At 37.8% G+C, this 144179-nt stretch overlaps 2 protein-coding genes, 1 non-coding gene and 1 pseudogene across 3 annotated transcripts; all 4 read left to right on the top strand.

Moving 5' to 3' along the window:
* Positions 1-25689: 25689 nt before the first annotated feature.
* PIK3C2A (phosphatidylinositol-4-phosphate 3-kinase catalytic subunit type 2 alpha) lies at positions 25690-132261 on the top strand. Its single transcript, XM_070384040.1, is given in 35 exon segments — positions 25690-25811; positions 56757-56921; positions 61871-63005; positions 75638-75741; positions 80610-80767; positions 82744-82864; positions 83483-83594; positions 84742-84821; positions 84954-85017; positions 92874-93017; positions 94650-94698; positions 94779-94989; positions 97472-97594; positions 98660-98827; positions 106739-106850; positions 107224-107369; positions 109504-109692; positions 110159-110252; positions 110742-110836; positions 111193-111373; positions 113958-114062; positions 114905-114997; positions 116410-116539; positions 118506-118642; positions 121496-121665; positions 122496-122563; positions 122566-122651; positions 123326-123435; positions 125398-125605; positions 126789-126913; positions 128099-128216; positions 128306-128378; positions 128606-128715; positions 128803-128928; positions 129866-132261. Coding segments are annotated over 33 exon segments (5064 nt in total). The 5' UTR covers positions 25690-25811; positions 56757-56921; positions 61871-61934; the 3' UTR covers positions 130049-132261.
* On the top strand, positions 31015-32364 carry LOC102272376 (adenosine kinase pseudogene; annotated as a pseudogene).
* Positions 132262-138251: 5990 nt separating the features above from the next.
* Positions 138252-141044, top strand: RPS13 (ribosomal protein S13). Its single transcript, XM_005896779.3, has 6 exons — positions 138252-138360; positions 138507-138555; positions 138730-138808; positions 139773-139942; positions 140258-140358; positions 140967-141044. Exons 1-6 carry the CDS (start codon positions 138338-138340, stop codon positions 140998-141000), a joined length of 456 nt encoding a protein of 151 aa, XP_005896841.1. The 5' UTR covers positions 138252-138337; the 3' UTR covers positions 141001-141044.
* LOC138991032 (small nucleolar RNA SNORD14) lies at positions 139528-139617 on the top strand. Its single transcript, XR_011467079.1, has one exon. It is a non-coding gene; the product is annotated as a small nucleolar RNA SNORD14 (small nucleolar RNA).
* Positions 141045-144179: the final 3135 nt, after the last annotated feature.

The raw sequence follows: 144179 nt of genomic DNA, 5'->3' as shown, positions 1-144179 counted from the left end.
GCAAGAATTAACAATTGATATAGAGAAAATTGAGCAAATAAAAAAAGTAATTATTAAATCTGGAAAAAAGAAATATGGATCAGAAAAGAAACATAATTTATGTATAATTCATGCTTCAATAGTCAATTATACTTAGTCATGTTGGATTAACTAAACTTGTCTACATAATTATATTGGAATGATGGGAGGAGTGGAAGAAGAGAATAGTTGAAGAATGCTAAATCTCTGTTTGCTGCGATTGCAAACTAATGTAATAATAATAATAAGTGAAACAGATAAATCAAGAAATAACAGTCTTAGCATATTATTTAGGACCATGGAGTTGAGGACCAGAAGACCAACTGAAATAGATGGGGAAAAAAGTTGGTCTAATGAGCAGGATTGGGGCAGAAAGGGATGGGATAGGAATGAGGACATTAAAGCCTTTTAGAATCACATTATTTGACTTTTTAACTTCATACAGCCATTAAAAATGGTTTTATTTTTATTTTTTTAAATTAACCACAGAACCACAATGAGATATTACCTCATATTTATTGAGATGGCTACTATAAAATGAACAAAAGCAATTAGAAAATAACAAGTGCAGCTGAAGATGTGGAGAAATAACAATCCTTGTGCACTGTTGTACACTGTTGGTAGGAATGTAACATGGTGCAGCCACTATGGAAAACAGTATGCAGTTCCTCAAAAAAATCAAAAATAGAATTACCATATGATCCAGAAATTCTGCTTCTGGATGTATAACCCAAAAGAATGTATACCAAGGTCTCAAAGAGATATTTGTATACGCATGTTCACAGCAGCAGTATTCACAACAGCCAAATGGGGGAAGCCACCCAAGTGTCCATAAATGGGTAAATAAAATGTGCTATATACATACAATTGTATGTCATTCAGCCTTAAAAGGCAAAGAAATTCTGACACATGCTACAACATGGATGAATCCTGATGACATTATACCAAGTGAAATAAGCCAGTCACAAAAAGATAAACACTTCTGTATCATTACACTTATATGAGGTTCCCAGCGTAATCAAATTCATAGAGACAGAAAGCAGAAAGGTGGTTGACAGGAGCTGAAAGGAAGGGGAATGGTTAGTTGTCGTTTAATGAGGGTAGAATTTCAGCTTTGCAAGATGAAAAGAGCTCTGGAGATTGCTTGTACAACAGTGTGAACATAGTTAATGCCATGAACTATATACTTAAAAATGGTTAAGATAGTAAATGACATGCTATGTGTATTTAACTGCAATTAAATTTTTTTTTTAATTAAAGTAGTTGGAATTCAGACTGCATAGGATTAAGATATGTGCTCTGCTGTTATACTCTCCTGTGGAGTGTAATAATCTTTAGCTGAGCTCTGGAATGCAACTGCACATATTAAGACAGCAAGAAATTACAAACATACCCCAAGAGAATGCAATATATTTTCCTTTTAAATGATGAATAGGCTTAGAGTCAGTTCAGTTGCTCAGTTGTGTCCGACTGTTTGTGACCCCATGGACTGCAGCACTCCAGGCTTCCCCGTCCATCGCCAGCTCCCGGAGCTTGCTCAAACTCACGTCCATCGAGTTGATGATGCTATCCAACCACCTCATCCTCTGTTGCCCCCTTCTCCTCCTGCCTTCAGTCTTTCCTAGCATCAGGGTCTTTTCCAATGAGTCAGTTCTTCACATCAGGTGGCCAAAATATTGGAGTTTCAGCTTCAACATCAGTCCTTCCAATGAATATTCAGGACTGATTTTCTTTAGGATTGACTGGTTTGGTCTCGTTGCAGTCCAAGGGACTCTCAAGAGTCTTCTCCAACACCACACTTCAAAAGCATCAATTCTTTGGTGCTAAGCTTTCTTTATGGTCCAGCTCTCACATCCATACATGACTACTGGAAAAACCATAGCTTTGACTAGACAGACCTTTGTCAGCAAAGTAATGTCTCTGTTTTTTAATATGCTGTCTAGGTTTGTCATAGCTTTTCTTTGAAAGAGCAAGCATCTTTTAATTTCATGGCTGCAGTACCATCCGCAGTTATTTTGGAGCCCAAAAAAATAAAGTCTGTCATGATTTCCATTGTTTCCCATCTATTTGCCATGAAGTGATGGGACCGGAGCCATGATCTTAGTTCTTTGGATGTTGAGTTTTAAGGCAGCTTTTTCATTCTCCTCTTTCACTTCCATTAAGAGGCTCTTTAATTCCTCTTCTCTTTCTGCCGTAAGGGTGATATCATCTGCATATCTGAAGTTATTGATATTTCTCCGAGCAATGTTAACTCTGGCTTGTGCTTCATCCAGCCCAGCATTTTGCATGATGAACTCTGCATATAAGTTGAATAAGCAAGCTTACAACATCTGACCAAATTTAGAATGTAAAAGGAAGTAGTTTTAGTCATCCTAACTAATACCTGGAAACTAGCTTGACATCAAGCTAACATCAGTGTCAAATTAATTGATGGTCACGTTCAATATTCATTCAACAAATGTTACTTGACCACTGACGATGTGCCAGGCACTGTGCTGGACACTGAAACTATCTTGTAATTCATGAGCCAACTTAAGAAAGAGAGTTTAAATCAGGAAGAGCAAGGTCTGAGTGCCTATGGGGTACCATGCACTCTGCCAGCTTTATACACATTATCTCCACTAAGTTACAATCCATGATATACATGGAGTTACACTTCATTAGCTATCAAACTATAAGCCAATTACTTTTATGCAATAGGCATCCTGGATGTCTATGATATTTTTTCCAGTCAACATATAATGGATTTATCTATTACTGAAGAACACATATCTAAATATGCCCCATCTTTTAAACCACATTTACTTTAATGCCTTTTTGGTTTTCAGGTTGACAGTTTCTGCTTCAATAACTTTTCTTTGCAATCCCACCACAGCTCCTCCTTAATTCCCATAGCTGGATGTTTTCACACTTCTGTGCTTTATAGTTTTGAATCTCCTTTTCGTATTGCCCCTGAGTTGCAGGGATCAGGGGTTGATGTGTTCACTGCAAGTGTCTCATCTCACAGAGACAAACTAATTGTTCCATTTTGCCCCAGAACTGAACAGGTTCTCAGGTCATGACTCAGCTTTAAAACTGAGAAAGTACTTGGCAAACTCACTTCAGCCAAGTGAAGTCCCATGTTCTGGGAACCCCTTAGTCCTGAAGTTGGTCATCCTAACTCTCAGTTTTCTCTTCTCATTGTCTGTCTTGATCTTGTGTGTGTGTGTGTGTGTGTGTGTGTGTGTATATTTATATAAAGTCAAGGGCTCAGCTGAGCAGGAGAAAACTAAGCTGCCAGATGTTCAGAGTGCTCAATTAAAGCAAGAAGCTATTAATAAAATAAAAATAAGAGTCAAGCCTTTCATCACTTACTGTGATATTATAAGCAAGAGACTAAAACCAAAGTTCTGACTCCCTCTCCTTGCATTTTCCCCAGGGGAACATGACAGGTCAGGTAGATCAGCACAGATATGGGGGGTGAGGAGTAAGGGGATTTATAGGATGGCTAGGAGCGGAAAAGTACTGAGTCACAGTGGGAAAGTACTAGTACTGAGTCAGATGGAGAAATTATCTTCACTGCCTCTCCCTCCCACTTCTCCCACCAATAAGGAAACCTAAGCAAAGGCACAAGGAAAATCTTAGAGAAAAAGACCTCCAAGTGATGGCTCCTTGTCTAGAAATGCAGATATGTAAAACCAGGGACAGCTCGTCCTTGACTAAAACTCCCTTCAGAGGCTGCAGTGTCCTGCCTGTGCAAATCTAGTAGGGGGCAGTATTCCCCTCAAGACTTGCCAAGTAAGGCCTTTGTAATTGCCTACAGCTGGGCCTGGAAAAAAAAAAAAATTACACACAGGTTTTTGGCCAAGAGCTGGAATATTAATATATATCTCTTTCTCTCTATGACCCAATAGAAAAATGGTCAAAGATTAATATCAAATGGTCCACACACACGAAAAAAAATGTTAAATAATTCTTAAATACATGGAATGATATTTGAAAGTGATACAAATTAAACCTGCCCTGAGATGATAATTTTTTACTTAACACACTGTGATGGTAAAGAAATGGGGAAACAGATACTCCTATTCTAGGAAGGCATATATACTGGTAACCACTGCCTCTACTTCAAGCAATTTCACACCTTCAATCACAATTACAGATCCAGGTACCTTTGACCAGTAAATACATTCTAGGAATTTATCCTGCATATAGGCCATACCTGTGGAAGACGACATATACACGACTCTTTCCTTGCCATTTATTGTTTATGATAGCAAAAGGTTGGAAAAAACTTAACAGTTAGGAACTGGTAAAACACAAATATAAGACACCCATACACAGAAATACTGCACAGCCATTCAGAAGATACGTTTTTTAACTGATTTTTAATTTTTGGCTGCACTGGATCTTTGCTGCTGCGCGGGCTTTCTCTAGTTATGGTGATCAGGCGCTACTCTGTACATTGTGGAGCACGGGCCATAGGGCGGGTGGGCTCAGTAGTTGTGGCCCACGGGCTTAGTTGCCCTAAGCATGTGGGATCTTCCCAGACCAGGGATTGAACCAGTGTACCCTGCGTTGGTAGGCAATTAACCACTGGACCACCAGGAAAATCCTATCGTTGTGTTTTAAAAGCAAATATGAAACTGTATGTACCATATACACAGTTTGTGTGATAATACAGAGGAAATAAAATGTATTTTCTGTTTGGATATAGAAAGATACATAAGAAACTAATAGCATTGGTTTTCCGGGAGAGAACTAGGTAGCCGGCAACAATAATGGAAAGAGCCATTTCATCATACACTATTTTACACCTTTTGAATTTTGAATCATTTTGAATGTAAATCAGAATTTAAGGGACCTCCTTGATGGTCCAGTGGCTAAGACTCCACACTCCCAATGCAGAGGGCCTGGGTTTGATCCCTGGTTAGGGAGCTATATCCTGCATGCCTCAACTACAGATACCATATGCCACAATTAAGACCCAGCACAGCCAAGTGAACAAATAAGTTTTTGGAGGAGGAAATGGCAAACCACTCTAATATTTTTGCCTGGGATATCTCATGGACAAAGGAGCCTGGCAGGCTACAGTCCATGTCATCTCAGAGAGTCAGACACAACTTAGCAACTGAACAACAACAACAACACAGAATCAGGCAGATTGTGATTCGGGAAATAGTTCTTGATGGAAATGCGGCATAAAATGGAGAGCGAAGTGACCTAGCAATACGGAATACACAGTTTTGTAAGAAATTAAAATTTGTGTATAGAATAATGGTTGCAAATACTCAAACAATAAAATCCATGGCTAATGGGGAAAAAAAGAATTTAAACAACAACAACCAGCAAACCAACCACAAAAACATGGGCTCTGGTGTCAGACTGCCTAGTTTAAACCTTTCTCCATCACTTACCAGTTGTGTGTGACCTTAGGCAAATTACTTAACCTTATTTTTCTTTCCACATCTATAAAATAGGCACAATGATAGCACTTATTTCAAAGAGTTGTTGTGAGAATTAAAGTCGATCACAGGGGTCAAGTATCAGATCAGTGGCAGAGACTCTGGAGCCAGACTTCAGGGCTCAAATGCCGGCTCCACCCCTCCTATGTTGCGTGACCTTGGGCAAGTTATTCAGCCCCACTTTTTCTCAGTTTCTTCATTTGCAAATGGGGATAATAATCAAATTGAGTGAAGATTAAATTGGATAATACTTATAAAGTACTTACAACTGCACTTGGAATATATTAAGTGCTATGTATGTATTTGTTGAGTATTAAATATTTATTTAACACAAATATTAGTTATTACGATTAGCTGTTATCCATCATTGTTGGATTAAACCCTTCTTAGGTTACTTTTCAGAATTATCTTACCTACTCTCAACCTTGCTCCTCTCCTAACTATAATTCTACAAATACACTGCATTTGCTCATATTATTCTGATTCTGGAATGCCATTTCCAACCATGACCGACTGGAGAATGCTAAACTTTCCTTCAAAATCCAGTTCAAAGGTGTCTTCCCCGCTGAAGGTGGTGGCTCTCTCCTATGACCTGCCCCATCGCAGATCTCTAGTCTGACGTTTCCCACTTGGCTGAATCGCCTCCTGCCCCAGACCAGCAGGGGGAGCAGGCAACAATTCATGCCTGTGGGGATAGATGGGTAAATGGAATACTGACGTTTTCAAAGGAACTCAAAAAGGTGAAAGTTTTCTGCTGTGACAAGTATCAACTTCATTATTATGCTCAAAAGTCTCTGACTGAGACAAAAGAAAGAGCTGTTCGGGGACATTTAAAGGAAAGTAGGAATAGAATACTTTGGAAACTAGAAGGTATTTTTTTAGGTGACTTTTTTGGGGGGCTTGAGGCGGGTTCTGGTTTGTTTTTTGCCTTTGATCAACGTGGACCTGGCTCCCCCTGCTGGATTTAAAGTAAAATATGAATGGACTTGGAGAGTATTGGTGAAATGTCAGACAAATACTGTATGATATCACTTACACATAGAATCTAAAAAATAAAACAAACTAGTGAATATAGCAAAAAAGTAAAAATCACAGATATAGATATCAAGGGAAGGGGGAAGGGCAAAATAGGGGTAGGGGATTAAGGAATACAAACTACTATGTATAAAATAAGCAAATTACAAGGATATATTGTACAGCACAGAGAATATAGCCAATATTTTATAATAACTATAAATGAAGCATGTATTTTAAAAATTGTGAATCACTATGTTGTATATCTGAAACTTGTATGATATTGTACATCAACTGTACTTCAATTTAAAAAATCAATTCATTTATGTAAATGAAGGCAAAGGAAACAGAACTTGTCGCATATTTAAAGTAGTATCTAGAGCTTTCATCAAGGTTCTTATTACAGATGACATCGTTGTAGCTATGACATTCCAGCATTCCCATAATGACTGGCTACATAACAATTACAGTTACCTCATGTAACTAGTGAAGTGACTTAGCAGCAGCAGCATGTAACTAGGGCAAGAGGTGTGGCTTTGAAATCTAAGCCCAGGACTGCAGGCCAGAAAGTCCTGAGTGTATATCCTGCTTTGGCAACAGCTGCAAAAAGTGGCCTCTGGCAAATAATTTAGCTTGTTTTTCTTTTTAATTGCACTGTTAATTTTTATTTTACTGTCTGAGTGATGGGCATAAGAATGCTAGTATCATCTTGTTACCATTGAAGCACTTGAATGATATCAATTGTCAATTGAATACAGGATGTCTCCTATGTGCACAGCAACACTCAGGGCCCTGAGGAATGCAAGAACAGTACAGTGTTCCTCCCCTCAAGGATCTGTGTGTCCTAAGGGAACACGGAGGCTCTGTATGGTGCTTTGAAAGGTGTCTGACGTACAGTGAGTCTTCAAGAAACATACATTCACTTCCTTCTTCCACCCTTAAAAAAGGTGTCTGACATACAGTAAGTCTTCGAGAAACATACATTCACTTCCTTCTTCCACCCTTAAATATGGCTTCTGCTCAGAGCTAGAATCCCTGATTCCAGGCCTGATAGAACACTTTCTGAGGTGGATTCCTCCCATCTAGATTGCTTGGATTGACTAGATTGTCAACGCCATGAGAACAGGAACCAGGTCTTATTCACGCTCCATTCCTAGTACCAGGACAATGGCTGGCACATGAAATGTGCTCAGTACAGTTAGTTGAGTGAATGATTTTCCAAGGAAACTCATTCTATTTTTGGCTTACCCTCATTATTAAAGAAATGAGCTGAAATCTGCCTCCCTGTCACTTGCCTTCACTAGTTCTTATCTTCCCTAATCTAAATAGTTCTCAATAAATGTAAGCTCTCTTTCTACCTCCCCTTCTTGCCTTTCTGTCATCACTGCCCTCATGAATATCACAAGAGACTATTTAGAGCCCTTGCTAAAATCTAGATACTACTGGCTATACCTCCAGTGTTCCTCTAATCCATTAGCCAAATAATTTAAAACTCACAATGTAATTGAGGAAATTCATTCTGAAACATGAAACAAAGAGGAATCAAAGCCCTTAAATGTGATGAGTGATTGTGGTCAGGGAGGAGTAAATTCGGGAGTCCAGAAAATGAAACTATCCTTAAGTATAAAAGTGTGAGAAGAGATTTTCTGCAGTTTTGGTGCTGAAACGTTTATTCATTCATCTTAAGACCTAGATAAGCAAACAACACGGTACATCCTCTCACACGTTCACTCTCTAGTGGAGGAGACAGTTAACTAGCAGGAGAATTAATCAAATGAACTTAAAAGGTGGTGCTATGAAGAAAAAGGCCGCGTGCTGGGAGGGAAAAAAAATGAGGTGAGGTAGGTAGGGGACAAACATCAGCTTTAGAAAGAACAGGGATCAGAAAGCCTCTCTGAAGAGCCATCAAGAAGGAGTTTGAGGGACTTCCCTGGTGGGTGGTCCAGTGGTTGAGACCTTGCCTTCAATGCAGGGTGTGCGGGTTCGATCCTTGGTCAGGGAGCTGAGAGCCCACATGCCTCCCGGCCAAAAAACCAAAACATAAAACGGAAGCAATATTGTAACAAATTCAATACAGGCTTTAAAAATGGTCCACAGCCAAAAAAAGAAGCTTGAGAAAAAGCAAGGGTGGGAGGGATTGAAAGCTTAAATTAGACAGATGTTAGAAGCAGACAAGTATAAGAAAAGAAACGAACATGAATTCCAAGAAAAACTTGTATGTAAGCAAATATCTAGTTCAAAATCTTTTGTTTCTTCTTGCAGATATTTGAGCATGCCAATAGTTTATATGCTCCCAAAACAATTTGAAGAAACTTATAGAAATATAACAGGAAATTATACAGAAATTAGGATGAAGGCAAAAAGTAAAGACAAACAGGAGAAGAAAAATAAAGTCAATTGTTAGAACTGACATGCAAAAGTGCATATTATAGAGTTCTAAACAGTGGCTAGGTCTGGGCTGTATATTTGATTCTGAGCTTCCAGGAACAAAGCAATAGGGAAATACGAACAATTATGAAATTCAGTGTGCCAGTAATAAAAAAAAAAATGAAGTAGTTCTAAGAGAATTATAACTTCCTGGTATTAGTATCTGAGACAAATGTTCCTTCATCATGAGTCACTCTATGACATAATGGTCAAAGTCCTTAACAAAGCCCCACAATAAACTCAACAGCAAGATTCTTAGGGCCATTTCTCAGAACTAGCTTCAGTACATAAAACCAAAGAGCAACTAAGTAAAAGCAACTCTATAGGAGACCAGAGGCAATCCAGCTACACAGCTGATAGCAGCTGCTGTGAATCAGGGATAACATCTAGAATGTCTAGAGAAATAGATGGATTACTTATCTTTCAAGTTATGCTCAATGAATATTACTTCTTTTACCTGAACTTTTGATGAACAATGTGTAGTAGAGAATTTGAAGTCATTTCTGTGGCAAGAAACTAGAAGAGTGGAAATGATCTTGCTGCTAATTAGTAATTGTTTTGAAAATCAGTGGTGCTGACTAACATTTTTTCAGGGAAGTAAGGGGTCTAACAATGCGATAGCTTGAAAAAATGCCATTTGGAAGTGGACCTAACGTGTTCCTCAAAAAATAGATCTGGACCCACATAATCACATGGATGGAGGAGGGGATGGGAACCCACTCCAGTATTCTTGTCTGGAGAATCCCATGGACAGAGAAGCCTGGTGGGCTACAGTCCATAGAGTCGAAAAGAGTTGGACACAACTGAAGTAACTTAGCATGCATGCAATCACATGGACAGATAATGCCTCAGGCTCCAAAGTTCTTCCACTCACATGTGGTCAAGATCATCTTAGCCTCCGTTAGTCAAGAGAAAACCTTAGTAAATAAGTTAAGAAATTTTACTTTCCAGATAGCTGCATAGTTTATGTGCTGATAAGTTTTTTGGCAATAAATCAATTAAATGTTGGAAGATAGCTACCAAAAACAATATTCAATTGTAAGAAGAGCTGATCTCAAGCCATGCTTTCTGACAGTAATTATATAGAAAAAATCAGAGCCTGCTTAGTGGTAAAAATACAGTATCTTCAGCTTAAAGGCGAATAATTATCTTTCCCTTCTTTAAAAAAAAAAAGCCATGCACTAAGCTCATTTAAAAATGGTTTTAGAGGAGGGAGGAGTTTCTCTGGAGGTTCAGTGGTGAAGACTGTGTTCAGGGGGTACAGGTTCCATCCCTGGTCCAGGAACTAAGATCCTGCATGCCATTCAACATGACAAAAAAAAAAAAAAAAAAAAAAAAAAAAAGTGGTTCTAGTTCTTAATGAGCATATTTTGAAAAAAAAAAAGGGAAGCTTCCTGCTTGAACCAATAGTTATCTGATCTGTTGGCTTGACAGAGACTGGCTAGCTTGCTGCTGTAGCCCACCAGGCTCCCCAGTCTATGACATTCTCCAGCCAAGACTGGAGTTGATTGCCATGCCGTCCTCCAGGGGATCCTCTGGACCCGGGATTGAACCCGCATCCCTTACTTCTGCAATGGCAGGTGAGTTCTTCACCACTAGCACCACCTGGAAGCCCTTAGCTCAACCAAATTTCCCAGCATCCCTTGAAGTTAAGTTTAGGCAAGAGAATTCTGGCCAGTTGAACTGGATGTATTTCACCTTCAGGATGATGCAAGAAACCTCAGAGTGACTTTGGATGCAGTGTATCAAAGATGACAGACCTTTCTGTCAGTCTGAGTCATTTAACACCCAAGCCCTTACTGAGCTTACGTGAGAAAGAAATAACTTTATATTGTGTCAAGCCACTGAGATTTCAAAGTTGACTGTTAACAGCAGCTAGTGTATAGTCAATACGGCATTTAAATCAAATCATGAATATGCTGCTACCTCTCTGTACCTCAGTTTTCTTGACTGTAAGATGGAGATATTAATAGCATTTACCTATTAAATTTGATCTAACAATTGAATATGTTAATGCATGTTAATGTTTCAAACTGTGTCTAGCACATAGTAAACATTCAATTCATGTTAACTATTATGGTTATTATTATTACAAATTTTCCTGGTACTATTAAAATGCAAGTTCCATATAACTCAGATTTCCTTTGACCATTCAGATTGTTGTAACAAGTGATGTCACGTTTATGTTACCGACTGCACTGTGCTGATCTATGCCCCCATGACTGCAGGGTTTCAGTACATTTCTTGGTCCGCTTGGGTTGTCCTATACATGCTCTGAAATCATTCTCCTCTGATCTCCATTTCGTTCTCTGCTAACCACTGTTGAAGTTACTGGCAAGGAGGGGTGACAGAATGAGGAAGGCTTGCTGTCATCGTGTGGTGACCCTGAGGAAGGCACTGCCTCTCATTTGTCCCAAAGCTGTAAACCCTCAAAATGCCAAAACAGACTCCCATCCATTTGTTTCTTTCTTAAAATTTTATTAAATTTTTTTAAATTTGTAAACTCTGTGAAATAACATACTGCATTTCAGGAAATGTCAGAAGCACATTTAAGGAGTTGTTTGCAAATATCACAGAAAAAGTTGTAATTTATTTAATTTTCCATTGTCAATCAATGTCAATCATTCAGCCCACACCACTGAATCCATGAATTTTCAGTCAGTTGCCAGGGCCTCTTTTTAACCCACTTCTTGTCCATACAGTAGGTCATCACAGTATACCCAGAAACTGCTTTTAGGTTTGGCTCACAGGAATTTTTAACCTGAGGCCCACAGACCTCCTTATCCAGCTGAAATAATCCCCAGGATATCCATGGACAGAAATCAGGAGGCCTGTGATCTTGGATGAGAAAAAAAAAATCATGTTTTAACTTTTACTAATCTTTAATAGACATTTAGCAATCCCTTTCATCACTAATGAAGGCAACGCTATAGTATAATTAGCAGTATCTGTGACCTTATCACCAATAGCTATACCAATAGATATTTCTATGTCATATTATAGCAGTTAAAAGTATTCTGAAAGATCACTTATGCTCACACTACTATGAAATTACAGTAGTCACTAGAGTTGCCACTGTCCTCCCATTTGTCTTATTTCATACGTCAATAAGGATGTATATTATTATAGCAAGGGCTGCGTAATATTCTGAGAACTATATTTTAATTTAATTGGCTTCCAGATGTTTGTATGTAGAAACATTATTCTGGGAAAGGAGTCTATAGACTTCACGTGACTGCCAAAAGGGTCTACAGCACAAAAAAGAAGAATTTTAACTCCACACTCCCATGTGTTTTTTTTAACTTTTTTTTTTGTATTGAGGTAGCCAATTAACAATGTTACAGTATTTCCAGTGAACAACAAAGGGACTCAGCCATACATAAACATACACCCATTCTCCCCCAAACTCTCCTCCCATCCAGGCTGCCACGTAACATTGAGCAGAGTTCCCTGTGCTATATAGGAGGACCTTGTTGGTTATCCATTTTAAATATAGCTCGATGTGTACATGCTGATTCCAAACTCCCTAACTATCCCTTCCCCTCATTCCTCACCCCCTGGCAACTATAAATTGGTTCTCTAAGTCTGAGAGTCTGTTTGTGTTTTGTAAATAGGTTCATTTGTATTATGTCTTTTCAGATTCCACATATAAGCAATCATCATATAATATTTCACCTCTCTCTGACTTAGTATGACAATCTCTAGGTCCATCCAGGTTGCCCCATGTCTTTTTTCTTACTCACTCTCCTCTAGTCTCAAAGAGGACTGTGCTGGTAACAGACAATCAGACACATTGAAATGTCATGCCCTAGGACAGCATGGTAGGTGACTGAGTTTGGGCACTTGAGTCAATTTGTTCTGCTCCAGCATTTATTAACTGTGTGACCCAGGGCAACTTACTTAACCTCTCTGTGCCTTATGTCTACAAAATGGGAATTATAATTGTTTCTTCCTCATAGGGTTATTGTGAAGAAAAATGAGTTGATCCATTAAATCTCTTAGAGTCTACCACATAGTAAGCTCTCAGAAAATGTTAGCTGCTCTTTCAAGTGCCTGTCACAGCTGTTTCTTTATGATATTTTTAGGGAAAGGAGAAGAGGAGAGAAAAGAGTAGGTTAGCCATTCCTCTTGTGAGTCATAGCCTACACATAAAATAACTTGTATGATGCACAAAATTGATATCTTTTTTAAAGCACACAAAGGAAACTGTTGATAGTTCTTCCTTGAAAAGTTTCCAATTTAATTTTATATTCTATATAGATACTCCCAACTGAATGCTTTTTTTTTTCCAACTGAATCTTTTTTAATGCTTCAGAGGCAGTACAAATGTTCCCTGCCTTTGATTTACAAAGCAGGGCTTATATTTAGACAATATTAAGGTTGGTACAAAAGTAATTGTGGTTTTGCATTGTTGAACGTTGCTGTTTGATATTGGAATACATTCTTAAACAAAGGTGGCTATGTTATGCATCATTTTAATGTACATTTCTTGCTTTATTTATTTACTTTTTGCTAATGACATTACTTGCTGTGTATTTTATATTTATTTTAGACTATGAAAATGATGTTAGACAAAAAGCAAATTCAAGCGATTTTCTTATTTGAGTTCAAAATGGGTTGTAAAGCAGCAGCGACAACTCACAACATCAACAATCCATTCGGCCCAGGAACTGCTAAGGAACGTACAGTGCAGTGGTGGTTCAAGAAGTTTTGCAAAGGAGACGAGAGGCTTGAAGATGAGGAGAACAGTGACCAGCTATTGGAAGTCAACAACAACCAACTGAGAGCATCATCTAAGCTGACCCTCTTACAACTACACGAGAAATTGCTGAAGAACTCAAGCTCAAGCATTCTAAGGTCGTTTGGCATTTGAAGCAAATTGGTAAGGTCAGTAAGTGGGTACCTCATGAGCTGACCAAAAAAAAAAAAGTCATTTTGAAATGTTGTTGTCTATATTTCTAGGCAACAACAACGAACGATTTCTCAATTGGATTGTGATATGCGATGAAAACTGGACTTTATTTGGCAAATTCTGATAACCAGCTCCATGGCTGGACCAAGAAGAAGCTCCAAATCACTTCCCAAAGCCAAACTTGCACCAAAAAAATGTTATGGTCACTGTTTGGTGGTCTGATCCATCCCAGCTTTCTGAATCCTGGTGAAACTATTATATCTGAGATGTATGCTCAACAGATCGATGAGATGCACTGAAAAGTGCACCACCTACAGCCAGCATCGGCCAACAGAAAAGGCCCAATTCCTCTCCATGACAACACCTGACCACATGACAGCCAAGGCTTCAAAAGTTGAACAAATTGGGCTACGAAGTTTTGTCTCATCCACCATATTCACCTGAACTCTCACCAACTGACTGCCACTTTTTCAAGCAACTTTTTGCAGGGAAAATGCTTCCACAACCAGCAAGAGGCAGAAAATGCTTTCCGAGAGTTCCTCCAGTTCCTGAGGCACAGATTTTCCCACTACAGGAATAATAAAACAACTTATTTCTCATTGGCAAACATGTGTTGATTGAAATGGTTCCTATTTTGATTAATAAAGATCTGTTTGAGCCTCATTATGATTTAATATTCATGGTTCAAAACCGCAATTACATTTGCACCAACCTAACAGTCTTTCAAAATTCATGCTCATTTCTAAGCCTTTAAGAGGTGAATATCGGCTATGTCATTTTAACTGAAGGAGAGAAGACACTAAAAGTAAATTGAAGTAGATTCATTCATTTATGCATCTAACAATTATTACATTCCTGCTCTGTGCCAGGCACCACTCTAAATGCTAGGGAATTAGTGATACAAAGTCCCCACTGTCATTGAGTTTACATTCTAGTGTGGACAGTGAAAAGTATCACGAGGTGATCAGTGCTTCACAGAGCATTAAAATAAAGTGATGTTATATGCATAAGAACCAGGCAGTGATTTTAGTCTGCGCAGTCGGATATTCTTAATGAGGTGTTAAGCAGAGCTCTAAAGAACAAAACAGAGCTAGCCAGCAAGGAGACAGCATTCCAGGCAAAGGGAATAGTGCAAATTCACTGGAGCAGGACTGAGGTTACCTATTCTTACCTCTTTAGGAATGTAGAGAAGGCTGATATTGCTTCCCAGGTGGTGCTAGGGGTAAAGAACCCACCTGCCAATGCAGGAGACATAAGAGACATAGGTTCAATCCCTGGATCGGCAAGATCCCCTGGAGGAGGAAATAGTAACCCACTTCAGTATTCTTGCCTGGAGAATCCCATGAAGAAAGGAGGCTGACAGGCTACAGTTCATGGGGTCGCAAAGAGTTGGACACGACTGAACACACAAGCACGTTGCTACAACAATAAGTGTGCAAGGGGTGGAGCCATTCAGGAGAGGTAAACAGATCAGATAGTGTGAGGTTTTGCAAGTAAAGGCAAGGTTTTCAGTGCAATGGGAAGCTACTGCAGAGTTTTAGTCAGAGGCAAGGTGATCTGATGTGCCATTTTAAATCACTCCAAGATAGGGAAGGAGGGTTGAAAAATAAATAAAATAGACTCCCAGTTACTCATGGGGAATGGATTTAGTGGGGCAAAACTAGATATGGGAAGCCTGGTTAGATGGTGGTTTAGACCAGGATTACAGCAGAGAGATGGCAAAGAGGGTCAGTTTATCCATTAGAGTATATTTTGGAGGTAATGCCAGGAGTATTTACTGATTGGGATGTGAAGAAATGAGAGGAATCAAGGATAACTCCTGAGCTGTTAGCCTATATAATTCTATTGATGGTGCCAAATAGAGGTGGATAAATCCTGGGAGAATGAGAGGATGAGGAAGTGAGAACAAATATGATGTAATGAGTTGCAATCTCTCATTTTGTGCTCATCTTAATTTTGAGTTGCCTATCAAATATCCAAACGGAGATATCAAATATACAGTAAACACAAGTTTAAAGTTCGGGGGATAAGGCAGGGACTGGAAACATAAGTTTAAGAATCACTGGCCTAAGAATGGTATTTAAAACCAAAAGAGTTGAAGTGTCTTGGGGCACTCCTAACTTTGATAAAGGGGAAAGAGCTGATAAAAGACTAAGAAATAAGCAGAAAGACAGAAGGAAAACAAGAGGAACCTGGTATCATGGACACTTTGAGAACAAAGTGCTTCCAGGAGGGAGCGATAACTACTGTCAGAAAATGCTGAGTGGTTCCGTCTTTGGCCATATGTATGCCAATGGTGACTTGGTAGACGTTTCAGTATATGGAGGGGATGAAAGTCCAGTGGGATGAGAAAGTAAAGTCAGCAAATATAGATAGTTCTTTTGAGGCGCTGAAATCAGGCGGAAACTGGAGTTGGTGTATGATCAAAGGAGAGAGGAAAGTTATGTGTACAAGGGGAGGGCTGGGTAGAGAAGTTGTGAAAAGGGAAAACATAGATCTAAACTTTATTTTCTGCCCTCAGGGAGTTTATGATCTTATCTGGGAGAAGTTGAGGATAGCAATGGTCAAAAGGTCAAAGGATAGCTTTGGATTAAATACAACAGTATCCATTAACGCTAAGCATGATGCCTAACAGTAAGAACTCAATAGATGAGAGGAAGCCATAATTACAAAACAATTTGAAAACACTCTAAGATATGAGGTAATTAAGGATTAAACTGGGTAGGTAATTAAATGTTAGGATTCCAGAAAATGGAGAGATTACTGTCAGCCACAATGATGGAATTCCCCAATGAAAAATCAGAATCTACCATATGATAGTGGCTTAAAAAAATCTGTTACTATATGTATGTGTACAAATTTGCAAAGCTCTACAGATTTAGAACATTTTCAGCCACCTACTTAATTGCCTTTATTGGAAATATTTAAATTTCATGTATCCCCAAATACCCTGAGCCTTTTTGAGGCCTCTGCACCTGTGCTCATGCTTTCTCCTCTGCCTGAAACCCCATTCCCCATCTTTACCTTTCTGACTTCCGCTCCTCGGGGCTACTTCCCCTGGGAAGCCTCCCTTGCCCTGCCCTCCCCTCCAGCAGGGCTGGGAGGTCCTGTGTTGGGACCTTGTGTGCAATTTTACCACAGCTTGTACCACAGAGTACTGACATTTTGTATTTGTGTACCTGTTGTGTTTTTTTTCTGTTGCTTTGGGGTTTAACTGACAGCAAGCTTTCCAAGGGCAGTGTCAAGATTGTATTCACCCGTTTCCTTTGCACCCAGCCCAACTTCTGGCTGGTCTCAATCAATGTCTATTGAAACCAACTGAATTTACTATTAGGGCTAGCGTGGAATATCCTGGACACAAGTCCCTGAAGGTCTGATAACTAACTTAACACCCCATGTAAGGTTATAACAGGTTTATAGCGTGAGAACCATTCAGGACCCCATCCTTCATCAGTCCCTCTGAGTCTGCACAACTCCACACACTTCTTGAGCTATTTTAAATCACTTCCCAATAAATTTTTTCAAAAATCCTATTCTTTTATTATTCAACTTCTAATCAAAATGTATTAACATCCAGTACAGTCTAACTATACTTCATGTTGTTAAAGTTGCAAAGTTGCCAAGTTCTCTTATTTTTTTTCTCCCCTATTTGAAAGGAATACATGCTCATAGCAACAAAGCCAATCCGTATGAAAGGAATATACAGTAAGAAGGAAGGCTCCATCCTGTTTGCTGATCCACACTCTGCCAGGTCCTCTTTGTAGAGGCAGCCATTACTACAAACTTCTTGTGTGTCCTTCTAGAGGTACACTATGCTATTATAACACACTCCATTTTTTAAAACATAAGTGCTAGCATTGCACAAATTATTTGTAACCTAGCGTTTTCCTTTAACAGAATGTACTGGAGATTATTCTATATTGGAGATTTTTCCTTACTAGTACATATTTTCAACAGCTCTATAGTATCCTAGCTCCCATTTTATGACATATCAAATCTATTTGACCCATTCCCTATTGATGGAAATTTAGGTGGGTCTCACTCTTTTCCTACTATGTGATTATTATAGATTAACTTGTGCTACCCCCCAAATTCATATGTTGAAGTTCTAACCCTTAGTATCTCAGTAAGTGACCTTATTTGGAGATAGAGTCATTATAGTCAAATTAGAATGAGGTCATTAGGGTGGGTCCTAATCCAATATGACTGATGTCCTTATAAGAAGAGGAAATTTGGAAGGAGACACTTAGGAAGGAAGAGATCTAAAGCCACAGGAAGAAGACAGTCACCTGCAAGCCAAGGGAAGAGACCTAGAACATATCCTTCCCTCACAGCTATCAGATGAAACCAACCCTGCCAGCACCTTGATCTCAGACTTGTGGCCGCTGGGACTGTGAGACAATAAATTTATTGTTTAAACCACTCAGTCTGTAGTACTTTGTGGTGGCAGCCCTGGCAAACCAATTACAATGATGCTTTGATGAATATCTTTGTACATATATTTACAGAAGCAAATTTATCATCTTTCAATCATGGCATTTTATCTCCTGGTCAATTTCTTCAACTGAATCAGTGATATTCCCTAAGTCCACCTCACCTGCTCATGGAATGACCAACAGCAGACCCTTGAACACGTGAAATTCTTTCATAACTCTGTATCTTTGCACATATCCTTTGCTTAGAATGCCCTTCCTCCTGAGATGTTCTTGAAAAACTCCAATACAGTCACTTCAAGTGCTGCCTCCTCTGTGAAACCTTTAATCAGCCTCTGGGATGACACCCTGTGATTTCCACCTCCTAGTATTCAAGCCTTTGTGTATTCTCCATCTTTGTGTATTGCCCTTCTCTTTATTGTGGACTGGACTTATTGTCTCACTTCTAAAGAACAGAGTACGGCAGAAGTGATGGGACATCAATTAGATTACAAAAAGACCTTGGCTTCTGTCCAGAGGTGATTGCTCTCACACACGCTTGTTCTCTCTTCTTCTTTCTTGGTCACTAACACTGAGGGGAGCCTGATGTCATACTGTGAGGAGGCAGCTTTGTGGAAAGGTTCTTGTTTCAAGAGATCAAGTCCCTTTAACAACCACATGAGTGAAAATGGAAGTGGATCTCTCCTCTCATTCAAGCCTTTAGATGAAACTAGACACAGATAGCTTGACTACAACCTCATGAGAAAAGCCTTGAGGCAATCCCACCTAAGTCATACCTGGATTCCTGACCAAAGAAATTATGAGATAGCAAATCTTTGTTGCTATGAACTGCTAAGCTTTGGGATAATTTGATATGCAGCAGTAAATAACTAGTCTACTTTCCATCCTCCTGTCTTTTCCCCAAGTTCCTTAGACGTATTTCCAGTAGTGCTCTTAGCACACTACAACATATTTGTTTTGAAATCTTTTCCCCCAATTGCCTAATTCCAAGGACAGGAATCCTGGCTCAGTTAGCTTTATATTTACTGTGTCTTACACAACAAAGTTCAAGCTACCATCATCCCTTCCCTAGACTGTTTCAATAACCTCCAAACTGAGCTGTCCAAATCCCCTCTAGCCTCTGACTAATCCATTCACTACCTAGCACTAAGAACCTTTTTAAAATGCAATTTGGGTTATCTGAGAGCTTAAAATCCTTCTCCTCATTCTTAGGATAAGGACCTAAATTTGTAATACAGACCCCAGGCCTGGCAGGGTCTGCCTGCCTCACCACCACATCCAAAGCCACTTCCGCATTGTTCCCAGCATGACAGCAACACTGGTCTTTCAGTTCCTCAGTTGAACCATGCTTCTTCCTCCCTTGCTATCTTTGCTCACACTGTTCCCACTGTCTGGGATGCTTTTTCCCCCTCCTCCTCAATTTCTACTCATTTCTCTAAATCTGAGCTCAATACCTTTCTGCCTTCCCTTCTAAAGCAAAGAACCCTGCAGTTTTCCTGCATATCACTTTTCACAATTGAGATTAAATGACTTTAATTAGATGTTTAATATTTGTCTCCTGTGTTGGACTCTGAGTTCTATGAGGGCAGGGACACCTTGTCTTGTTCACTATTGTATCCCCAGCACAGACCATGGTGTCTGACCTATTGAAAATAAGGGCTCGGTAATTTTTTCCCTCTATTTTTTTGCTGAATGAAACACAGGACAAACACTTCCTATTCTTTACACAAACTTGAAATCTTTTCATCATCTACACATTTAATCTTTTGAGTGTCATCCCTCTATGCAACAAATAGAGGAAAACAATAGAATGGAAAAGATTAGAGATCTCTAGATACCAAGGGAACATTTCATGTAAAAGTTGGCACAATAAAGGACAGAAATGGCAAGGACCTAACAGAAGTAGAAGAGATTAAGAAAAGGTGGTAAGAATACACAGAAGAATTATACAAAAAAGGTCTTAATGACCCAGATAACCATGATGGTGTGGTCTCTCACCTAAAGCCAGACATCTCAGAGTGTGAAGTCAACTGAGCCTTAGGAAGTTTTACTACAAACAAAGCTAATGGAAGTGATGAAATTCCAGCTGAGCTATTTCAAATCCTAAAAGATGATACTGTGAAAGTGCTGCACCCAGCATGTCAGCAAATTTGGAAAACTCAGCAGTGGCCACAGGAGTGGAAAAGGTTAGTTGCCATTCCAGTCCCAAAGAAAGGCAATGCTAAAGAACATTCAAACTACTGTACAGTTCAGTTCAGTCACTCAGTCGTGTCCAACTCTTTGAGACCCCAAGGATTGCAGCACACCAGGCTTTCTTGTCCATCACCAACTCCCAAAGCCTGCTCAAACTCATGTCCATCGAATAAGTGATGCCATCCAACCATCTCATCCTCTGTCATCCCCTTCTCTTCCTGCCTTCAATCTTTCCCACCATCAGGGACTTTTCCAATGAGTCAGTTCTTCACATCAGGTCACCAAAGTATTGGAGTTTCAACTTCAGCATCAGTCCTTCCGATGAATATTCAGGACTGATTTCCTTTAGGATTCACTGGTTGGATCTCCTTGCAGTCCAAGGGTCCAAGGGACTCTGAGGAGTCTTCTCTAACACTACCGAACAAAAGCATCAATTCTTCTGCGCTCAGCTTTCTTTATAGTCCAAGTCTCACACCCATACATGACCACTGGAAAAACCATAGCCTTGATGAGATGGATCTTTGTTGGCAAAGTAATGTCTCTGCTTTATAATATGCTGTCTGCGTTGGTCATAGCTTTTCTTTCAAGGAGCAAGCGTCTTTTAATTTTATGGCTGCAGTCACCATCTGGAGTGATTTTGGAGCCCAGAAAAATAAAGTCTGACACTGTTTCCACTGTTTCCCCATCTATTTCCCATGAAGTGGTGGGACCGGATGCCATGATCTTCGTTTTCTGAATGTTGAGCTTTAAGCCAACTATTTCCCTCTCCACTTTCACTTTCATCAAGAGGCTTTTGAGTTCCTCTTCACTTTCTGCCATAAGGGTGGTGTCATCTGCATATCTGAGGTTATTGATATTTCTCCCAGCAATCTTGATTCCAGCTTGTGTTTCTTCCAGTCCAGCGTTTCTCATGATGTACTCTGCATAGAAGTTAAATAAACAGGGTGACAATATACAGCCTTGACAAACTCCTTTTCCTGTTTGGAACCAGTCTGTTGTTCCACGTCCAGTTCTAACTGTTGCTTCCTGACCTACATACAAATTTCTCAAGAGGCAGATCAGGTGGTGTGGTATTCCCATCTCTTTCAGAATTTTCCACAGTTTATTGTGATCCACACAGTCAAAGGATTTGGCATAGTCAATAAAGCAGAAATAGATGTTTTTCTGGAACTCTCTTGTTTTTTCTATGACCCAGCGGATGTTGGCAATTTGCTCTCTGGTTCCTCTGCCTTTTCTAAATCTAGCTTGAACATCTGGAAACTCACGGTTCATATACTGTTGAAGCCTGATTTGGAGAATTGTTCCATGTCCGATTCTAACTGTTGCTTCTTAACCTGCACTACTGTACAATTGCACTCATTTCACATGCTAGCAAGGTATTGCTCAAAATCCTTCAAGCTAGGCTTCAACAGTTTGTGAACTGAGAATTTCCAGATGCTCAAGCTGGATTTAGAAAACGCAGAGGAATCAGATTAAACTGCCAACATCTACTGGACCATAGAAAAAGCAAGGGAATTGCAGAAAAACATCTACTTCAGCTTTATTGACTATGCCAAAGCCTTTGACTATGTGGATCACAACAAACTGTGGAAAATTCTTAAAGAGATGGGAATACCAGGCCACCTTACCTGCCTTCTGAAAAACCAGTATGCAGGTCAAGAAGCAACAGTTAGAACTGGACATGGAACAATGGACTTGTTCAAAATTGGGAAAGGCTGTATATTGTCACCCTGCTTATTTACCTTCTATTCAGAGTACATCATACGAAATGCCCAGCTGGATGAAGCACAAGCTGGAATCAAGATTTCTAGGAGAAATATCAACACCCTAAGATATGTAGATGATTTTACTCTAATGGCAGAAACAGAAGAGGAACTAAAGAGCCTCTTGATGAGGGTGAAAGAGGAGAGTGAAAAGGGGGCTTAAAACTCAACATTCAAAAAACTAAGATCATGGCATCTGATCCCATCACTGCATGGCAAATAGATGCAGAAAAAGTGGGAACAGTGACAGATTTTATTCTTTTGAGCTCCACAATCACAGCAGATGGTGAATTAAGCCATGAAATTAAAAGACGTTTACTTCATGGAAGGAAAGTTATGACCAACCTAAATAGCATATTCAAAGACATTACTTTGCCAACAAAAGGTCCATCTGGTCAAGGCTATGGTTTTTCCAGTGGTCATGTATGGATGTGAGAGTTGGACTATAAAGAAAGTTGAGTTCTGAAGAATTGATGCTTTTGAACTATGGTGTTGGAGAAGACTCTTGAGAGTCCCTTGGACTGCAAGGAGATCCAACCAGTGAATCCTAAAGGAAATCAGTCCTGAATATTCACTGGAAGAACTGATGCTGAAGCTGAAACTCCAATACTTTGGTGACCTGATGTGAAGAACTGACTCATTGGAAAAGTCCCTGATGGTGGGAAAGACTAAAGGAGGGAGGAGAAGGGGACGACAGAGGATGAGATGGTTGGATGGCATCACTGACTCAATGGACATGAGTTTGTGATGGACAGGGAGTTTGTGATGCGAGTTGGTGATGGAGAGGAAGGCCTGGCATGCTGCAGTCTATGGGGTCGCAAAGAGTCAGACACAACTGAGCAACTGAACTGAACTGAACTGGAACTGTCATGGCACCTCCGGGTGTGTCACTTCACTTAGTGATTGAGGATCAAGGTCTAGTCTTGTCTGCCATCAAGGTCTAGTCTTGGTCCCATTTGATTCTAATCAGTTTATGTTGTGTCCTCGGGCTACGTCATTCTTTCAAAAGTTGTGCCCTGCCCCTTTCCCTCCTGTTACAGCATCACTGACTTAATGGACATGAGTTTGAGCAAACTCCGGGAGACAGTGAAGGACTGGGTAGCCTGGAGTGCTAAAGTCCATGGGGTCACAAGGAGTTGGACATGACTTAGCGACTAAACAACAGACTATTGAGTAACTGTGTAACCCTGGACAAATTATTTATGTCCTCTGTTCCTCAAATTCCTCAGCTATAAAATAAGGATATCATAATGGTATCATTTTATAAGCTTGTTGGAGGGATTCTTGTAATTTCCTCTCCATGACTCATAAAGCACTAAGAACAGGGGCTGGCCTTCAAAAATGCTCAATAAATGTCAGTCAGTATTGTTTACCTGTGGCAAAACAGGGTTGTCCATTTCTCATTTAGTATTGAAAGAAGTTTAGGGATATTTATGGTGCTGTGACATTCTCTGTTAGGATTGGAAGGTTAGGATTGGAATGTTAGGGAGGTTAGGATTGGAACACTTAAAAATATAATGCCTCCTCATCAATTCTTTCCTCTACCTTTAAATCTTAATATTGAAGCCAGTGGGAGAAGGGAAAGAGGAGAAATGGTGCCAGCTATGTCCTATTTGGTTCCAAAAGATAGCAGCATCAGTTGGCACTTTCTCCTAGAAGTTTGTTTCTATTGTTCACACATGCATCTTCATATGCTCATTGTCAGAGATGAGATGAACTAAGAGAGGGCTACCATTTCAGATTCTTGACACTTGGCAGTTTGTGAATGCTGCTTTTTTGGAATCTGGAGAACCATCAAGCTGCCTTTCTTCTTCTTCTTAGGACCCTTTTGATTGATCAGAGCCTATGAAGGAAATATTGGCTATTCAAGAGCCATAATAAAACAGTAGTAAAATAATGAAGTCTGAATTGCAACAAGGAGCTCACTCAAGCAAGGGCCCTCTGCTGCTGGGTCCCAGAGAAAATATTTCTCATAAGAAAAATATAAGATACAAAAAAGTCAAACAGATAACCTTCCCTCAAAACATGTAAGAAAGATACAAAAACGTCAGATAATCTTCCCTCAAAACACAGTGTTCTCTAAAATCCCCTTCCTTCTTTTAGAAGGCACACTCAGTTCTGGAACAGAAGCTAGGAAACCAGCCTGAGACAATTAGTTTTCCCCCCTTTTAATCTCTTGAGAAAGAGCTGCCAATTTTAGAAATTCCTCCTTTGATCAGAAGATAAAGCAGAACAATGCTGTAGCACTAAGCGGATTCCTAAGGGACATTTTCTAAGGGTGTGTAAAGCCTGCCTGGAAGTGTGTATACAAGGAGGGAGAAGGGGAGTTGGTGGAAATGGAAGGGTGGGTAGACTAGAGATGATAGTCACAGCGAGAAGGAATAATCATACAGTTGCTTCTAGATTCCATAGAGGAGCAACTCCAGTCAGTCTTATTTCCTGGGAGTCTTAGGCATGTATATTACAATGATTAAAGGGCTTCATCTAATTAACATCCTCCCTCAAAAAAAAAAAAAAAAAAAAGGAAGAAAGAAAAAATCAGATTTATTTTTCACCGTTTGTCGGAGGTGACTTTTTGTTCTTGTTTTTACTGAAAATTACAAACTAGTCTATCACATTAAGATTGTGAATCTCTGAAAGGAGGTCTGTTTAAAAGATAAAAATACTATGGATTAGAGCTAGGACTAAGTTTGAATCATGCCGCCAACTTCACTGTCTGTAAAACGGGGGTAATTTTCCTATCTGTTTAACATGGCCATGTAATTTTTTTTTTAATGTAACACTTGAAGACTAAATATTTTATGAGCATAAGCTCATTCAATTCTCATGAGGAAGGTATTATTATGGAGATTGTATGTAAAGATATTTTGTGATGTAGAAAAGAGCCGTCTGGTTATGAGTTATCATTGGGCCACCTTCTCACCTGGCTGTTGTGAGGATTAAATATGATGCGAAAGCACTTTAAACACTCCACGTGATGGGCGGACTACTAATTACACACCCCGCAGCACCTGATCCACTGTGAGGAAACGGTAGACGCTGGTTGGAGTGAACGATTTTATATCTTCCCTGTTCCTTTCAATCCTCCAATCACAAGCTAATGTCCGCAGGCCTGGGGCCAAAACCACGAATCTGGGAGCTGCTGTCCGGATGGAGACGAGCGCAGAGTCCAAGAAGAGGGCACGGGAACAGTAAAGTAGTTCAGTGGCTGGGGGGCGCTTTGGACGCTGGGTTTGAGAGGTGGCCGACTGGGGTCCCCGGAGTCCCTCTCCTCTGGTCTGGGGCTGCACAAAAAGACATCCCAAGCCTGCTGGGCACTATACCCCAGGAGCCCGACTCATTCGCAGCTACCGGAGTTAGAGCCTCACGCGACTCACCCAAGCCCCGCCCACTACCTCAGGTAGGCCCTCCGCACCAGCCAATCCGAAAGAAGCCTGGGTGCGGAAGGCGGTGCTTTCCCGACCGGAAGTGACGTCTATGCTTGGCTGGCCGCGGTGTCCGCCGAAGCTCTCGGCAGCGGCTGAGGCGACTGAGTGGAAAATGGCTCGGATTTTTGCGGCTGTGGCGCCTTGGGTTGTGGTGGAGGCAGAGGCTCAGGCAGCGTGAGGTGAGGAACAGTAGGTGCGGCGGGGGCCGGAACCGGGGACCCTGCTCTCCAAAGGCGCTGAAGGGCCCCTGGGGTCTTGGATGGGAGAGTCTCTTGCCGCGGCCCCAAGTCCCCCGGGTGTCCGCTTCTGACCCTCCATCCCGTACTCTTGGCGCTGCCCCAGTCCGACTCACCTCTCCCTGGGCCTTGCTTCCATCCCGGCCGTTGCCAGCTTCCCCTCCGAAGGTGCCCGCATCCCACCAGGACCCTTTTGTCGGGGGTGGTGGGTGGAGGGGGCTCCTGGGAGTTAGTATTGTCCGAAAGGGCGAGGGGAAGCCACCCCCTTGTTCTCGGGACCGGGCTGGAGCCGCAGTGGCGGGTCCTATTCTCTGGTCGAATTGTTGAATTCTGCCGAGTGCGTGTGTTGCACTTCTCAGTTGTGAACCGTCCCCCGTCCCCTCCCCGCTTCTTTTCGCCTCCTTGTCCCATCTCCGGCTTTGGGGGCTACAGATCCTTTTTCTTCTCCACCCACCCCCCTTCCCCGGTTGCTTTTTTTTTTTTTTGCCGCGAATCCAATCCACTTGCTTCAGGAAGACAGTATTATTTCTGTGTGTATTTAGCGCATCATCTTTCTGGGAGGGCGGTCAGATTAAAAATATTTGCCTAAGTCTTCTTGAGTGACGGAGGAACAATAAATAATTGAAGGAAAAAGAGCGCATGCTTTATGGTTTGGCTTTAAAAACGAGATTCTGCAGCTTTGGAGTTTTTTGGGGGGGCGGGTGGAGCAGGCATTGCGGAGGGAAATGAGAAAGGAGAAAAATAAGGAGTAAAGTCTGGAGATAAGGAACGTGGAAGAGGGAGCCTGTGCTAGTTCTTTCCTTCTGTTAGTCTGATGGGAGTTCAGGTTGTAATTATATTTTTATTTTGAACAGTGGGTGTTGAATTGAGTGTAAAGAAGGAGACCTTTGTTTTTGAACAAGATTATTTATTAAAGCAGTACCCCAAAATCTTTGCAGGTTGGTGTCAGGCAGAAAGATGCTGTTGGAAAAATTGTGTAACATTGGTGCAGCAAAGCCACAGATTAGAAGAGATTCAGAAAAAAGAAAGCTATTCTTAGAAGAGTGGTGAAGGAAGGCTGTAGGGAGATCCAGGAACACTGATTCCAGGCTAGACTTTGTACCTTTGCCTCCTTGGCTTGTGGTTAAGTTTCCACATAAGACGCCTCTCAGCAACTCAGCCAGGGCTGGGGCTGATGCTCTTATTCAGAGGAGCAAATTAGACCGAAGTGCTTTAGTTGAGGTCTGTACTGTTGAAGATAACTGCTTGTTTAATATTATGATAGTCTTTAAGTACTGAAAAACATTTTGACTGGATTATTTAACTCAAACCTATTTCAAGAGTGATTTTACATAGGTACAAAGTACATATAGAGCTGCTTCAAGTAATTTTGCCTAAATTAGTAGATTCCAAACCAGTTTTTTTCTTAGGAAAGTCTCTGTTGTGTTGTGTTTTGTATGCATGTCGCTTGCAGTTTTTCTTGGCAAGCAATATATGTACATTGTTTTCATCCATAGATTTTACAGTTTTTTCTGTTTCATGGGATATAAAAGTTGGCATGCTTGCATTTAGGAATTCTAGAAACTATAACTTTATGTAATAATTAGTTGTATATTAAGCATATGATTCATTGTTTCTTCCTTCTGCTGTAAATGATTCTAAAATTTTCAATTAATTGAAGATTGGTACATCAGTTCCCATGTCCAGGAATCATTCTTTAATCTAGCCCAGTGTTTTTGCACTTAGTAAGCACATTCAGTAAATGAACTTATACCTAACCAAGAATGTTGAATTTCCCAAGAGTTCAGAGTTCTTATCAGAGCATTGGACCAAATTTTTCAGAGCAACAGGGCGAAGCAGTTTTTTTTATGCTGTGTAACTTGTGTTTCTTTGATAGTATAAATTACCCATTTTATTGTATTTGCCATATTCCAAAAATAATTTAAGGCATGTAAATTATAAAGGTGAATATTTCAGTACAGTTCATTTACTTGATTTGTGGTGTACCTGACTAAGGCTAAAAGTCCATTTTATGGAAGATCTGGTTGTATCCAGAGGGCCTACAGGGTGCCTGGTACAGCAGTGGTTCTAGGAATAGAAAAACGAATGAGATAGTACTTGTCCTCAATAAGTTCTCTAGTCCATTTGGGGAGACAAACACAAATTATAACAGTATGGATATAATGGCATGTAAGGATGGTGGATCCAAAATACTAAGAATGATATGATCACCTGGCTTGAGAGATGGAGAGAGAATGAGTGCATCTGATGAGGATGGAGGTGCTCAAATTGAGTATTAAAGGATTAATTCTTTTTATTAATGAGGGAAAGTTAGACGTTATCAGCTTCCAGACCCTGCCGAGATACTACCAAGCTGTTTAATACCTCTGGTATCTTGTTTCTTTCATGTGAGAGTTGGACTACATCTAAATCACTGCTGTTTAGTAGAAATATTAAATGAGAGCCACGTAGGTAAGGTATTTTACATTTTCTTGGTAAATCTTTGAAATCTGGTGTTCATTTTACACTTAGAACACATCTTACTTTGGACTAACTACTTGTCAAGCTCTCAGTAGCTGTTGTGTTTATTGTTTAATTGGTAAGTCGTGCCCACTACTCTTTTGGGATCCCATGGACTGTAGCCCGCCAGACTCCTCTGTCCATGGGATTTCCCAGGCAAGAACACTGGAATGGGTTGCCATTTCCTTCCCCAGGGGATCGTCCCTACTCAGGGATTGAACCCGAGTGTCCTGCATTGGCAGGTGGACTCTTTACCATTGAGCCATCTGGGAAGCCCTGTTTGTGTTTAGCATATACAATACTGGACAATACAGTTCAAGAATATGAAAATTCTGCTTTTCTGTCTCGGATTCTTGCTTGAAAAGAAAAAACAACTCCTATGAGAATAGTATAAATGTAGTCATTTATAATTTCTACTCCTTTTGATAGTATTCATACATGCCTTTAGATTGGAATTATACTTGAAAATGATTTGCTAAAAAAAAAAAAAAGAAGAAATTGATTTGCTGTAGGATATCGTTCAGGTTGTTCATAGAGTTTTTGTTGGGACTGTTTTCCCTGTGTCTGGTGCAGTCAGGTTTTGAAACATCTTTCTTTTGTGCTTTTATGTATACTTTGTATCTCTCTTGGTCTCTGCAGTCTGTTCTTTATAACAAGTGATGGATTCAAAGCACAGTGAGAGAATGTACATGGACATTTTGCTGCTGCTGCTAAGTCGCTTCAGTCGTGTCCGACTCTGTGCGACCCCATAGACGGCAGCTGACCAGGCTCTCCGGTCCCTGGGATTCTCCAGGCAAGAACACTGGAGTGGGTTGCCATTTCCTTCTCCAATGCATGAAAGTGAAAAGTGAAAGTGAAGTTGCTCAGTCTTGTCTGACTCTTAGCGACCCCATGGACTGCAGCCCACCAGGCTCCTCCATCCATGGAATTTTCCAGGCAAGAGTACTGGAGTGGGGTGCTATTGCGAATGGAGATTTGTACAATTTTAAACAGCTTTTTGGATTTCTTAAAAACATTTAAAAAATATTTTTATTTATTTATTTTTGGCTGTACTGGGTCTTTGTCGCTGTGCAGGCTTTTCTCTATTTGCGGCAAGTGGGAGCTAGTCTCTAGTTGCGGTGCAAGGGCTCCTCACTGCGGTGGCCTCTTGTCGCTAAGCATGGCTCTAGGGTATGTATGTTGCAGCTCTGGGGTCTAGAGCACAGTTCAGTAGGCTCAGTAGTGGCGCACGGGCAGAGTTGCTCTGTAGCATGTGGAGTCTTCCTGGACCAGGGATTGAACCTGTGTCTCCTGCATTGGCAGGCAGATTCTTTACCACTAAGCAGCCACCAGGGAAGCCCAGAGTTTCTTAAATTTTTTAATTCAGCTATTTGGGTACAAAAGTGAATGGGGTATTTAAACACTCTTGATTGTAATAGATTTGAAGGCAATTATTTAGCAGAGTATTTATCTTTTCACCTTGAGAATGAATTAATATACTATAAAATTGACAACCCTATTGTTAAACACATAGCTTTCATTAGTCTTATAATACAAAAGTTACCTTATTGATGAATAAATGATGTACAACGCTGATTCATTTAATTTGTTGTGCATTGAGTTTGGTTTTAAAAAAAAAATAGGCTTATTTTAGTCATGATAACTATGACTAACAATGATAAAGTAAATAACGTCCTTACATTTGTGTTGATTGATGATTATAGAGCCTTTAATTCTCCCCCTCCACCAGCCTTATTCTTTGTGAAGTAAATAGAGCAGGTATTTTTTTCATTTTCTTGAAGAGGAAAATGAGACCCAGTGAAGCTGTGACTTGTTTTGGATAATACATTACAGATACTGCTTGAACATAGCAGGCTTACAATGCTAGCCTAGAGTTCTCTTCATTGCATCTCTTCTATGGTGCTCGAGTGTTTAGATACATAGCCCTTAACAGATTTTGGAGTGTATTGATGGGTAATTCCTGCCTTGAAGCAGAGAGTAGTTTAGTTATTAAAAAATTATTAATGGGAAAGAAAAATGTAAGGGGTGGTATTGTTGTTTAGTCGCTAAGTCGTACCCAACTCTTTTGCCACCCTATGGACTGCAGCCTGCCAGACTCCTTTGTCCATGGGATTTCTCAGGCAAGAATACTGGAGTGGGTTACCACTATGGTTTAGTTACACTTAAAATTGGGCTTCCGTCGTAGCTCAGGTGGTAAAGAGTCTGACTGCAATGCAGGAGAACTGGGTTTGATCCCTGGGTTGGGAAGATTCCCCTGGAGAAGGAAATGGCAACCCACTCCAATATTCTTGCCTGAAGAATCCCATGAACAGAGGAGCCTGGCTGGCTGCAGTCTATGGGGTCGCAAGAGTCGGACGTGACTGAGCAACTAAGCGCACGCACACACACTTAAAATAGATGAGAGTTAACTAGGCAAGATTTTTTATTTTGAGCAAAGAATTTAGATTTTAAACTATTATTGTAGGAAGAAAGTGATGAAGTGTCAAGGACAGAGCTATACCAGTGTTCAGGGAACAACTTGGGGAAAACTTAGATAAGAGAAGAAATTAAGCTTTAAGGAAGGATTTGCATGGCTCATTTAAAAACATAAAAACGGGGGGCCGCCTGCACGCGGGGTGTGTGAGGACGCGCTCCCCGGTCGTGGAGTGCTTGAGCTCAGAAGTGGTGGCTGTGGTACCTGCTGCTGCCACCCGTTCGGACGCAGAGCATCGGACGTGAGCGCTGTCGCGTGGGGCTGGAAGGTGAAGCTATGATGGCCATCAGTGAAAATATTCTCTTTGGAATGGGAAATCCTCTTCTTGACATCACTGCTGTAGTGGATAAGGATTTCCTTGGTAAGTATTCTCTTAAACCTAATGACCAGATTTTGGCTGAAGAGAAACATAAGGAACTGTTTGATGAACTTGTAAAAAAATTCAAAGTTGAATATCATTCTGGTGGCTCTACCCAGAATTCAATTAAAGTGGCCCAGTGGATGATTCAGCAGCCACACAAAGCAGCAACATTTTTTGGATGCATTGGGATAGATACATTTGGGGAGATCCTGAAGAAAAAAGCTGCTGAAGCCCATGTGGATGCTCATTACTATGAACAGAATGAGCAGCCAACAGGAACTTGTGCTGCATGCATCACTGGTGGCAACAGCTCACTTGTAGCTAATCTTGCTGCTGCCAACTGTTACCAAAAGGAAAAACATCTTGATATGGAGAAAAACTGGATATTGGTGGACAAAGCGAGAGTTTATTATATACTAGGTTTTTTCCTCACAGTTTCTCCAGAGTTGGTTTTAAAAGTGGCTCACCATGCTTCTTGAAACAACAGAATTTTCACTTTGGATCTGTCTGCACCATTTATTAGTCAGTTCTACAAGGAATCATTGATGAAAGTTATGCCTTTTGTTGACATACTTTTTGGAAATGAGGTGGAAGCTGCCACTTTTGCTAGAGAGCAAGGCTTTGAGACTGAAGACATTAAAGAAATAGCCAGAAAGACAGGCTCTGCCAAAAGTCAACTCAAAGAGGCAGCGAATCGTGATTTTCACCCAAGGGAGAGAGGACACCATACTGGCTACAGAAAGTGAAGTCACCACTTTTGCTGTCTTGGATCAAGACCAGAAAGAAATTGTCGATACCAGTGGAGCTGGAGATGCATTTGTTGGAGGTTTTCTGTCTCAGCTGGTCTCTGACAAGCCCCTAACTGAATGCATCTGTGCTGGCCACTATGCTGCAAGTGTCATAATTAGGAGGACTGGCTGCACCTTTCCTGAGAAGCCAGACTTCCACTGATGGAAAAGCATGAAACTGCATCCCAGGAGTACAGACACTGCCTTGATTGTTTCCTGAGAATTCCCATATTAATAAAGAAGAAAATGCCACCTTTCCTACTATAATAATGTTGAATCTTAATATAGGGGGTACAGTAATACACAATAGAATCTTTATTCTCTCAACAACCTAAAGTAGGAGGTTTATTTCCATAGTCTGATAGTGCCAGGTAAATGTCAATTAAACAGAAATATAGTATTTCAATTGAAATTTTTGTTTCATTTTCCATTACATTGTAAATTCATGTGTACTAAGCAAAGTGATCATTTTTTTACATTTCTGCTTTGAATGCAGATGCAATTTAATAGAATAGATTTTTTTAAAGGAATTAAAGATAATACATAAATCTTTAGCTTTTATACAAGTATATTTAATTCAGAAGTGTTTGTACACATATACACACACATGTGTTCATATATGTACCACATATATACATGACAAATGGTTAAGGTACAGAAATATTTATCTTTCCAAGTTATGCCAAGTAATTTCATCAGTGTGTACTCAAATATGTAATAAATTTTGGATAATTAATTTGCCAAATTATAAGCTATATTAAAATATTCAAGTCATAATCTTATATTTACTTATGGTACTCTGTATTTGATACAAATAAAAACTTGTCATAAAGGGAAAAAAAATAAAAACATAAAAACAACACAGGTGAAGTAGGAGATGAGGATAAATAGACATCTGCAATAAATATTTAGAGGCCAGTGGTCAGAATTTTTATATTATTTGGATGATTCAGGAAATCTTAGCACATACTCTAAACTTGTGGCTTGAGTAGTGTGGAAGACATGGCTAAGAGTATGGAAAGACAGGTTGTTGACTAATGAGCAGCAGAGTAATTTGAGTTCCTATTGTGAAATCAGTAGGGATTTGATAAGAATTTTACTATGAGAAAAGAATAGGCAGTGTTCATAAAGGAGAATTGGTTTAAAAATTTGCAGTATGGGAAATTCTAATTGAAACAGGTAATTTTTAGAAGTATTTTCCTATAAAAAAACTGAAATTGACAATTTACTTTCAGAAAATGCTCAGAGAAACAGGAAGATGTTGAGTATTGTTAAAGTTCTACTGTGGAGTGGGAGGAAAAAGCAGACGATCTTTCTAGATAAAAGGGGAAAATGAGAAGAGACAATAGAAGGAAGTCAAAGATAAGGGGTACTTACCTTCTGGTGAGGTGGGAAAAGAACTTGGCTATTGTTGGGAGAGCTACATCCCATTGGGCTTCCCTTGTAGCTCAGTTGGTATAGAATCTGAAAGCAATGCAGGAGACCTGGGTTCAATCCCTGGGTTGCGAAGATTCCCTGGAGAGGGAAATGGCAGCCCACTCTGGTATTCTTGCCTGGAGAATCCCATGGACAGAGGAGCCTGGCAGGCTATACCATTTATGGGATCGCAAGAGTCAGACACGACTGAGCAACTAAGCACAAAGCATCAATACCTGTCTATTAGGGAATGGGAGAATACTTTTTCAAATGTTTTATTTGCAGTTTTGGAAATCATACAAAGCAGGTATACACCCCACCCCAGCCCCCATAAACTCTGAAGGAGTTGCTGCTGCTGCTGCTGCTAAGTCACTTCAGTCGTGTCCGACTCTGTGCGACCCCATAGACGGCAGCCCACCAGGCTCCCCCGTCCCTGGGATTCTCCAGGCAAGAACACTGGAGTGGGTTGCCATTTCCTTCTCAATGCATGAAAGTGAAAAAGTGAAAGTGAAGTCGCTCAGTTGTGTCCGACTCTTAGCGACCCCATGGACTGCAGCCCACCAGGCTCCTCCATCCATGGGATTTTCCAGGCAAGAGTACTGGAGTGGGGTGCCATTGCCTTCTCCACCCCAGCCCCCATAACTCTGACGGAGTTACCTGTAATTAAAACCATAGTGCTGTGAGTAGCCATAACCAGATTGATTTATTAAATCACTTTGTATGTGTTCATAATGTAATTTATAACTGTTCTGACTTTTCTTTTTTGTTTAGTGTGTACGTGAATTGAGCAAAGCACTCTTTGGCTTGAGAATGTAGCCTGCTTTCATCTGACTAGATTGCATGATGATATTTATCAGACTAGAATTCTGCGTATATTAAAATACATGACATGAGATTGTAGCTGTTCAGGTTTTTTTTTAAAGACAGTTATTAATATATAATTTACTTATAGTAAAATGCATCTGTTTTGGGTGTACAACGCTATTGTTGTTGCTAAGTCACTTCAGTCGTGTCCTAATGTGTGTGACTCCATAGACGGCAGCCCACCAGGCTCCCCCGTCCCTGGGATTCTCCAGGCAAGAACACTGGAGTGGGTTGCCATTTCCTTCTCCAATGCATAAAAGTGAAAATTGAAAGGGAAGTTGCTCAGTCGTGTCCGACTCTTTGCGACCCCACAGACTGCAGCTTACCAGGCTCCTCCGTTCGTGGGATTTTCCAGGCAAGAGTACTGGAGTGGGGTGCCATCGCCTTCTCCAAAGATGCTATAAATTATAAGGAATAGTAACAGTATGTAACTGCCTCTACCATAGTTAAAATATGAAATAATTGCATCACTTTAGAAAGTGTCCTTATGCCCTTTGTAAATTGGTCCCTCCCACTCACCCTCCAGTCTCTGGCAGCAACAGATTTTTCTTTTGCATTTCTATAGTTTTGCATTCCAAGAATGGCATATAAAATTGGCATCATCCTATACCTATAGTCTTCTGAATCTGGCTTCTTTCACTTAGCATGTTTTGAGATTCAATATACCCTTTCAACAAAAAGCCAAATTTTTATAACAGTTTTAGACTACAGAAAAATTGTTAAGATAGTACAGAGAATCCCGACAAACTCTGGACCTGGTTTCCTGTATTACTTTTTATGTATGTAAACTATATTTGCTAACTGTCAAGAACAAGATTCTAGAATTAAGTTTTTTGTGTGGAAGGTGTGTGAAGGTTTCTGTCAAGATAACTATCTAATAACTTTTTATTGTAAACTATATATACCAAAATTTGTCATTTAATCATTTTTAAGTGTATATTTCAGTGACATTATATTTACGATGTTAATGCAGCCATCACCGCTTTCTATTTCCAAAGTTTTTCATCACCCCAAACAGATACTCTGTACCATTAAGCAGTAACTACCCCGTCCCTTTCTTCCTGCTGCTGCTGCTAAGTCACTTTAGTCGTGTACAACTCTGTGCGACCCCATAGACGGCAGCCCACCAGGCTCCCCCGTCCCTGGGATTCTCCAGGCAAGAATACTGGAGTGGGTTGCCATTGCCTTCTCCACCTCTTCTTCCTAGCTCCTGGTAATTGCTAATCTACTTTTCTGTCTCTTTGACTTTACTTAATTGCCAGGATATGGAGGCAACCTCAACTGCCAGTCAACAAATGAATGGATAAAGATACTCTGTGTGTGTGTGTGTGTGTGTGTGTGTGTGTGTGTGTGTGTGTGTGTGTGTGTGTGTACACACCATGGAATACTACTTGGGCATAAGGAAATTTTGTCATTTGTAACAATATGGATAGACTTGGCAGATATTATGTTAAGTGAAATAAACCAGACAGAGAAAGACACATATATATCACTTAAATGTAGAATCTAAAAATTCAACAAACTATTGAATACAACAAAAAAAGAAACAGACTCACAGATATAGAGAACAAATAAGTGGTGAAGGGCAACATGAGGGTAGAGGATTGAGTGTTACAAACTATTATGTATAAAATAAGCTATAAGGATATATTGTACAATACAGGGAATATAGCCAATATTCTATAATAACTATAGAGTATAACCTTTAAATAATGTGGGGACTTCTCTGGTGGTCCAATGGTTTGGACTCTATTGTCACTGCTGAGGGCTCGGGTTCAATCCCTGGTCAGGGAACTAAGATCCCACAGACCACACGGAGTTTTGGGCCAAAAAAATTGGGAAAAAGCAAATTGTGAATCACTATATTGTATACCTGTAACTTATGTAATATCATACATCAACTATACTTCAATTTTTTTTAAAGTGTTAAAATGTGGCTGCAACATTTTATATTCCTATTGGCAAAGTGTGAGGGTTTCAGTTTCTCTATATCCTTGTCAATGCTTCTTTTCCTTTATTTATTTATTTATTTATATTGAACTATAGTTGATTTACAATCTTGTGTTAACTTCAGGTGTATGTGGTTATCTTCCCTGGTGGCTCAGCAGTAAAGAATCTGCATGCCAACACAGGAGATGTGGATTTGATCCCTGGTTGGGGAACATCCCCTGGAGAAGGAAGTGGCTACCCACTCCAGTATCCTTGCCTGGAAAAATCTCATAAACAGAGAATCCTGGTGGGCTGCAGTCCATGGGGTTGCAAAGAGTCAAGCATGACTTAGTGACTAAATAACAATGTACAGTTATACACACACACACACACACACACACACATATTCTTCAGGTTCTCTTCCCTTCAGTTCAGTTCAGTTCAGTCACTCAGTCGTGTCCGACTCTTTGCGACCCCATGAATCGCAGCACACCAGGCCTCCCTGTCCATCACCAACTCCCGGAGTTCACTCAGACTTACATCCATCGAGTCAGTGATGCCATCCAGCCATCTCATCCTCTGTCGTCCCCTTCTCCTCCTGTCCCCAATCCCTCCCAGCATCAGAGTCTTTTGCAATGAATCAGCTCTTCGCATGAGGTGGCCAAAGTACGGGAGTTTCAGCTTCAGCATCATTCCCTCCAAAGAAATCCCAGGGCTGATCTCCTTCAGAATGGACTGGTTGGATCTCCTTGCAGTCCAAGGGACTCTCAAGAGTCTTCTCCAACACCACAGTTCAAAAGCATCAATTCTTCGGCACTCAGCTTTCTTCACAGTCCAAGTCTCACATCCATACATGACCACTGGAAAAACCATAGCCTTGACTAGACGGACCTTTGTTGGCAAAGTAATGTCTCTGCTTTTCAATATACTATCTAGGTTGGTCATAACTTTTCTTCCAAGGAGTAAGTGTCTTTTAATTTCATGGCTGCAGTCACTATCTGCAGTGATTTTGGAGCCCCCAAAAATAAAGTCTGACACTGTTTCCACTGTTTCCCCATCTATTTGCCTTGAAGTGATGGGACCAAATGCCATGATCTTAGTTTTCTGAATGTTGAGCTTTAAGCCAGCCTTTTCACTTTCCTCTTTCACTTTCATCAAGAGGCTTTTTATTTCCTCTTCACTTTCTGCCATAAGGGTGGTGTCATCTGCATATCTGAGGTTATTGAAAAATACTGAGTGTAGTTCTCTGTGCTATATAAGTAGGTCTTGGTTGATTGTCTATCCTTTTTAAAAATTATAGTCATTCTAGTAGGTGTGAAATGGTATCTCATTGTGGTTTTGATTTGCATTTGGGTAAACTCCAGGAGTTGGTGATGGACAGGGAGGCCTGGCGTGCTGAGATTCATGAGGTCGCAAAGAGTCAGACACGACTGAGCGACTGAACTGAATGAACTGAACTGAACTGAATGAGTAGTGGTGTTGAGCATCTTTTTATATGCTTATTAGCAATAAGCAGCCTTTTTTTTTGGAATCTTAACCACTGGACCACCAGGGAAGTTCCTAAGCTACCTTTCAGGTAGCTGAACTAAGCTACCTTTGTTCTAATATTTGAACAAATGTAATGAAAAGACTCTGATGCTGGGAGGGATTGGGGACAGGAGGAGAAGGGGATGACAGAGGATGAGATGGCTGGATGGCATCACTGACTTGATGGACGTGAGTCTGAGTGAACTCCGGGAGTTGGTGATGGACAGGGAGGCCTGGCGTGCTGCGATTCATGGAGTCGCAAAGAGTCGGACACGACTGAGCGACTGAACTGAATGTATTTTTTAAATGCCTTTTATATATATTATATATGTATATAATATTATTATATATATATTATTTTATCTGATCCTGACAACACTATATCTATGCTTTACATATGAGAAAACTAAGAAAAAGACAGATTAAATAAATTATTTAGGAATACACAGTTAATAAGAAGGAGTTATGATATTTGAGCTTGGGTCTACTCAAAAAAAATGCAACTTCATTTTTTCTTCTTTGTTATCACTTGTTTTTATAAAACTAGTAATTTTCATGCATTACTTGAAAAAAATTACATATTTCGAAATGTAATTACATTACATTTCACAAAAACTTGTGAAAACAAGTTTTTGTTAGCCATAGAAATTGACAGTTTGGGAGAAAAAATTCAGAAGTATTCACATCATTTTCATTATTATTCCTTATTTGGGGGCTCTCAGTTGTATTTTTTCCTACCTTAAACCATGTTGGAAATGGAAGCATATACCATAACAACACAAAAAGCTTACTGTTATTTGCCGTGTTGGAATTGGGGTAATATCAGAGTATATTTAATGATTCATGTTAAATGAATGAACAATAAAGTAGTCCAAAGTTCACTAATTATCTTCACAAAGCAGTACTACTGTTGGGATTCTGGGTTAGATTGAAAACTGCTTTGTCAGTAAAGTGTCTTTGTATAGGACCTCTTGCTAATAACAGTGTTTCCCTCTCTGTCCCCCTCCCAAACACACACAGTGATACACATATGCAGATACAGAAAGTTGCTCTGGGCGAATGCTCTGATTGTGAATCTCCTATGTGTAGAATGCGCCAAGGGCTGAAGGTGATACAGTGACTGCCAGTGCTTATTAGACTCCAGTGTAGCTGTTGCTTTTTGTCAAAATGGAAGAATTAAGCCCTTTATTAGTTGTTTATAATCCTTGGGCAAAGCATAATTGTAAGTGTGGTATAGAGGTTAAAGAATACAAGATCCAGGCTAAGGCCATACATCTTTAAACTTGTGGAGAACCTTGGGAAGACTGTTAACTTTTCTCCATGACTTCACTGGTTTCTTATGTCCAGGTTATGGCTCCAGTTTCATCTTTTCCCTCATTCCACTATTAAAAATACTATCCCCTATCTAAATCACTCTCTATCACGCTACTTCCCCCCCACTTTATTTACTATCTAAACTTCTTTTCATTTGTTTAAACGAAGCCACTTATTTCCAGAATTGTCATTCTAATTCAGGTTATTGCTAATTTTTTCCTATACCGGTTCAGTTGTTTGTTAATTGGTTTCCTGGTTTCTGTTTTTGTTTTTCTTACATCTGTTTTTTGCAGAGCAAATAGAGATCTTTGAACAATGCAAATCAGATCACGTGAATGTCTGTGCATAAAACATACCTTCAGCTTCTTAATCTAATAATTGAGTATACTGGTTTTCCCCTCCTTGGAGGTATATTAAGTTTGACTATAAAAGTTCATATTGGTAGATGGAAATTTTAGGTTTTTTTTTTTTTTAGAGAGGATTTTTAGGTGGAGAGAAATTGAGCTTGATGGTTTAACTTATTCTTAATTTTTATTTAAAAAATTTCACTAAAAATCTACAGAGTAAAATTAAGTTAGGTTGAAATGAAGAAGTTTGATTGTGGCATACCCTAAACCTAGAAATATAACTCTACACATTTAACATATCTAAATTTGGATAAAAATGATTAAACTGTACCAGAGAAATTATTATCGAAACCTCCCTGGTTTCTTTAGGAACAGGCTCTGTAGATAACTATATTGATTTGACCTAAACTCCACCATCTATGGGGTCGCACAGAGTCGGACACGACTGAAGCGACTTAGCAGCAGCAGCAGTAGCAGCCACCAATGTCAGTAAAAACTGAAGCCATTTCTTTCAAGTAGTTTAATCTACATTCCTCTGCAACCCCATTAGATTAATTCTCTGGTATATTTTTATCCTATTGGGCTTCACTCAACTTAAATTTGTTTGACTGATGACCTGCTTCACTTATAGAAAGTTCTTGGTCATTTTCTCTTCAAATATTTGTTCTGTTCAGTCTCTCCTCGCCTGGGACTCCAATTACATGCACAGTGAAAGTTACTCAGTTGTGTCCAACTCTTTGCGACTCCATGGACTGTAGTCTGCCAGGCTCACCTGTCCATGGAATTCTCCAGGCAAGAATACTGGAGAAGAGAACTGGGTAGCCATTCCCTTCTCCAGGGGATCTTCCCAACCCAAGGATTGAGCCCAGGTCTCCTGCATTGCAGGGGGATTCTTTACCGTCTGAGCTACCAGGAAAACCCAAGAATACTGGAGTGGGTAGCCGTTCCTGTCTCCAGGAGATCTTCGCAACCCAAGGATCGAACCCAGGTCTCCTGCATTACAGGTGGATTCTTTACTAGCTGAGGTACCAGGGAACCCCCCAATTACATGTATGTTAGACCATTTGAAATTGTCCGGTAGAATTCCAGCATTCTATTTTACTTCTCCTTTTTTCTCTTTTAGTTGGAATATTTTCTATTGATTTGTCTTTGAGTTTGCCAGTCTTCTTTGTTGTTAAGTCCATGTAATTAATTCTTCATTTCTGATACATTTTTATTTCCTAATATATTTTTTGGGTTCTTCCTTTTTTTAAAAAAAAAAAAAAGTGTATTACTCTGCTGAAATTTTCCCCTGCTTCATGTGTATCATCTATCTTTTCTGCTAAATTTAGCATTTTCATCCAGATTACTTTAAAAGTTCTCATTTGACAATTTCAACATTTGGGCCTATCTGTGTCTGCTTATTTTGACTGCCTCTTGCATGGGCCACATTTTCTTGTTTGTCTTGTAATCTTTGATTACATGCCAGACAGCTTGTCTAAATTTGGATCCTGAAATTTATTTATTACTTACTTAATATTTACCTTCAAAATACTCTCTATTTTGTCAGGCCACTAAATTGATAGTCTGATTTATAAGTCAGAGGGGTCTGTGCTTTGTTGCAGCTTTTAATTTGATTCGGTTCACTACTGCATTGAAATAGTTTGGGGCAGAATCATAACTTTCTCTTGAGTAGAATTTGAGATCTGAGCATTGTCTTGATTCCAGAGATTGGTTTTGTAGCCTTGCTGCCAGCTGTTTAGGTTGCTGGGAGTCTCTGTTGTCTAGTCCTGCTTTCTGTGTCTCATTGGATCTCTGCTTTGTTTCCGTTATCCCAGCTTCTGGAGGGCAGCTGTCTTAGAGTGTGCAAAAGTCTAGGATGCCTTGGAGGGCTTTTTCTTAGCTCTCTGCCATGTCCAGAGCCATCAGTAGCTGGAAACTTGGAGAGCTCTGATAGGTTTCTCCCTGCTCACCTCCCCAGTCCTTTTTGGCAAGTGGCTGCCTTGTACTTTACGGAGGCCCACACACCTCACCAGGGGATCTCTTTCAGCTTTTCTGTCCTGCTTCCAGCTTTTCAGTGTGCTACCTATGCATTTAGTAAAGCCCCATGGGAAAGAGTTGATGAGTGGGTATAGACTTGTTCCATGTCTGGGGTTCCATGTAATTCTTTATCTAGTATTTTAGACCACTCTGCCTTGCCTCTATCACTCCTCTGAATTCTAAACTGTCATGCTGGCCTCCATGTGATTGTTAGAAGTCTGGCTTATTTCACTTTAATCCTGTCTACAGTGCATTCTTCTCTCCCTGCTGTGTTAGGGTTGGGAGTAGTGATGGGCCTGATTTGAAGGTTTTATCACTTTCTGGAATTTAATTCATTTGGTTTTTTAATGTTGTCTACTCTCTGATGTCTTAAAACTATTTTTTTTAAAGCGTTTTTGGCTTGATTTTCATTGTTAGGGTGAGAGTGACAGTCTCTTGCCACTTTGTATATTCTAGTAAGAGAAAATTTATATTACGTATTTATGACATTCATTTTAAAATAGTAAAGCTTGAAATATCTAAAACTCTACCAAGGTTTAGATGAAAGTGAAAGTGTTAGTCGCTCATCACGTCTGACTCTTTATGACCCCATGAACTGTAGCCCACCAGGCTCCTCTGTCCATGGGATTCTCCAGGCAAGAATACTGGGTTGGGTTTCCACAGGCAGGTTCTTTACCATCTGAGTCTACTTTCTATCATTGGCTCTTCCCAGTCCTCCATTTTCAGGTATTCTCTTAGTAATTCCTTACCTCTGTCACCTCAGTCTGCTAAGGTAACTCTTCCTTTCCAAGTCAGACCCATGCATCTGTTGCTTCTGATTCTCTTATTCATCTGCACCCAGTGTCTGAGCTAGTACTAATATTTATCTTCTATCTCTTGTGCCTTTCAGTCTTTGTGCCCTGAATCCTCTTCAACCTACCACATGTTGAAATTGCTTCCCATTTTCAACAGCCATTCCTGACACCTCCTCCTATCTATCTAGTTCCCTTTACTGTCAAAGAATATGCCCTTTTTACATGTAATTCCTTGCTTTTTCAGTTTTCATACCTGTCTAAATCACTAATGAGAGTCTGAGAGTGGGAAATTAGGAGTGACTGCTAATGGGTAAGAGTTATACTGGGGGGTGATGAGAATGTACTGAAGTCTGATAGTGGTGATGGTCACACAACTCTGAATATATCAAAAATAACTATGGATGAATTTTATAAGTTAATTACATATCAGTAAAGTTGTTAAGATAATCCCAAATGACGTTTTAAATCTAGTTTTTTCAGTCCTCATTCTGTATCAGTCTCTGTAGCTTCTCCATTTTAGGACATCCTGTTCCCTTAGTTTTCTGTTACCAGTCTTTACACCTATCTGTTATTTTCTTTTGACCTTTTGTTTCCTGTTTAAATATTTGTGGCCCTCATGATTTCTCTTTTTCTCTCTTCACCCTGAACATTATCTCCATGCAGTCTCAATTACTTTCATGACTTCAGGCCTTTAGTTTTACATAGATAACAACTAAAGGTCATCTCTAAATTGCTCTGTTGAGCCCAAGGCCAGTATTTTAAGTCAGCAAGCAGACATGAACTGTACATCCCACATGTACTTAAAATAATAATGTGTTTCAGTCTGTCTAAAAAGCATGTGGCTCTGAAGAACAGTTCTGAAAATATGTACACACGATTTTCTTCCCTCAGAGAAAGAAATTCATGGTTGTTATTTGCCACATTTGAGATGATTTCTAAGTACTTTAAATGAAAACAAATGCAACAAGAGTGGATTAAAAATCTGTTGTGTCTCTTAGGTTAAAATGTTTGTTTTGAGTATATTTTTGTGTACTCTTGAGTATGTTGCAGAATACCGAAGACACTCCCCAGTGAAGAACTGCTTCTTGCTTGTCCCAAGACTGTTCTAGGTGCTTAGGGATATGAATGTGAATCCAGAAGTTAAATTCCAGCTTCATGAAATTTGTAGTCTAGTGGGGAAACATAGATAATAAAATAAGTAACATATGCAATATATAGGATGGTACTATGTGCTAAGAAGAAAATAAGTAAACTGCATAGGCAGTTGAGTTAGAGAACATTGGGTTATAACTAGGTTATCAGGGAAGACTTTAATCATATGTTACCTTCTCGATGGAAGACTTGAAGGAGGTGAAGAGGGAGCCATTCAGCTCTCCAGGGGAAAAACAGTCCAGTCAGAGGAAGCAAAAGAGCAAAAGCTCTGAGTGAGAGGCATATGTGTTTGAGGAACAAGGAGACCAGTGTGACAGTAGCAGAGAGGTGAGTTTTAGGAGAGAAGAAATAGGGTGACTAGTTTTAGAGTGCCTAGAGGACTTTTACAAAGATTTTATCTTTTCTCTGAGTGAGACAGAAACAACTGCAAGTTCTCAGCATAGGGGTGAGATGACCTTTTTCAGTATCATTCTGGGTGCTGTGTTGAGAATAGTGTGAAGGGGTAGGATTGAAGGGTGATGCAGACAGATTGGGAGGCTATTTTGGTCTAGGATGGTAGCAAGAATACAATGAAGAAATGCCTAAATTCAGAAATATTTGAAAGTATAGCCTCTAAGATTTTATACACATATCCATAACTATTTCATAGAGCCACCACCAAACATTACTGCCTTCCTGACATGCTATAATTGAATTAAGATTTTGTAGTTTAATTCAAATAAGAAGCAAACTAAATATACTGGACATGCATACAATGGTGAGTGTATACAGTCATCCCTCTCACTGATAGGAATATCTTACTATGTGTTTTTAAATGCAGTTAATATTTTTTAAGTGCATTGATCATGTTATGTGCAGTGCCTATGAAGTGATTCACAGATGGTGAAAATTTGAGAAACTGTATTTTATAGTTTGTTGTTTTCTTTTATCCCTTAACACTTTCCCCATATCCCTTAATGACTTAGAGCAGTATCCTTAATTTAGCCTAATAGATTGGCAAATGAAAAAGGATAATATAGCTGTTACTTGTATTTTTTTTTTCTATGGCATCACTAAAAAGGCGAACTTCTTGTGTTCACATAATTTGCTGTGTGGGGGTAAGGAAAAAAACTCACATGCAATTCATAATGCAGATGTTCTTTATTTTTCACATACCACGTATAATATAGAAAAGAAAGTTCAGTTTTTTAAATATGTGGGAAGTGGATTCTTTTTTATTGTGAAATAACAGAAAAAAGTTCACAAATCATGTATGATTGTTTAACAAATAGTAATTGTAAAACAAACTCTTGTTTAACCAGTTGTGACTTTACAGACTAAAATACTGCTGATATTCTGGAAGTCCCCAGTGTTGTTCTCCCTTATAAATCTCTCCCTCCCTCCATGAGCAGCCACTATTCTAACTTTTGATAATCTTTTCCTTTTCTTTGAGGTTACACTGCTACGTAAGCATTCTTAAACACTAGACAGTGTAGTTTTTCATGTTTTTGAACTTTATATGGATGAAATTTTCGTATTTTTGTCTCTCCCTTTGCCTCTCTGGTGGCTCAGATGGTAAACAATCAGGCCTGCAATACAGGAGACCTGGGTTCAATCCCTGGGTTGGGAAGATCCTCTGGAAAAGGGAATGGCAATGCACTCCAGTATTCTTGCCTGGGATATCCCATGAACAGAGGAGCCTGGTGGGCTCAAAGAGTTAATTAAGAGATGACTGAGTGACTAACACTTTCACTTTGTTTAACATTATTTTTCTAAGTTTTATCTTTTTTTTTTTTTTTCAAGAGTTTGTTCTGAGGCCAGCTATACTGTCACTCTCGCAGAACTCCTTCCCTCACACTTTTTATAGACTCTTGTGACATTGGCTACACTTGCCTTGGGTTTAATTCTATTGCTCCTTGAAGATAGGGACTGTATTTCTCATGTGCCTCTTCATATTATATCCATTGCATCTTGTACAATGCCTTGCAATGGTGGTGGTGAAGTCGCTAAGTCCTGTCCGACTCTTGCAATCCCATGAACTGTAGCCCACCAGGCTCTTCTCTTAATGGGATTTCCCAACTAGAGTACTGGAGTGAATTGCCATTTCCTTTTCAAGGGAATCTTCCCTACCTAGGGATCGAACCCAGATCACTCTCCTACATTGCAGGTAACCTCCTGCTTTACAGGCAGATTCTTTACCAACTGATTCTGAGCCACCACAGAAGCCCTTGTCTATTTTTTTATAGTTCTAATTCAATCTTTGGCACTGATGTACAGAATTCCGTTGAATGAATTACAATATAAAGAAAAGTAAATGTTTGGTCTTTGTCCCTAGTTCCTGTCATGCAACTCCTAAAACTCTTGGAATCTCCAGACCATTTTCTTTTGTATACTAATAAGATGACTATTGTCTGGGATCCCTGGATAGTTTCTGAATGAGGGCTAGTTGCCAGGAAGACCAAGGTGTGACTGCTGGGTTGGAACTTCCAGCTCCACCCCCTGACCTCTGGGGAAGGGACTCTCCACAGCTGGAAATTGAACTAATCAACCTGCCAGTGATTTAATGAACCATGCCTATGTAATAAAATCTCTGTAAAAGCTCTATACAGTCAGCAAAAACAAGACCAGGAGCTGACTATGGCTCAGATCATGAACTCCTTATTGCAAAATTCAGACTTAAATTGAAGAAAATAGGGGGAAACACTAGACTATTCAGGTAAGACCTAAATCAAAACCCTTACCATTATACAGTGGGAGTGACAAATAGATTCAAGGGATTAGATCTGATAGACAGAGTGCCTGAAGAACTGTGGACGGAAATTCATGACATTGTACAGGAGGCAGTGATCAAGACTATCCCCAAGAAAAAGAAATGCACAAGGGCAAAATGGTTGACTAAAGAGGCCTTACAAATAGCTGAGAAAAGAAGAGAAGCTAAAGGAAAAGGAGAAAAAGAAAGAAATATCCATCTGAAGGCAGAGTTCCAAAGAATAGCAAGGAGAGATAAGAAAGCCTTCCTAAATGATCAGTGCAAAGAAATAGAGGAAAACCATAGAATGGAAAGATTAGAGATCTCTTCAAGAAAATTAGAGATACCAAGGGAACACTTCATGCAAAGATGGGCACAATAAAGGACAGAAATAGTATGGACCTAACAGAAGCAGAAGATATTAAGAAGAGGTGGCAAGAATGCACAGAACTATACAAAAAAGATCTTTATGACCAGGTAACCATGATGGTGTGATCACTCACCTAGAGCCAGACACCTGGAGTTCAAAGTCAAGTGGGCCTTAGGAAGCATCACTATGAATAAAGCTAGTGGAGGTGATGGAATTCCAGCTGAGCTGTTTCAAATCTTAAAAGGTAATGCTGTGAAAGTGCTGCACTCAACATGCTAGCAACTTTGGAAAATTCAGCAGTGGCCATAGAACTGGAAAAGGTCAGTTTTCATTCCAATCCCAAAGAAAGGCAATGCCAAAGAATGTTCAAACTACCACACAATTGCACTCATTTCACATACTAGCAAAGTAATGCTCAAAATTCTCCAAGCGAGGCTTCAACAGTATGTGAACCATGAACTTCCATATGTTCAAGCTGGATTTAGAAAAGGCAGAGGAACCAGAGATCAAATTGCCAACATCCTTTGGATCATTGAAAAAGCAAGAGAGTTCCAGAAAAACATCTTCCGTTTTATTGACTATGTCAAAGCCTTTGACTGTGTGGATCACAACAAACTGTGGAAAATTGTGAAAGAGATGGGAATACCAGACCACCTTACCTGCCTCCTGAGAAATCTGTATGCAAGTCAAGAAGCAACAGTTAGAACCAGACATGGAACAGCAGACAGGTTCCAAATTGGGAAAGGAGTATGTCAAGGCTGTATATTGTCACCCTGATTATTTAACTAATATGCAGAGTACATCATGAGAAACGCTGGGCTGGAAGAAGCACAAGCTGGAATCAAGATTGCCAGGAGAAATATCAATAACCTCAGAGATGCAGATGACACCACCCTATGGCAGAAAGTGAAGAGGAACTAAAGAGCCCCTTGATGAAAGTGAGAAGAGGAGAGTGAAGAAGCTGGCTTAAAACTCAACATTCAAAAAACTAAGAGCATGGCATCCGGTCCCATCACTTCATGGCAAATAGATGGGGAAGCAGTGGACAGAGTGTCAGAGTGTTTTCTTGGGCTCCAAAATCACTGCAGATGGTGACTGCAGCCATGAAATTAAAAGATGCTTGCTCCTTTGAGGAAAAGCTATGACCAACCTAGATAGCATATTAAAAAGCAGAGACATTACTTTGCCAACAAAGGTCTTGTCTAGTCAAGGCTATGGATTTTTCCAGTAGTCATGTATGGATGTGAGAGTTGAACTATAAAGAAAGCTGAGCGCTGAAGAATTGATGCTTTTGAACAGTGGTGTTGGAGAAGACTCCTGAGAGTCCCTTGGACCCTTGGACTGCAAGGAGATCCAACCAGTCAATCCTAAAAGAAATCAGTCCTGAATATTCATTGGAAGGACTGATGCTGAAGCTGAAACTCCAATACTTTGGCCACCTGATGCAAAGAACCAACTCGTTGGAAAAGACCCTGATGCTGGGAAAGATTGAATGCAGAAGGAGAAGGGGATGACAGAGGATGAGATGTTGGATGGCATCACCGACTCTATGGCCATGAATTTGAGCAAGCTCTGGGAGTTGGTGATGGACTGGGAAGCCTGGTGTGCTGCAGTCCATGGGGTCGCAAAGAGTCGGACATGACTGAGTGACTTGCACTGAACTAAAAAGCTCTTAAAATGATGGGGCTCAGGGAGCTTCCACGTTAGTGAGCACACTGAGGTGCTCAGGGGATGGTACCTCCAGAGAAGCCATGGAACCTTCAAACACTTCCCTCCCCCCAACTTTGTCCTATACATTTCTTCCATTGGCTGTTCCTGAATAGTTTACTCCGTAATAAACTGGTAATGGTAATAAGTAAGCTGTTTTCCTGTGTTCTGTGAACCTTACTAGCAATTTATCAAACCCGAGGTGGGATCCTGGGAACCCCTGATTTGAACCTAGGCTAAACAATAACGTGGGTAACCTCGGAATCCAGTACTTGAAACTGAGTTCTGCAGTGAGAGCAATCATTGTAGAACTACTGTGCCTGTAAACCTGTGGATTCTGACATTAACTCTGGGTAGGCGGTGTCTGAATTGAATTGTAGAACAGCCAGTTGGTATATGGAGAGTTGGAGAACTCTTCAGAGTGGGAAAAAACCCCACATATTTGGTGTTCGGAGTGATGTGAGTAGAAACAGACCATGAACGTATTCTCTTTCATCCATGTTTAGATTGGTGAAAATTAGGGTGGTTTTTTCCTGTTTGGGGCTATTATGGGCCATGTTATTTTAAAGTTCTTAGACATATATTTTGTGCACGTATGTGTGAGTTACTGTAAAATATATACACTGGAATGTAATTGCTGGGCTTTAGAGTAAGGGTATCTTCAACTTTTCTATATGACCCATGTTTTGTTAAACAACTTTACCAATTTACATTCATCCTAGCAAAGTGTCTGATTTCCCGTTGTTTCACATTCTTGTTATCGCTTAAGTAAGTAAGATTTAAACTTTTCCCCCAGGTTTATGTATGTGTCATGATATCTTACTGAAGTTTTAATATGCATTTCCCTGTTTACTCCTAAGATTTAACCTTTTTTTCATATATTTATTGTTTTTTCATATATTTATTGATTATTGGATTTCTTTTTCATTAAGTTTTTGTCTTTGCCTGTTTTCCTTTTAGATCATCTGTTTTTCTTTTTAATTTGTAGGAGTTATTTAATCCAGGATTTGAATCCTTGGATGCTCAGTCACTCAGTCGTTGTCCTGCTGTTTGCCACCCCATGGACTATATAGCCAGCCAGGCTCCTCTGTCCCTGGAATTTTCCAGGCAGGAATACTGGAGTGGGTTGCCATTTCCTATTCCATTGAATCCTTTGGTTGCATGTTAAAAATATTTTCCTTTCTGTGGCTTGTTTTTATCATTTTCTTTGTTTTTTTTTGAAATACAGTTGATTTATAATGTTGTGTTAGTTTCAGGTGTACAGATCTCCTTGGTGTCTTGATGGATGAAAGTCCTGGATTTTACTCTAGTCAAATTTATTACTTTTTTCCATGTGGTTTGTTCTTTCTATATCTTACTTAAGAAATTTTTCCTTTCTCTGATTTTAAAAGCTTTATAGTTTTTCCTTTCAAAGTTTGGTATTTGGCTTCCCTTGAGTTGATTTTTTGCTTAAAGAGTTCAGGAGGAGTCCATTTCATTTTTCCTGCAATTTGTTCTAGCACCATTTATTCTGAAATGCCTCTTTTTTTTTTTTTTTTTAAATCAGGCATCTGTGTATGTGTGTCTGTTTCTGGGCTCTTAACATGATATTTAGATTTATCTCTTCCTGCATAAATACCGTACTATCTTTAGTAAAATGAGCTTTGTAGTAAGTCTTTAATGGATAGCTAGCGCAAGTCCTTTCCCTTTGTTCTTTTTCAAGAAAGTCTTGGCTGTTTTGACCCTTTTGGTTTGTATAAATTTCAGAACATCTTGTCAAATTTTATATTAACAGAATGTATTTTGATTGGGACTGCACTGAACCTGTAAATCTGGTTCAGGAGAAGTGGCATCTTTATAAAATTGTCTTCAAATCTGTAAACATGAGAAAATATCCATTACATTGAAATAGTTGATATTTGTCAGTAAACTTTTATAATTTTCCCTACAACTTGTGAATTACATATATTATTAGTGAGTTTCATGTGTGTGAACTTATTAGTATAAATATTGCTTTTTTGAAAATTGCCTTTTCTAACCATTCCTTATGGGTATATGGAAATATAATTAATTTCAATATCATTTCCAGCAACCTTGTTAAGCTCCGACATGTAATTCTATTAGTTACCTGCATATTCTTTGGATTTGTTGGTTTATCAGAAAACAGTGTTTTGTTTCTTCCTCTTTGATCCTGTCGTGTTTCTTTTTCTTGCCTTTCTGTGCTGTCTCAGTTCAGTTCAATTCAGTTGTTCGTTAAGTTTTCACCTTTCTACTTTTCTAGCATCATTTAAAACAATAATTTTTCCTTTATCTGCTGTTATATGTACCTAACAAGTTTTCATATGATGAGTTTTTTCCCCTCTGTGTGTTTGTTATCAGTTTGATATAAAATCAGGTTTAGTATAAGATTGCTATTACCTCAACATGAATAAGGGTAGGTGTCTTTACTTTTTTGTGACCAGCCTATTCAAACTTTTTGTCCATTTTCCTATAAGGTTGTTTTTCTTTATGGGCTTTATGTTATGAAAATAGTTCTTTCTGTGTGATATAAGTAGCACATTTTTTCCCCCAGTTTGTTCTTTCATTGACAGTCTTAATGGTTACGTTATTTTTATGTAACTTTTCAGCACCTAGAACAGTGCCTGGTGTTGAACATACACCTGCTGCTACTGCTGCTGCTGCTAAGTCGCTTCAGTCGTGTCCGACTCTGTGTGACCCCATAGACGGCAGCCCACCAGGCTCCCCTATCCCTGGGATTCTCCAGGCAAGAACACTGGAGTGGGTTGCCATTTCCTTCTCCAATGCATGAAAGTGAAAAGTGAAAGTGAAGTCGCTCAGTCATGTCCGACCCTCAGCGACCGCATGGACTGCAGCCTACCAGGCTCCTCCATCCATGGGATTTTCCAGGCAAGAGTACTGGAGTGGGGTGCCATTGCGTTCTCCTAACCTACACCTAGTGAATATTTATTGAAAAGATGAATAAATTCAGTGGTGCTTGAATGACAAATAAAAGTTATTTTTTTAAAATACGTATTTGAATATTCTCTCATGACTTCTAGGTTTTTTAATCATATTACTAACAGCACCCTTTCTTATGTTGATGTTATGTAGGAATTCGGTGTTTCTTCAGTTTTATGATTCTACGTTTTAAGTTTTTTTTTTTTAAGATTCATTTTTTTATTTATTTATATTTTTTTGGCTGTTGTGGGTCTTTGTTGCGGCATGCGGCTTTCTCTAGTTGTGGCAAGCGGAGGCTACTCTTCTTGCTGTGTGTGAGCTTCTCATCGCAGTGGCTTCTCGTTGCCGAGCCTAGGCTCTAGGCACTCGTGCTTCTACTGCTGAAGCGTGTGGGCTCAGTAGTTGTGGCACACAGGCTTACTTGTTCCATGATATGTGGGATCTTCCCGAACCAGGGATCAAATCAGTGTCCCTTGTGTTGCAAGGTTGATTCTTAACCCCTGGACTACCAGGGAAGCCTCCTATGATTCAGTTTTTTTTTTTAAACAGTTAAATATTTAATCTTTTTGTAATTTATCCTGTGTGATTAGTTGTGAACATGTTTCTCTATGAAATGTTAAGTTTTCTAATTGTAAAAGGCTAATTGGAAATTACATACTTTAAAAATAGAAAAGCTGCAAAGGATGATAAGATAGTCCTTAGTAAAACATCCCATTTATATTTTTCATATTGACTATCTATTGAAATAATAATATTCTGGATATAATGGATTAAAGTTTATTAAAATTAATTTCATCTTTCTTTTAATTAATGTAGCAATAAAAATTTTAAATTCCATATGTGACTTGCATTCTATTTCTGTTGAACTTTGGTACTCCAACCAAACATATCCCTGAACACTGTGTTTTGTTTTTTGGTTTTTTTTTTTTTGTCTTTGACAGATTTGTATAGTGCCTAGTACCAAAGTACTTGATTTTTTTTTTTTATTATGAGATTTTTTTCCCCCTCCATGAATGAATTAGATGGGAGAGTATTCTTTTTTTTTCATACTATATATGTTATTGAAGTTCAGTTCACTTGCAGTGTTTCAGCAAGGTGATTTGGTTATACATATGTATTATTTTTTTGAAATTATTTTTCATTATAGATTATTATAAGATAGTGACTATAGTTCCCTGTGCTATGCAGTAAATCATTGTTGCTTGTTACATATCTATTTTTTTTAATTAGAAATCTAGCATTCTATTTATACTAAGTGAAGTGGAGTCAAACTGTCAAATTTTTTAGTTAGGCAAAAATTTGCAAGTTTTCTGAGGTATATGTTATACATACTATTTATATGTATGTATATAAAAGCTTTACTACACTTGATAAAGGCTTGAGAAAGAATATAAAAAACAGAGATGGAAAAATTGGAAAACATAAACTAAATGAAATGGGAGCACTGAACATGAAAAAGAAAAAGTGAAACAAACTAGATAAAAGTAAAAGATCATCATATAGCCCAGTTCTTTTTAAACATGGCTGTTCATTAGAAAGATATCTGGAGCTTTGGAGGAAAAAAAAGCAGTATCTGGGCATTTGTATTTTTCAAAAAATTCCAAGGTAATCCTGATACATCTGGATTTTAAAAAGTGATTACAGTTTTTTTCTATTAAATGGTAGTTTTGGTGATATAGAATTCTGTTATTTTTCTGTTGACCAATCATTATACAATGGTATTAAGTGAGTAATAGTTGCATACTCACAATAGTAAAAGATATTTATCAGTTTTCACAATCAATAGCCAGACAAAAAATAAAAAGGTGATTACAATTGCAAGCCATAATGGGGGCTTGATTAACCTAACAATATAGAATGCTGCTGCTGCTGCCGCTAAGTCGCTTCAGTCATGCCCGACTCTGTGCAGCCCAATGGACGGCAGCCCACCAGGCTCCCCCGTCCCTGGGATTCTCCAGGCAAGAACACTGGAGTGGGTTGCCATTTCCTTCTCCAGTGCATGAAAGCTCAGTCGTGTCTGACTCTTTGTGACCCCATGGACTGCACCTACCAGGCTCATCCGTCCATGGAATTTTCCAGGCAAGAGTACTGGAGTGGGGTGCCACTGCCTTCTCTGAACAATAAAGAATAATTACATGCAATTTGGGGCAGGGATCAAGCAGAGTGATGTGGTAAGTGGAGGTGCATACATGCACATATTTTCATCCACCCAGCCAGTCTGTGTCCTTTGGTTGGTGCATTTAATCCATTTACATTTAAGATAATTATCGATATATATGCTCTTGTTACCATTTTTTTCAACTGTTTGGGGTTTATTTTCTGTAGGTCTTTTCCTTGTCTTGTGTTTCCTACCTTGAGAAGTTCCTTTAGCATTGTAAAGCTGGTTTGGTAGTGCTGAATTCTCTTAACTTTTGCTTCTCTGGAAGGCTTTTAATCAAATCTGAATGAGAGTCTTAACTGGGTAGAGTATTCTTGGTTGTAGGTTCTTCCTTTTCATTACTTTAAGTACATCATGCCATTCCCTTCTGGTGTGCAGTTTCTGTTGAGAAATCAGCTGAACCTTATGGGAGTTCCCTTTTATGTTATTTGTCATTTTTCCCTTGTTGCCTTTAATGTTTTATCTTTGTCTTTAATTTTTGTCAGTTTGATTACTGTGCGTCTTGATGTGTTTCCTCCTTGGGTTTACCCTGCCTGGTACTTTCTGTGCTTCCTGGACTTGGTTGACTTTCCTTTCTCATGTTAGGAAAATTTTCAGCTATTATCTCTTCAAATATTTTCTCAGGTCCTTTTTCTCTCTCTTCTCCTTCTGGGGCCCTTGTAATGCAAATGTTGGTGTGTTTAATGTTGTCCCAGAGGTATCTTAGGCTGTCTTCATTTTTTTAAACTCTTTTTTTTCCTATATTCTGTTCTGTGGCAGTGATTTCCACCATTCTGTCCTCCAGGTCATTTACATGTTCTTCCCCACAGTTATTCTGCTATTGATTCCTTCTTACGTATTATTCTGGAGAGGGCAATGGCACCCCACTCCAGTACTCTTGCCTGGAGAATCCCATGGATGGAGGAGCCTGGAAGGCTGCAGTCCATGGGGTCGCTGAGGGTCGGACACGACTGAGCGACTTCACTTTCAGTTTTCACTTTCATGCATTGGAGAAGGAAATGGCAACCCACTCCAGTGTTCTTGCCTGGAGAATCCCAGGGACAGGGGAGCCTGGTGGACTGCCATTTATGGGGTCGCACAGAGTCAGACACGACTGAAGTGACTGAGCAGCATGTATTATTCATCTCTGTTTGTTCTTTAGTTCTTGTAAGTCTTAGGTAAACATTTCTTGTGTCTTCGCCATTGTTTTCCCTAGACCCTGGGTCATCTTCACTGTCATTATTCTGAATTCTTTTTCTGAAAGTTTGCCTGTCTCCACTTCATTTAGTTGTTTTTCTGGGGTTTTATCTTGTCCTTTCATCTGGGAAATAACTTTTTGCTTTTTCATCCTGATTAACTTTTTGTAATGTTGTTTTTGTTCTAGCTGTAAGATTGTGGTTCTTGCTTCTCCTGTCTGCCCTTGATAGAGGAAGCTAAGAGGCTGTGTAAGCTTCCTGATGGGAGGGACTGGCAGTGGGAAAAACTGGGTCTTTATCTGGTTTGCAAGGCCTTGCTCAGTAAAGCTTTAATCAAATTATCTGCTCATGGGTGGAATTGCGCTCCCTCCCTGTAAGTTGCTTGGCCTGAGGTGACACAACCCTGAGGTCTACTGGCCTCTATGGTAGGGTTAATGGGGACCTCAAAGAGGGCTTCCCTGGTGACTCAGACAATAAAGAATCCGTCTGCAATGTGGGAGACCTGGATTCGATCCCTGAGTTGGGAAGATCCCCTGAGGACGGCATGACAGCCCACTCCAGTGTTTTTGCCTGGAGAATCCCCACGGACAGAGAAGTCTGGCGGGTTATAGTCCATGAAGTTGCAAAGAGTCGGACATGACTGAGCAATAATCACAATGCACAAGACGGCTTAGGCCCGCGAGGCCTTCCAGGACCCCTGCTATCAGTGCCTCATCCCTGTGGCGAGCCCCTGCCGACCCATGTCTCCACAGGAGACCCTCCAACACTGGCAGGTGGTTTTGGTTCAGTCTCCTGTGAGGTCACTGCTCCTTCCTCTGGGTCTTGGTGCATGTAAGATTTTGTTTGGGCCCTCCAAGGCGGGAGGCTTTGTTTCCCCCTGTCCTGTGGAAGTCCTATAATCAAATCTTGCTGGCCTTCAAGGTCAGATTACCTGGGGATTCCCAGGTTAGGAAGCCTGATTTGGTATGTCAGAACTTTCACAACAGTAGGAGAACTTATTGGTATTATTGTTCTTCAGTTTGTGGGTCACCTACCAGCGGGTATGGGATGTGATTTTACTGTGATTGTGTCCCTCCTGCTGTGGCTTCTTCTTTGTCTTTGGACGTGGGTTTTCTTTTTTTGGTAGGTTCTAGTGTCCTCCTGTCGATGGTTGTTCAGTAGCTGGTTGCGATTTTGGTGCTCTCACAGGAGGAGATGAGCATATGTTCTTCTACTCCGCCATCCTGAACCAAAAGTAGGAGAGTATTCTCTTCTAATGCAGTTTGTTTTTAAGCACAGATGGAGTTCCTTTCTCCTATGGTTACTTTTCTATTGCCGTCTCTTTCCCTCCTAGTTTTCAAGATAATTTTTCTCCCACCACTTGTTTATTCTGAGCTCAGCCATGTGATTTTTCCATTTCAGTTGAATTATTAATAAATTACTTCTTTTAGTCTGTTTTATTTATTTGTTTCAGAGTTTAGTTTTTCTGATAAAAGATATGGTGTCTTAGGTTCTCTAATCATTGATGCATTATGCAGCAACTGTAGCTTAAGTTTGAGTGAAGTGAAGTGAAGTTGCTCAGTCGTGTCCGACTGTTTGCGATCCTGTGGACTGTAGCCTGCCAGGCTCCTCTGTCCATGGGATTCTCCAGGCAAGAATACTGGAATGGGTTACCATTTCCTTCTCCAGGGTAAGTTTGAGAGTAGAGGGTAAATAAGATAGGAATTCAATGAAATTATAACTTTGCTAGTCATCTGGTGATAATAATATATTAGCTGATAAATTGATGCATCAGTTCAGTTCAGTCGCTCAGTCGTGTTCAATTCTTTACAACCTCATGGACTGTACAGCATGCCAGGCTTCTCTGTCCATCACCAATTCCCAGAGCTCGCTCAAATTCATGTCCATTGAATCTGTGATGTATGTTACAGCTAAAAAGTGACACTAACTACTTCATGATAGAATTAAAAGAAACAAAATTTATTAATGTAAACAGAAATATCCCTAGGATTGAGAAAGAAAATTGATATTTTTAAAGGATAAGATATGTCTGAACACTTACTGATTCCATTTAACTGTTAACATAAAAACACCGTCTGAATTTGAGTCCTAATTTCACCACTTGCCTAGCTGCTATGAGCTTGGGCACATTATATTAATATGACATTTGTATACTAGGGATAGTAGTAGCAGCTACTTAATAGAATTTGTGAATGTTAAATTAGTTAATATATTGCTTAAAGCAGTGCTTGACATATAGTACCTATATATCTCCAATCACAGGTCTATGTATTTGTTGTTGTTTAGTCACTAAGTTATGTCCAACTCTTTTGTGATCCCATGAACTGTAGCACACCAGTCTCTTCTCTCCATGGAATTTCCCAGGCAAGAATACTGAAGTGGGTTGCAATTTCCTTCTCCAAAAGATCTTCCCAGCCCAGGAATCGAACCTGTGTCTTCTGTAGCGGCAGGTGGATTCTTTACCACTGAGCCACCAGGGTGATCGAGGTCTCTGGGTAGGTGGAGCTGTATAGATATTTTCTAGAATTAAAAAAAAACATTTAACTGCAGTCTTCATAATTTTATTTTTAGTAGTGGCATAAATTCAATCCATGGAGGTACCATAACTTATTTGTCTTTGATTTTCATTTTCAAGGAGAATATTTGTATTGTTGAATTCAAATAATTGTTTTTCCATTTTCTTAGGTATTTTGAATTTTAAGATCAGAAAGCATTTAGATGGATAGCAGGACTGACTTGTTTTATTTTTGTCTGAGATTTAAATTTAAATTGTAAATGAGTGTCAGTAGAAGCCAACAGCTTTTAAATTAATTCCTTTGGGTCTGTGAATGGTTTCCAAAAGTTTAACTGAATAGTTTAATTGCCCTCTTTTAAAGAATTTTAAAGTAGCTACAGCCTTGTGATCTGCACTGAGGTACTTTATGTTGGGAAATTTTTGGCAGATGGTATACAGTCATCATTCAAAAACAAGTTACATTGTCTTTCCCAGCTTGAATTAGTGGAACATTAGCATTGAACTTTTCATTTTGAATGAGCATGTTGGAAATTATTTCCTGCTAAATGTTTGTCATCAAGTGAAGTTTCATTTTAAAAAATTAATGGAGCATATCAGTGCAGCAGCCTTAGAAAAATAGCTGAGGCACAGGGTTACTCTTGGACAACCTTTTAAGTTCCTTATTATCATTTGAGTATACATGCTTAATAATCTTCTGGGAAACTAAAATACGGTATTTTTTTAAGACCAAAAAGTTTAAAATATGATATTTGGCTGCTAACAGACAGCTGTTAATGACTACTTAGAGTTGTATTTACTTTCTGGGTTGGAACTAGGGATAGAGCAAGCAAATGAATTGATAATGTGAGAAAACACTACGTTCATTGTTAAAATATATTTTAAAGTATTAGTTTTATACCTTTATCAGTAAATAAAAAATGACATTAATTTGAAATAATTGGAATAAGTGTGCAATCCATTGAATTAACTGTATCTCAAATGTACTTTAAAAAAAATCTAGATTCCCTCTTTGAGAACAAGCCCTATCATTAGCGAATAGGGTAGCCAGAAGAATACTTAAATAACAAATTGGCATTATGTTTGTGGAAGATGAATTGAATTCCCTCATATCTCAGTTGGTAAAGAGTCTGCCTGCAGTGCAGGAGACCCGGGTTCGATCCCTGGGTTGGGAAGATCCCCTGGAGAAGGGAATGGCAACCCACTCCAGTATTCTTGCCTGGAAAATCCCATGGACAGAGGAGCCTGGTGGGCTCCAGTCCATGGGGTCGCAAGAGTCAGACACAACTTAGTGATCAAACCAAACCAAACCAAATCTTTGTATTTCAGAATGTTGTTTTGTTCTAATCCACCTAGCTTTGTGAAAAATAGGCAGTGTGTTGTGTTGGCTAACAGGTAGTTAAATTTGACTCATTTTTCTCATCATATACCCATATTTTTGTGCCATCTGGAATCCCTTCTCTAAGACTTTTTAATAGCTTTCATTCCTTCCTGTTAAAACACATGTTCATTACATTAAGTTCCATATTTATTAAGCAAAGTGTGTTTAAATGCAGTGGGGAGGGAAAATAAGCAAACTAGGCCTCCTCACAAGCTTATTCTAGTCTGTTTGGGTAGACATACAGGCTACAGATTCTGTGTTAAGGTACTTTTGGTTATCATGGCAAAAAGTAATTTTAAACCAGCTTAAGCAAGGAGAGGGATTTATGGGCTTACATAAGTGAAACATTTGCCTTGGACATGGGTTAGATCCAGATATTTAATGTAACATGTAGGATTTATCTCATTTATCTTAGCCCTACTTTCTTCTGACTTGGATTCATTCTCAGACAGTATCTCCTCAAGTGGTGGCAAAGATGGCCCAAACAGGGCCAGGCTTACATCCTGTCAGCTTAGCAACCTCAATGATAAGCTTCCTTTCCAAATAGTTCCAGAAATTCTGGCATTAAGTCTGGTTTGGCCACACTTGAATCTTCTGGAGTCGGGGTGTTGTGCGGGGGTGGGTTGTGGAGTGAGGATGGTCTAGCTCAAATTCAGAGTAGATGAAACAAAAGAAAGACAAGTGGTTTCCAAAAAGGAATTTAGAAATTCTGCTACCAGAAGGGAGGATGCTGAGCAGGCAAAAGCAGCATACAAAAGTAAAGATAAAAATTTTTAGTTGAGCTATAATAAAAAGATAAATTCTGACAGAAGGTGCTTAAGTAAAGCTTCAGATAGGAGACTGTATTTTGAATTGGGCTCTGAAGGGCAAGTAGAATTTTTTTAAGGCAGAGTGAGTAAAGAAAGGACTTTCTAGGTCACTCATTCGAGAAGCTTGGCAGTGAAAGGAGAAAAAACGAAAGCTACTAGAGTAAAGGGAATGTTCAGATATTTCCCCCCTCAGTATGGAGAACATTTGAACATTTTTATGGTAGAGGAGCAGAAGCAAGTAAAGGAGAAATTAACAAAGGACTGCAAAGGAGGCAGTCATTGATAAAGAAGGGAAATTCAGTAGGATCAAGGATATAAGTGGAGGGGGCCTCCTTAGAAAGGAAAAGGGATTGTTTATTCTCTGAGGACATGTAAAGGAAAGTAGTAATGGTGACTACAGAGGTTAAAACAGAAATTTGTTATTAAATATGTAAGTGGCTTCAGTTTTGTTTTCTAAAAGTAAGAAGAAAAGGTTTACCAGTTATCTATTGCTATGTAACAGACGATTCCAGAATGATTTTGTGCATTAGCAATTTGACTTGAACTCAGGCTGGGTAGTTTCTTCTGCTGGCCCTAGGTCACTCATGTGGTTGTGGTTGTCTCGGCTGTGGATGGATGGTCTATGATGGTGGCTGCACTCACACGCTTGTTGGTTGATGCTGGCTGTTACCTGGACCTCTCTGTGCGCTCTCATCCTCATGAGCATTCACATGGCAGTGGCTGCACTCAGGGAAGAAAGAGCTGAAGCAGTCAGCCTAGATGGTAGACTTAGGTATGAAAGACTTATGATGGACTTAGAACTCCCGCAGTGTCACTTCTTTCACATTCTGTTGGTCAAGGCAAGTCACAAGGCCAGCTCAGATCAAGTAGAGAAATAGACCCCACCTCTTTATGGGAAGAGTAATAAAGTTGCATTGCAAAACAGATGTGTATATGGAATGGGAGGAATTTCTGCCTATCCCTCCCCCAACACTGTATTGTGAAAATTTTCAGTCATGAAGCCAAGTTGAAAGAATTTCAAAGTGAATATCCACATATCTACCCCCTAGATACTACTGTTAACATTTTACTCTACCTGCTTTATTATATATTTATCCATCTATCATTCTTTTATCAATTTATCTTATTTTTTGATGCATTTCAAAATGTAGGTATTAGTTCTTTTCTCTTAAGTACCTGCTGCATGTATTTAGCAAGCCAATATTCAGTTTTTTCTTTTGATAAAAAACATTTACATACAATGAAGTGTACAGACATTAAGTGTATGTCACACCTAGTTTTGTAGCCTGCCAGAGAAGGGGAAAATTTGGGATAACTTTTCAGTGAAATGACTCAAATTCAACTATAGTTGTATAGAAAAATTGCAAAAGGTATCTTTCTTGAAAACCTTTCTTCATATCCTTATTGCTAATAATTTATTCATTTAATATACCTCAACACTTAGGATTTGCATTTGTGTTACAATACTAAAATTTCTCCTTTATTTGAATTCACTTTGGACAGTTCTCTGCCTCCTTTCACTAAACATTTATAAGGATATAAACAGGTGCTCTCTTGCTTTATAGGTATTCAAACTATGTGTATCTCAAATCAGGTTAGATTAACAGCACGTACCTTCTCAGTCATGTCCGACTCTTTGCAACCCCTGGGACTGAGCCCGCCAGGCTTCTCTGTCCCTGTAATTTTCCAGGCAAGAATACTGGAGTGGGTTGCCATTTCCTACTCCAGGGGATCTTCTCAACCCAAGGATTGAATCCGCGTCTCCTGCATTGGCAGGTGGATTCTTTACCACAGAGCTACCTTGAATACAACTGAGTGACTAAGCATTCATGCATGCATGAAAAAGTTTTAATAAACTATCTTCTAGTTTATGAATAGTTTAGCAGTTTGAAAAGGAGAAATTTTAGTATTGTAACTATTGATTTAACTTTAGATAATCAGAATAGAAGTGTGATGAGAACTATGTGGCAAATTCAGCTGTAATTTAACCTTTGAGTGGAGTATTAGAGCTTCTTATAACCTTAACACTTGCCTTATTATTCTAATCTATGTTACCGTATACATTTTAAAAATTTCTGGAATATTATAAGTCCTTAGTTTTTCATGTGATGATTTGATAAAATAATAGTTAACTTACTTTTATTTACTAGGTATTGAACACTTTTATTGCTAATTGGCTTTTGAGCCTTTTTACAGATAGCAAAAGGTTGGAATCATTTTGACTTGCTGTTTGCATTCCAGTAAACCCTGTCAGAACTCTTGAAAATATGTGACTAGCACTTAAGCCATTTCATGCCAAGAATTCTGCCGGAAATGCAACTGGTTAATGACACTCAATGTGACAACTGAAGTGAAAGCTTGAGTTAACAAGTGTATGAGATGTTTTAAAAGTGTTCCTTAACCCAGATTTTCTCTATTTCATTTCATTTCATGGTGTAAATGGCATGACATCCTAAATCATATGTGAAAGTGAAAGTCGCTCAGTTGTGTCCGATTCTTTGCGGCCCCATGGTCTATATAATCCATGGAATTCTCCAGGCCAGAATACTGGAGTGGGTAGCTGTTTCCTTCTCCAAGGGATCTTCCCAACCCAGGCATTGAACCCAGGTCTCCTGCCTTGCAAGAGGATTCTTTACCAGCTGAGCCACCAGGGAAGCCCTAAATCGTGCGTGCTGGGTTACAAACTAAACAAATTTGTGTTTAAAAAATCTAATTGAGTGTTGTATTTATTTTTATGTACAGGTCTTGCTATTTTGGAAACTACAAGAGAAAACTAGATTGGGGAGGTTTGGATTGGTAGGTGGACATGGCTCAGATATCCAGCAACAATGGATTTAAGAAATGCTCATCTTCCCCTCCAGAATCAACAAGAACAAGGGATGTGGACAAAGAAGAAGCATTACAGATGGAAGCAGAGGCTTTAGCAAAACTGCAAAAGGACAGACAGGTGACTGATAATCAGAGAGGCTTTGAGTTGTCTAGCAGCACTGGACAAAAAGCACAGGTTTATAATAAACAGGATTATGATCTCATGGTGTTTCCTGAATCAGATACCCAAAAAAGAGCAGTAGATATTGATGTAGAAAAGCTTACCCAAGCTGAACTTGAGAAGCTATTGCTGGATGACAGTTTTGAGACTAGGAAAACACCTATATTGCCAGTTACTCCTGTTCTGAACCCTGCATTATCAGCACAACTGTATCTTAGACCTGCTGTTCAGAGAGGACAGTGGCCACCTGGATTATCTGGACCTTCCAGTTACACTTTACCTTCTATTTATCAGTCAACTTACAGTACTAAACAGACTGCATTCCAAAATGGCTTCAACCCAAGAATGCCTACTTTTGCATCCACAGAACCAATATATTTAAGACTTCCAGGACAGTCTCCATATTTTTCATATCCTTTGACACCTGCCACACCCTTTCATCCACAAGGAAGCTTACCTATCTATCGCCCAGTCATCAGTCCTGACATGGCAAAGCTGTTTGACAAAATAGCTAGCACATCAGAATTTTTAAAAAATGGAAAAGCAAGGACTGATTTGGAGATAAATTCAAAAACTACAATCAGCAATCTGCAGGTATCTCCAAAGTCTGAAGATATCAGTAAATTTGATTGGTTAGACTTGGATCCTCTAAGTAAGCCTAAGGTGGACAATGTAGAGGTAGAGGACCATGAGGAAGAGAAAAATGTACCAGATTTGCTAGCAGACGATCCCTGGGATGCTGTTCTTCTTGAGGAGAGATCACCAGCAAGTTGTCACCTTGACAGAAAGGTGAATGGAAAATCTCTTTCTGGAGCAACAGTAACAAGAAGCCAGTCTTTAAATATTCGAACAACTCAGCCTACAAAAGTCCAGAGCCAAATATATCAGGTATAGTCTTTTCTTACGAACTTCTCAAACTTAGTATAACACAGAATTCATGCTTGTATACATAATTTATTAGGTGAAAGAAATATTTTTTTGAGTTTTGTTTTCTTTTATTCTTAAGTACACTGTGCATCTTAGATTGTGTGATAAAGGATTAAATGTGTTTAGGCCAATTGAAAAATTAATTGCTATTAATATCTTTTTCTAGGATTGTGAGTTTTGAAAACCTAAGGATCTGGCTGTTGCTTATAGGCTTTTAGGATAATTTTTATCTGTCTCTCCCTCTCCATTCATTATATGTGGTCCTACTTTCTTTGCCTTAGCACCTTTATTTTTCAGAGGAGATGAGGAATTTTGGTTTTTAACTCCATTATAGAAATTCTAATGTATATTGTTTTATTGTTTTTAACCATGGAGGAATAGAAGAACAGGAGGGAGAAAGGGAGGTGAAAAAGGAAGAAAGGAAGGGAGGCCTCAGAGAGATGGGAGAAAAGCCATTTAAAGGACTCTGTTTAAACACTTATATTGATGCAAATGAAGAATAGAACTATAATCTATATAGTATATTTGCTGAGTTCATATAGTCTTACTGTCTGGAAGAATTAGATAAGGGTGCATGGAGCAGAATGTCTTCTCTTACAAGAGGGGGCAGTAAGGTTTAGACTTTTCCTTTCCATATATAGTATACCACTAAAGATTTTTGTTTTGCTTTTTATATCATCTGTGGATTCTAGGAATGTTTAAGCTTCATTCTCACCTTAATGTGAATCATATCATTCAGTTAATTAGATCAGCATTTAACTACTCTTTAGGCAGTGAGAATCAGCTAGGATTTCGGGAAGGAGAAGCAAATTTTGCATGATTGGGATGGATTTATGTTGAATTATTGATTTTTAAAAGCCATTTTAGGTGTCTGGGGAGAAAGCAGTAGATATTAAGGTTAAGAAAAAAATATGAGGATGTTTTTGGATAACATGATCAGAATCCATAAAAATCTTAACCAGTGCAATGTGTTCCAAATACATTTTGACTGTAGCTCACACTGAGAAATACATGTTCTTAAGTTCTCTTCAGTTTTTCAATACTATTTGCACATTTAGTAACATAATTTCTTAACACCTTTCAATTTAAAAGTCACAGGTTAATTTAACATTTTAAATTGGAATCATAAGTATAGTATCAGATTATTTTCTCTTAATATTCTATGTTGTCTTGGTTTTTGTTTTTACAAAGCATCTGTCATTTCCTAAAATATTTGTAAGGAGAAGGGAAGACTGAGCCAAATCAAAAAATGTGGGGAAGGGAGTGTACACCTAGGAGTGGAATTGCTGGCTAGTTTATGTTTAGCTTTTTGAGACCAGCAAACTGTTTTCCACAGTGGCTGCATCATCCCCTTTCCAACTCCCACAGTATATGAGAGTTCTAGTTTCTTTACATCCTTGTCAACACTTGTTATTTTCCATTTTGGGGGTTATAACCTTCCTAATGGATGGGAAGTGTGAAGTGGTATCTTATTGTGATTTTGATTGGGGTTTGCCTGATAACTAGTGATGATGAGTATCTTTTCATATGCTTATTTGCAATTTCTTCATCTTTTTTGAAGAAATGTATGTTTAAATCATTTGTCCATTTAAAAAACTGGGTTGTTCATAGCAGCTTTATTCAGAAGAGCCAGAAAATGAGACAACCCAAATGTCCATCAGCTGATAATGGGCAAGCAAAAATGTGTCCATACAATGGAATATTATTCACCCACACAAAGGAAGCAGCATAGATGAACCTTGAAAACATTGTAAGTGAAAGAAGCCAGATACAAAAAAAACATGTAGATTCAATTTATATGATATGTCCAGAAAACACAAATCCATAGAGGAAGAAAGCAGATTAGTGTTTGCTGAGGGACTGAGGGAAAGAGGAAATGAGGAATGATTGCCTAATGGGTACAGGGATTTGGGGGCAAGTGATGAAATGTTCTGAAATTAGAACATTGCAGTGTTCTTCCCATAATAGTGATGGTTTACACTCCATTATGAATGTATTGAGAGCCAACAAATTGTACATTTTTAATTGGTTAATATGGCAGATTTTATGTTCTAGGAATTTTTACCTCAGTTTTTTTTTTTTTTTTTTTTTTTTTAAAGAAAGACACTGGTCCCCTGATCCTCCTGTTATGCTTAGGCCACGTTCCTGCTTGATTCATATTTGGGTCAGTGTTCCAGTAGAGAGATCCCTCTCCAACTGTGGATCTCGTTTTTATGGACTTAACCATGATGGCATGTGTTTGACACTGTGTAGTCTGGATTAGCGATATCAGCTGTTTATAGAAATTGTTAGGAAAAGGGTAGCTGCCTAGAACCTGGAGATCTCATGACCTGTGGAAAGTTGCAGTCTCTGCTATCGGGGATAGAGTCTCCTCTGGTCCTCTGTGGAGCAGAGTTTAGACTCAGGCCTCCCATTGGTGGAAGGCAGAGCCCCTGATAGTCCAGGCAACCCAGAGTGAGCATCCAGGTCACTTTCAAATAATCTTCCTGCTTCTTGCATCACACTTCATATGAATGTGTTTGCACCTCTACAGTATATGTATTGTAGCCACAGGATAATAGATTATCCTGAATTTAATAAAATATTTATAAATGACTTTGGTTTATTTCTTTTTTTACAATCACTGAGAGAGTAGAGACTTCCTTAGAATCCTGTGAGATCAGAGTGATTCATGCCTATTTCACTGTTGAGGAAACTGAAATGTAAAGAAGTTAAATAATTATTAATTTTTTCATGTAATGGCAGTGTTGTTATTAGTTAAATGAACTCATTTTAGAGATGTGTAACCATAGTCATATAGTCTAACCAACTTCATTTCATGGATCCAGAAACTTAGATCCAGAGAGTGACTTATCTCCAGTTAATGTCAGTATTTTCTTTTTCAGTTTCTTTGTGACTCAAAACCCATAGCATAGATTGACAGTGCTTTTGCTGCAAAGCACAGCTTCCTTTCCCTGTTGCCCTCTATGGTTTAGACGGGTCATTTCTGGTTAAACTGATGTTTTTTCCACCCTTCCGTTTGGTAGGGGCAGGGGTGTGATACTTATTTATGTTCCTTTCATTCTCTCTCTGCATACATCTTTTCCTACTCATTTTTAATATTTGTCACAGTATCATCTTGATATTTCCCAATTTGGGGTGCTTTCAGAAATCATCTTGCAGGACTGATGAGGACAGGTAGTTTTCTAAAGATATGTTTCCCCCAGCAAGATCTGTGAGTTCAGATCACATGGGAGTGCAGAGAATTACTAGTCACTCAGACTCTAGGAATTAACTAGGTTTCTGGGCAAGTTTTAGCAGAAACATATTCTTAGATTTTCTTTAAAGTATAGGGGAAAGGATCAAGGAGTAAGCAGATTGGCTGCGAGAGGCATGAGTCAAAGCCAGGTAAGCAAAAATACCATGACTTGATCAGCTGATCAGCCAGAGATGGGAGCTAGATTATTACAGTGTACGTCAGAGCTTTACTAAATGACACAGTGTCTGAATTGAGGTGGCTTAGGCTTCTTAAAGGAGTCTAACTGTGGCATCGTGAGGTGTTATATAGTTGTTGATCATTCTGTTATATTCTACTCTGTTAATACTTATGTTTGACCACCACATTCTAAGAGGGACCAGTGAAAGTGTGTCTTGAAAAGAAAAAATTACAATGTTCAGGATCTAGAAGCTGTGCTATTTAAGGAACTGTTGAAAAGATTGGGCATATTTTACCTGAAGAAGAGAATATTAATTGGAGATAATTCACACTCTGAATCTGAGTTTCTTCATCTTTGATATAAACCTGGTTTATATCAAACCAGACTAGATGATTTCTGAGATCCTTTCAGGAATAATATTTCAAGTTTAGAAAGTTGCCATGTAAAAGAGGAAGTTGAAACTTTTTTTCTTTTAAAGTTTTACATTTTGGACATATGTTCTCAAAACAGTTCAAGAAGTAGACTATCTGAAAATCATGGTATGCTTGTAAAAAAGATAAAAGTAGTTTATGTACTAAATTTTCCAATTTATTGTGTTGCATTGTACAAATAGCTCTTTGTGCTAGGTTTTAATAGATAAGTGGTAGCAGGTGCTGAAAGTTAAAATACCTTTTATAGAAAGCTTAAAATTATACAAATCCTATTTGTTTATATTTTTTTCCTGTGAATTGAGAAATTCAGTTTAGTTTAGTTTTAAAATTCAGTGTTCCAAAAAGAAGAACAAGGACCAATGGGGAAGAAAACTCAAGGAGGCAGGTTATATAGTTAAATATCAATAACAAAATTTATAAATAGCCATTTGGTAATGGTTGCTCTCAGGGGGTCAGTGTATAGTTATTGGAGGTCTTCAATCAGAAGTTTAGTGTGAATTTGTTACAAATGCTATAAAAGGGATTTTGTTAACTCTTAAGATTTCATCATTTTGTTTGTGTACATGAAGATTAAGTTTGGTTTCATTTAGGCCAAAAGGGTAAACAGAATACTAATAGTAAGCTGACTTTGGAGGTCTATGGCACAAACATTGGCATGGAACTTTTAATTTTCACACACCATTCATTTCTATTCAATAAACTTTTCCCTGAGATTCCTGTTTTTTACTGTGAAGTAAGATTACAGTGCCTATTCTTTATAATTACTTTATGTACGTAAGTATTCATTTCCTGTAGAATTTTATGCTTTGTGGTAAAAACTCTGAACGGTGTTTTTCTTCTCACTCAGCAGTCTTACTTCCTATTTCCTTCTAGTGTCTTTTGTTCATAATAATCTAAATACTTTAGTTTAAATTTTTGTTTCCTAAAGGAAAAGACACGGTACTTAAAACTGTCTTCTGGCAATTTAAATTTAAATCACATTTTTAGTTAACAGCTGTAAATTTAGCTACTTCGAGTAGATTTCAAAGATTTTAGTAATGAATCAAATTATTTTCATAGAAATGGATTTGCAGAGTACTGATTCTATTAACATTATAAACATTTACATCCTAATTAGCACAATGTCTAACAGTAATTTTGAACACGAAGTAAAGTTGAATAAAATGTGGTTTTCCACTGTCTAGTTGTATGTAATACAGTATTTGAATAGATTACTGAAGTCTACAAACTTTAAAAAAAATTCAATTAAGGAAATAACCGACTTTGTTCTGAATAGCAACTGATACGTTTATATTTAATGCTTAAAATATGTTTATTGAAAACTTGGTGTTCCATCTAATTTCTGGGATAAGATGGCATGAATCTGGAACTTGTTTAGATGTAAAGCTTTCCCTTATTCTTATAACTACTTTATAAAGTATGCACTGGTAAGTTTTCATGAATTATTTCAAACCTGTATCACTTTCCTTAAACCTCTAATTTACCTTTTCCATTACCTTTTAAGAAAATTGAATTATGGTTGATCTATAACACTGTTAATTCCAGGTACACAATATAGTATAGTGATTTGGTATTTCTGTACATTACAAAATGATCACCATGATAAGCCTAGTTACCATCTGTCACTAAATAATTACAATATTATCGATAGTATTCCTAAAGCTGTACATTCATGCTCATGACTCATTTAGTAACTAGAAGTTTGTACCTCTTAATTTCCTTCACCTATTTCACTCCCTCTACCACCCCCCCAATCTGTTCTTTATATCTATCAATCTGTCTGTTTTATTGTATTCATTTGTTCGTATGTTTTTTTATTTCACTTAGTATAATACCTTCTTGTCCACCTATATTGTCCCAAATGGTGAGATATATTTTATTGTTGAATAACGATCCATTGTGTGTTTGTGTATCCTGTACCTTCTTTATCCATTCATCTGTTAGTGGACATTTCAGTTGCTTCCATATCTTGGCTATTGTAAATAATGCTGAAATGAACATAGGGGTGTGTATATCTTATCAAATTACTGTTTTTGGTTTTCTTCAGAAAAATACCCCAAAGTGGAATTGCTGAGTCATAGGGTAATTCTATTTTTAATTTTTTGAGGAACCTCTCTGGTGGCTCAGACTGTAAAGAGTCTGCCTGCAGTGTGGGAGACCCAGGTTTGATCCCTGTTTTGGGACGATCCCCTGGAGAAGGAAACAGCAACCCATTCCAGTATTTTTGCCTGGAAAATCCCATGGATGGAGGAGTCTGACAGGCTCCGTCCAGTCCATGGAGTTGCAAAGAGTTGGACATGGCTGAGTGACTTCACTTTCCGCATTGTTTTCCAGAGTGATTACCAATTTGCATTCCTGCCAATAGTCCAGTAGAGTGCCCTTTTCTCCACATCATCACCAACACTTATTTTTTGACAATAGCCGTTCTTACAGGTATGAGATGATACCTCATTGTGGCTTTGATTTGCATTTCCCAGTGATTAGCAACGTTGAGCATCTTTTCATGTGTCTGTTGGCCACTGTATATTGTCTTTCAAAAAATGCTCATTTTAAAAATCAAGTTGTTTGTTTTTTGATAGAGTTGTATGAGTTCTTTGTATATTTTGAGTATTTAGCCCCTTATTGGATGTATCATTTACAAATATCTTCTCCCATTCAGTAGACCACTTGTTCGTTTTGTTGATGTTTCCTTTGCTATACAAAAAATTTTAGTTTGATGTAGTCTCATTTATTTATTTTTGATTTCCTTACCTAAGGAGACATATTAAAAAAAATATTGCTAAGATTAATGTCAAAAAGCATACTGCCTCTTTTCTTCCTGGAATTTTATGGTTTCAGGTCTTACATTTAAGTCTTTAATTCATTTTGAATTTATTTTTCTATATGGTATGAGAAAATCCAGTTTGATTCTTTTTTTCCTGTAGCTGTCCAGTTTTCTCAGCACACTTTATTGAAGAATCTATCTTTTCCCTGTTGTATGTTCTTGCCTCCTTTGTCATGGATTAATTCACTGTGTAAGTGTGGGTGTATTTCTGGGCTGTTTTTTCTGGTCCAGTAATTGATGTGTCTGTCTCTCTGCTAGTACCATACTGTTTTGGTTACTGTAGCTTTGTTGGGTGGTTTGAAAGCAGGAAGCATGATACCTCCAGCTTTGTTCTTTCTAAAAATTGTTTTGACTGTTGCAGGGTTTTTTGTGTTTCCATACACATTTTATAATTGTTTGTTTTAGTTCTGTGAAGAATGGTATTGTTTGTTTGTGGGTTTTTTTTTGGCTGTATGGCATATGGGATCTTAGTTCCCTGACCAGGGATTGAACCCATGCTCCCTGCAGGGGTAGTGTGGAGTCTTAACCACAGGAGAAGTCCCACCATTGGTATTTTGGTAAGGATTGTGTTGGATCTATGGATTGCTTTGGGTAATATGGTCATTTTAACAATATTAATTCTTTAGTCCATGAGGACAGTGTATCTTTCCATTTGTGTTGTCTTCACTTTCTTTCATCAGTGTCTGACAGTTTTCTAAATACTGGTCTTCTACCTGTATCAGTTAAATTTGTTCCTCGGTATTTTGTTATTTTTGATACAGTTGTAAATGGGATTGTTTTATTAATTTCTCATTCTGTTAGGTTTTGTGTATAGAAATACAACAGATTTCTATATATTAATTTTATATCCTGCAAAATTCATTTGTATCCTACTGAAATCATTTATTAGTTCCAGTAGTTTTCTGATGACATCTTTAGGAATTTTTCATATCGTGTCATCTGCAAACAGTGACAGTTTTACTTCTTCCTTTCCAAATTGGACTTCTTTTCTTTTTCTTGTCTGATTGTTGTAGCTAAGACTTCCAGTTACTTGGGTTTTTTTTTTCTTTTTTCTTTTTTTATATAGTGAGATCAAGGTTATTCTTAGTATGTACTTGTCCACCTCAGATTAATTTGCCTCTTTCTGGTTTGGAGGGAAGAGAGATTCCTTCTCTTTTCCCAAATGTAACTCATCTCTCTTTTCTTGTTCTTGTTTCCCCAAAGTATTTTTCTACCATTATTCTTTAAAGAGGAATTTGTACTTACTGTTTTTCCAGTTCCTCACCATCCTCTCTTGTTCCTATCATATTGCAGAAAGTTGTTTCTAGGAGTATGAATACTGATTTTCAATACAGTGATCATACTTACTGTCCAGCCTTGTTGCCCCATTTGCAACAATGTACCATATTTCTTTTCTTGAAACTTCTTCCATTGCCCTGGTTAAATCTACTTACTAGTTTTCTTCCTATAATCTTTGACTTCTTTTACTTGTCTAGCTTCTAAACATTGGTATTCCCCCAAGGTTTTGTTCTTGATTGTATTTAATATATCTTATTTGTTCTCTTTTAATCAGTACTTTATTCTTGAGGCTCTGAGATAGATATAGAGTTTGAAAGCTACTAGTCCAGATCACTTGGCAGCCTTTATAATCACATGAGCTAATTTCTTATAATAAATCTCTCTTTCTCCATTCTTATATGTCCCATTTTGATGCCCAGTAAGTGTAATTGCTTATGTATCCCTCAGCCTCCTAAAGAAACTGTCTCCTATTGGTGGAACTTGGACCCAAAATCCTTTGGTTTGCCTTGGTGATCCTGATGGTTGCTGACAACAGTTAGCAGAGAGAAATTTCCTTATAGAAAATTGCAGAAATTGGATGATTCTCAATTCAATATGTTTAACTCTGGAATAGAAATTTGTAATAGAATATTTCTCGATGATGACCAAACATCTATATGGATTTCCAAACCCAAAATATTTACTAGAGAACTCAGTATCTTCCCCCACAAACCTTTCTTTGTTTCATGTATTGGGTAATGACACTAGCAATTTTTCTTACTATCATTTGCCTCTTTCATTCATAGAAAAACATTTGAGGACAAAATGTGTGGGTTACAAATAATGACCATTCTTAGATCTCATCCTTAAAGAACTTGGGTTAGAAGGGGAGACAAGATGTGTGTATATAAGTGGAGTATGAAAGCCTTGAATGCTGCATAAAAGTTTGTGCAAGACAATTGAAGAAAAGAAATGATTTGATGCTTAAGTTGTTTGCAGTTTGAAGAAGGGATTGGGAGCAAGAGTTGAGGGAGTAGGTGTGAAATTGAAAAAAAAATTTTTTTGGTTTCAGAAAGAATGGAGAAAAACAAGAAAATGATGACATTGATGTACAGATGAAATCGTTGGGAGCCCAGCTGTTTTTTACTTTGTGGACAGAACATTGAGTTAACTTTCCAGATTCTATTATTACCTTAATGTATGACTAGATAATTATTATAATCTGTTTTTGCCACTGTCAGTTGAAACTCATAACCTGCTTGAAAGGAAGGAACTAATACATGAAAGGCACTGTAAAAAATATTTTTTTATTAAAAAAAAAAAAAACATCTAGGAATGCCATTAAGGAGATTCAGAATCTGTTAATAGGTGGAACATGAAAAACAGAGATAAGAAAAGATAGTTATAGATCAACAAAAATACAGGTTTTTTTTTTTTTTTTAATAGCATTGCTTGTACTAGGTCTCAATGCTGTCTTTCTCTCTCTCTCTCTTTTTTTTTTTTTTGATATTTATTTATTTATTTGGCTGTGCTGGGTCTAAGATGTGGTGCTCGGGATCTCTAGTTGCAGCATATGGGATCTAGCTCCCCGACCAGGCCCCCTTCCCAGAGTCTTAGCCACTGGGAAGTCCCTCTCTCATGTTTTAGAGGGTTTTTTTTTGTTTGTTTGTTTTTTTAAGGAGACTTTGTTGTAAGGTGATTAAGCTAGGTTGCCTAGGTTGAAATACTAACACTTTTTCAGTCCTGTGACCTTGTTGCCTCTTTAACTTCTCTGTGCCTCATTTTTCAATGTGTAAAATGGGGATAATAGTCATGTTACACATCTACTAGAACTTTGTGAAAAATAAATAATACATACATATGTACATAAATGACCAAGTTTCTCACAGCAGAACCTGGCATGTAAGAAATGCTCAGTAATTGCTAGATATTTTTGTGTGTGGCATCTCACTGTATTTTAGGTATTATAATAATTATAAGACTTATTTTATAGAATACATTAATTATGAAAATTACTGCTATTTTAGGAAATAATTGAAGGAACTACCAAGTGCCTTATAATTTTTCAGTGTTTTATGATCACTATGGCAAATTCACTGGTTGTATGAAAGTAACTTTTAACTTGTTTTTAGTGGGAACAAAACATTTAACAAATTAAACCAATGGTTGAGTGCCTTCTGAATTGGATGTAAAGTTTTAAAAAAAATAACGAAATTAAAATTAAATTTCATTCTTGTACTCAAGGAGCTTTCATATTAGGACAAATATAAAACAGGATGTAATGATATGGTATTTGGTTCAGACTAAGTATTTAGAAATGTTAGGAGGGAAGAAATGCTCCATACTAAATTCTCAAAAAAGACAGTGTAGATGAAGTGGCATTCCACTGGGCCTTAAAAAATTAATGGATCTTGGACTTGTGCTATGAGGGAAAGTTAGGAGGAAGCTCTGAAGACAAACAGCAAGGATTTAGAGGCAAGATAATTCAGTTTGTACTTTATAGGAACAGGATATGATTCAGGTTCACTGGATATAGTATTCATTTGGGAAGTTCTGGGAAATACAACTGGATTAGATTGTGGCAGACTTGGAGTGGCAAACCAGAGGCTTTGTTTAGAAATGCATTTTTCTAACCAGAAAATATTTATATATTTGTTCTCTAATCTTGCTTGTTATATCATCTCTTACATCTAAGTAGGATAGTATTTTGAATGCTAGAAAGAAAATTAAGTCTCTGTATAACAAAAAAAAAGACAATTTTCTTTAAAACAACAAACATTTATTTATTTTTGGCTGTACTGGGTCTTCGGTGCTCTGTGGGCTTTTCTCTGATTGCAGGGAGTGGGGCCTGCCCTCTAGTTGCAGTGCACAGACTTCTCATTGCAGTGGCTTCTCTTGTGTAGCATGGGCTCCTGGGTGCGGGCTTCAGGAATTGTGGCTCCTGGGCTCTCGAGCACAGGCTCAATAGTTGTGGTGCATGGGCTTAGTTGCTCTCAGGCATGTGGGATCTTCCTGGACCAGGGATCGAGGCGGATTCTTTACTACTGAGCCACCAGGGAAGCCTGACGTTTTCTAATTCTAATGAAACTTCTGTGTTTAAACCATATTGTTCCTTGGTAATAGAGTATTAAAAGTCTAGAAATATGAAAATCCGTTCTTAGAATAGTATGGTCTATTTGCTATAATACTTTTTTTTTGGTAACACAAATTAACTTCTGTAACTGGTACCTATGGGATTGATGTCAGTATAATGGGGAAGTAGCATTTGTTTTAAAATCATCTTTCCCAGCATATTAATACTTCAAAGCAGTCAAGAACAAACTCTCTCATAGTTAAAGGGAAAGCCTTAGTAATTCAAGAAAATACTAGAAAAACACTGAAAGTTCTACAGAAGTAAAAAACGGTGGCTTCAAGAACAGTTCCACATTCCACAGGGGCAAGCATTCTGGTGAAGCAGTGAGTGTAGACAGAGAAACTGTAAAGACATTTCTTTTTGCATTAAGAACTTTGGTGAAGAAGTCTATATCCTGGATTGTATTTTTAACTTCATTGAAATTCTGCTCTTCAGAACGCATATAACAAAGTAGGAAGCAGGAGCTCCAGGATTTAAAGAGGCTTCAAAGAATAGAAGATCATAATTCTAGGTGCAAATTTAAGTAGAGATTTAACTGTGCTAGTATTTTTGTAAGGACTTCTCGTTGTTTTAGTTAGGACTTTGATTACACTGACTTTGGGTAGTCTGCCTTTATTTTTATCCATGAACTCTGTTTTTTGTAGTAGCAGCTTTTCTAGAACTCCAGGCTGGTCACTTCACCATGTATATATCATATTATAGCAGAAAAGGCTCTGCCATGTTTTAAAAGCAGTAAATTAATAAAGGAATTGTTGCCCTGAATTTTCAGTTTAATTATCTGACAAAGCCTTGTGTGCTGTGGTTATTGAAATCCACCACAACTCTTGAAACTTATACATGGTGTTCTCCTTCGCTCAATTTCAAGTTGAGAATGTTCCCATTCTAATTTTAAGGGAAATTTACATTTGAAATTTGTGCTAAATCAAGTATTTTTATGTAGTAAGTCAAAACACCTCTAAATGGACTCTGCTGTTTGACTATGCTTAGGTAGTGAATTTTTGTCCTTAAATGTTTTTGATCAGAAATTTGATCACAGAAATTTTGGTCAGACATAAACTTAACTTTTGAAAGATTGTCAGGATGTTTGTACCAGTTTATTAACATAGAAAATGCCCACTCACTCCTAAAACTCATTCTTTATTAGAGGAGTCCCGGTTCCAAATGGGCTTGATCTCTTCCTTTTCGTAAAACAGAGTGTAGTCCTTTGATTTCATTTAGCTGTTGACTTTCTGAAGTATTCATTTCTGAAAGATTTTGAATAGAAATGTATTTAGCATTCCGTTCTTACTGACCAATACTAAGTACAGCCTATGTCTATTTTTGAACAAGTAAAACCAATGAACTTTAAAATAAGGCTCAGTTGGCATTGCTTTTATAGGGATAGAAATCCATACTTCAAAATTTTGTTGCTGATATGGTTTATTTAACCTCCATATATTTGTACATATTTTCATAAAAATGTGTTTGTGCTATTTGCTATTTAGCATTTTGGGGATCTTTTATTTTAAAATAAAAAATTTTTTTCATTACAGAAAGACCCAAATGGGACCAGTACTTTGCCAACTGAAAGTTCTCTTCTACAAGAAATTGAAGTACAGAATGAGGAAGTAGCAGCTTTTTGTCAATCCATTACAAAGTAAGACATTTTTCTTTATAAATTAAAGGTTATTCTTATTAAATAAGTTTTAAAAATTTAACTTCAAAACCAGCCTAGTGCTAATAATTCTAAAATTTTTAAATATTTTCTCTCTGTCGCTAAAACATCAAGACAGTTAATTGGTACGTTAACACAAACTACACTTGAACCTGTTAAGTTTCTGAGTGTTTAGAAGGAAAAATTAAGGTCAGTCAGTAGACTTCTGATACTGTATTACTGAGGGAAAATACGGCTTAAATATAGAAGTTTCTTTAGAATTAGAAAATGGCTTTTTTTGTTGTTACAAGGAGACTTAGTTTTGCTGTGAACCTTCTAGCATTCAAAATACTGTCCTATTTAGATGTAAAAAATGCTATAATAAGCAAGATTAGAGAAGCAAACATATTTTCTGAAGGTTAGAAAATTGCCTTTCTGAAATGTTCTTTTAATCTTAAATGTGTCCAGTGTTCTTCGTATATGAAGAAACTGAGACTTGGAGAAGTTACCTACTAAAGTTTACGTTACTTGGCTAGTCTGTAACAAACAGAGCCAGGTCTCCATCGCCTCCGTTCAGTGTGTTTTCTTTCCATTATATTACTATATTAGTCAGCACTTCTGTTATGAGTGCAAGAAACCCATTACTATATTAGTCAGCACTTCTGTTATGAGTGCAAGAAACCCGTCTTAAACTAGCATAAATCAAGAAAGGTTATGTATGGGTTCATAAACCCATATAGAAGAGGGATGGTGGGGCAGAGCTCAGTGACAGCAAGACCCAGGGACTCATGCACTGTAGTCGATGCCTCCTCTCTTTGGACTTTGCTTCCTCCCTTTTCTCCCCCTGCCCTTTCACCATGCTTGTTTACTTCTATTACAGATGGGGTTTTGAAGCCACTGATAGCTTAGACTTGGTATTCCAGTGGTCTTGCTGGCGGAAAGGAAAGAGTCCTTTCAGCCAGCACCAGATAGAAAAATCCCACGGAAGGAAAGAGTGGACAGCAAACATTGCAGCCAACAGGGTGAGATCTGTTATCAAAAGAAGGAAAAGTAGGTCACTCCTGGAAGATTTATTCTTTTTTAAAAAAAAATTTTATTTTGTACTGGAGTATAGCCAATTAACAAACAATGTTGTGATAGTTTCAAATGAACAGCAGAGGGACTCTGCCATATATATACATTCTCCCCCAAACTCCCCTCCCATCCAGGCTGCCACATAACATTGAACAGAGTTCCATGGGCTGTACAGTAGGTCCTTGTTGGTTATCCATTTTAAATATAGCACCGGGTACATGGCCATCCCAAGGTCTATCCTTTCCTCTCAACCTTCCCTTCTGGCAACTATAAGTTCATTCTCAGTCTGTGAGTCTGTTTCTGTTTTGTACCTAAGTTCATTTGTATTGTTTCTTTTTAGATTCCACATATAAGGGATGTCATATATTTCTCCTTTAACTTACTTCACTCAGTATGACGTCCATCCATGTTGCTGCAAATGGCATTATTTCATTCTTATTAATGGCTGAGTAATATTCTGTTGTATATATGTACCATATCTTCTTTAGCCATCCCTCTGATGGACATTTAGATTGCTTCTGAGCGATTTATTTTGAATCCAGTATTTTCCCATTGTGGTTTAAGCAAAGCAGAGTTTGGAGTTCCTAGATCATTTTTGAGTGTATTCATCATTTTTATTATAAGGGACTTATTAATATTAAACTAGACTTTCTAGACTATTGGTAATGTTTGATTACAGTTCTTTCTTTCCTATGTATCACTTTCTAACCAGCGTTCTTTTTTCTTCAGAATACCTTAAGGGAGAAAGAAGAATATCAGTAGAGTCACTGTTTATTTCCTGTGCAAAGGTTACTCTTAACTGGATTTTTTAAACTCACATTTTTCAGTAGACATTTAAAATAGACATTTGGTGACTTAGAATGCAAATTGCATGTATCAGAAATTACCCATGCCTTTATGCCACATATACATACCATTATGTGTGTGTGGTTAAGAATTTGGAAATAATCTTTTAATGGTTTGAAATTAATCTGATAAATGTTCATCCAGTTTCTTTAATTTTCTCTCCACACAAGCCCTATTAGACTGTGTTGAGTGACTATTGCATTTAAGTTTTGCATGTTGAGAAATTAGGCTTTCTGTGATCTGCCTTTTTTTCCCTGCATTTGAATCTTATTGTTATTTATATAAATTCTGCCACTAAGCTGATCTTTTTTATTTACATGCATATGCACACACACAAACACAAATGACTTATGAATATTAAAACCTCAGATGAATTAGAATGTTATTTCTGTTAGAGTGGGATTGTAACAAATATTTCACAGAACTAAGAGGCAGAGGTGTTTTGAAGTTACGTTTTAGAAAATTCTCTGTTCCCCTCTTGACCTTGGAGATTGGAGTCACATATCACTTGAAGAAATTAATGGCACTTTCTATTTTTTCCAATATGCAGATTTTAAAAACAAGTATTTATACTCTTAGTTAACTCTCTATTTTTTTTGAAATCTCCTAAAATGATTATATTAATTCAGCTGTGATATTAGTGTGAGATTGTCATTATGGTATTTGTTTGTAGTTAAGCCTACTATAAATAGAATTTAGTGCCAGTTCTAGGCCTTGTTTTTTTGCTCCTGTGAAATTAGGGAGTTGGATTAGTGATCTCCAGGGTAGCTTTCAGTTTAAAGTTCTGTGAAATACTTTGATTCAGGACATTGCATTTTTTAAGTTTTTATTTCTTGTTTTTTTGACTTTCACACTCATCGTAATTGACAGAGCTTGCTGTATCTACCAGTTACTTAGGTCTCCAGAGAAAGTACTGAGAGGAATATTAGATACCAGTGGAAATTTTTCATGCTTCATTTCTGGTCTTCTAGGACAAGATGAGTATTACACTTTACACTTGTCATTCTGAGTAGCCTTTAGTTTCCTTTCTTCATTTATGGTTCCTATCTGATATTTATAATCTAAAAAGTGTCTTGAACCCAAGGAATCAAGGACTTCACCTCTGCATTTAGTTTATTTTATTCTAGATAATGCTGACTCAACTTTCTTATAAAGTAATATCAATTCAATTGAAAACCCTCACTTTTTTATTTGCCTTTTAAAACCCTCATTTTTATGTCTTCTGTCTTTCTGGTTTGGCTCTGTCTATATGTAACCTTAACTTAATAGCACATAGTATGAAATACACCATAAAGGATTTTGGTATTTGCATAAGGATAATTAATTTCCTGAGCTATAGAGCCACATTAAGCAAACAAAGCTGTTGCTTTGGTGATGATTGAGAAATGGACCCTGAATATTCATTGGAAGGACTGATATTAAAGCTCCAATATGTTGACCACCTGATGCAAACAGCTGTTTCATTGAAAAAGACGCTGATGCTGGGAAAAATGAGGGCAGGAGGAGAAGGGGGCAGCAGAGGATGAGATGGTTGGATGGCATCACCGACTCAATGGACATGAGTTTGAGTAAACTCCAGGAGACAGTGAAGAACAGGAAAGCCTGGTGTGCTGCAGTCCATGGGGTTGCAAAGAGTTGGACACAATTTAGCGACTGAACGGGGAAAATGGATGGTTTAAAGAAAATGAAAATTAGTATTAAAAAATGCTCTTTGTAGGTAATTACTTAAGAACATCAAACTACAATGTGTGGTTTAGAGTGTTCATAAAATACTTTATCTAGTCTGTTACAATGGAGAAGGCAACGGCACCCCACTCCAGTACTCTCGCCTGGAGAATCCCATGGACAGAGGAGCCTGGAGGTCTACAGTCCATGGGATCGCTAGGAGTTGGACGCGACCAAGCGACTTCACTTTCACTTTTCCCTTTCATGCATTGGAGAAGGAAATGGCAACCCACTCCAGTGTTCTTGCCTGGAGAATCCCAGGGACGGGGAAGCCTGGTGGGCTGCCACCTATGGGGTCGCACAGTCAGACACGACTGAAGCGACTTAGCAGACTGACTATAGAAGCTGTGCATGAATACTTACACTTGCTGCCTCTTCAGAACCTTTCTTATTGTCAACTCAGACTATTTTATTCTGTTCCAATCACTTGATTATTTTAATCTCTACATGGAAGTGAATAGATAAAACTTACAGCATTCATTCTATTTACAGCCCTATGGAAAGAAGATGTGAGGATTGGAACTTGTCCTCTAACTTCCAGAAGAAAGTCAGTTAAAGGAAGTCCACAAGTTTAAAGAGGCATCAAATCCTCCTTTGTCTTCAGATAATAGAAGGGCTATCTGGAGATGAGCTGTACACCTGGCTCATATATTTAAACTATTTTGCTACTGTGAATACCAAGAATACTTCACAGACAATTTTCTGCCATTCCCTAAGTTTTAGTTTTATCCACTTTGAGGGAATAAAGCCCTCATAGCACAGTAAAAACCCATTGCCTATGTTTTTCCATCATGCTAAACAACCAAAATCAATATGTAAGAGAAAGGACATCAGAAGAAAAGATTTTTAAAAGACAACAAATTTTCTATCCTTCTGGCAATTACAGTTTAGGGCTATCACCTATATCATGGTTCATTAAAAACGTATCATTTTGTGAAATTATACTGCTTAACAAAAAATCAGAAACAGAAAAACTCGTTTAATGTTGTGTATCCATTGTGTGCTTGGTTAATGTTGGTAGCATTCTGTTGAAGTACTTAATCTCTTTTCTTGGATTCCTTTCATTTAAAAGGCAGACAGGAGTCCATTCATTGCATTTCTCCTGAGCTGCTCTAGAATTGGACAAAAACACAGAACTGAATGGCTGTAAGCATGCAAAGCCTTATTCAGGGTTCTCAAATGCAGCTTTCAAAAGAGAATTTAATTTCTTCTTTTTTTGTGACTAGATTGAAGACCAACTTTCCATATACCAATCACTGTACAAATCGGGGCTATTTGTTAAGTCCAGTCACAGTACAAAGAAACATATGTGGAGAAAATGCTAGCGTGAAGGTCTCCATTGAAATTGAAGGATTTCAGCTACCAGTTACCTTCACATGTGATGGTAGGTTCATAGTTCCCGAACCATCTTGTTTTGCTCTATGTTAATGTTATTCTTTTGATAAAGTGACTCGTTTATCATTAGTTTTGTGTGTGTGTGTGTGTGTGTTGTGTGTGTTTGTGTGTGTGTGTGTGTGTTAAAACACTTAATATGCATTAGTTATCCTTTTCCAGAAATTGGCATTCATATGGGTAGTTTTTTGGTATGGACACCACACTCCAGTACTCTTGCCTGGAAAACCCCATGGATGGAGGAGCCTGGTAGGCTGCAGTCCGTGGGGTCGCTGAGGGTCGGACACGACTGAGTGACTTCACTTTCACTTTTCACTTTCATGCATTGGAGAAGGAAATGGCAACCCACTCCAGTGATCTTGCCCAGAGAATCCCAGGGACAGCAGAGCCTGGTGGGCTGCTGTCTATGGGGTCGCACAGAGTCGGACACGACTAAAGCGACTTAGCAGCAGCAGCAGCAGTGAGAAAGTTTACCTTTATGCTACATATTTCTTTGAAAAGTGTTGAGTATCTTGGTTAATTAGTGGCTCTTGGCCAAAACCATTAGCTAGAAAGGCTAATTATGTTCTTATTCCTTATATTCTAAAAGAAGACTTATTCTTTTTAAACATCCCTTAAATTTTGATTTAGGGAATCATTGAAGTATTGAGTAAGAATTAGTACTCAAAATTGAAGGAAATAATGGTCCATAACTTCTTGATTGAAGTAAGCATTGATAAGCCTTGAGAATAAGTGTTTTAATTTGTATCAAAGTTTTACTTGATATATCAAGATTTGATTCATTTAAAAAATATATCAAATGCCTATTGTTTGACTCTATGAATGTACGCATTTATAATGTACATCTCTGTTAAGAAATATAACCACATTATGGTAGAAGTGCTTTGTGTGTTTAAATGGTAACTGTTACAATACATATAAATGTGTTCAGAAATGTAGCTATTGTATTAGAGGTTTTATGGCCTTTTCTGTCAAGCTGTTGATTTTCATGAATTTTGAATATAGTCATTGTCTTCTAAAATAAGAGCTCTAAGTATAGAAATAGGTTACTTGTAATGGTTTGTAATCTTGGTATCCAGCTATTGCAAAGTATGGTAATTAAATAATAGGTCCTACTTGCTATATTTTTATTCTTTATTGGAAAATTTACCAGGCAAATGTCAGCTGTTTAAAATGGTGATTCTTTTTCCTTATAATTTGGTTTAAATAATTGCTTGCTGCTGCTGCTGCTAAGTCGCTTCAGTCGTGTCCAACTCTGTGCGACCCTAGATACGGCAGCCCACCAGGCTCCCCCGTCCCTGGGATTCTCCAGGCAAGAACACTGGAGTGGGTTGCCATTTCCTTCTCCAATGCATGAAAGTGAAAAGTGAAAGTGAAGTCACTCAGTCGTGCCCGACTCTTAGTGACCCCATGGACTGCAGCCTACCAGGCTTCTCCGTCCATGGGATTTTCCAGGCAAGAGTACTGGAGTGGGTTGCCATTGCCTTCTCCAATTGCTTGCTAGAAACTGCTAAATCTTATCCTCTTTGGAGGAGGCTGTAAAACAGAGGTGGCTTTCTTAGCTTAGATCTGCCCTGTCTAATACAATAACCACTAGCAACATGTGGGATTACTTGAAATATGGCTAATATAAATTGAGATGTTCTATAAGTATAAAATACACACTGGATTTCAAAGACTTAGTTTGAAAAGAGAATGTAAGATATCCTATTAGTAAATTTTAAATACCAGTTGCTATATATTGAAATGACATTTTAAATATATTAAATAAAACATATTATTGAAAATGGCTTCTTCTGTTTCTTTTTACTTTCTTCAATGTGACTACTAGAAAATTTTAAATTGTATATGTGTCCTGCATTATATTTTTCATATATAGTACTGTTTTAGACTGTGAGAAATAGTCTGAATAGGTATGTACTTAGAGTTAAATGAGTAAAATGAAAATAATGACTAACTCTTTTACAGTGAGTTCTACTGTAGAAATCATTATAATGCAAGCCCTTTGTTGGGTACATGATGACTTGAATCAAGTAGATGTTGGCAGCTATGTTCTGAAAGTTTGTGGTCAAGAGGAAGTGCTACAGAAGTAAGTTTTTTCATTTAATTACTGAGCAACATTTTTGGAAATTTCATTTTAATGGATTAGATTAAAAATTTTTTCAAGTTAAATTTATAATCTAAAGCCACATTGGGTTCCAGTGAATTGATTTATTGGGTCAATTAACTTATATTGAGATATGCATTATCTGACACGATCTTGCCCTTAAGAAGCTGATAGTCTTAGATGGGAAGAATGGTGGGTAATTGGTTGACAGATGAATTTAATTTTTTTTCTTTCTGCAGAGAGGCAATAGTTACTTCATTATGAACTCCATTTTCCTTTTGTGGCATGTAGTATATCTTTAGCCACAATGTTTCGCTGTGGTTTCTTTTTAGTTGCCTGAAAATATCATTATATGAATCTTTTTCTGAACCTACCAGAAATTCTCTGTCCCTGTCTTTTTCCCTTCTTTGTCTTCATCTTCTTTCTTCTTTGCTTTAACACTTCTCATGTAGAATTATTCCTCTATTTAAATGCTCATATTTGATGTAAAAATCTTTGTCATCCTCTTCAATTTCTGATGCATAAACAATTCATATTTACTCTCTATTATTTCTAATTTGAGGAGAATAATGTCGATGAATAACTAATATATTTTAACAGTAATCATTGTCTTGGAAGTCATGAACATATTCAAAACTGTCGAAAATGGGACACAGAGATTAAACTGCAACTTTTGACCTTCAGCGCAATGTGTCAAAATCTGGCCCGAACAGTAAGTGTATACCCTATACTGAATTGCGTTTGGTTGAATCTGAATAACATTGTTAATCAGCCAGTTTGCAGTTTATACCTTCTTTAAGAGATTTGGGTTTGACTGTGAGTGAGGAACTGTGAGTGATGGGGGGAAACTTTCAATCATGGAGGTTTAGGTAGCATAATACTCAGAGCTGGAGGCATGTGTGAAAATCAAAGTTTTATAAGAGTTTGACTTGTAATAGTTTTACCCAAGTTGCACAATGAAAACATCAGCATCAGTCAAGGAGAACTGAGGAAAAAAGATTTTGAATGCTAAATATGGATTGGGGGAGAAAAAGATACATATTGACATTTGCACCAAACTGAGGAAAATATATTATTTTTCACCACATGAAAACTAATTCTCTGTTCTAAAAGTATAGTACTTTATTTTGAGGTTAAAGCAAAATAGAATATAAGAATTTAGGCCATTTTATTTCTTGATGAATTTTGATATGTAAAGAGAGATAATCTTTCTTCATTTGGTAGAATTTGGGGAAGAAAAATATCTGTCATTTCTGCTTTCTCTTTTCTTTATTTTCCTCAGTTTTGCTCCTATGTTAAGTAGAGTTTATTTCACTTGGGTGAAAACTGTTTCACAAAATTCAGTACATTTTATCATATCATTAGTAACTTTTCTTTTCAGTTTCCTAAGGAGTGATGTTCTTGAGTACTTTGCATAGTAAGGGTTATCGTTGAAAAGACCAGAACCTCACTTATTGAGGGTGAGGTAGAAGGAAATTTGATTATCATTAGAAAATATAATGCAGAAATTTAGATGATCTCTTGTCATCTGGTTCCCACCTCACCTTCATTTGGCTGTCAGCCATCTTTAAAAGTGTTTTTAACTCTTCATTCTCTCTCAATAGAACAGAAGTGGTTTTCCTTTGAAAAAATTTACATATCAGAAAATAGACTTCAAAGTATTTATGTTTTTTCCACTTAAAAAACAGGTTTTTTAGAAGACAGTCACTTTTCTGAGTCAATTATAAATATTTAAAGCCTCAGTTCTGAAAAATCACTTTCTTTTCAAGAGTTTATCATATGCTTAACCCTGTTTAACTTGGCAGCAGAAAGACTAATGGATTTCATTATTTGATAAATGTTTGTATGTGTTTATTTAGGCGGAAGATGATGAAACACCTGTGGATTTAAACAAACACCTGCATCAAATAGAAAAACCTTATAAAGAAGTCATGACGAGGTGTGGCATCTGAAACATTAATTTCAGATTTTCAAACTTTACTTTTGGATGTGAATGCATTTATTTTAGTAAATAAAACAATCATTCTTGTATATAGTATCTTTCAGCCACAATAACTGTTCTTCATTTTAGACATCCTGTTGAAGAACTTTTAGATTTGTATCACAATCAAGTGGAGTTGGCTCTTCAAATTGAAGTAAGTTCTAATTTATATTTTGGCATGATGGTTTAAAGATTCTTTTCCCTGTATTCTCTTAAATACTATTGTTGAAATTGGATTAAATATTTTAGAAGGACTATTTAAACTATATTCTTGATGTTGCTATTTGAGAACTTGTTTTCTGATCCAACATATTAATAGAAATTTAGTACTTGGGTTACTTCAGCTTCATTACTAAGAGGAACCTTCAGTTCAATTCAAAAAGCATTTATTGAATGCTTGCTAGATGTGCTGGGGTTGTGAAAATGAATGACCTGAGCCCCACTTACCAGGAACTTAAACAGAGACTTAAATAGAATTTCAATATAGTAAATGTAGAATAGGGGTATGCATTGAGGTTTTTTGAGAGATCAAACAAGAGCACTTTTCCAGTCAACTTGAGAGTTCAAGGAAGAGGCCTCTAAGAAGGGTTGTTGCCAAGTCTTAAATGGTATGAGTTAGCTAGAAGATAGTTGGAAAGGGCATGTGAACAAAAGTATATAGGTGTGAAACATATGGGGAAGTATAAGCACTTATCTAATACAGAGTATGAGGTGAAGATTGAAAGATGACATTGGAGATAGGCCAATATAAATTACCACCCTGTAATCCATATTATGTTTTACTTTATTCTCCAGATCAGGGGGCCATATATAGTCCACTTCCAATTCTTGTAAATAAAAATTTGGCGGGGGCACAGCCACATCCATTTGTTTACATGTTTTCTATGACTGCATCTGTGCTCTAATACTAAAGTTGAGTAGTTTGCCCTGCAAAGCCTAAACAAGTTACTATTTTCATTTTATAGGAAATGTTTGCTGACCCCTTCTGTAATCATTTAAGTTGTTATTTAAGGTGTTTTAAGCTGAGGGTAGGAGGTAGAGTGGGATAGAGTAGTTGACTTGTTTAATCTTGATCTTTGAAGTCCCTCTGCCTAAAGGAAGTTAAATTTAGGGTTGCCAGGATTGGTCTCAGGGAGACTACTTAGGCAAGACTTTTTATAGTGGTCTAGGTAAAAGACAGGCTTCCCTGGTGGCTCAGTGGTAAAGAGTCCACCTGCCAATGCAGGAGATGTCGATTCAGTCCCTGGGTCAGGAAGATCCACTGGAGAAGGAAATGGCAACCCACTCCACTATTCTTGCCTGAGACATCCTATGGACACAGGAGCCTGGTGGACTATAGTCCGTGGGGTCATGAAAGAGCTGGACATGACTTAGTGACTAAACAACAACAGCAGGTAATATATAATGAGTATGGTGACAGTAAAGAGAAGGGACTGATTAACGATATTTAGGAGATAAAATTGGTTAGATTTTGATAGATAATGAGATATAAGTGAAGAAATAGTGTAGGATGACTTCCAGATTTCTAGCTACTAGTATATATTTTTTATCAGTATATAATTATGTCAATTTATTTAATAGATATTTACTGAATTCTCTCTCAAGTCACTGTTGCAGGTGTTGAGCATATAACAGTGGATAAAAGAAACTGTAATCCTTGCCCTTTAGAGAATTTACATTCTAGTTAGAGGAAACAGAAGTTTAGTAATAAACTGGCAAGGTATATATCAGGTGGTAAGTGCTGTTAGAGAAAAATAAAGGGGGGAGGGTAATGTTGCAATTTCAAATAAGATAATCAGAGAAGGGCTCATTGAGAAAATGAATTTGAGTAAATTACCAGAGAAGAGAGGAAGAAGCTACCTGGTTATCTGGGGAAAGGGTATGCCTGGTATATAGAAGGTCTGCCAGGCTAGACTAGAATGAGGAGAGGGGCAAGAGTAGAAACAAATCAGTGAGGAGAGAGAATGATGGCTTAGACCAGAGTGATAGTAAAAGTGATGAAAAGTTAATGCTAGGAAGATTTACCAATAGATTGGATGTGGAACATGAGAGAGAGAGATGAGTAACTTCAGAATTTTCTACCTGAACATGTTGGAAGTTTGGAGTTGCCTTTAGTGAGAGGTAGTGTGAGATGAGTGCAATTGTGCAGTAGTTTGAGCATTCTTTGGCATTGCCTTTCTTTGGGATTGAAATGAAAACTGACCTTTTCCAGTGCTGTGGCCACTGCTGTGTTTTCCAGATTTGCTGGGATATCGAGTGCAGCACTTGCACAGCATCATCTTTCAGGATTACCCTAGGGGCTTCCCTAGTGGCTCAGACGTAAAGAATCCACCTAGAATGCAGGAGACCTGGGTTTGATCCCTGGGTTGGGAAGATCCCCTGGAGGAAGGATCATCTCCCTCTCCAGTACTCTCGGCTGGAGAATCCCATGGACAGAGGGACCTGGCAGGCTACGATCCATGGGATCGCAAAGAGTCAGACACAACTGAGCAACTAACACTTAAATCCCCTACCTAGGTTGATCATCACTTCAGATTCAGATGTCTGATACTTAACTTTTTATATAAATGTCTAACATCTCAGATTTAAGATGTATAAAACCATGTTTTTATTCTACCCTTTATATCTATTCGTCAGTCTTCCCCTTCTTAATAAAATGGCCGCTCTGTCCTTCCATTTGCTCAGGCCAAAACTTCGGAGTCATTTTTGATTTCCCAAGAAAAAGATAATTCACATCTCACATGCAGTTCCATTTCTGTCAACTTTACCTCAGAAATACATTCAGAATGTGACAACTCTCTCCACTACCAGGGCTATACTCCTAGTCAACTACAAGAGTTAACAGCGATTGCCTACTGGTCTTCCAACTTCTACCTGTCCTTCTATAGCCTGTCTTCAATAGGCAATCAAAATTATATTTTAAAAACAAATCACTAAATGCAGTGTGGTATCCTGGATTATATCATGGAAGAGGAGAAATACATTTGGAAACACTGGTATAATCTGAATAAAGTCTGCAGTTTAGGTAATAATAATGTAGTGAGTATTAATGTCTTAGTTTTGACAAATTTAACATGGTTATATAAGAAATTACTTAACCAGTTTCCTTTAATGTTGAATGAGAACTCTCTGTACTATTCTTGTAAATCTAAAATTGTTCCAAAATAAAAAAAAATTATTTTTAAAAATGAATATAAGCACAGAAAGCAAATGTAAAATGAGAGAAAATCAAAGCCAAAAAGTGGTTGCTTGAAAAGATTAATCAAATTTATAAACCCTTAAGAGTATTAAACCATGCCACTATTTTGTTTAATATCCTGTTTACCATCTCAGTGAAATTTAAATCTTAATTATGATTTCAAAGCCCTACACATTCTGAGCTCTCTCTGATGGCTTCCTACCTACCCCTTTCTTTAAATGTGTGTGTGTGTGTGTTTTCTTTTCCTTTTTCTTTTTTAAACTGGAATGGGGTTGCCATTTCCTCCTCCAGGGGATCTTCCCAACCCAGGGATCAAAGCTGCGTCACCTGGAATAGTGCTTTTTTAAAAATATATTTTATTTATTTGACTGCACCAGATCTTAGTTGCAGCATATTGCATGTTTTTTAGTTGAGGCAGGCAGGATCTAGTTCCCTCGCAGGAAATGAACCTAGACCCCCTGCATCCCTGCTTTGGAGCGTGATGTCTTAGCCTCTGGACCACCAGGAAAGTCCTTTCTACCCCTGTCTTCCTTTGTTCTAATTGACCTGCAGGTATGCTTCCCAACTGGGACCCTTGTACTTGTTCCTTCTTTTAATGCTGTTTCTCCAGATACTTGGGTAACTTATTCTTTCAGTTCCTTAGGGTCTGTGCTCTGATGTCTAATAAGAGAGCTCTTCACTGACCATCTAATGGGAAATAGCAACTCTCTATCATATCTATTCCCCATATTTTGTATTGCTTTATTGAGATACAATTTATGGATCATAAAATTTATCCATTTAATGTGTACAATTCAATGATTATTTTAGCAGATGAATCAGTTCAGTTCAGTTCAGTTGCTCAGTCTTGTCCGACTCTTTGCGACCCCATGAATCGCAGCACGCCAGGCCTCCCTGCATCATCAATTGCCAGAGTTCACTCAAACTTACGTCCATCGAGTCGGTGATGCCATCCAGCCATCTTATCCTCTGTCGTCCCCTTCACCTCCTGCCCCGAATCCCTCCCAGCATCAGGGTCTTTTCCAATGAGTCAACTCTTTACATGAGGTGGCCAAAGTATTGGAGTTTCAGCTTTAGCATCAGTCCTTCCAGTGAACACCCAGGACTGATCTCCTTTAGGATGTACTGGTTGGACCTCCTTGCAGTCCAGGGGACTCTCAAGATAGAGTTGTATAATTGTCATTACAGTGGTGTTTTAGAACATAAGTTTCCATGTGCTACTTTCCACTCATTCTCCCATTCCCATCCTCAGCCCCAGACAACTACTAACCTGGTTCCTATCTCAATAGATTTCCCTTTAATGGAGATTTCCTGTAAATGGAATCATACCCTGTGTAATCCTTTATATCTGATTTCTTTTACATATCATAGTGTTTTTTTTTAATTGGAGGATAATTGCTTTATAATGTTGTGTTAGTTTCTGCTGTACAACAATGTGAATCAGCTGAAAGTATACATATATCGTCTTCCTCATGAGCTTCCTTTCCCGTTCCATCCTACCCATCTAGGTCATCACGGAGCACCGAGCCAAACTCCTGTGTTATACAGCAGCTTCCCACTAGCTAACTGTTTTATACCTACCATACTGTCTTAAGCTTTGTTCATGTAGTGTGTATCCATTGTTTTGTTTTATTGCTGAACCCTTCTGTTGTTTGGCTGTACCATGTTTTATTTATCTAGTCACCAAGTAACTGACATTTTTAACTGTTTGTACTTTTTGCTTTTATTTTTTAAAACTGTTTATTTAATTTCTGGTTGCTTTGCTTGGGCTTTCTCTAGTCGTGGTGAGTGGGGGCTACTCTCTAGTTCTGGTGCTTGGGCTTCTCATTGCAGTGGCTTCTCTTGTTTTGGGGTACAGGATCTAAGCACATGGGCTTCAGTAGCTGTGGCACGCTGGCTTAGTTGCTCTGTGGCATATGGAATCTTCCTGGACCAGGAAGATGAACTCGTGTCCCCTGCATTGGCAGGCAGATTCTTATCCACTGTACTACCAGAGAAGCCCCTATTTGCAGTTTTTGATTAATATGCATAATGTTGCTATAAACATTCATGTGTAAGTCTGTGTAGATGTATGTTTTAATTTCTCTTTAGGCAGGTTTATGGGAGAGATCAGGAAGTTGCAAAAGTTTTGATTCCTCCTTGTCTTAGTTTTCTAGGGATAAGATGTTAATTTATTTCACTAAAATGAAGCTAGATGTTTTGAGGTAAGGAATAATGGTTTAGCTTCATACTCTAAGGGAAATAGAAAATAAAGCTGACCAAGGGCTTGTAAATGTTAAGTGGCATGCAGATGCTGGCTGAAATCTGAGATGATTGGATCTTTAGGATTGTGAGCTATTCTGTAGATGTACGTGCTGCCTGGTAGAAGAAGTAGAGAAGTCTCCGAGCTCGGAAAATAGGTTTGGTCAGAATGAGAGTGTGTGGGCTGGAAGCAAAGGAGACTGTGATCAGAATATGATACTGTTAAGATTCTGATAGGGCACACAGTTTGGGGGTTGAAAATGTTGTGAATTTGCCACGTGAACAGTTAACTGAGGCTTCTTTTAGGGTATAGGATAGAAAGTCAGATAAATGTCCAGAGCAAAAATAAGGCAGATAGTAGAGGTAATACATGCCAGTAGCAAGGCAGATCAGTCAGTCACAGGCCAAGTCAGGCAACAGAAACTATAGTAGATTTTTGAACAGGGAAACTTAAAGAATTGTTAATTAGTAAAAGGTAGTTAATTACTATAAGGGATAAAAGAGGGCTAAAGCAGGAGTTGCATATTAATGCCAAATCTGGCCATTAATCCAGTTTTGTAAATAAAGTTTTATTGGAACACAGCCATGCTCACTAATTTATATATTAGAAAGTGAAAGTGAAGTCACTCAGTTGTGTCCAACTCTTTGTGACCCCATGGACTGTAGCCTACCAGGCTCCTCAGTCCATGGGATTTTCCAGGCAAGAATACTAGAGTGAGTTGCCATTTCCTTCTCCAGGAGATCTTCCCAACCCAGGAATTGAACCCAGGTCTCCCATATTGTAGGCAGATGTTTTACTGTCTGAGCCACCAGGGCCTCAATTTATATATTACCTATGTCTGTTTTCATGCCGAGTTGAATTGTGACAGACTGGCCTACAAAACCTAAAACATTTGTTCTCAGGTCTTAAAACAATGCCAGCCTTGCTCTAAGAGGTCCAGAAGTAACAGGTGCCAGGTGCAAAGAAGCAGTCATCAAGTACAGGTTGAGGAACAGTGGAAAGTGAAGGAACTTTGAGGATTTATGACAGAGCCTCTTCCCCAACCCCAGGCTGAAATTCAGCCTCTTTGAAATGGGTATGGCTGTGTTGCCTATAGCAAAGAAACTTGTTAGTGCTCTCAGATGGGAAGAGCGTGGCCTGAGGGTGCAGCTGGAGCTGATCTTTGAGGACCACTGGGCTTCCACACTGAATTTTAAAACGGAGGACTGGAACCCTGATGAAAATATTTTCCTGCTGCTCTTGCCTTTGAGTGTCCTTTCACTGCTCTCTAGTCACAACACCTAACATTGTGCTAGCTGGCAAGGAGGATTGTTTATAAGGTCTAGTTCTAGAATTACAAAGTAGAGCAAAGGGTAGATTTGGAATTGGCACACAATAAATTGATAACTGCCACATAAAAGTGGTGGAGAATAGTATAGGAGAATGATATGAGCCTCAGAGGTTTTTGCATGAAAGTGGAAGAATAAAAGAAAGCAGAAGCACGAGCAAGCAAAAACGGAAGCCTTCAGGATCTGAGGACTGCAAGGTAATTAGGTGTTTGAGAAAATGAGGTGGTTTCATTTAAGCATGCACACAAAGAGAACATTGGGTGTAGCCAAACCTCAAAGCTGGAAAATTTTAAATTTTTAAGGGATTGTACAGTACTGAGTTTCAGTCCTTTCTAGCAGTACTTGGCATTTAAGTTTGGCATAAATATTTTATGAATTAATTCATTATATAAAAATGTGTCTTAATGAGATGTGCTCTAAAACAGTGATGGGGTAGTGAAGAAGTATTTTTAAATCATCCTCATCATGTAAGTTATTTTATAATGTATTTGTACATGTACTTTAGATTCACGGTAGAAAGGACTGTGGTTGAATAGTAAGGAAGGATTGTGCTCACAAGTGTTTTCATCATATAAAACTTAGAAAGTGAATGTTGTATAGATTTAAATGTCGCTGAAAAGTTGGCTCACTTTTAGTAACTGTTGCCCTGTGTTATTTGTGACCAGTCTTATTAGAGATTGGTCACAAGTTAATTGGTCTGTGTGTGGGGTTTTTTTTTTTTTTTGTCTCTGGTTTTTGATACCAAAATTATGCAGGAGAGCGAGAATAGTTTTTAGTGTGTTTTTAGTGTGGAAATTATTCCCAAATGAAAATTAAAAAGATGACTCAAGTTTTTTAATGATTTCAGAATTTGTTAGTAACTTATTACTTTCGCTCCTGACTCTAATAAGAAATTAAAAGGGATTTGCATGTGAATAATTATATCAGGCAAAGTGAAAATTAACCAGGCCTGCTTTTTCCTACTTCAAAGTAAAGTATGTAATTGGCACTTCCCTGACAGTTCAGTGGTTAAGACTCAGTGCTTCCACTGTAGGGGTGTGGGATCCCTGGTGGGGGCAGGGGGTGAAAACAAAGTAAATTATGTAATTGAAAAGCTATCTTGTTTCTTTTCTTTTTCATCATAAAAGCGTAAAGGATACCTGTTCTTAGGCACATCTAAAATGTTTGCTTTTTCCCTCATCCCTAAAATTGATCCTTAAAATTCCACATATTTATGTTTATATTACTTTTTATTTTTAAAGAATCAGCACAGAGCAGTAGATCAAGTAATTAAAGCTGTAAGAAAAATCTGTGGTGCTTTAGATGGCGTGGAGACTCTTGCCATTACAGAATCGGTAAAGAAGCTGAAGAGAGCAGTAAATCTTCCAAGGAGTAGAAGTGCTGAAGTGAGTATTTTTTAGTCGTTAGCATTTTATCACATGCAAATATGTACATAAGTGAGCATCTGTCATTTAAACTGGGAAATTTTTGCTTCTGCTAGACAAAATGTTACCATTTTAACTCTAGCTTTTACTTTTGAGCTGATTTGGTCACTTATTTGGTAAGGTGAGGGAATTTCCAAGAGGAGATGGACTGCCTTGAAGAATTTTGTGAGAGTTGACATTGAATAAATGGATATCCAGCTGAACTTTTTGTGTGTAGAGGAGAAACTCTGGCAAAAATGAGTTGGTCGAAGATTTTAAGGTAATACTGCCCTTGAAGGAGCTGGATATTAATAGCTAACATTTCTCCCCCTGGATGCAAATGTCCATGGTTGTCAATGGGGAAGTTCTGCTTTGGAGTAAACCTCCTTCCTATTGGAAAGACCCAGAAGTCTCTGTAATAGTGACTTAAATTGCCTCAGAAGCAACCAGATTAGGAGCCCTCACTTGATATCATACTGTTGTATTTAGTAAAAGTCCTCCCTGTGGTATTTTCCACTGGGATTTAATTAACTGTTCAGAGGGATGTTCATAGCTCTGATTGGAAGGATGAAAGAAGGATCACAAGACATGATAACTTTCAAGAAAGGAAAAGTTATGTTGATGGTATGTTCTTCAACAAATGTCTGGGAAATAACTCAATCCATTTATTGTCTCAAAGACCCTATCCATATGGTATACAGAAATTTGAGTCTCTCGTGTTTTGTTAGTTTGTTCTTTATGTGCTTGTTTTTTAGAAATTAAAAAACATCTGAAATCATTTGGAGGCAATAAAATGCCATGGTCTGGGATTTCCCCAGTGGTCCAGTGGTTAAAGAATCAGTCCTGCAATTCAGGGGACATAGGTTCAGTCCCTGGTTGGGGAACTAAGATCCCACATGCTGTGGAGCAGCTAAGCCTGCCAGCCACAGCTACTGAGCCCAGGTGCTCTGGAACCCATGTGACACAACTTTAGAGAGTCCATGTGTTGCAACAAAAGATGCCACATGTTGCAACAAAGATCCTGCATGCTGAAACTAAGACCTGATGCAGGCAAATAAATAAATAAGTATTTCTTTAAAAAAAAAAATGCCATGGTCCTAATGCTGTCTGAGGCTTCTATTCATTATATTCATTTGCTGGGTAAATGAGCAGAGAGTAGGAGATAAACTCAGTTCAAATAATTATAAGGGCTTTTTTGAGACACGAAATGGTAATAAGTAGATTTCTAGTTTCTTTAAGGATATGCTTATGCTAATCATAGAGCAAGTAATGGAAAATAAAATACTGTATTAATATATTTAGCACATTTGAGTTTCAAATATTAATTACCAAAAAATGATTTGATGAGGCAGATTTTGCTGAGTTTATTTTGCAGTACTTTTCATTTATTGCATGGTTTTCTTGATATTGAAAGTATCTTTTTATTTGGTTTGGGACATTCACTTTCTTTTTGCATTCTTTTTTATTGTTTTATTAATTCTTCAGACACTTGGAAAGTTTCTCCAGTGAAGGATTTCTTTGATATAGAGTTTAATAAGTGTATTGAAATTAAAAGTAAACATTTTATATTCCATCATGGGTGATTTTCTGACTAATCTGTATGTGTGTAAGCAGGCAACTTCACTGTCTGGAGGAGGAGACATTAACAGGAGTTCAAGTAGGGGTATGTATTTAAGTTCCTTACATTTTAGGAGTAATTGTTGCTTTTACAGAGAATTATATTAACAATTTCTTTAAATCTAGGCTCACTGAATCCTGAAAATCCTTTTCAAGTAAGCATGGACCAGTTAACTGCGGCAATTTATGATCTTCTCAGACTCCATGCAAATTCTGGTAGAGGTTCTGTAGATTGTGCCCAAAGTAACGGGAACATTAAGGAAGCATGGACTACAACAGAACAGCTCCAGTTTACAATTTTTGCTGCTCATGGTATTTCAAGTAACTGGGTATCAAAGTAAGTAGCTATTTAGAAGAAGATATGTACAACTTTACCTGGAGGCTAATATAACCTTGTAAAACATCAGCATCCACTGTTACCTTGGTCTTTAAATGGATACTTGATCCACCAAATACCTTTGTGTTTTTCCTAAGAATTACAAAGATGTTTGATGCTGTTAGTAAATACTATTATCACTCTCACTACATGCAGAAAAAGCAGGAAAATATATTTAAACTAACAAGGGCAAATGTTAATAAATTAGTTAATTTATGACTGCTGTTTCTGGCTTGCCTTTAGAACCAGGGTAGTGGGACTAGACTTTTTTAGCACATTTATTTTTCCTCTTTAGTAGTTTTTATAGTTTACTCTTGTTAGACTTTGAAGTCTACAAGGGCATATTTCTTTTGTTGAATTTTTAATATGGGTTTTTCTTTTTTTTTTTTTTTTTTTTTTGTCAGTACCAAAAAGTTTACCACCTTCAGCTTATCTGGAAATGACTAGTATAAACTGAAAAGTCCAAATTGGATATATTTAATGAAATAATTTTTTTTTTTGAAATAATTTTTATAATAGTTTAATGCTATAAAATAAAGACAAGTTGTTGCTGTTGTTCAGTTGCTAAGTTATCTCTGACTCTTCTCGACTGCATGGACTGCAGCATGTTAGGCTTCCTTATCCTTCAGTATCTCCTGGAGTTTTCTCAGATTCATGTCCATCGAGTCAATGACACTATCTAATCATCTCATCCTCTGCCGCCCTCTCCTCCTTTTGCCTTCAATCTTTGCCAGCATCAGGGTTTTTTCCAGTGAGTCAGCTCTTTGCACCTGATGGCCAAAATATTGGAGCTTCAGCTTCAACATTAGTCCTTCCAATGAATATTCAGGGTTAATTTCCTTTAGGGTTGACTGGTTTGATCTCCTTGCTGTCCAAGGGACCCTCAAGAGTCTTCTCCGGCACCATAATTCAAAGGCATCAGTTCTTCAGCACTCAGCCTTTATGGTCCAATTCTCACATCCGTACATGATTACTACTGCTACTACTACCAGCCTAGTTATGAGATATCAAATGTAAATTCTGCTTTAGAACATAAACTGAACATTAGATACTATATAATATGACTTGAAAATGGTATATTAATTCAGTCAGTAAATATTTACTGAATACCATCTGTGGGCAGTGTTCTTTGTACTAGGGACTCAGCAGTTAAAAGGCAGCGAAAAATCTTTGCCCTCTTGGAACTTGCATTTTGATGGGTACTATTGCTGTCTTAAGGTATTTCATTCTTTTAAATAGTTACAGGGATAATATTATCCACATTCTTCATACAAAAACATGTATATACACAAATTTAGGGACACTAATGAGAACAAATACTCAGCAGAAGACAATGCAGTGATAATTAAAATGAAATTTTTTTTTTTCCCCCTGTGCTGTACAGCTTTTGGGAACTCAGTTCCCAGACCAGGCAGTGGTAATGAAAGCCTGTATTTGAAACTACTAGGCAGTGGTAATGAAAGCCTGTTTTTGAAACTACTAGGCCACCAGGGAACTCCCAGTACAATGCTGATTTTAAAAGAGGTTGAAAAAAGCAATCAGATAGCTATGTGAACCAGTGAGATTAGATTTGAAATATATTTTGAATGATAAACAGATTGTATGAACAAAATGGACGAACAAAATGTTTAATGGGTAAGCCTAGCAGTAAGTTAGAATACTAGTAGAATACAGTTTTATTGAACCCGAAACTCCCTACAAGATTGCCTGACTATATATTACCCAGGTCTGTAATTGTGGCAGTTAGGGACTAAATCATTGCCTTCCCATGAAAGATTACAGTAGCATCTGTCCCTATGGATGGTGCTGCTGCTGCTAAGTCGTGTCAGTCGTGTCCGACTCTATGCGACCCACAGACGGCAGCCCACCAGGCTCCTCTGTCCCTGGGATTCTCCAGGCGAATACTGGAGTGGGTTGCCATTTCCTTCTCCCCATGGATGGAGCCCTCCTAATCAGGAAGATCAGCTCAGTGTAGCTCAGGCCCATGCACCATTAATATGGTAAACGGACTCTACTTCAGTGGCTCACCAAAGGAAAATGGCACCTAGGGAACATAAATGCTTATACTGTTACTTCCTAGAATGAATATACCTAGAAATGAGGAATTATTCAGTGTCATTTAACTAAAATTTAATGCTGGTAACTAACTGTTACCAAATTGAGATAAATTCTCCAGTTGGTATCAATATGGTTCCTTTAGACTGACACCTAGGAATATATGTTCCCTTCTGTATTCCCTCTGCTCTGCCTCTATTTTTGTAGGATTTGCAATAGTTAAATTTTAGATGTTTTTCCAAAAATTCACTGATATAGTAACCAAATTATTTCAGATAATAGTCACTTAGGGAAGAATGGCTAATGGCAAATATATATATATACTTGGTTAGTTAACTCATTTGTGTTTATCAAATAAAAATTAAATTAAACCCTTTTATTTTCTCAGTTATGAAAAATACTACTTGGTATGTTCCCTGACTTACAATGGAAAGGATCTTTTTAAACCTATTCAATCAAAGAAGGTTGGCACTTATAAGAATTTCTTCTATCTTATTAAATGGGATGAACTGTAAGTGAGACTTTTGGCTTTTTATTCTTTCAGTATGTCCTGTTCTTTACCTTTTTCCATGTATGCTTCCAGCTTTCATTTTTAATTACAATTTCCATTAAAATTAGATTCTTACTGATACCTTAAAGATTCTTCTAGATACGATTTTATAGAATGGACTGAAGCTCTTATTTAAAATCTGAAATACTCTTGAATATTCATATTGTTAAATTACAGAACCATGCCATCAATTCTTCCTAGCCTTTGTCTAGTTAAAGTCATGTGTAATTATGGTGTTTTATAATATTGCTTTAGTTTAGTATTTATTCTGTGACAATGTATCTAGGAAGCGTAGTTCTTGGTTAACAGATTTTAAAAATTATTTTCAATCCATGTATAAGATGATATTTTGAACTGTTAATATTTTTAAAATATTATCTTTGAACTAAGGGAATGCTTTCATTATTTAGGCAAATAGGCAATTGCAAAACTTTATTCTGCATTTATTAAATAGTTTCCTAGTTTTCTTTTTTTTAATTACAAAAGTAGCACATGTTTGTGTAAACAGTCAAATAATGTAAAAATGCATATAGGGTGAAAAATGTCATTTTACTTCCAGCACTTAACTGTCTCATGACTCCTCAGAGTGACCACTCTTGACCTCATGTGTCCTTTCAGATCTTATTAAAAAAAAAAAGCACCAGTAAACATATATGTCTGTCTGTGCATGTATGTGCACACAAACATCTAGAGTCAGAAACACTCATGAACATTCATCTAGCTTTTCCTAAAAGAAATAAAGATGATGGTTATCTTGCCTAAAAATTGACATTGCAAGTCTTAAATAAAAGGATTAACAAATTTTTGAAGAGAGAAATGTTATATGTTTGAAATTTTAGTGAAATTTATTTAAGATCTTTTAGTATTTGTTAACCAAGCTTGCTACTTACTTACATAAATTTTACTCAGAATTAAAGATTATTTGAAGAGTCAAATAAAATACCTAAAATTGTCAGTTTCGTTAAAGGGTTAAACTTCTTATTCAATCTAATTTGTTTTTTCTATTAATACATTTCCCCCCCATAGAATCATTTTTCCCATCCAGATATCACAATTGCCGTTAGAATCACTTCTTCACCTTACTCTTTTTGGAATTTTAAATCAGAGCAGTGGAAGTTCCCCTGATTCTAATAAGCAGAGAAAAGGGCCAGAAGCTTTGGGCAAAGTTTCTTTACCTCTTTTTGACTTTAAACGGTAAGTGTTGCTGAGTTGTAATGGTGAGTTACTGTGAACACCCCTGCAGTATCAGTATTGGCCAGAGAATGGAATGAAGAAAACTGACATTCATGATGAGATAATGAGTTGTCACCGTTTCCCGGTGTGATTAAAAGAGGTCATTTCAGAGATACAGAGAAAACCAAAGTTGTTCTGGTGTCATTTGAACATATCTATATGGGTTTTCAAAGGATTCTTCGCTGGTCACTGTTCCAGAAGAAAAGCAGCAGCCAATTCATTCTTTTTTTTTAATTCATTCTTTAATTGTCATTTATGAAAAGCATTATATTATTGACATAATATTCATGGTCTTAGACGTTCCTTTGATTAAAACAACAAAACTCCATTTTCCATCTTCTCATCCTTTCCCCATCCTCCTGTTTGAGTGTACAGCTGCATATTATTCCCTTCTCTTTACCTGACTGATCTCCCCTTACTGTTATGGGCCCCTGGCCTTTAATCTTCAAAAGTCCCACATGTATGCAAAACTTGCTGATCCTTAAGGTAAAAGACATTCCTTTTGAGCTTTGTGTCTACTAATAGCCTTTGGGATAGTATAATCTACCTGGCTTTTCAGCTGACTGTTTTGATTATGTTTTAAGTAATAATATGTTCCTTGAGACCATGAAGTGTCTTCTTAAATGAAAAGAAAAATCATTGACTAAGTTTGGGATGCTTGATATAGAACATGATAACATTTTGGAGAGTGATAATGGACATTATCATATTGGAGTGTCTTAAGTTCTGCAATCAAGCTGCTGTGTTTAATAATAATATTACTGTAATAACAAACACATAGCATGTACTCTATGCAAGCTATTAGTTTGAATGCTGTATACATAGCCTTATATACCTCAGAACAACCTTATGAAGGTAGGTATTATTATCCCTTTTTACAGAGGGGGAAATCAAAGTGGTTTGCCCTTGGGCACTTAGTTAATAAATGGTAGAACTGAGTTTGAATCTAGGGAATGTGGCCTCAGGGTCTGTATTCTCAACATTAACCTATATTGCCATTCTCAGATTTATTTGATACCATGATACTTGTTTTGATTTAAAATCCATCTTTGAAACCATTTTGGGAAATGATTTAATAATTGATCTATTTAACTTACAAGAACTGCTGGAAGATCCACTGGAGAAGGGATAGACTACCCACTCCAGTTTTCTTGGGCTTCCCTTGTGGCTCAGTTGGTAAAGAATCTGCCTGTAGTGCAGGAGGGAGACCTGGGTTCGATCTCTGGGTTGGGAAGATACTCTGGAAAAAGGAAAGGCTACCCACTCCAGTATTCTGGCCTGGAGAGTTCCATGGACTCTATAGTTCATGCGGTCACAAAGAGTCTGACACAACTGAGTGACTTTCACTTTAACCTACAATAAAATGATTAAAAAATATTATTTTCCCATGTACTTAAATATAGCATTTTTCATATATTTTTTTCTTTTGTCTCTCCCCCTATATGTGAGAAGGCCATATAAGATTTTTTAATTATATACCTTTCATTGGGCTCCAATTTTATTTGACACCTGACATAATTCTGAACTGACAAACACTAGAGAAGAGCAGTTAAGAGATTGCTATTAATGATACATATTTAGAACTCCTTGCTAAATACAGTCCATAACTACTCTAAAACAGAATATTGGCCACATAAAGGAGGGGGATTGTGTTCTCAGTCGTCTTTGATAAATAAGTGTCAGTTATAGTTAATGTGAGAAAATCAAATGTAATTGTGTCTAAATGAGTCAGTTTTGAAAACCTTCGTGCACTTGAAAGCAACAAGAGTCTGCTTCATTCAAGGAGTATTATCACTTTTTGCCATTTTATTTGCTTATTAATAAGTGTTTTTATTGAATTAATGACCTTCTTTCAAGATTCAAAAGAGTAAAGGGAAGGGCAGTTGACTTTTGTTAGGCAATTAAATAGTTTGCATGCGTCCAGTGCTCAATGGTTTAAAAGAATGAACTGATGTCATTAAGCTTGAGAGTTTGCCAAGCTGTGTATCAGTCTAGATAATGTTAGGATTTAACATTCAAAAAATGCTCAGAAATTAAGAAGGGAGATGACTTTATATATAAATACATAGAGAGAATCTGTGTTAATGATTTAGTTGTGCTCATGTGCTATAATATAATGATCAGAAATCCTGGTCTTGAAATTCTTTTAAAATTAATTATGTTTAAGCTACAACCTGCATACAGCCTGATGAAGTTATTATAAGAGCCAAATGATTTACAGGCATTTCAGTCAACCTCAGCAACAAATGAGTTCTTAACTCATTTTTAAATAAATGGAATCAAGCATTTAACCTGCTGTTCCTTTATAGTTGAATCTCAGGATTACCAAATAATTGATGTGAGAAGGTTCTTTGTAGAAAAATTTCAGCTAATAGATGCAGAAAGAATGACAGAATATCAGAATTTTGCAATTTCTGTTGTTATCAGTCGCTCAGTTATGTTCGACTCTCTGCGACCCTATGGACTGTAGCATGCCAGGCTTCCCTGTCCTTCATCTCCTGGAGCTTGTTCAAACTCATGTCCATTGAATCAGAGATGCCATCTAAGCATCTCATACTCTGTCGTCTCCTTCTCCTCCTGCCTTCAATCTTTGCCAGCATCAGGGTCTTTTCTAATTGAATTGGCTCTTCGCATCTGGTGGTCCAGAAGTATTGGAGCTTCACCTTCAGAATTGGTCCTTCCAGTGAATATTCAGGGTTGATTTCCTTGCAGTCCAAGGAACTATCAAGAGTCTTTTCCAACACTACAGTTCAAAGGCATCAATTCTTTGGAGCTCAGCCTTAATGGTCCAATTCTCACATCCATACATGACTACTGGAAAAACCGTAGCTTTGACTAGATGGACTTTTGCCGGCAAAGTAATATTTCTGCTTTTTAGTACGCTGTTTAGGTTTGTTTTAGGTTTTCTTCCAAGGAGCAAGTGTCTTTTAATTTCATGGCTGCAGTCACCATCTGCAGTGATTCTGGAGCCCCAGAAAATAAATTGTGTCACTGTTTGCATTGTTGGCCCATCTTTTTGCCATAAAATGATGGGAGTGGATGCCATGATCTTAGTTTTTGAACGTTGAGTTTTAAGCCAGCTTTTTCACTCTCCTCTTTCACTTTCATCAAGAGGCTCTTCAGTTCCTCTTCACTTTCTGCCATAAGGGTGGTGGTGTCTACATATCTGAGGTTGCAATCCGTACTGAAATAATAGATTTAGGCCAGGAAATCTCAGTCTTGGCACTGTTGACATTTTGAGCCAAATGATTCTTTGCTGTGGGAGATTGTCCTGTGCATCGTAGGATGTTTGGCAGTACCTTTGACTTCTGCCCTCTAAATGTCAGTGGTACACCCTAGTTGCCAACCAAAAAGTCTTGAGACATTGCCAAATATCTAGTGGAGTCAAAAGCATTCTTGGTTGACACTGATTTAAGTCACTTCAATTCAGTCGCTTAGTCGTGTCCAACTCTCCGCAACCTCATTAACCGCGGCACGCCAGGCCTCCCTGTCCATAACCAACTCCCGGAGTTCACCCAAACTCATGTCCATCGAGTTGGTGATGCCATCCAGCCATCTCATCCTCTGTCTTCCCCTTCTGCTCCTACCCCCAATCCTTCCCAGCATCAGGGTCTTTTCCAGTGAGTCAACTCTTTGCATGATGTGGCCAAAGTATTGGAGTTTCAGCTTCAGCATCAGTCCTTCCAATGAACACCCAGGACTGATCTCCTTTAGTATGGACTGGTTGGATCTCCTTGCAGTCCAAGGGACTCACAAGAGTCTTCTCCAACACCACAGTTCAAAAGCATCAATTCTTTGGTGCTCAGCTTTCTTCACAGTCCAACTGTCACATCCATAAAACCATAGCCTTGACTAGACGGATCTTTGTTGGCAAAGTAATGTCTCTGCTTTTGAATATGCTATCTAGGTTGGTCATAACTTTCCTTCCAAGGAGTAAGCGTCTTTTAATTTCATGGCTGCAGTCATTATCTGCAGTGATTTTGGAGCCAAAAAAAAAATAGTCTGACACTGTTTCCACTGTTTCCCCATCTATTTGCCATGAAGTGATGGGACTGGATGCCATGATCTTAGTTTTCTGAATGTTGAGCTTTAAGCCAACTTTTTCACTCTCCTCTTTCACTTTCATCAAGAGGCTTTTTAGTTCCTCTTCATTTTCTGCCATAAGGGTGCTGTCATCTGCATCTCTGAGATTATTGATATTTCTCCTGGCAATCTTGATTCCAGCTTGTGCTTCCTCCAGCCCAGTGTTTCTCATGATGTACTCTGCATAGAAGTTAAATAAGCAGGGTGACAATATACAGCCTTGATGTACTCCTTTTCCTATTTGAAACCAGTCTGTTGTTCCATGTCCATTTCTAACTGTTGCTTCCTGACCTGCATACAGGTTTCTCAAGAGGCAGGTCAGGTGGTCTGGTATTCCCATCTCTTTCAGAATTTTCCACAGTTTATTGTGATCCACACAGTCAAAGGCTTTGGCATAGTCAATAAAGCAGAAATAGATGTTTCTCTGGAACTCTCTTGCTTTTTCCATGATCCAGCAGATGTTGGCAATTTGATCTCTGGTTCCTCTGCCTTTTCTAAAACCAGCTTGAACATCTGGAAGTTTACGGTTCACGCACATAATGCTGAAACCTGGCTTGGAAAATTTTGAGCATTACTTTACTAGAGTATGAGATGAGTGCAATTGTGCAGTAGTTTGAGTATTCTTTGGTGTTGCTTTTCTTTGGGATTGGAATGAAAACTGACATTTTCCAGTCCTGTGGCCACTGTTGGGTTTTCCAAATTTGCTGGCATATTGAGTACAGCACTTTTACAGCATCATCTTTCAGGATTTGAAACAGCTCAACTGGAATTCCATCACCTCTACTAGCTGGGTATGGTTTTTGCTTTGGCTCCATCCCTTCATTCTTTCTGAAGTTATTTCTCCACTGATTTCCAGTAGCATAATGGGCACCTACTGACCTGGGGAGTTCCTTTTTCAGTATCCTATCATTTTGCCTTTTCATACTGGTCATGGGGTTCTCAAGGCAAGAATACTGAAGTGGTTTGCCATTCCTTTCTCCAGTGGATCACATTCTGTCAGACCTCTCCACCATGACCTGCCCATCTTGGGTGTCCCCACAGGGCACGGCTTAGTTTCATTGAGTTAGACAAGGCTGGGGTCCGTGTGATTAGATTGATTAGTTTTCTGTGATTGTGCTTTCAGTGTGTCTGCCCTCTGATGCTCTCTCACAACACCTACTTGGGTTTCTCTTACCTTGGACATGGGGTATCTCTTCACGGCTGCTCCAGCAAAGCACAGCCTCTGCTCCTTACTTTGGATGAGGGGTATTTCCTCACGGCCGCCCCTCCTGACCTTGAATTTGGAGTAGCTGCTCTCAGCCCTCCTGTGCTGGCACAACTGCTGCTTCTTGGATGTGGAGTTGCTCCTCTCAGCTACCGCCGCTGACCTCGGACGTGGGGTAGCTCCTCTCTGCCGCTCCTGCGCCGTCACAGTCTGGCGCTCTCGGTCGCTGCCCCTGGCCTTGGGTGTGGGGTAACTCCTCTCCGCCGTGCTTCTGTGCTGTCCGTCGCCTCATGATTTAAGTAATGATTTATTAATGCCTGTTAAGAAACCATTGTGATTAACTTTTCTGGAACTTTATAATAAATGGTTTAGACTGATAGCACTTGAACAGATTATCTTAACATCACAGAAGGAGAGATACACCAAACAATGCATGCTTTATTTGATGCATCAGGAATTAGTAGTATACAATTCCAGCTGTAAAACATTACGTATTCTTGCCAGATTACTAACCTTCAATCAGCTCAGTTCTTTAGATCGAAATATTACAGAAAACATGGGAGATAAAGGGACATACTAAAATGATACCAGGGGAATGCGGTCAGTAAAAGCCAGGATACAGAAAAGTTTTCACAACAAAAGACTTGGATTATTCAACAAGTAATGGGATAAAAAGGAACAATGTATAGGGTAAAACAAGAGTTGGTTAACTTTCTGTAAAGAGAACTAGACAGAAGTAGTTGAGACTTTGTAGGTCATGTAGTCTCTGTCGCAACAACAAAAGCAGTGATAGGCAACATGTAAATGAATGAATGTGGCTTTGTTCTAATACAAGTTTACTTACAAAAGCAGGTGACAGTCTGGAGTTTGACCTTTGACTTAAAAGATAACTTAAAAAGACATATCACCCAACACACATGTTGGACCTGCTTGTATCCTAATTCAAACCAGCTGTTAAAAATTTTTTTAGAGCCACTCAGAGAAATTTGAATGCTGACTGTATAGCCGATACCTTTTATTAATGTATTATTAATTATTTGGCTGTAGTGGGTCTTTGTTGCTGTGCAGAGGCTTTCTCTAATTGTGGTGAGCAGGAGCTACTCTTGTGGTGCGTGGGCTTCTCATAGCAGTGGCTTCTGTTGCAGAGCACAGGCTCTAGGTGTGTGGGCTTCAGTAGTTGCTGAGCCTGGGCTTAGATGCCCCATAGCATGTATAATCTTCCCAGAATAGGGATCAAACCCCTGTCCTCCCTGCATGGGCAGGCTGATTCTTAACCATTAAACCACCAGGGAAGTCCCTAGCTGATAACTTACAAGTAGTTATTTTTAATTATTTTGTTGTAATTATGTTTAAATAACAGTATTTATCATTTGGAGACTCATAAAAGTGTATACAAATAAAGTGATATAATCAGAATTTGCCTACAGATAATCTAGCTGATGGTGAGGGTGGCTCTAGAATAGATAGAATATAATGTGTGAAGATCTTTTTTTTGGCCACCCCACATAGTTTGCAGGGTCTTGGTTCCCCAACCAGGGCTCGAACCTGGGTCCCCTGCAGTGAAAGCACAGTCTCATAGCCGCCAGGGAATTCCTGTGCCAAAAATTTAAAAGCTGTTAATCTGCTAGAGAAAACGTAAACTGGAGTCTAGTTTTGGAAAGGATATTTACTATTTGAATAAAATGAACAAAGTTTGATGAAGTTTATAGTTTCCTGCTTTTATATATCATGTTATTTTTCAGAAATTTCATGTGTGTTTCTAATTTCAGTAGATTATAAATTGGTAGTTTAGGGCAAGGGTCAGCGTACTCCAGCTCACTGCCTGTTTTTTGTTTTGTTAGAACACAGCACACAGTTTTAAAATGTATTATTCATGGCTTCTTTTGGCCCTGTAATAGGAGAGTTGAGTCTGACAGAGATTGTATAGCCCAGCTGCTAGTGCTGCTAAGTCGCTTAAGTCATGTCCGACTCTGTGCGACCCCATAGACGGCAGCCCATCAGGCTCCCTGTCCCTGGGATTCTCCAGACCAAGAATACTGGAGTGGGTTGCCATTTCCTTCTCCACAGAAGACCCCAAATATTTGCTGTCTGGCCCTTTATAGAAAAAGGTTGCTGACCCTTGGTCACAAACAGGTTAAACTTCTCATCTGGAACAATCCATACTTTGACACAAAGTAGATACTAGTTTCCTTGACATGTGTTTTTATTCTTATGGTAGAATTCAAGGAGTGGTTATGAAATCCAAACCACCACCTTGAGATATGTTTCCCTGTAGATGATGTTCAAACACTGTCCTATAGAAGTTGTTTTGGGGACAGGTGACTCTGAGACTTTACCCATCTTTGCTTCTGTCCCAAGCCCCATTTCATCTTCCCTTATTTTGTTCTAACTTCCATACTTCAGTACATTTACCTAAAGTGAAAATACACTATAGAGAGTGACTCCTTCTAATATGTTCTTTCTATATAGACGATGTTTAATAAATATTTGATTATTAACATTTCAAATACATTACCATGTGTTGTGAGCTTTTAATTAATTATTAAAATGAAAACCACAGTATTCTTCTGTTTACATTCATGAAGGTTTTTAACATGTGGAACTAAGCTTCTGTATCTTTGGACTTCATCACATACAAATCTTATTCCTGGAACAGTCCCCAAAAAAGGATATGTGATGGAAAGAATAGTGTTACAGGTAATGATACTTGCTGACACATGGAGACGTTTAAGTTTTAATTTCTTTATAAAGAATATATGTATACCATGGTCTCAGTTGTTACTAAAGAAGCCTAACTGATCTTATTTAGATCTTAGGATCTGTATTTAAGTGTTAATAAGCCATTTCCTATTTCTGAGAAATAGTAAAAGATGCATTTATACCAATCCCACAAATATATGTGCTATTGAGAAGTACTAATAACGGTAATCACTCTTAATAAAAGGACAGAAGCATTAATTTAATATTTGATATTTTCACCATTATGGCTAAGACAAATCAAAAATAAGTAAATGTAGCAAATATGTGGACTTTTCAGCTGTAATTTGATCAATTTCTGTTGATTTTTAAGGTTGATTTTCCTTCTCCTACGTTTGATATCATTTATACCGCTCCTCAAGTGGACAGAAGCATTATACAACAACACAACTTAGAAACGTTGGAGAGTGATGTGAAAGGGAGACTTCTTGATATTCTTCACAGAGACTCATCACTTGGGTATGCTCCTTTAATTCTCTTGCCTTATTATCTCTTACAATGTAAAGTTCAAGTTAATGGTTTATTAAATGTCCTGATTTAGTTCATGATTTAGCAATGTTCCTGATATGGAAAGTTTTATTTTTCTGTTTTTAGTTGTATAAAAAGACTATATAAGTGCATAAAATTTAGAAATTTGTGTAAGTCAAACTTTCTGCATAATCAAATGCAAATAACAGACTGGGGACTATAATCTATTTCCTTAATATATGAAGAACCTTTTTATGTAAGTAGAAAAACCGACAACACAGTGGTAGACAAAGAATATGAATAGGTTTTTCTTCGGAAAAGAAATACAACCCTTTTAAACGTCTGAAAAAAATGTTTAGCCTCTCAGTAATCAAAGAGTTTTAAAGTAATACAAGCTACCATTTCACACGTCAGATTGTTGAAAATTAAAATGTCTCATTATATGACGTATTGATAGAATACAGAAAAACAGGAATTACACTGTGGGCAGAACTCTGAAAGTTTTGGGAGAGCAATTTGGCAGTCTGTTAAGGCCACAGTGTCCATAATCTGTGACCTAACAATTCCACTTCCAGTTACAGTATTATTTTAAAGAAAACCCTTTTATATTTGCTTGTGGAGACAAGAATATTCCTTGCAGTATTTCTTTGGGTTGTTGTAAAATGGATATACATGTTCATTAATGGGTTAAATTATGGTACATTTATCTAATATCGCTATGTAACTATTAAGAATGAAGTTATGGCTGTTATTAATATATAAGATATTAAATGAAGAAAGCAGGTAGGATAGTTTGTATAGTGTGTTCAGTTCACTTCAGTCACTCAGTTGTGTCCAACTCTTTGCGACCCCATGGACTGCAGCACGCCAGGCCTCCCTGTCCATCACCAGCTCCTGGAGTCCACCCAAACTCATGTCCATTGAGTCGGTGATGCCATCCAACCACCTCATTCTCTGTCGTCCCCTTTTCCTCCTGCCTTCAATCTTGCCCAGCATCAGGGTCTTTTTCAGTGAGTCAGTTCTTCTCATCAGGTGGCCAAAGTATTGGAGTTTCAGCTTCAACATCAGTCCTTCCAATGAACACCCAGGGCTGATCTCCTTTAGAATGGACTGGTTGGATCTCCTTGCAGTCCAAGGGACTCTTAAGAGTCTTCTCCAACACCACAGTTCAAAAGCATCAATTCTTCGGCGCTCAGCTTTCTGTGTAGTCCAACTCTCACATCTATACATGACTATTGGAAAAACCATAGCTTTGTCTAGATGGACCTTTGTTGGCAAAGTAATGTCTCTGCCTTTTAATATGCTGTCTAGGGTGGTCATAACTTGCCTTCCAAGGAGTAAGCGTCTTTTAATTTCATGTTACCATTAACATAAAGGAAAGAAGAATTCGATATATGCACCTTTGTATATGCTTCTATAAAAATAGACTAACTCTGGAAGAATATACTAGGTGAGGCAGTTGTCACTGGGAGAGGAACTGGAAGGAGAGAAACCTAATTGTGTGCCTTTTTACAGTATTTGATTTTTTTCTTCATACTCCACATGAAATGAATACATTTCAATTCATTGCGTGGATTATAAACACAAAGGTAGATAGATAGGTAGTGAAATAGTGAAATATTTCATTCACGTAAACATTTGTCGTTAAGAGTAAATTGCAATCTCCAAAACAGGTTTTTATTTTGAATATTCCTCAAATGAGCTCTATATTCATTGTCTAAAATTTTGTAGTAGTATTTGATTTTGACATGACTTTTGATTTTACTTGTATAAAATGATGAAATCCTTGCTGTCTTTTAGAGTAGGTTCTCCTTATTCAACTCTAATTTCTAGTGCCTGGCATCTGGTTAGAGCTCAATAAATTTTATTAGGCTGAATTATCCTTCAGTTTCTTAACTAAGACTCTCCTCTCAAGCAGAATGATTTCTTTCTATCCCCCAAATTAGGGTACATTAGTGGTGTTTGATGTACATTGCGTTTTTCTATCCCAAATTAGTATTAATGATTCTACCAAGAAGTAGCTGTCCTAAAAGGAATGAATTTCTGCTTTGTATTTTTAATCATTGAGATTATAACTGTCATTATGGTATCACTGAAAAGTAATTTAATTGTATTATGTATTTAGACTTTCTAAAGAAGATAAAGCCTTTTTGTGGGAGAAGCGTTATTATTGCCTGAAACACCCAAATTGTCTTCCTAAAGTACTTGCAAGTGCCCCAAACTGGAAATGGGTTAATCTTGCCAAAACTTACTCATTGCTTCAGCAGTGGCCTCCATTGCATCCACTAACTGCCTTGGAGCTTCTTGATTCGAAGTAAGTTAGCTGTGGTTGAATTTATTTGTTCTGTTTTATTGTTGTCAATTTTTCTGGCAAGATATTATTTACAGGATTAGTTCCCTTTGTTTTAATGTGAAAGCAGTGTCATATAAATGTGTAAATGCATATTTCTATAAACACATCTTTTGTGTTGAGGTTATTAAAAAGGGATGTCATATCATTGAAAACTAATCTAGAGAGGTTGTAAATTTTCAATAATTTGTTTTATTTTTATGATATGGGTCAGAATTTATTTTCATGATCTTAAAGGTTTCTAAACAGTCACAAAATTGTATTTGTGTATAGGACAATATGATTTTTTCCTAAGAAAAAAGATGAAACACATTGCTTTTCAATAGCTATTTGAGCGTTCTTTGTCAGGAATAAATTGAGATTGTGTCGTCAGGGAAAATAGGTTCATTAGAAATCATCGTCAAATCTTGATTTTGTGGTATGCTTCTAGATTTGCTGATCAGGAAGTGAGGTCCCTAGCTGTGACCTGGATTGAGGCCATCAGTGATGATGAGCTAACAGATCTTCTTCCACAGTTTGTGCAGGTGAGTTTTTTACTAGGTTATCTACCCTTCTTACGCTCTCTCCAGTTTTTATGAGTAGGGAGGGATCTTGCTAAGGGATCTCCTTTCTGTTTTGATTAAAAGTACTGAATACTTTCGTTCAGTTGGGATGTTAAAGTGCGTTGCATTTGAATTTAGTGTGAAATTTTTTCTACTATTGTCAGCTGCCTTGCTTGAATACTATATATATAGGTACCTAGAATTTTAATTATCAGAATAAACCAGACTTGAGGTTTTCTTTCTTTTTTTTTAAATTGGCCACTTAAACATAGCTAATGAATGTTATTCCCAAGTCAGTGTACTTTTCTGCTTGATTTCATTAATTTCACCTAAATGTTTCATTTTTTATTAGTATCATCTTTCCTCAGCAAGAGTAATCCTTGATTTATATAGTTTATATTTTGATAATTTTATCCTAACAATGTAGTATGGGTTTGACAACTACTCATTCATATTTTTCTTTGCATGTAGGCTTTGAAATATGAAATTTACTTGAATAGTTCATTAGTGCACTTCCTTCTGTCCAGAGCGTTGGGAAATATACAGATAGCACACCATTTATATTGGTAAGATTTAAATTTTCTTAAGTACTTTATTTCTGTTCCTATTATTTATACAAATGACACTCAAAGTCTAAACAGTATGCTCAGACCATTTGCTGTTGATACCAGGTGTTTTATTGGAGTGACTATTGTAAAGAAGCTAAGTTTTTATGTATTTAGAAATAAAACCAGAAGTAACAGAACCCTCTATTTCAGAATTACTTGGCATGTTAGAGCTCTGTAATATTGAAAGAGTTTTTCTTGCTTGTATAGCTTAAAATTAATTCCTAGATACCCCAAATTAAACTTTTTAAATAAATTTTTGAGAGACATTAATCTAGTTCTTAGAAGTGGCTGACATCAATATTCTGCTGTATTAGGCTCCTCAAGGATGCTCTGCATGATGCACAGTTTGGTGCCCGATATGAACATGTTTTGGGTGCTCTCCTCTCAGTAGGAGGAAAAGGACTCAGAGAAGAACTTTTGAAGCAGACAAAGCTTGTACAGCTTTTAGGAGGAGTAGCAGAAAAAGTAAGACAGGCTAGTGGATCAGCCAGACAGGTATGTACCCACAGAGGGAACATAAATGTTTTGATGTTAAAGAATCTTTGCAGTACTGACAAGTTAAGCTTTTATTCTTTTTCAGTAGACATCCAGTAGAACTCATCTATGCTGTCTTAAGCAGATTGAATTCAAAGGTTGCTTAAAATCTATTGGAAAAGATATTTTATATCCTAACTCAGTTCCCTTTCATTTCCATGCTTATAAATTTCTTTCCGATTAAAATTGTTCTCGAGTTTCTTTCTCATTGTTTTGCTTTTTAACTTTTTTGTGATTATAAAAGTAATAAAAGTATGAATTGATGCTACTGTTGAAGAAGTTCAAATGAATATGCTTATAAGCTTAAGATTCATTTATATTCTAGCAGGTGTATCTAATAGTGTTCCATTGTGTAAATAATAGCACATTTTTTTTATCCATTCATCTGTTGATGGACATCAAGCTTGTTTCTATTATGTGACTATTACTGAATAGTGCTACCGTGAATATTTGTGTGTTTTTTTTTTGTTTGAACATCTGTTTTCACTTTGCCTAGGAGTAGAATTACTGTATCGTATAGTAATTCTGTGTTTTTTGAGGAACCACTGAACTCTTTCCTAAAGTAGCTTCACCATTTTATGATTCTGGTATAATACTTGTAAGGTATGAAGGTTCAGTGGTAAAGAATCCGTCTGCTAATGTAGGAGATTCGGGAGACATATGGGTTCAGTCCCTGGGTCAGGAAGATCCCCTGGAGAAGGAAATGGCTACCTACTTCAGTATTCTGCCCTGGAAAACCCCGTGGACAGAAGAGCCTGGCAGGCTACAGTCATGGCTTCCCAAAGAGGCGAACATGACTTAGTGACTGAATAACAAAAAAACAAATGAGGGTTTCATTTTCTCCATATCCTTACCAAAATTTATTTTTAGTTTTTTTAAACTATAGTCATCCTAGTGAATGTGAAGTGGCATCTCATGGTGGTTTTGATTTGCATTTCCCTAATGTCTAATGATTTGGAGCTTATTTTCATGTGTTTGTTGGCCATTTGTATATCTTCTGTGGAGAAATTTCTAAGTCCTTTTTAATTGGTTTGTCTTTTTGTTGTTGAATGTTAGAGTTCTTTATGTATTCTGGATACTCTCAGATATACTGTTTGTAAATGTTTTCTCCCATTTTGTGTATTTTTATTTCCTTCATAATGTACTTTGATGCACAGAAGATTTTAATTTTATGAAATCTAACTTTTTTTTTCTTTTGTTGCTTGTTCTTTTACTTGTTCTTGTCCTATCTAAGAATTCATTGTCAAATCCAAGGTCACAGTGATGTACACTTATGTTTTCTAGGAGTTCTATAGGTTCACTTTTTAAAAGTCTTTGATCCATTTTGAGGTTATTTTGTTGTTGCTTGTTTGCTTTGTTCTATGAGCCGAGTGTCCCAACTTCATTCTTTTACATGTGGTTATCCAGGTGTTGCTGCACCATCTGCTAAAGGAACTGTTCTTTCCTATTGAATAAACTCAGCACCCTAGTTGAGAATCAGTTGACCATAGTTGTATGAGTTTATTTCTGGACTCTCAGTTCTGTTCCATTGATCTATATGTCTGTCTTCACACTATACTTTTTTCATTACATAGCTTTGTAGCAGGTTTTGAAATCAGAAAGTGTGAGTCCTCCAACTTTTTCTTTTTCAAGATTGTTTGCCTGTTTGGAAGTCCTTTGTAATGCTATATGAATTTTAGTATCAGCCTTCCCATTTCTGCAAAAAGAGCAGTTGAAGTTTTGATAAAGATTGTGTTGAATTTGTAGATCAATATTTGGGAAATATCACAATCTTAGTAATTAATAAGTCTAAAAGTTCATGAACGTGGGATATCTTTGACCTTTAATTTCTTTTAGCAATGATGTTTTTTTATTTGTAAATTGCTTTTTTTTTTTGACTTGGAGAATTCATGTCAGTACATACAACTATACTTTTTGTTTAATAATGAGAACATAGTATTACAAGGTACGGTAGCATAAATTATGAACCATTACATCTGTGCAGGTTGTTTATACATTTTTTCTTTTCCTGAACAGTTCTGTGATGAACTTGAATGTGTAAGTGTTTGTCCCTTTGCTGGTATTCCTTTATAGGATAATCCTACAGATGAAATAATTCAGTCAAGAGCTATATACATTTTCAGTTATAATAGTTTATATTAAATTGCAATATCAAAAACAAAACTTAACCAGTGAAGACCCCACTCCCCACCAATAGATTATGAACGTATCTATTTCCAACCCTATTGCCAGCACTAAATGTTATCTTAAATTTTTCGTCTATTAGATAAAAATTGGTATCTCGTTATTATTTAGTTTCTGTTTGTTTATTTGACTGTCAGTATTAACGAATATGTTAAATATGAACATATGTACTTCCCCCTTATGTTTATAGTCTTTGCTGTAAATTTTATTTTTATAGTATATTAACTTTCTTTAGCAACAGCTGTTTTTGACTGCATGACAGTTGGGCATTTAAAAAATTGGGTCCACATCGTGTTTTTGTTGTCTGAAAAATAGGTCTTCATTTTCATTATGTACTTACAATATCAACTTCTTTAACTAGGTTATCCTCCAAAGGAGTATGGAACGAGTACAGTCCTTTTTTCTAAGAAGTAAATGCCGTCTTCCTCTCAATCCAAGTCTTGTGGCAAAAGAATTAAATATTAAGGTGACATAAAATACTTTAGTTCATATTACATTTTCAAATATTGTGTAATAAAAAGGCAGGTGGGCAGGTATGCTTAAGGCAAGTGCAGTGCGTGGGTTGGTTATAAGTGCGTAGGTTGGTTATAAGTACTTCTGGTTGTGTGTTTGTGTAAAATCTGTTTTTATCTCAGTATATGCCTATCTAATTACCATTCTTGAACAAAACAGAATGAAATTATTTATTGACTTGAAATAAATTATTTTTTGCTGTGGTATAATAGTTGCATATGTTATAATTCCAGTGGTAAAACTCCCTAGCCACAGGTAGGCAGTTTTTTACCTTCCTTGTGAATGGCCACTTGGACTCTTCAAAGGTTTATAACACTTTTTAGAGTCATTAAAAAGTAGTTGTAATATCAAAATTGAGTAATTGTATTTTTAATTGGGCTAATAATAATACAAATAGTGGATTTTTCTCTAACTTGTGTTCAGCAAAAGTAACCAGTAAATTCATCCATTAGAGTCTGTTGTTTTGAAAGGAGTCTCAGATTTAATTTTTTTTTTTAAGTTGACATATGGCTACTCTTCATTGGACTATAACAGTGGGTGACAGGGTTGTGTAATTATGTCACTGAAGGTGGGTGTAGCAGGGATTACATTTTCCCTTTGGATTTTGTTTGTTGTTTTCTTTAAATTACTCTTACAGTCTTAAATTAGTTTTTTAACCAGTTTAATTTTATTTTATTTATTTATTTATTTATTTTTAACCAGTTTAATTTTAAATTTGATGTCTGCTAATGAATTTGTTCAGTTTATTTTTATTTCAGTATTATCATTTTAATGCTTAACATATTGTATTTGTAGTCATGTTCCTTCTTCAGTTCTAATGCTGTGCCCTTGAAAGTCACAATGGTGAATGCTGATCCAATGGGGGAAGAAATTAATGTCATGTTTAAGGTGAGCAGAATAAGGTGACTTTGTTTGTTTGTTTGTAATTTAAAAATTCTTTTCTCACATTCCTTTTCCAGAATTGCAAAAGTAATTTTATTTAGTGTTAAATGAAATTGAATAACTGTGAAAAATTATTACTGCTATAAACTCTTTCCAAATGGATTTGGGAACAAGGGCAACTCTGGGCTAGAGCTGCTGCATATGGCCATCTTATGCTAGTTAAGTATATCACAGCTCCAGGTAGTGCCTTTCACCCAGACTATGATATAAATGGTACACCTTAGAGATGTGCAGAGTAAAATTGCAAAACTATGAACTGGCACTGTTTCTGAAAACATGTAACTTACCTGTGGGAATCTGTTACCAATCAGAGCTTCCAGGTGCATGGTAAAGGGGCAGTAGTAAAGAATATTCCTGCCAGTGCAGGAGACTTCAGAGACATGGTTCGATCCCTGGGTCAGGAAGATCCCCTAGACAAGGAAATGGCAACCCACTCAGTATTCTTGCCTGGAAAATTCAATGGACAGAGGAGCCTGGCAGGCTACAGTCCATTGGATCACAAAGAGTCAGACAGACACAACTGAGCATGCACACACATGCATTAGCAATCAAAGTTTTCTTTGTTGCAGTTAGTATTATTTTTAGGAAAGAATGTAGAGATTTAGTTAATTCAATGAGTTTGATTAGTCAACTACCTTTGATATATATAGCAAGTTCCCATATACTCAGATCTGGTTTTGGACTCCATTTTATTTTACTGATGTCTTTGCCTTTTCCTAAAACAGTCTCATCTTTTTGAATACAGTAATTTTGTATATCGTAATTTTTTTAAGGCAAATTACCTCTTTTTTTTCCCCCATAATTTTCTTGGCTCATCTCAAAAATGTATTTATTATTATGTGTTTTAAAGTTATTTTATCCAATTTAAGAAGAAAATGAAAACTTAAATGTAATTCCAGTTGGAATTCATTTTTGGAGAGCTAACTTTTTTTTAAAGTAAACTGATCATTGTAGATTCATAGTTCACTTTAAGAAATTACACAGAAATCCTGTGTACCCTCTACACAATGATATTATCTTGTACAATATTGCAGTTAGGATATTGACATTGATACAGTTAAGATATGAAATATTTTGATCATCAAAAAGATCACCCATATTGCCCTTTTAAAAAATTGAATATAATACTCATACTGTAAAACCTAGTCTTTTAAAGTGTACAGATCAGGAAATCGAGACGTAAAGAAGTTAAGTAACTTTCTCTGGGATGCTGCAGAAGAATAAAAAAGTGGTTCGGTTTGTCTCATTCTTTACTCTTTTCTCTATTCCCTTCTCCCCACTCCTCCCCCCTTTTTTATATGTAATCTATTAAGGCTTTTGGAAATGTACGAGTTTCATTTTGTTTCCTTGATTTCAAGGTTGGTGAAGATCTTCGGCAAGATATGTTAGCTTTACAAATGATAAAGATTATGGACAAGATCTGGCTTAAAGAAGGACTAGATCTGAGGATGGTAATTTTCAAATGTCTCTCAACTGGCAGAGATCGAGGTAAATCTGTTAGATGTAGTCTTTTTTTTTTTTTTTCCCCTTGGATAACGCTCAGAGTGTTCATGCTCTAACGGTCCTGATGCTGGTCTGTGATCTCAACCATATTAGAATGTACAGACTTTATCTTATCAAAAGGAAATCAGGTCAGAGACTTCCCCCATGGTCCAGTGGTTAAGACTCTGCCTTTCCTCTACAAGGGGCACAGGCTTGATCCCTGGTCAGAATAATTCCTCAAAAAAGGGGCAGTCAAGTCTATTTAAGAATTCTTGTTGATATTCAATAATAACTCAATGAGTAGCCCTAATCTTGCAAGACAGTACATCTTATGAAATGGAAGTCACTTTATCAAGAGAGATTGCTCAATAAGAGCCTGTCATTTGCTTGGATTAGTTTTTCTGTCACCATACTTATTTCATATAGTTGAACTCTTCTCTTTTATGGAATTCTGTATAATTTTGTAGGCAGTGAACTTCCTCCCTTTATGTTGTTTCTAACTGATGGTTGAGTGCTTACCTTGTGCCTTGCCTTGTGCTAAAGCTTTTCATTTGTGTTATCTTTCAGTGTCCTTATTTTTCAAATGAAGAAACCACATTCACATGGTTAAAACCTGAAGTTTTTAACAAGCACCTTAGCCTATAATAATCAGTGTATAGTAATCCTCCTTTCTCCAGGTTCAGCAGTTGTCTTTGATACTTACCAGACATTGCCTCTTCTCTGCTGGATTCATTTTAAGTTCCCTTAGAGGATAATTGTACTTTGTATCATTATGAACTTTTATCCACTGTTTTGTACATAGTAGTTTGTATGTGTGTATATTTGTTAAAGAAATTAGAAATTTGTATGTATATTAAAAATTTGACAAATCATACTCATAAAATCAGGATGCAGGTATTCATTGAAAAAGGATGTCACTGTGAACTATAAATCAGATGATGTAATTAAGCAACATAAAAGATTCAAATGAATTCACTCTGCCATGTGTGACTATACTACTGGGGTTACAACCTAGCCCTGAATGCTTTCTTTTAAATGCCTTCTTTCGGAATGGCCTTCAGGCCTTAGCCTTCTTGGTTATATCTAGTCCTTTCTTCAAAGTAGGTCTCTGTATCTGTATCTTTTATTCTGTATACACATACAGTAAAATACTCATATAGCCTGTAATAGAATAAATTGGAGTCTAAATCTTAGTTTTCACCCACACCTCCTTGGCAGCCTGGCCCCAAAATATAACCATTTACATAGCTTTATGAGACTACTTTTTTTTTTTTTTTGCCATATCGCCCAGCATGCAGGAATCTTAGTTCCCTGACTAGGAATTGAACTTGTGACCCCAGCAGTGAAACTGGACCACCAGGGAATTCTCTTTCTGAGACTATTTTGTGTATGTTCCAACATGCATAATAGTCTTTCTTTTAAACACACAAGGTACAGTTCTCTATGTGGATTTGTGTTTAAAAACTTTTCTACATAAGTACAGCATTTACATTTCAGTAAGGAAGAGAAAACATGTAACCTGAGACTCAGACACATCACAAAGACCATCTTAATCTGTTCTTCTCTTGAAAGGGCTTCCTATACTCTGAAACACTCTTACATTGCCCGGATACGCACTACAGAGAAGGTTCTTTTGTGCTGAAATGGGACAGCATGTATCTTATAAGTAGCTTTATTAGTGGAATCAGTTTTACCTAGTTTGTAATTAAAATTATTACTCTTTGTGGGAGTATCACATGGATATACAGATATAAAGTCTCAAATAGTCAAATTCAGTTTTATATCTTGGGTACTTCTGAAAATAAAATTGGTTTTTATATTGATAATTTTGATTGCTCACACTTTCTAGTATGGGCTGCCAGAGTTGATTTTTTAAAAATGATTATTCTAAACTGGTATCTTACATCAAACATCGAAAGCTGTGCATTTGCAGGGACACATTTTCACATGTCTTAATGTTTTGTTGCTAAAGGCATGGTGGAGCTAGTTCCTGCTTCAGATACCCTCAGGAAAATCCAAGTGGAATATGGTGTGACTGGATCCTTCAAAGATAAACCGCTTGCTGAGTGGCTGAGGAAATACAATCCTTCTGAAGAGGAATATGAAAAGGTAATTAACTAGTCTCCATATTCTCAAGTACTTTCATTTTCCAGCTCTTGTGACTAGTCATTCAGTTTTAAGTTGTGAAAACAGTATTTTTCTACAAGTAAAGAAAAGAATAAAAAACAGAATGCTTTTAATGGCAAGGATCTGAGTGAAACCAATGCTAAATTACAAAAAAAGAAAAAAAATTCCAAACATATATTTAGAGGCCAGCAAAACCAGAGGTATTTTTATAACCCAGACTGTTGTATTTCATGAAAATATGATAATAGAAGAAGATTGTAAAAGTAGAAGAAGATTCAAGCTCTCTGAGCTTGAATTCAGGTCCCAAGTCACTCACGAACTGTAAGGATCCGTTGACTTAACCTCTTGTGCTTCAGTGATCTTTGCTATAAAACAGTATAGTATATATTATGACTGTAAAAACTAATGTATAAGATAATTGTGAGAATTAAATGAATTAATATATGTAAAGCACTACATAGAATAAATTCTGTAATTGATATTCTTCCTGTAGGAGGCATCAAGTTTTTGTTTAGTATACTTTTGAATTACATAATAGGAAAGGGAAATCTCGTAGCACATAAGGCTTCTAACAATCCTATATTGGTCTAAGGAAGACTCAAGAAGACTTTCAGTGGTGATACAGATCTTAGTTTTAATGAGATCCTAGTTTATGTCAAATCAATAATATATTACATTTGCAGATAGATATGTACAAATGCTACCTGTTGCTACCAATGCTACCTGTTGACCCTATGAAAGTAAATTACAGAAATCTTGTCCTCTGTTGGTCTTTACACTATTTAAGAGCTCTCTCTTGTAGTTTGGGACAAGAAGCCAGTGTTTATTTATAGTAATAATAGCTCTGTGATTCTGGATAAGTTGACACAAAATAATTGTCAAGTTGTTGTTGTTCAATCACTAAGTCATGTCTGACTCTTTGCGACTCTGTGGACTGCAGCATGCCAGACTCCCCTGTCCATGTTTTAAGTGGATTTTATGCACTTGGCTCTTTTATGTGCTTTGCTTAGTAAGAGGGAATATAACACAGTGGAATCTCATTGCCTGGGTTTAAATCTTGATTCTGCCACTTAACAATGATGTAATCCTGGGCAGATAGATAATTTCTGTTTTCTTCAGTTTCCCTCATGCGTAAATGGCAAGATTAGTAGTATTTACATCACCATTGTAAAATTTTAAATGAATTTAATATGTACATATACACACATACACACAGTTTATATGAATGTGTGTGTGTATATATCATATTGAATTCATTTAAAATCTTATAAAAAAGAATGATCTAAATACTTATTTACATTAATGTAAATAGTATGTGTGTGTATGTAGAGAGAGACTAGTGCAGTGCCTGGTTTGTGATAAGTGCTGTGTAAACGTATGCTCTTATCATCATCATCATCATCATCACTAATAATTTCTAGGGAGTTATGGAATAAAATTAATCCCATGAGCATGTAGAGCCTTATGACTTTCACTCAGAAATGTGGTGTCTTGAGAATAAATGCATGTGCTTTTAACTCAACATTAATAAAACTAAGATCATGATATCTGGTCCCATCACTTCATGGCAAATAGAAGGGAAAAAAGTGGAAGCAGTGACAGATTTTTATTTTCTTGGGCTCCAAAATCACTCGGGTTGTGATTGCAGCCAGGAAATTAAAAGATGCTTGCTCCTTGGAAGGAAAGCTATGACAAACCTTGGCAGCATATTAAAAAGCTTTTTAATCACTTTTAATCACATCACTTTTCCCACCAATGTTCATATACTCAAAGCTATGGTTTTTCCAGTAACCATGTATAGATTTGAGAGTTGGACTATAAAGAAGTCTGAGTGCCAAAGAATTAATGCTTTCAAATTGTGAAGCTAGAGAAGATTCTTGAGAGTTCCTTGGACTGCACAGAGATCAAACCAGTCAATCCTGAAGGAAATCAATCCTGAATATTCATTGGAAGGACTGATGCTGAAGCTGAAGCTCCAATACTTTGGCCACCTGATGTGAAGAGCCAACTCATTGGAAAAGACCCTGATGCTGGGAAAGACTGGAGGCAAAGGGGAAGGGGGCAGCAGAGGATGCAATGGTTAGATTAGTATCACTGACTCAATGGATATGAATTTTAGCAAACTCTGGGAGATAGTGGAGGACAAAGGAGTGGGATGTGCTGCACTCTGTGAGGCTGCAAAGTGATTGAACAACAACATGTGCTTTATATTAAAATATGCATTGTATACAATGTATCCTTCTATGTGATATTATATTATTAATTTAATCCCTAGGACAGGCAGGGCTAAAATGAAAGTTCTTCCAGCTTTGAGAAACTTGATGACGACAAAACACACTCATCGTATTATTAGATGTTTAAAGATATAAGCTTACTTTCTTTACACATGCCATTCCTACAAGCCAAAAAAGGAAAAAAATATTCCTTTATTTAGATTAATCTTTGTCCCATGTTAAACAGCTTGTGGTAAGGAGCAGAGTCTGTGAAGAGCAGGGTTCCACAAACATGATGCTTAAAAGATGTTCAAAGGCAAATTATACCCTAAGTAGAGATTGGCAGAATCTCTACCTGCTGTGAAACAAAAGCTAGACAGAAGGGGCAATAACTTTTAGAAGGGTGTTTACTTTTGAAAAACTGGTATCTGTTACCATAAACCAGTTTACAAACTATTGAGAAAGAATAGAATTGTGTTTTCAATGAGTGATAAATTACTTTAATCTTTGTAACTCTGCCTCCTTTAAAAATAATCTTTTTCCTAAGATAATTTTATTTTCCCTTTATTTTTCCTTCCTAAGATAATTTTATCTTTCCTAAGATAATTTATCTTTATTATAGGCTTCTGAGAATTTTATCTATTCTTGTGCTGGATGCTGTGTAGCCACCTATGTTTTAGGCATCTGTGATCGACACAATGACAATATAATGCTTCGAAGCACAGGACACATGTTTCATATTGACTTTGGAAAGTTTTTGGGCCACGCCCAGATGTTTGGTAGCTTCAAAAGGTACTACTATTGTTATTATTGCTAAAGAAAATAGAGGCACTTCCTATTTCACAAATTAATGTCCCAAACTATTATCATATAAAATAAGCTACAAGGATATATTGTACAACATACGAAATATAGCCAATATTTTATAACATAAATGGAGAATCTTTAAAAATTGTCAATCACTTTATACATGTAACGTAATATTTTATATCAACTAAACTTCAGTTTAAAAAAAGTTTTCTTGCTGTTCTTTGCCTTGTTGCTCCCTTTTAGCATAACTAGGGATGAAAAAGGCTTTAAAAGATGAGTTTACCATGTAGTAGAGAAGAATGTGTATGTGTGTGTAACCTTTGTTGAAATGAATTAAGGTGTATTTTGTCTTATCTAGTTAGGGTACCTATTAGAAATGTTCCCAATTGTATAATGGCAACAAACAGAAGAGTTTTCTCTATATTTATTTGTATGTACTGTTTGATCTCTGGTTGTGTGTAGACTGATAATCACCTTGGAAAATATCATATATAAATTCTACCCAAATAATGAGATTATATGATGGCTTTCCTTGAAATGTGAATTTTTTAGAATTATGTAAAATCAGAACTTCCTGATATTAAGTTTCTGCTGCTAAGTCGCGTCAGTCGTGTTAGACTCTGTGCAACCCCATAGACGGAAGCCCACCAGGCTCTCTGTCCCTGGGATTCTCCAGGCAAGAAATTGCTATGGCTCAGGTAGCTTTAGTTCAGTAACCATGTAATAGCAATAGCACTTATTTGCATATCTTCTGTAAATAATACTTTGTGTATACTTTCTTTTCTTTTCTTTTTTTTGTACTTTTAAAATAGGGATCGGGCTCCTTTTGTGCTGACCTCTGACATGGCATATGTCATTAATGGGGGTGAAAAGCCCACAATTCGTTTCAATTGTTTGTGGACCTCTGCTGTCAAGCCTACAACTTGATAAGAAAGCAAACAAACCTCTTTCTTAACCTCCTTTCACTGGTAACTCTGTTATTTACAAGCATTTAATTAATTTTGTTTCAATTCTTCCATGTTTCAGTATCTAAAGACAGATATTATGTGATTTTTGGAATAAAATTTATTCTGGTTTTAAATGTCAGGTATATTACTACTGAAATATTTTAAAATGTTGCCATGTGAAATATGCCAGACACCATTTATATGTCCATGCAATAAAAAAAAGACCCTCAAGTGGATACCCTGGGGATGAGCGGTAATAGTATCTGAAAGGGACCCTGCGAGTGTCATATGGGATGCTGGTGAATATTTTTTGTCTTTACCTGTATATGTTCAGATTTTGGATATTTATTAAGCTGTGCTCTTAAGATTTCTGTGTTTTTTTGGATGTATATTTAGAACAAGCCAAAAAAACCCCCTATGATTATTGTGACTGAAATTGATATAGAAATGGAAGACTACACAGAGGGTTTGGATTTCACAGTTTTTATTCCATAGACTGTGACTTCCAAGAGTTGACCTCCTTGGCCAAGACTCTTCTTATTTCTGAGAGATTTAGGTCCCTAAAATACTAACAAACTCCTCAAAACTCTGAGTCATTTATTTGCTTTTTTTCTGATTACTTGGCCAGCTTTTAGGGAGGGTGCGGAACAGACTTGTAAAAAATTTGAGTCACAAGCTCTTTTTCCTTTATATAGATGATTCCTTCAGGGTTACCAGAACTTACAAGTACTCAGGATTTGAAATATGTTAGAGATGCACTTCAGCCCCAAACTACAGATGCAGAAGCTACAATTTTCTTTACTAGGTAAGGTATAATTTAAGTATATTAGAGAAGACACACCCTGTTTAGCTTTGATTTGTTTTCCTTAGTTTAAACAAATGCTATATATCAAAATTCTGACTTTACAAGAAAAAATTATGATTTACAATAAGCAAGTAGTAGGTTTATCAAAAGCTTGTTTCAAAAGTTTATTTACTGAATAAATGTGAAGGATTGGCAATAGCACTTTAAAAAATCCATTTGTTTTGGAAATTTGCCTGGTGGTCCCGTGGTTAGGACTCAGTGCTTTCATTGTGGTGACCTGGTTTCAATCCCTGTTCAATGAACTAAGATTTTGCAAGACGTACAGTGTGGCCCCCCCCTCTAGATTATTTATCTCAAAATATGATCTTATATTTAGAATATATATGATTTTAATTCTAAACATTCCATTTATGAACAGTTTTTGCAAAACATTTTTTCTACAGTGCCGGATACAAGGGTTTTTCCTAAAATGATATCTATACCACTGTATCTTTTAGGATTCTGCCATAACAATTTTCATGGGTACTGTAAGTGCTTAAAACAGTGACCTCTGGGACACTGCTGTTAAATTGTTATTACATGATGTAGTGCTTGAAACACATATTCCAGTGACTGGCATTTGAATTTGTGATTATTACTTTTAAAGAAAATCTTCCTGTAGGCAAATATGTTCTACACATCTGGTGACCAAGTTGGTCACAGACTGGTGATACCACCTCATTAAATGCCACAGAAGGGAGGAAGGAGCGCATAGGCTCATGTTCTTTTCTTTCCTTTTTCTCTTGCCTTCTTCCTCTCAGTGGAGAAGAAGTAGCATACACTGGGCTGGACTTCCCTAGTCTCATGAGTCTGGGCTGAGTTGAATTGAAGGAAGCTGACTTTTGTATAGCCTTCCAGACTAATGTTGATAATTTAGGTATTGATGAGTTTTGTTTTGTTTACTGAGACTTGTTGGCTCCCCTGGGCCAAACTGTAAAGCAGGCATTAAGTGTTAGTCAGTTGGCCTGCCATACCAATATACCGTATACCATAGACAGGGGACTTAAACAAAGGAAATGAATCTTCTCATCGTTCTGGAGGCTGGGAAGTCCAAGATCAAGGTGCTAGTCAGTTTGCTTCCTGGTAAGGATTCAAGCTTGAAGATGACTGACTGCCTTCTCCCTGTTTCCTCACATGAAGGAGGAAGGAGAAGAGAAAGGAGGAAGAAAGTCATTATAATAAGGACACTGTCTCCATAAAGGCCCTATGAGTTGGGGCTTTAGCATATGAATTTTGGGGGACACAAACATTCAGTCCATTAACAAGGACAAACTCTTTTGTGTGAGGTTCCCTCACACAAGAGAGTTTCTTTTGACACTGTTTCTTTGTGTATTCCTTTATTCTGTTTTCCTTTGCTTGTCTAAAATGATTTATTCAGGCCTGCCTTCCAAATTTATCCCCACCAAACTCTGCGTCTTGTCAAAACTTCTTTTTCCAACTGAGAGAAATGATAACTTTCTGAAGAAGGAATAAGATACCAGATTCTACTAGTCAACTATTTGATAGAATGGGGTTTTGGAATTTTGGATTACTTTGGTTGCTTTCTTGTATGTCTGTTTAGTTGCTGCCTTCCATATTTATTAAAGTGAATAAATGAACCGTCTTTTGGCATTATACCAACCATCTTCTCTCCCTAATAGCTTTTAAAATTAGTATTGGACCCCACAGAGCTTAAGAAATCCAAGCATCATTTCTTAGAGACAGTGGGATGAGATGGAATGGAGACTTTCCTGTGCTAAAGTATTTTTGTTGGGGTGAGATACATTGTAACAGGTTTTTGGCCTATGGGGCAAAGGAAATCCTGACAAAGTGAGAATCTACTTACTATTTTTAAAAGGAATGAAAAAAAATAAATAAAAGGAATGGAATTGTTTATTTAAATGAGAATGTTTTCTCAGTGTGTTAACACATTTTATTTTGTAGACTGATTGAATCAAGTTTGGGAAGCATTGCCACAAAGTTTAACTTCTTCATTCATAACCTTGCTCAGTTGCGTTTTTCTGGTCTTCCTTCCAATGATGAGCCGATCCTTTCATTTTCACCCAAAACATACTCCTTTAGACAAGATGGTCGAATCAAAGAAGTTTCTGTTTTCACTTATCATAAGAAATACAACCCAGATAAACATTACGTAAGTTTGGTTTGGTATCAGTAGAGACTCATGCATGCAGTCTTGTTCTCTCCTACTTCCTTCACTGACTCTGCTAAAGTTCAAGCATTTGTTCTTTTCATACTTCTTTCTTCCATGGATGGTCCCAAACCCCTAAATGTACTTGGAGCATCCCTAAACTGTTTTTTGGTGTTTATTTCTTGGTAAATTTGCTCCAAAACCGTGAGGGACCAATGTTACTCTTCTTTTCAGAGACAAGACTGAAAGGGTGATGCTATTTTACTTTTCTCCTTATCTTCAGTTTGTTCTTAATTTCAAAGTAAAGCTTGCTCAGTGTAACAAACTCAACCAATATAGAAGTATATAAATTAAAAATCTAAGTTCTCATTCCACTCTCTAGGGACGAAGTATTATAACATATGCACATAAAGTTTGTTTTTTTGAACAAAACAGAATCTTTCAGTGTACTTTTTTTCCCCCTTCAATAGTATAGCATTACTATCTTTTTTGCTGTTATTTTTGTGCTAATATTTTTGCTGGATAATATTTACAGTACTGTCAGTCTTTAAATTTTTGACAAATTGATAGAGCTTAGAAAGTGACTTCACTAGTATTTTGATTTTCAGCTGTTATTAGTAAAGTTTTATATGTTCACAGAATATTTTAGGACACCATTTAATTGAATAATTCATTGTTTTCCCCAGTGATTTATAATATCTTATTTAAATATACTGAGTTATATCCGTGAATTTATTTCTGGTCGTCTGTAGATATAAATGACTCTGTGCACCAGTATTTTACTCTGTAAAGTATGTTATAATGCAGTTTAAATATCCAGTAAAACAGGTTTTCCCCATCTCCCTGTCACACTATATTTTGCCGTCTCCTTTGCTCTCCTTAATGAATTTACTTGCTAATATTTTCATTGAAAATGCACTGCACTTATAAGTTTGGAAAGTACATTTATTTAATCCGAGAAATAGAATGCCTTTCACGTTCCAATTCTTATTTATCTTAGACAATAGTAAAAGATACTCTTAGAAGGTAATTAAATACATTGGTTTTTATATTTGTTATTTTCTATTGTGACATACATATTACAAAGTGAAGACCCCTTAGTACATATAATGATCAAGCTGAAAATTTTCTATCAAGAAAGGTTATATTATAAATTTAACACGTTTGGGATGTGATTTCCTTTCAGATTTATGTGGTCCGAATTTTGAGAGATGGACAGCTTGAGCCATCATTTGTGTTCCGAACATTTGATGAGTTTCAGGAACTTCACAATAAGCTCAGTATTATTTTTCCACTTTGGAAGTTACCAGGGTATGTTCTCATTCTTGTTCGTTAATGTTGTTTTAATAGGAAACAGTTTCTTTATTACCAAGTACAGGTCAAAAGCTTTGTGTTAAGTTACTGTAAAATGGACTATGTGTGACTATGGACTGTGTGTGACTAATTTTCCTTGGTATCACAAGAGCCTAATACGTACAAGACATAAACAAGGAACTAAGTTTTTCTTGAATGAATAAATGATCACGATCTTAAAATATGGGATTTTCTAGCTTTCTAAAGCACTGCAGGAATAATTATTGTGGTTATACTGAGCTTCTCTGAAAAATAAGAAATTGAGACACTGCAGTAATCAAAATGATAGTGTTTAGGTTTGTTTTTGATGCCCTTTGGAAACCTTCAGTTTTTAATGTAGGTAATGACCAGTAAATTCCTGTGTTGAATTATTCACATTGTTCTCAGACTAGATTTCAAAAGTAAGGAGGCAGAAAAGTGGGTATGAGTTTATTTCCACGTGCAGTCTCATTTTTCTGTTGCCACCAAAATTAGCAGTTAAGATGATTTGAGCTCTGTGGCATTTGTGGATTTTACTGGTATCTACAATAGTTGTGATTAATGAATAACGGTTGTTTTGGAGGATAAGATCTGCATATTTGTGAGTGGTTAATCTTGAGAAGAAATAAGTAGGAAATAAGTAATAAATATGCTGCTGCCGCTGCTAAGTCACTTCAGTCGTGTCCGACTCTGTGCGACCCCATAGACTGCAGCCCACCAGGCTCCCCCGTCCCTGGGATTCTCCAGGCAAGAACACTGGAGTGGGTTGCCATTTCCTTTTCCAATGCATGAAAGTGAAAAGTGAAAGTGTAGTCGCTCAGTTGTGTCCGACTCCCAGTGACCCCATGGACTGCAGCCTACCAGGCTCCTCTGTCTGTGGGATTTTCCAGGCAAGAGTACTGGAGTGGGGTGCCATTGCCTTCTCCAAGTAATAAATATAGTGTTTTAACAAAACAATATTCCTTTTGTACCAAAGTCATAAAAGGATGATGTATACTTGAACTGTTTCATCTCCAGTACTTAGAAAAGAAATCAAAAAATTATAGTGAATTAAGGCTCCATTTTCTATTTCAGTGTATAAAAGAGTATTTCTGAGTATTGATTCTATAAATACTCCCAAATGAAATTACTTAAATCCCACTTCTTTTTGTCTTTCTTTTGTAGCTTTCCTAATAGAATGGTTCTAGGGCGAACACACGTAAAAGACGTAGCAGCCAAGAGAAAAATTGAATTAAACAATTATTTACAGAGTTTGATGAGTGCGTCAATGGATGTAGCAGAGGTGACTATCCTAACTGAAAAATAATAACACACTTTTTTGTGTGCTGCATAATATTTAAATTAATGAACCTTTCTTCTCTTCCACTTTAGTGTGATCTTGTTTGTACCTTTTTCCACCCTTTACTTCGTGATGAGAAAGCTGAAGGAATAGCTAGGTCTGCTGGTGAGATTGTTTTTTTCTTTATTGATACTTCATGGCTCCCCTATGACCTGCAAGCCTGTAACTTCTCTGTGGATGTGGTGGAGTGACAGTGGGGTTACTGTCTATAACCAGTGAGAATGAGATTTTCTCCAACATGTGAGGATCCAGGAATTAAAGCAAACACTTTTGTTGCAGCTTGAACCACTGCAAGCAACATCGCATAAAAATGAACATCTTTGTATTTTCAGATGCAGGTTCCTTCAGTCCTGCTCAAGGCCAAATAGGAGGAGCAGTGAAATTATCTATCTCTTACCGAAATGGTACTCTCTTCATCATGGTGATGCACATCAAAGATCTTGTGAGTGATTACAAGTAATGATGATTGTAGAAGAAACCTATTCTGTGGTAGGAAGCATTACTGTTAAGGGAATGCTTTTCTTTACAGGTTACTGAAGATGGGGCTGACCCAAATCCATATGTCAAAACATACCTACTTCCAGATACCCACAAAACATCCAAACGTAAAACCAAAATCTCAAGAAAAACTAGGAATCCAACATTCAATGAAATGGTAAGTTAAAAATCTATTAAAATCTGCTAACTCTTAGTCAACTACTATTTGGGCATAAACACCACATTATTTATGTACGTTAACATTATATCCACATAAAAATATCCGGATAGAGATTTGAAAGCAAATAATACTGAATTTTCATGAAGGATATAAATTTATGAAAACCATGGAATACCCTTTCAGTACTTTAAAAGCATATAAAATATTTGGTGAAGATAGTTGGTATTATTCTCACAAAGTAGTGAGAGTTTTTTCTAGTTAGTGTTATATACTTTCACAAAACTGAAATGAGGTCAGTTTTTCAGTTTTCTTGGTCAAACGGAGAAGACTTGATTAAGGAGATAATGCCCAGAAGTTAAGAGACTAGCTTTACAACACTCCAGATTTGCTATAAACTGCATTTGTAGTTGGCAAGTTTGCACTGAGTGATGGATAATCAGAAATTATCACCTCATGGTATATAAAATCCAGAAAAAAGACAGTCTCCTTTTAGGAGATTGTAATTGCTTACTTTTTATAAAATTATTACAGTTACTCTTTCCCAGCTTGCTTCCTTCTACTCTTTTTCTTCCATTCTCTTCCTTCCATTTCTCTTTTAAAGATGATCTATTAAATCATCTTAAGGGAAATCATCGTAATTTCCCTTCCCCATACCTCCATTTCAGAAAAACCATGTGTTTAATTTTTAGCCAATAGTAATTTTCTGCTTTGTGCATTTGAATGTGAGACACTGGGAGGAATGACAAGATAAAGTCCAGGACTCCTGAAGTACAACATGTGCATCTAAATACGAGACAGACTCTACTCGATGTGTCATAATCAGTGTTATCAATTGAAGGCACTCTAATAACCTTTCTTATGTTTTTACATAAAATAATCCTAAAAACCAGACAAATGATTTGTAATCTGCTGTTTCTTTCTGTCTTTGCTATAGCTTGTGTACAGTGGATATAGCAAAGAATCCCTAAGACAGAGAGAACTTCAGCTGAGTGTACTAAGTGCAGAATCTCTGCGGGAGAACTTTTTCTTGGGTGGAATAACCCTGCCGTTGAAAGATTTCAACTTGAGCAAAGAGACGGTTAAATGGTATCAACTGACTGCAGCAACCTGTTTGTAAGTTAGTGAATTTCTGAGCTTTGGAAGCAAGAACAGTTATATAAATATGTGTACACACACATGTGAACTTTTTTATACTTGGACAGAAATTATTCAGTAAATGTACTTGCTGCATTTCAACACATCTGGTGGACCAACAGTCACTTAACTAACTTTTATGACTTTGTTGACATCATTGCTATTTTAAAGTCATTGTATAGAATGCTGTAAATCTTAAACTTAATATATAATAAGTCCTAAAAAAGACTTTGAGTTGGTGAAGGAGTTAATCCTTTCTTGAGTAATTGAGTAATAGCTTTAGTGTGGTCTGATACTATTTTGTCAGTTCAGCCATCTATTTCATATTGTTCTTACACAGACACAGCACGTTTGTTTCCCTGTTTTGCACCTTTTACAGCCTTTACCACTGTGTATGTTCATAAACACCAAAGGAGAGCAAAGGTGCAGAATGTTACCATAAGATGCAGCTGCTACTCATAGGGCCGAAAAGCAAAGCACAAATAATAAATAGTTAAGAACTACTAAGTAGTGTATAGAGTAGGGAAAATAACACTGCTTTTTATTATATTCATGTCTTTCAAGCCTTTTTCAGAATATGTGCCAGTCACTGAAGTTGTAAATAATGGTGCCTTAACTTCATATGCTTCTTTGGTACTTCATTCTGAGTTTTTTCCTGACTTCATAAATAGTTCAGTAGTTTCCACTCACTTTTTACTAAAATAAGAAGTAATGTACACTTACTAATGTTTTTCCCACAGATAGATAATTTTCTATACTTCAGATGTATAACTTATTTAAACATCAGCCATTTGATACATGTTTTTATTGCCCAGTAACTGAATGAGATTCATCAACATAACTGTACACTAAATTCCATCATTCCATTATAATCCTACTTTTATTCCCAGGAGTGTGAACTGAAATTTGGTAATTTCACCCCCATGTATCTATACTCCACTCTCTCATTAAACAAGAGAAAATGTGTGCACCCAAGTGTCCATTCCTGTTCTGTAGAAGAACTCCACAAGTAGGGCACACTCTTCACAAGATGCCCAGGACAAGAGATCCAGGGTCCACACTAAATTTTAACGTATACCTTTATGGCACAGTTTGTCTGGTTTACTCAAAATATGTGAATATTTTACATTCACATGAATTACTTTCCTTAATACAATATTTAGAATCATTAGGGACATGATTGAAATCATTCTCTAGTAACCATTAAGAATAGGGTTCATTTTTATTAGTTATTCATTCAACTTCACACATAAATTGTTTAGTTTGGATAAAAAGGTATATATAATATTAATTCTCATGGCTAGAATAGGAATTCAGACACTTAAAAGTTACCACTTTTAAGTAGTAAGAGATTGTAGCAATCTAGTTGCTGTGAGATAACTGATAAAATATGCAATGAAAAATACCAAGAAAGGAAGGACAATCTCTGATTCAGTTGCCCAGAACAGAATTTTTATAAACTGTGCAGATATTTAATGTAAATGGTGATACCCGCAGAGCAGACATAGAAGAGTTGAGATGTATCAGTGGGACAGATTAAATAGAAAACTTGAATTTTTGGTGCCTAACACTAATGGTCCATTTGTAGGATACCCCATATATGAATGTCTTTTTTTATATTAAAATGTGTTGTCTATTTAATAAGTTAATTAAAATGCAGATCAGAGCACCACCATTTATTTGCTTTTTCCATATACAGTTAACATTTCCTTAAAGTGTGTAAGTAGCTTTGCAAATGTAAAAAAGTACTAGATATTTTCACTTGTTTTTAAGACCTAATTCCATTCCATGAATTGTCACTTAGCCACTGTTTTAAAAAAAAAAAAAGTACTGTCTTGGTAAAAGTTCACTGTTACTTGGACTCAGTGTATGCTGCCTACCTGCAGTCTTGTTACGGCAGTGTCTTTTACAAGTAGAGCTAGAGAATGGGATGTCACTTTTCAATTATAAGAAATAGGGATTCTTATCCAAAAGTGTGTATTATATGCTCTGTATAGTTAACCAGAGTTCAAACAAGTGGTAATGTTTCTCTTAATTTAACTCATTATGTGCCTTCTTTGGACATTAAAAAACACATATATTAAATGTATTTTAAATATAAGTTATTTCTTTGTGAACGCTAATTGTCAGCCCTTACCAAAAAAATAAATTGACAGAGGCGCCTCTTTGCACTACTTACTATCAATAAACTTTAAATTGGTTGTTTTTTGAAACATTTTTTTTTAAAGCTTGCATTAAAGTAAATCTGAAACAAATGTTTAAACAAACTAGCTAAGACACTAATTTTTATGTATAATCACAATGTTTCACACCTATCTTTATTGAGTAAAAATAGTTATGCTACATGTAAGACTGTGTGTAAAGAATAATGGAGCTAAAAATACATTTTGTAATGATCATAGTGTAACTTAAGCAGAATTTTTTCCCCTTGCAGTGTTTTAGAATTTGAAAATAATGGTTTCTCAAAGAACCTATTAATTTCTGTACTGAGGAATCCAAGACTTGCACTGATGTTTTTATTACTGCCTTTATAAGAATCTATAGGTATCTCAATGTTAAGGCATGTATGATCTTTGATAAAATATTCTTTTATCTTTTCAAATTAATGTTATATGAAACTTTCAATATTTTGCCTTAAATTGGTTGACTGTTTTTTCTATGATTCACGTGGCATTTAAAAAAGAAAACATTCAATTTGATACTTAAGATTTAAGATCACAAATGGATAAAGCCCCACTACCATAGTCCATGGATTTACTTACATGCTGTTTGACTAGCAGTGCAAATAGGAATATATATGGCAATTAGTCTCATCTATAAGAACCAAATAATTTAATTATATTAAGGTAGTGAATAAAGATGTATAATATTTTTATTAATACCTTAAAATATTCAGTGGATTGAATGTGACTTCATAACTGTACTATGATTGTATTAAAATATTTCTGGAACAAAGGAACTGTGGTGTCATTTTCTTCATCAATATGTTAACACTTTTGGTTTCAGACTTTGATAATGAGCTCACTGTTGCTCTCTTTGCATCTCACCCAGGAGTTTATTAGGTTCAGGTAATCCTGAATTTCAGAACTGGCCTGTGATTTGCCCTTAAAAATGTCCAGAGAGTGTCTGACATTTAAGTGTGGTTCTTGGAAGGTCTGGATTGCCACTTTGTTAGCGTTCCATCACTATTTCATTGAAGTGAAATGCTTCTATTAGTATGGTCCCTGCCTTTGGTAGTTTATTTAAATACTAGAGTATAGTGACAGCCATGCTTGTAGACATATCTTCAGAACAGAGAATGTAGTTCTTAATACCATACCTCCATCCTGGAATGATACCAGTGAGGTTGTGGTTCTCTAATCCTAGAGGTAACATGTAAAAGAGCCAGAGACCATGAAAAAGCAGTAACTTAATTACAGCCAGCTTATTTTTTGAAACACTTTGTCATGCAAATTTTAGACATACAAAGTTAGACAACAGTTTAATGAGCTCCATGAGTGAATCCCATCACACGCCTTCAACAGTTACTATCTTAGGGATAATCTTGTTTGGTCTGTATTAATGAGGATGTACCTAGGTATAGACACCTTTTTATATTTTTCTCTTTAGGATTCTTAAATATATAGATCAGTAACTTTTTTCAGTTCTGAATAATTTATTATGAATTCTTTTCCATTTCACTACTTCTCTTTTCAACTGTTTAACCCCCATCCATTGAGATTTTAATTTTGGTTATTATATTTTCACATCTGTTTGGGTTTCTTTTTGTTTGGATCACAAACCAAAAGACAAAGGACTTCCAGGATCAATGAGGAAAGAGTAGTATTTTTTTTTTTTCAACAAACCGTGTGAGGACAACTAGATAACCATGTACAAAAAATAAAGTAGGACTCTTAGAACATAAAATTTAATTCAAAGTGGATCAGAAACTTAAACATAACTGAAGTTAAAAACCCTAGAAGAAAACACAGGTGTACATCTTTGTAGCCTAGAATTAGACAGGTTTTCTTAAGTATGTCACAAAAAAGGACAGGCAACAAAAGAAAAACAGATAAATTTGATTTCATCAAAATTAAATACGTATATGCATAATAAAGTAAAAGGACAACTCACAGAATGGGAGAGAATATTCACAGATCGTGTATCTGGTAAGGACCTGGCATCTTGAATACATAAAGGACTCATAAAATTCAAGAGAAAGCAAAGAATTTTTGAATAGACATTTCTTTGGCCAAATGTCACAGGAATAGATGCTCCAGTCAGTTGGGCTTCCTCAGTGGCTGAGATGGTAAAGAATCCGTCTTCGATGTAGGAGGCACAGGTTCGATCCCTGGGTTGGGAAGATCCCCTGGAGAAGGGAATGGGAACCCACTCCAGTATTCTTGTCTGGGAAATTCCGTGAACAGAGGAGCCTGGCGGGCTATAGTCCATGGGGTTGCAAAGAGTCAGACATGATTGAGTAACTAACACTTTCACTTCATCTCAGTCTCTAGGGAAATACAAAACAGGCATGTGAAAAAATGTTCAACATCACTAATAATTCAGTTCAGTTCAGTAGCATCCGACTCTTTGCAACCCCATGAATCGCAGCACGCCAGGCCTCCCTGTCCATCACCAACTCCCGGAGTTCACTCAGATTCATGTCCATAAGTCAGTGATGCCATCCAGCCATCTCATCCTCTGTCGTCCCCTTCTCCTCCTGCCCCCAATCCCTCCCAGCATCAGAGTCTTTTCCAATGAGTCAAGTCTTCGCATGAGGTGGCAAAAGTACTGGAGTTTCAGCTTCAGCATCATTCCCTCCAAAGAAATCCCAAGGCTGATCTCCTTCAGAATGGACTGGTTGGATCTCCTTGCAGTCCAAGGGACTCTCAAGAGTCTTCTCCAACACCACAGTTCAAAAGCATCAATTCTTTGGCGCTCAGCTTTCTTCACAGTCCCAACTCTCACATCCATACATGACCACTGGGAAAACCATAGCCTTGACTAGACGGACCTTTGTTGGCAAAGTAATGTCTCTGCTTTTTAATATAGCCATCATCAAAAGCCTAAAAATAAATGCTGGAGAGGGTATGGAGAAAAGGGATCCCTCCTACACTGTTAATGGGAATGTAAATTGGTGCAGCCATTATGAAAAACAGTATAGAGTTTCCTTAAACTAAAAAAAAAAAAAAAAAAATATGATCCAGCAGCCCCACCTCTGGGCATATATCCAGAGAAGACAAAGGTTTTAATTTGAAAAGTACATGAACCCTAATGTTCATTGTTGTTGTTCAGTCTCTAAGTCACGTCCAACTCTTTGAGACCCCATGGACTGCAGCATGCCAGGTTTCCCTACCCTTCACTATCTCCAGGAGTTCGCTCGAACTCATGTCCATTGAATTGGTAATGCCATCCAATCATCTTGTTCTCTGTCACCCACTTCTCCTCCTGCCCTCAATCTTTCCCAGCATCAGGGTCTTTTCCAATGAGTCCATTCTTCTCATCAGGTGACCTAAGTCCCAGAGCTTCAGCTTCAGCATCAGTCCTTTCTATGAATGTTCAGCATAGATTTCCTTTTGGATGGACTGGTTTGACCTTGCAGTCCAAGGGATTCTCAAGATTCCTCTCCAGCACCACAATCAAAAAGCATCAGTTATTCACCACAATTAAAGAAACTCCGCCTTCTTAATGGTCCCACTCTCGTATCTGTCCAGGACTACTGGAAAAACTATAGCTTTAACTATATGAATCTTTGTCAGCAAAGTGATGTCTTTACTTTTCAATATGCTGTCTAGGTTTGTCAGAGCTTTTCTTCCAAGGAGCAAGCACCTTTTAATTTCCTGGCTGCAGTCACTGTTTGCAGTGATTTTGGACCCCAAGAAAATAAAATCTGTCACTGTTTCCACTGTTTTCCCATCTATTTGCCATGAAGTGATGGGACTGGATGCCATGATCTTAGTTTTTTGAATGTTGAGTTTTCAGCCAGCTTTTTCACTCTCTTCTTTCACTCTCTAGTTCCTCCTAGCTTTCTGCACCAGAGTGGTATTATCTGCATATCTGAGGTTGTTGATATATCTCCAGGCAATCTTTCATTCAGCCCTGCATTTCACATGATGAACTCTGCATATAAGTTAAGTAAACAGAGTGACAATATACACCCTTGACGTATTCCTTTCCCAATTTTGAACCAGTCCATTGTTAGCGTCCGGTTCTAACTGTTACTACTTGACCTGCATACAGGTTTCCCAAGAGACAGGTAAGGTGGTCTGGTATTCCCATCTCTTTAAGAATTTTCCTGTTGTGATCCACACAGTCAAAAACTTTAGCATAGTCAATGAAGTAGAAGTAGATGTTTTTCTGGAATTCCCTTGCTTTTTCTATGATCCAACGGAAGTTGGGATGTGGGCAATTTGATCTCTGGTTCCTCTGCCTTTTCTAAATCCAGCTTGTATATTTGAAAGCTCTCAGTTCCTGTACTGCCGATACCTAGCTTGAAATATTTTGAGCATTACCTTGCTAGCACATGAAATGAGCACAACTGTATGGTAGTGTGAGCATTCTTTGGCATTGCCTTTCTTTCAGATTGAAATGAAAACTGACCTTTTCCAGAGTGGTACTATTTACAGTAGTCAAGACATGGACACAACCTAAGTGTCCATCAACAGAGCAATGGATAAAGAAGATGCTGTGTACATCCTAGCTCAGTTGTGTCCGACCTTGCAATCCAATGGACTATAGCCCGCCAGATTCCTCTGTACATGGAAGTCTCCAGGCAAGAATACTGGAGTGGGTAGCCATTCTCTTCTCCAAGGGGTCTTCCTAAGCCTGGGATCGAACTCATGTCTCCCACATTACAGGCTGAATCTTTACCGCTTGAGCCACAAGATAAGCCCCAGTGTGTATTACTCAGCCATTAAAAGAATGAAATAATGACATTTCAGCAACACGAGTGGACCTAAAGATTATAGAGATAAATACTACATTACTTTGCCAACAAAGGTCCATCTAGTCAAAGCTATGGTTTTTCCAGTAGTCATGTATGGATGTGAGAGTTGCACCGAAGAACTGATGCTTTTTAACTGTGGTGTTGGAGAACACTCTTGAGAGTCCCTTGGATCAGTCCTGAATATTCATTGGGTGGACTGATGCTGAAGCTTCAATAATTTAGCCACCTGATGTAAAGAACAGACTCATCTGAAAAGACCCTGATGCTGGGAAAGTTTGAAGGCGGGAGAAGGGGCTGACAGAGGTTGAGATAGTTGGACAGCATCACCAACTCAATGGACATGAGTTCGAATAAATTCCCAGAGATGGTGATGGACAGGGAAGCCTGGTGTGCTCCAGTCCTTGGGGTCGCGAAGAGTCTGACACGACTGAGCGACTGAATTGACTTATATATGGAATCTAAAAAACAGTACAAAGGAACTTACTTTAAAAACTGACTAACATATATAAAACAAACTTTGGTTACCAACAGGGAAAGCAGAGGATGGATTAGGTACTTGTTTTTTTAAAAAATGTAAAATGACTGTGAAATGACATAGAGGTCAGGACCAGACAGCTTGTAGTCAGGCACCCCTCCCCTGAAAGGTTACAATTAGAGATAATAAGTGTTACCAGTTGGCTAAGGGCAGCCCTTTATCGTCATGCTATTGTAAGCTTTTTTAAGCTTTTTTTTTTTTTTTTTGGCCATGCTCTGCAGGCTTGGTGGATCTTGCTTCCCTGACCAGGTATCCAACTGAGGCCTTAGGCAGTGAAGGCAAGTATCATAACCACTAGCCGGCCAGGGAATTCCCCCTTGTGAATAGTTTAAGGGGAGGGACAGACTTGAGGTAACTAGTGTCAAGACCAGCCTGGGCGCAGCTGAGTGGATGAGCAATAGTGTATGGATGAACTTTGCCGCCCAAACTCGCTGGGCCACGGGGACGCAGATAACCACCTTGCCCAAGGCCGGGGAACCCCTGCAGCTCTATGTGCTCCAAGCGCACTCCCAGTCCAGCATCCAAACCCGCAGTATCCTGGATAAGCAGTGTCTCGTCTGGATTCCACTGCCCAAGCCGGAAGCGGATCCTTTTTTCCGCTCCAGCCTAGTGCCGCCTCAAACACCGATGCCTGCCGGGAAGTGTAGTCCACGTCGAAGTACATTTCCCGGCGGACGCCGGGAAATACGCAGCGAAGCTCCGCCTCCTGCAGGGGCGGAAGCCAGGACGTGTGAGGCCACTTCCTGCGTGGAGGGTGGCTTCCTGCGGCTCTCCCACCCTCTCTCTCCTTTTGCTACCACACCGCCGCCATCATGGGTCGCATGCACGCTCCCGGGTGAGCTAGAGTTTATGAGCGGGTTGCAAGGCTGAGTCTAGGGGTGGAGGGAAAGGAAGGAGCGTAGGCAGTGGGTCGAGGGGGTAAGGTTTGGGGCTGCTCTGGCGGGGCTCGCTTTTTCACCCCGATACTGCTTTTCTCTCCAGGAAGGGCCTGTCCCAGTCGGCTCTGCCCTACCGCCGCAGCGTCCCCACCGTAAGTAGTGTGCGGGTACCGAGGAGAGGCCGGGAGGCGGTGGGGGTGCCATCAGTTGCTCGGAAGATGCGGACCACGTGTGCATGAGCGCAGTTTTGAGGGTGGAGAGGGCCGCTGCGCTTCGGTTCCATCCCGTATTTCTCGTCTTAAGGCCGCTTTCTCTCCCGCGAACAGTGGCTGAAGCTCACTTCTGACGACGTGAAGGAGCAGATCTACAAACTGGCCAAGAAAGGCCTGACTCCCTCACAGATCGGTGAGTCAGTCTGTTTAATGTAGCCCCTTCCTCCTGACCTCGTGTAACGTGCTGAAAAACAGTGGGGCTAAATGTCTCACATGTGGTTTGAAAAATTTTTGCTCGTTTTCCTGACTTTACTGTTGACCGAGGCCTAGCCCTCCTTTGCTGAACTCTCAAGGTCTTATTTGAAAGACGATAAAATAATTAAAATGTGTTCAAAATTTTAATGAGTATTTTCTTTGGGCTGGGCACTCTTCTTACGTGCGTGGTTCTAAGCGCTTTCCATTTTATGACCCGAGTTAATTCTGACAGCCATAGTTTCAAATAAATAGTAGACGTTTTCCTGAAGTTGGGGTAACTGAGGCACGTTGCAGCTATACAAACAAGCCTCAGATCACACAGCTGTTAGTGAAGCTGGGACTGGCTGCTCTGAGTGCTCATTGCTTTCTAACAGATGTGGTTTGAACCTCAGCTGTGTGTGACTTTGTGCAAATGGCTTCGTTCTGCAAATGTTTGCCAGCTGTGTGATCCCCGATCCTGAGAATACAGTCATTGTAAAAAAGCACCATAGCCTTCTGTTGAGCTTATGGTCTAGTGGAGATGTTATACATAATCAGAGGTGTGTGTGTGTGTATATATGTAGAGAGAGAGACTGTGGGGTAATCAGGTGGTGCTGTTTTGACGACTCCTTGATTTTTTTTTTTTTTTTTTTTTTGGTGGCCTGTAATCTAGCAAGCTCACTATGATGATGGTCTTCCAACATTCGCAGTTTCCACCAGAAAGGTTTTCCTTAGTGTTGGGTAAACCTTCCTTGGATGTCTGAGTGAGGTTCGCTTGTGCATTCTGTTGTTGGTGTCTGATGTATAAAAAGTAAGCTGTGTTTTGCAGATGGGAAACTTGGAAAGTGACTTGATCTCAGTCTTGACATCACATGCTCCAGTTTGTATGTATGATGTGGGAATTTATATTACTCCCTTTCCAGGTGTGATCCTGAGAGACTCTCATGGTGTTGCACAAGTACGTTTTGTGACAGGCAACAAAATCTTGAGAATTCTTAAGTCCAAAGGACTTGCTCCTGATCTCCCTGAGGATCTCTATCATTTAATTAAGAAAGCTGTTGCTGTTAGGAAGCATCTTGAGAGGAACAGAAAGGTAAGAGGATGAGACTGCTTGTACTAAATTCATATTAGTAAAATATAGTGACTCTGATTTGAATTATCCAAGGGGCACAAACAAATCAGTGTTTGCTTTGAAATGTTTCACCAGAAGAGATTTCTGGGGTGGGGGTGGGTGTTAGTTCCCTAAATTCCCTTAAGGACCTAATCTAGCCACACAAACCCTAGGCTCTGGTTCTATTAACAACACTAAGCAATTTTTCATTAAAGTGCAGGGTGTCTATACATTTTTCTGTTAAAATGATGTTTAGTTTTAAGTGGTTTTCCTGAATTCTATCAATTTTATTTCTAGGATAAAGATGCTAAATTCCGTCTGATTCTGATTGAGAGCCGTATTCACCGGTTGGCTCGATACTACAAGACCAAACGAGTCCTACCCCCTAATTGGAAATAGTAAGTTATCAACCCTTTTTGTTGATAAAAATAGGAGTTGGCCAAGTATTAAATAGAGTAGTAATTATAGTAAAAGGACTGATCATAGATGTTTTAGATTGAGCCTATATTCACTTCTTAATTATAGCAAGAAAACGGTCATAGACAGGTAGAGCGGTTGTGTTTTGTTGATACAAAGGGTGGTTCTTCTGTAGACTCGTTTAGAGCACAAACGTGCTCTTTAAATCACTTTCAGATTGTGGGTAAAATTTAAGTTCTTTTGCTCCCGGGTGCTTATGTTGTTTTAATTTTTGCATAGATAACTCACTGTGATGATTAACATCCTAGCATTCACAGTTTCCACCAGAAAAGTTTTTCCTTGTGCTGGCCAGTTCTTGGAGGCCTAAGTGACCATCTTCATATTATGGTTGATCACAATGAACTGATTCCAGGAACTGATCTGTTCGGTGCATTTTATATATTGGGGATTTATTTTAACTGTTAGGAAATAGCTGTTTTCAGAGATTGTGTGAATATGGAGGACTTTTTTTTAACAGATTATGTATAAATATAGAGGACTTTTTTATTAACCCAGCTCTCCCCCCCACCCCCTTTTTTTTTTCTTTCAGCGAGTCATCCACAGCCTCTGCCCTGGTTGCATAAATTTGTGTATTGTACTAAAGCAATAAAATCATTGTTTAACAGAACCATGTTTTGTAACTTTTTTTGGTCCAAAAATTTGTCTCTGTATTTATCTGTTTAATGTGGATGTGTGTTCCAGCATTAGAATTGTGTGATTCCACAGGGAGCAATAAGATAGCATCTATCCATTGCATCCCTTCACTGCTCAACTAGTTGAGCAGCTTGTAATTTCACTGTGATTGGTGGGTACTGGAAGAAACCAGAAAGTGGTAACATTATTTTCACAAACGTCTCTAAGTAATTTGGATACATTTGATGTAGATCTCTCATGTTATCTACAGTGTAGTATCAGAAATAGACATGAAAGTGTCTCTGGAGAGGAGGGCATCTCTAGTATGGAGGGACCTTAGAAGTAATATTTGATCCCAGTCTTGTGAGTGATGCTCAAACATACGGAAGAGTGGCTTCAGGGAACAGGAAGAACCATGAGATGAGCTCAGCTCCATGAAGCTGGCAACTTTTGAATGGGTTATGATGATAAAAATTACTTAGTTGGGTGTTGTCAGAATATTTAATTCTTAAAATCTAGTGAAAGTTGCTCAGTCATGTCCATCTCTTTGCGACCCCATGGACCATGCTCCATGGAATTCTCCAGGCCAAAACACTGGAGTGGGGAGCCTTTTCCGTCTCCAAGGGATCTTCCCTACCCAGGGATCAAATCCATGTCTTCCACATTGCAGGCGGATTCTTTACCAGCTGAACCACAAGGTAAGCCCTTTGAGTCAGAAAATTCAAGCCATTTGTATGTACCACTTTTTTGGTATTTATCACTTGAATAAATGTTTAATCCCTTAAGCTTTAACCAAAGCAGTAATCAAAGTTGTGTTCAAAATCACATGGTCGGGCAAAGCCCTTTGTTTTTAAGAGACTAGTATCATAAGTAGCATTGATGTCTTGTGGGATGCTGGGCTCTGAGGGTAGAGACACCCACTTCGTTTTCCTTGTTCTTCAGAACACTGCACATACTTGCCTACCAGCTCTGTTGGGTGCAAACTGACTAAGCCCCACATCCTAGTGGGGAAAACAGGTGTGGAAATTCTACTTAATTCTTTTTAAATTTATTTTTAATTGAAGGATAAATGCTTTACAGTATTGTGTTGGTTTCTGCCAAACCCAATTCAAGCCCTACTGTTAGATGTAATTTTCTAATCCCTGTGCTGCTGTGTTTATGTCTTAAAAGTGACTAACTGTCATAAACCAAGAAATAACATAAGGCAAACTTCTCCAAGAGTAACAACTAAACAAGGTTAGCAGCAACATCTTTGCGAACTCCAGGTAAGGTAGGCAAAGTTGGGTATTGATGGCTCTGGACTAAAAACTAGTTGGTAGTATGTGGAGCATTTGATGTATCAAAGCATCTCTAGGTTTTCTTTTAATTACATGAAGTTTACATATGATTTTGCCTTCAAGCCAGCAGTTTACTGTAAATATTAAACAGGACTATGTGTTCATGGGAAATAGATGGGAAAACAGCGGAAACAGTGTCAAACTATATTTTTGGGCTCCAGAATCACTGCAGGTGGTGACTGCAGCCATGAAATTAAATGACACTCCTTGGAAGGAAAGTTATGACCAACCTAGATAGCATATTCAAAAGCAAAGACATTACTTTGCGAACAAAGGTCCATCTAGTCAAGGCTATGGTTTTTCCAGTGGTCATGTATGGATGTGAGAGTTGGACTGTGAAGAAAGCTGAGCGCCGAAGAATTGATGCTTTTGAAGTGTGGTGTTGGAGAAGACTCTTGAGAGTCCCTTGGACTGCAAGGAGATCCAACCAGTCCATTCTGAAGGAGATCAGTCCTGGGTGTTCATTGGAAGGACTGATGCTAAGCTGAAACTCCAATACTTTGGCCACCTGATGCAAAGAGTTGACTCATTGGAAAAGACTCTGATGCTGGGAGGGATTGGGGGCAGGAGGAGAAGGGGACAACAGAGGATGAGATGGCTGGATGGCATCACTGACTCTATGGACGTGAGTCTGAGTGAACTCCGGGAGTTGGTGATGGACAGAGAGGCCTGGTGTGCTGCAATTCATGGGGTCAAAAAGGAGGACATGACTGAGTGACTGAACTGAATGTGTTTGGAGGTATTTTAATTCCTTCAAAATGTAAAAAACCACCTGCAGTCTTTTTGACTGGGCAGAAAATTCAGATTTGGCTTTCAGAAACAGTCCTGCTACTTGGTGGCCATGTGGTTTGGGAGGTCCAATCTCATGAATCTTATGAAAAGTTACTGTGAGGATCACGTGAGTTTCTTAATATGTGGCAGTCATGCAGGGCTTCTCTGATGGCTCAGATGGTAAAGAATCCACCTGCTATGCAGGACACCTGGTTTCAATCCCTGGGTCATGAAGATCCCCTGGAGAAGGGCATGGCAACCCACTCTAGTGTTCTTGCCTAGAGAAACTTCATGGACACAGGAGCCTAGCGGTCTACAGTCGACTACAGTCTATGTGGTTGCAGAGTCAGACACAACTGAGCAACTAAGCAGTTAAGTCATGCAGAGAAAACCCTAAGTCTCTCCAAATCACTGTGTGTTATTGAGACACTTTGCACATGGACATCACATCATGCTGCAAATACCGTCCCATAATCTTTACTCGTTATGTCCTGGTTGTGGGTTCTTATTCCATAGAAGATGTTATGTACTCTAATTTGCCTTGTAGTTACCTTGAGATACTCCCAGATGTTACTCTTTTCTGTTACAAATACTTACCCCAATTTATTCTCTGCCTTTTGATTTGTGTTTATGGTATTTTTGCTATAGAAGCTTTAAGATACTGTCTCTGACGTTTTCCCCTAATGATCATTTTCTTTTTTAAGTGGATTAGTCTGTTTAAATATTTTTTTTTTCTGTTTCTCCCTTCTGTTACAGTATCGTCTGTCTTCATCTGTCTTCCTGACTTAGACATTTATCCTTTCTTTCCAAAGGTTCCGATATGCTTTTTCTTTGTAGTATCTATTTTGACAGAGTTGGAATCAGCATATGGATATAACTCCAGATCTACCCATATATGAGCTCCTAGGATTTCAAGGTTTCCTTCAACAACTGTTCTCTTTATTTAAAAATCATCTTTTTTTCAAGTGATAGATGTTGATCTTATTTTTTAGCTGCAGTTATCCATATATCTGGTTTTAAAA

The sequence above is a fragment of the Bos mutus genome, chromosome 15, assembly GCF_027580195.1.
Source record: "Bos mutus isolate GX-2022 chromosome 15, NWIPB_WYAK_1.1, whole genome shotgun sequence".
NCBI lineage: Eukaryota > Metazoa > Chordata > Mammalia > Artiodactyla > Bovidae > Bos > Bos mutus.
The sequence above is the reverse complement of the archived record's forward strand: the minus strand, read 5'-3'. Positions and strand labels throughout refer to the sequence as shown.

Excerpts from the sequence above, each read along its gene's own strand:
- RPS13 (XM_005896779.3), top strand. The coding sequence starts at position 138,338 with ATGGGTCGCATGCACGCTCCCGG. Across the intron at positions 138,361-138,506 it reads GGTCGCATGCACGCTCCCGG|GAAGGGCCTGTCCCAGTCGG; the intron begins GTGAGCTAGAGT and ends TTTTCTCTCCAG. Across the intron at positions 139,943-140,257 it reads ATCTTGAGAGGAACAGAAAG|GATAAAGATGCTAAATTCCG; the intron begins GTAAGAGGATGA and ends TTTTATTTCTAG.